The sequence below is a fragment of the Vigna unguiculata genome, chromosome 6, assembly GCF_004118075.2.
Source record: "Vigna unguiculata cultivar IT97K-499-35 chromosome 6, ASM411807v1, whole genome shotgun sequence".
NCBI lineage: Eukaryota > Viridiplantae > Streptophyta > Magnoliopsida > Fabales > Fabaceae > Vigna > Vigna unguiculata.
Genome location: NC_040284.1, coordinates 27,495,598 through 27,602,673, shown reverse-complemented (window position 1 = coordinate 27,602,673; position 107,076 = coordinate 27,495,598). Strand labels below are relative to the sequence as shown.

Genomic DNA, 107,076 nt, shown 5'->3' with positions numbered 1-107,076 from the left:
ATTTTGTTATTCTAATTTTATTTTTAATTATTATTTTAAAAATTAATTATTTTATAAATAGTTTACTTTTAATCGTTAGTCTAAAAATCTCTTTATCTTCAATAGTTGTTTTAAAAACTTCTCTTATGTACATATTTTATTTTTTCAATTTTACATCTAACAACTATTTTAAAAATTCATTATATATTCTTTATTGAATTGAACCGAACAGAATCAAATTGAACAAGACCGAACCGGACCAAACTGAACAAAACTGAATCGGATCGGACCGAACCGAACCGAACCGCATTGAACCGAACCGAATCGAACCAGACCGAACCAAACCAAACCGAACTAAATTGAACTGCACTGAACCAAAACAAACCGGACCAGACCGAACCGAACCGAACCACACTAAACTGAACTGAACCGAATCAAATTGCACTGAACCGAAATGAACTGGACCAGACCGAACCAAACAAAACCAAACCAAACCAAACCGAACCAAAACGAACCAGACTAGACCAAACTGAACTGAACTGCACTAAGCCAAAATGAACCGAACCAGACCAAACCAAACTGAATCGGATCGGACCGAATTGAACCGCATTGAACTGAACCGAACCAAACCGAACCGAACTAAATCGAACTGCACTAAACCAAAATGAACCGGACCAGACCGAACCGAACCGAACCAAACTAAACAAAAACGAACCAGACCAGACCGAACTGAACCGAACCGCACTAAATTGAAATGAACCGGACTAGACCGAATCGAACCAAACCGCACTAAACTAAACTGAACAGGATCGAACTGAATCGAACCACATTGAACCGAAATGAACTGGACCATACCGACCCGAACCAAACCAAACCAAATCAAAACGAACCGGACCAGACCGAACTGAACCGAACCGCACTAAACTGAAATGAACTGGACCGAACCGAACCAGAGCAAATTGAACCAAATCGAACCAAACTAAATTGAAATATCATTTAGTTGTGTTTAATTTTAAAACACATTCAAAAAAAGAGCAAAAAATTTAAAGGAAAATTTTACACTTTCATAGTTAATTAATATAGAGCAAAAGGATAGTCGTTTTGTAATGTGCACAAAAAATGTCATACCCACAAGTTTTTTCAGCACCAACACCACAATCGTAAGGTCCCTCTTAAACAATTGAAACTTAATGTTTTTTTTCCCAAATTAAATATAGAAAGTGTATAAACAATAACATAAATAAACTGTATACTTTCAATAAAAAAAAACATCCAAAGGATAAGCTTGAATTGGTTTGTATTCACCTTTCACACAAATAACTATTTATTTTGTCAAAGTGGAGAATATAGAGTTCCGAAATTGGTAAAAGCCTAAATATTTAAGTATTTAAGAAAAATATTATAAGACGATGAAAAAGAAAAATGAAATGGGAACAATGAAGCATTGAGTATAAAAAAATAAGAAAAATGCAAAAGACATATAAGAGAATGATAAAATGTTAGTTAGGGTTAAGGTTCAAAAATAAGACATACAAGTTGGGTGGGGTGTGAGGTGTTAAAATTGCACTGAAGGTGATAAGGTGGAATAATGAGAGCAAGGCGACATGACCTTATATAGTAGTGACGGAGATGAGAAGTTCACGATCATTGTCTCAATTGTGGTGATTGAATTAAAAAATGGAGTGTGCGCGGTGTTTAGGATAGAGGCCATTGAAAAAAAGGAGAAAATAGAATACATAATTCAATTAGTGAGCAATTAACCGATAGAAGTTTAATTTTTAAAAAATAAATGGTAAAAAAATACGGTTTAATTTTTAATTATTTTTTTTACTATAATATATAATTTTTATTAAAAATATTTTTTTACTTTAATATAATACATATAATTATAATTAAGTTTAGTTAGATTAATTTTGTTCATTTATAACAATATATAAAGAGATACTCTTTTTTGTGTCCATATTTCATTATTTCAATTTTACCCTTAATTATTATTTTAAAAACTAATTATTTTATAAATAGTTTACTTTTAACCGTTAGTCTAAAAACCTCTTTTGTCTTCAACCGTTGTTTTAACAACCTCTTTTATGTACATATTTTATTTTTATAATTTTACGTTTAAAAACTATTTTAAAAATTCATTATATATTCTTTATTGAACTGAACCGAACCGAATCAAATTCAACTGAACCGAACTAGACAAACTGAACTGAACCGGATCAGACCGAATCGAAACGAACCAGATCAGACCAAACCGAACTGAACTAAACCGAATCGAACCGCACTGAACCGAAACGAATTGGACTAGACCAAACCAAATTGAATCGAACCAGACCGAATCGAACCGAATTAGACCAGACCTCACTAAACCGAACCGAATCTCACTAAACCGAATCGAACCGGACTAAACCGAATCGAATCGCACTGAACCGGAGCGCACTAAATCGAACCAGACCAAATCGGACTAAACCAAACCAAGCCAAACCAATCTGAACCGAACCAAACCAATCTGAACCGAACCAAACCAAACTGAACTGAAATACTCTTTAGTTGTGCTGAATTTTAAAACACCTTCAAAAAAAGAGGAGAAAACTTAAAAAAAACACACTTTTATAATTAATTAATATAAAGCAAAGGAGAGTCGCTTTGTAATGTGCACAAAAAATGTCATATCCAAAAGTTTTTTCAACATCAATACCACAATCGTAATGTCCCTCTTAAACAATTGAAACATAATGTTTTTCCCCAAATTAAATATAGCAAATGTATAAACAATAACATAAACAAACTGTATATTTTCAATAAAAAAATCCAAAAGACAAGTTTGAATTGGTTTGTATTCGTCTTTCACACAAATAACTATTTTGTCAAAGTGGAGAACATAGAGTTCTGAAATTGGTAAAAGTCTAAATATTTAAGAAAAATATTATAAGACGATGAAAAAATGTGAAATGGGAGTAGAAAAACATTGAGTGTAAAAAAATGAGAAGAATGCAAAAGACATATAAGAAAATGATAAAATGTTAGTTAGGATTAAGGTTCAAAAAAAGACATATCAGTTGAGTGGGATGTGAGATGTTAGAATTGTAGTGAAGGTGGTAAGGTGGGACGATGAGAGCAAGGCGACATGGTCTTATATAGTAGTGACGGGGATGAGAAGCTCACGATCATTGTCTCAATGGTGGTGATTGAATTAAAAAAGGAGAATGAGTGTGTGCGGTGTTTAGGATAAGAGGCCATTGAAGAAAAATGAGAAAATAAAATACATAATTCAATTAGTGAGCAGTTAAAAGATAGAAGTTCAGTTTTTTAAGAATAAACGGTAAAACAATATTATTTAATTTTTATTAATGTTTTTTACTTTAATATTTAATTTTTATTAAAAATAGTTTTTTTTTACTTTATAATATAATACAGATAATTATAGTCAAGTTTAGTTAAATTAATTTTGTCAATCCCTAAAAGATAAAATAATTTTATAAGGATGATATATTCTTAAATATAAAGAGAAAATAGAAGAAACAAAAAATCATAACAAAAAATTAACAAAAATAACGTACTACTAAAGGAAAATATCAAAGATATTCATGAGACATATCGTTATTATATTGGTCAAGTCAATTTTATCAATATTTTTTTACAGAACAATTAATGCTTCCTTTTAATATCTTTTATTTTTTTTTTTTATGAGAGACATTAATCTATCCCAATGTAGATGTTAAATTTTGTCTAAAATAACTACAAATCTCTTCTAGAGTGACAAAATATTAAGGGTAAATATCTAAAATTTATAAACCATTTTGAAAATTTCGCTTAATAGACAACAATTAGATAATCAAATCAAAGAGATGAAGAAGCACGTGACATTTTTTTTTCAGCAAGCACGTGACAATGTAAATGTAATAAGTATGAAGGAAGGAAATCTCTACTATATTTAAAGGTTAATCAACAAGTAATTATAAAATATTTAAAAAAAGAAATAAAAAATACATTTTCTATTGTATTAAAATAACGTTAACCAATGATTGATTATGTCTATTCTTTATATATTGTTATAGATGAAAGAAAAAGACATTTTTTTTTGCCCTCCTATGATTTATAACAACAGTCACATGTTTCGAAACAACCTTCTACCCTTCCTAAAGAGACTTCAAGATTACTTATTCAATAAGATTTTTGGAACAAACTTTATGAAATTATAAGAACGTGATTTCCAAAATAGGATTTTTGGAAGAAAAACTTTGAAATAGAATTTCTAAAGCATATGAAATACATTTTGTAAAGAGCCTTCTAGACTATAATTTTTAAAATAAGCTTTCCAGAACATATGAAATACTTTTTTAGATGAACTTTTCAGAACAAACTTTTCAAAACTTATAAGATGTAGTCTGGAATAGGATTTCAAAAACAAGATTTTCGAAACAAATTATTCAGAATGAGTTTTCTTGAATAAGCTTCCCATAAATTATCATCGGTTTACACTCTCTCTTATTGCTTCCTCTCAAAAGGATTGCAACAACAATGGAGAACGAAGGTGTAATGACAATGGCGACGGATGCGGAGGCTCAATAGCCGCAATGACATATTCAACGATGAAAGATATTTTAATATTTTTGCTTTTAGCATGGGAGTTAAACTTAACACAAATTTCTATAAAATATTAAAAAATACGAACACACAGGCGCAACAACGCCTGTGTTTTTGCTACAACAACAAAAATCATTATCAATCCATACTCGCTACAACAACAATCTTTGTGTTTAGCAAAATATATGCATCAATAAGGTTATTACTATTTCTTCAATATTTGTATACCATTACATATACATTTAATGTCTCATAAGTAAATAACAATATTCATTGATATTTTTTAGTTCTTTAAAACTCAACAACTTATGGACCATGTCTTCTACAAAGAATTAAGAAGACTGCTTCAAAGGTAAATAATTTTTTTTATTATTTATACATAATTCAATTGCTACATAATATTTCTGTTATTTGCATATTTATTAACTATAATATTTACTTTTTTTAAAATGCAGGGAAGCTGAAACACATTCTAGACATCAATCTTTATTTGGCCTCCCAATTAAAGAAATGTTTAAGGATGTAAATCTATGATACTTTCATTTACTTTTTTTTTCTACATCATTTTTTTAACGAATGTATATTTATAGACACCTACTAAAATAGTTTGTATATTTATAGACAACTACCATTGACTCCATCACATATAGCTCATTGACCCAAAATCTTGATCAAATGTATTAAATATTAGTTGATATACAATCTTATGAATTAGTAATTTACTGTTCTCTTTTTCAACCAATCTACATATACCTATAATAAATTGTCATTGATTATTCTCAATATTATACATATAGATACATAAAAAAACAAACACACAGACGCGACTGTGTTTTCACTAGTTCTTATTAAACATCATAACTTTTTTTTCTATTAAAAATTTGGTAGAAAATGTTTTTTCTATATATTAATAAATAATTCAAAGAAAAATTCAAAGTTATTGGTAATGAGTGATAGTACTTTAAATAAAACAATTAAATTAATTAAATCGGTAAATTGTTTGTTTGAATTGAGATTTATGTTGAGAATGAAATAACTTTAAAGTATAACTTAATGTATTCCTACCAAATTATCTGATAAAAATTTTTGACTGAGTTCATTAATAATGACTTTATAAGTTATGATTTCAAACGTGGTAATTTTAACACAATATTAATCATTTAAACTTTTCAATTACATATGTATTTCGTTCTTCTATTGAATTTGAATTGTTCTAGTATATAGTTTTCATTTTTGTTATGCACGAGAAGTTTTCTCCAATGTAACTTAACTGACTCCTTCTACAGTGGTCATTCATTGGTTAAGGTTTTAAAACTTCTTTTAAAAGTTTAAGTGTGATTCTCCAAGGTCAAGTGCTTGAAAAACAGCGTGAATCAAACTTTAATTTTCTATTTTGATCGTATTTCTTAGTTTCCCTGTATAAAAGAAATTTGTGAAATACACTAACAATAGATGATATGTTAGATCTATAGATTTTGAAACTAAATTCTTTCCTTCTGAGTAGTAAAGATATCCTTTGAATTCCTTATGTTAAGAATCACACTAATATAGTATTAGGTAAGGATTATTTCTATATCTATTCGTGAAGTGTTACAAAAGTCTTGACTTTGTACTATTTGATATTGTAGCCAACAAATTGAATATTAAGTTTAGTTTCTTTTAACTTTCACGTATACTTTAAACATATAAACAATACAACATTGTTGTCTTGATTAACTTTTGAAATATGACAAATTAAATACTAAGATTTTATAAATTTGAATGGATAGAAAAATGACTAGATAAATTTTTGTAAGAAAGATTAAAATCTAAATCTTTATAATTAACCCAAAAAAATTATTATGACTAAATTGAATAAACTCAATCAAAATAAAATAAATTTAGTATTTAAGTCTTTTTATCAAAGCAATTGTTTATAACTTTTTTATTAAATTGAGTACGTGTTTAAAAGGGACTATCTTATGTCATGTATTACTAAATAAAATAAAAAAATAGTTATTTAAAAGGGACTATCTTATGTCATGTATTACTGAATAAAAAAATAGTTAAAAGCTGTAAATATTGTTAAAATTAAAAAAAAAAAAAAAACGGAACTGCTGTAGGTGGTGCTCCCAACTGTGTAGTGTAGATAAGGATCAAAAGTGATAGAATATATAGGAGGGTAGTAGGAGCGTGCAAGAGTGAGGTAGAGAAATCAAAGAGTGGCATTATATCAAACACCTACCGACCACTTCATTTGTCAGCGTATCTGACAAAATCAAAATCACAGCCACTGCGATCTCGTGAGTGCCCACTTTCCTCTCTTCCTCTTTCTGTAAATTTTCTCACTTCCACTCTCACCCGCTTTTCACTTGGTTGCTATTTCATGAATGCTATGCTTTTAGTAGGTTTAGCCACTCTTAGTTTGTGATATTATATGGAAACATGATATAACATTTCAGGTGCATGTGTAAAGTTGATTGTAATCTATCCCTATCAAGACAGTTTAATGGAAACGAGTTGATGAACTGTGATATGCTGTTTGCAATGTTATATTTGTGATGACCTTTGGCGTTTCTCTGGGAATTTCCTATCTTTCTTGACCCTGACGAAATGTACTGAATACAGTTCCGGGTGCCAAGGAAATAGGGACAAGACAAGCACCTTTCCTTGTGTAATTCGTGTATTGGTTCGAGGGTGATGTTTTGTTTGACAAAAGACCTGGCTAATGGTGTTGGCATCTGGGAGTTGACACCATTCAAGTCTTAAATCATGTCCAGTCATATATATAGCTTCTAGGATGCTTGCTGCTCATAGACTATGGCTTAGGTCTCTTTAATTTTTCTCATTGAATAGTAAATTGTGTTTCTGTGTAATTTATTTTACCCTGTATTTTGCTTTTTGGCTGATTTTGATCGGCCATACGTTTTAATTTGGCCCTACTTGTAGTGTCATACACTTCAGAGTTTTCTTATCTTCAACTAACTATTTTAGGGAAAAAAACTTACACGCCATTTCTTAGACTCTTTTTATGTTGTTCTTCAATTAGAATTGAAGTTAAACTTTCGAAATTTTTCTTGATTGGAAAACAAGTCAAAAGACACGGAAAAATTGCATCTACTTTTTGCTTATATTAATTGCGTGGAAGCATAAGCAGTGTTTTGAATGAGAGGAAGGACAAAAAGTCCTTTATTATCCTCTATTTAATAGTTTCACTCTTTAATGACGTTTCCTATGTTCTGAAACTAATCATCTTGGATAACTTTGAAATAGTGCTTGCGTTGCTTGGATCATTTTGCGGGGTTGAATATGCAAAGCATAAGGAAATCTATCTTGAATCAAGTGAATTTAAGGAGGTCAGCTGAAAGATGGTTTTTGGCTTGGGATGAAGGTCTGAATATGCATTTGAGATCTTGGTGCTCTGCAACAGCTGCCAGTTCTGATCAAATACTGGACCGCGTAATTGCATTGGCCAAGAAGTATGATAAAATCAATGCCTCAAAGGTATAAAATTAATGGTCGATGGAGATTTATCATTTTATATAGCTATGTTTAGTTCTGGACAATCCATTTTTTTTTTTTCTGTTTTTACTATTCAGATGTGAAAACATCAAAATATTACTGAATCATCTCTTATGCTGAGGGAGAACATTTTGGGAAGTTTCTGATCACTTCTAAAATTCGACTTGACCATTTTGTAGGTTACTGAAACAGCTGATTTTCAAAAGGACTTGAACATGGACAGCTTGGACCGAGTGGAACTCATTATGGCCCTTGAAGAAGAATTTTCTATTGAAATTCCTGATGAGCAGGCTGATAAGCTTGCTTGCTGTGCTGATGTGGCGAAATACATCGCAGAGGTTGATCAGAAAAACGTGGAAAAGCCCTAACTTCTTAACGTTGCTTTGAGCTATACATTCCAGTTATTTTGGCTGATCTCTTTTGAGTCAGCTTAGTTACATGTATGCATACTATCTACAATTTGGCTAATCTCTTTTGAGTCAGCTTAGTCACATGTATGCATACTATCTACAGTTTGCTTTAATGATTTTGAGGTAGTTATTGGTAGAATGTTGATCTAGCCAGGAAGTGTAGAGATCCCTAAGTTAGACTATTTAGTGTGTCTTTCTTTTCTTTTATGGTCCTACCTAAGCCGGCTCGACTCAACTTAACTTGGATCTAGGTTGACTGACCTTGACCTGAGTTGTGGCCTACTTAGCTTAACCTTGGCTCGACATGACATGGTCTTGTCGGATTAAGATCCAATTGAGCCTAGCCAACTCCAATGAATGTGAGTCGTCCCAACTCAAATGAATGTTTATCCATTCCAACTCGGCTCGACCTGGGATTGGGCTGACTTAGACTGTTTTGGGCTCAGGTCGACTCAATTTGATTTAAGCTCAAGCTAACTTGGATCGACTATGTTCGTTTGGACCAACTCAACTCAACCAAGCTGACTCAACATGACCTAGGCCTGATGTTCATCTTAACCTAATGTAAATCGGGTTAAGAGCGACCTGGTCTTGATCAATCTAGGATTGATCTAGGCCTAACCCAACTTGGTTGCACGTAAGGTGACCTCGACTTAAATGAATATGGACTTGTCTCGGCTCAATTAAATGTGAGATTGTCCCAACATGACTTGACCTAGGCCTAGATTGTTCATCGATCTTGGACTAGGCCAACTTAGTTAAACTCGACTGAGCCTAGACCGACTTAACTTGACCAGATACGAATAGACTTGGTTTGGTTTAGATTGCTTATTGTGGAAATTCCACAAAGTACATTGTTTCCTTCTCATTACACAATTAGTAATGTTAAGTCAATTAGTAAATTAGAAATAACGTTTTTCTTCTCACATACGTGCAAGCTACCTTCATTATTATTTTTTTCACCCAATTAAACAATTGAGTACCAATTCCTGTAAATTTGCAGCATCAAAACATTATTAGTCAGTCTTAATTTGGGCAGTGCTGAGAGATACTTAATATGTATTCTACTTCTTAAACAGATTTATTCAAAAAAAAAAAAACAGGCAAGCTCATGATTAGTAATTTGCTTGCTACTACGTAAAAATATTGTTGGAAAATTATTTTTATATTTGTAATTTAAAATTTAAAGTAAAAATATATTTATTGGTTTTAGATAAAAAATTTAACTTAAAATCACCCACAAGCTTTAATTAATTTGTTCCTGATTTATATATTGTTATAAAAAAACGTTTTTAACAAAAAAAAAACTATAAACCCCAACTTATTGAACTTTTTCCGTAGAGAGAAGTAAATTATGTCGTCTTCTTAAAAACTTTGTTAATGTCCTATAAATGAAGGGGAATTTTTTTTTTTGAAAAACATTTTTTGAGAATTTTAACAATGTTCATATGACAACACTTAATTGGATCGATATTTTTTCAAATAGTTTATTATGGCTTCTATAGTCTTCTAGTTTTATCAGGTTCCATAGTAGATGTTAATGTTCTTGATCTCGAATATTGGGTCAATGAAATAAAAAACAAATCTCTTTTTCTCCTCGTATATCAATCTTATGTCTTGCATATCTTTCTTTTTCCTCTTTTTTCCCCTCCTCCAGTAGATCGTCCCGTTATATAGTATTTGTGTTGCTCTCCTCCTGAACTCTCCTGTTTTTTCGTCCTTACATGCCACCATAGACCAAATATCTTGGAATGCATCTAGGAGTCTCTCAACGTACACGTCCCCTGGACCTTATTCGAATTTCACATTTTAATAGGCTGGACTTGGTTTGGTTATCAATACTTTACGATCTCACGCTCATCTTGGAAAGAGAAGATAATGATTTGATGAAGAATTTGTCGAAGTTTGTTAGAACAAACTTTGTCAAAAAATAATTCTTTAATAAGATATTGAGTCGAAACAAAGTTTTTATTTTTAATTATCAATGTAGTAAATATTATAATTCATTACTGCTTGACTTAACCTATTAAATTGTTTAACAAATTACCTAAATATCAATTTAGAACAAAATAATTAATATGTCATTTAATTGATTATTATAAAATGAACAACCTTTTGCCCTGTAAGAAAAATAGTTTACGTAATCAATTAATGAGTTTGTAATAAAGTCTTTAGAAAACATTACTTTTTTTTTTTTTTTATAAAATCACGCCCTTTTACATAGAATACCCTTGATTCGTTTTAACATTTGAAAAGAAAACTCTAGTTTTTAATTTAACTTTCAATGCTCATTGAAAAATTATCACGATGATAATTCACAGTTTGACATATAACAACATAATGCTTCACAACTTAGACACAACACAATCATCATTAACGCATATTAATAGTTGTTTTAGCCTAACTTATATCAATAACACTATACAATGTGGACTTAAGAAAACTAAATATATATTTATATATAACGTCTAATTTGAAGTGATCGGTACTACGTGGCCAACGAACATATGAATGTAATGTAACCGACGATTAAATAACTAAGATATCTTTTATCTTCTTCTTTTTCTTTATCTCGTGGGGACACCAAAGACCTCAGTCGAACCTTAATTTTGTCAAAAAAATTCCGATGGAAAATGTTTGCTTCCCCGTAATATATTGTTGGACCCCTAGGTAATAACAATGTCTCCAATTCATACCTGTCCCAAATATTTTTCGGGTGAAAATATATAAATTTATAATTTTGTTATTATATATTATTCATCTTATTTATTTCTAATTATGATCCAACTTTTATCTTATTTTAAATTTCTTAGTTTTATTTTTTATTATTAATTTAAATTTTACTCATTATTTTATAATATCATTTTATTTATTTATGGTTAATCGTTGATGAGATAGGTAAATATAAGTCAATCTTCACTTTAATTGGAGCTCTATTTACGGTTCCTTCCAACATCAAAACATAATCTAATAATAAACCAAAGTTGTAATTAAAAGGGTGAGGTTAAGAATTGAAAAGTGGGGCCCAAAATTGATGATAGAGTGCCAGGTGGGTGAAGGTGGTGGCATAGCAAGAAAATGGAAAATGGAAAATGAAGAATGAAGTGAACAGTGTGAGGGGATTTGTCTCATGCGTGACGCGCCCCCACACTCATCTCAATTTCTCATATCAATATCTCATCAATATCTCATCTCATCAACCGTAAAACTCAATCGGAATCAAAGCTCTTCTCACATTAGGCGGCTCACTTCATTAGTCCACCCCGCTCTACAATTTGAATTTTTATTCATGAATTATTTTATTAAATATAAATTTATTTTATTTATAAATAATATTTTTAGATTGTAGCTTTACCATCCTGCATTTTTTTTTTCATATTAACTGGTCCATTCGAAAGTTATTAAATGTTTGAAAAAGTTAAGTTGAAATTGAAATCTAACAAATCACTACTACTCCAACACTACAGTGATTTAACAATGTAATTACGATCGTATTTTTTTATAAATTCAAGATAAGATTTGTAATATTTTTTAGAGTGCTCTAAACTTATTTTGAAAAACAAAAACAAAAAATACAATAGTTCCTTTTTAGTAAATTAAGTGAATGATAAAACTTTATTTGACAAAAAATGTTAATATTATCTTAGACGTTGTGAATGACCATGCAGACAAAATTTTTCAAAAACAAGACACTTAAAAAGACAGACTATTTACTAACACATCAAGTTTTACATAACTTCTCGAGTAAGTTCTATTAAACTTTTATTTACATTTATAAGTACTACTTCCTCTATTCTTTAATTGTATTAGCTCAAGTTTTATTTTTTCAAAACTGAGAAAAAGATTTAACTTTTTATTTTAAATGAATGACCTATTCTAATCTTCTTTTTTTTTATTTCACGGTATTTTATATATCAATACATTTTTTCCATGTTGTCATAGCTATTTTTTTCTCTTATATATTAATTAAATTAAAAATATAACTAAAAAATAATAAGAATATTATCTTTTAAAAAATATGTAATTTCGGAAAAGAGAAAGTAAATTAACTACCTAATAAATACCGATTCTATAGTTAATAAAGAAGTGATGCTTTTACATTAAAGGTTGAAAAATTGAAACAAGGAAAAATCATACTTTTCCATTAAAGATTGAAACGTAGAAAGTTGAAAATTGAAACATAAATCAAGTTATTGTTTATAAAAGTAAATACAATGTTCTATGAGGTTTAAATATGTGTAATACATAGTCTAATTACAGGACCAAAAAATTAAACTAAATTAATAATCTTAACTGTGAAAAAGAATTTTGTGTAAGTTGTTCAAATCTAAGCAACATAACACCTGCAAAATCAACACAAATAATTTATTTAAATGTTTATACACAATTAGGGGTGACAAAACGGGCTGGCTCGGCCTGCCTGTGATCCTTCAAAAACGGGCCGGGCCGGCTGGCCCGCCACCAATAAATGGACTGGATATTGTAATTCATTCCGTTCTAGGGCGCGTTGGTGGGCCGACCCACCTCTTTTTTTTTTTAATCTTTTTTAACTTTTTTAACTTTTTTAAAATTTTATAAAAAATTTGTTTATAAATCTAATATATATAAATTTATTTATATAATATAAAAATATTATTTTTTAATTATTTTTAATTTTAAAAATTAAGAAAAAAAGGTAAGCGGTCCAGGACGGACCGACCCGTTTTGACCTACTAAATTGGCAGGTTAAATGAATCAGATTACAACAGATTAACGGGTTGAAAATTTCAATCTGACCCGCATTTTTTTGACGAGCTAGCGGGCCTGATCCGTTTTTACATCCTTATGGACAATAAACATTCTAATAGATTATTAAATGGTTAAAGTATAAATATTTGACAAAACAATTTAATAAGATTTAATTAATAATAATAATGTGATAAAGTGATTTTTGGGTAGGCTTGAAGTTTTTGTTTTCTTGAGCCGATGGAGCCGTCCTACAGAAACAGCTTATAAGCTTTTCTTCCCTTTACCATAATTCAACGTCCACGTGGATCTTCATCTTTTTCCTTCTAATCCAGCGCCAATCATCAACCATACGCGTCAATTACTTAACCAATCACATAAACCAACGCCCACAAATTAGCCACGTCTCTCGGCTAAGTACACTCCGTTATAATTAAACATAATTAATTAACTCCTCCAAATACCTTAATTAAACCCCTCTTATTAATTAATCCAACAACACCCACTTCTCCCACTCCAACCTTCCTTATTTAATCCTATCCTCTCCCATTTACATTCACACTCAACCTTCTTCTTCTTCTTCTATATACATCACTCCCACAATCCAATCTTAATTACTATTAATATACCTACTCAAATACTATTATCAATAATAATATTTTCATAAAATACGCATCTTTATCTGAATAAAACAACCTTAATTCAATCAAATAATTTTGTATCAGTTAATTTATTATAGTTGTAGTAAGTGACGGTTAATTAATACTTTGTACGTATATATATACATAGAGAGAGAAAGAGGATGTGATAAAAAAGAGTAATGTGTATATAATAAGTTTGTGTGTGGTGGCATATATATATTTGTGTTGTTGTTGACTATAGTGTGTGTGAGTGAGGTTATGGCCGAGTCCGATAACGATTCCGGAGGTCATGCCGGAAACACGAGTGGAGGGAATGAATTCTCGGGGTGCAGAGAGCAAGACAGGTTCCTTCCAATAGCAAACGTGAGCAGGATCATGAAGAAGGCGTTGCCGGCGAACGCGAAGATCTCGAAGGAGGCGAAGGAAACCGTGCAGGAGTGTGTGTCGGAGTTCATCAGCTTCATAACAGGTGAAGCATCTGATAAGTGCCAGAAGGAGAAGAGAAAAACTATCAACGGTGATGACCTACTGTGGGCCATGACCACACTGGGGTTTGAGGAGTATGTGGAGCCTCTCAAGGTTTACCTGCACAAGTATCGGGAGATGGAGGGGGAGAAAACTGCTATGATCGGAAGGCCACAGGGCGGTGGTGGTGGTGGTGGTGGTGGAGGTAGTGGCGGTGGTGATCAGAGGGATGAGGCTTATGGCCATGGCCATGCTCATGGAGGTATGGTGCCAAACTCTATGATGGTCATGATGGGGCATCAGGGACACGTGTATGGATCTGGGAGTGCTGGATCAGCATCTTCTGCAAGAACTAGATAGTAGCAGGTTTATGCATGTGTCTGTTTAAGCTTAATTGATTCTATAAGATGATTATCATTAATTTATATTCGTATATGTTTGTTTTAGAAGCAGCTCCACCTTGTAATTGCTTGTTGAAATTTCGTCGTTGAGAATATAGACATTATATATCATGGATGATGGTGATGTGGCATGCACAGAATTTTTGTATTTTTCTTTATGTTTTTATGTGTATTTGTTTTCTGATCCTGGTATGGTGGTATATGGGTTCAGATTTTATTTTTTCCAAGCAAAATGCAGTAGGAAAAGGAGAAAAATATTTTGGCATTACTTTTAAATTAACTAGCAACTATTGCTACTGCTGCTGCTTTATCTTTTCTTTTGGAGTAACCGATAATTGTTGCATGTTATAGTGTTGTGTAGTGGTGTCATTTTTTGTCTTCTAGTTTTCCAATTTTAAGAACTTCAATAATAATATATGAAGCATCTGTGTTACATTCATATATACTTTCCTTAATGGTGAAATGGGTTAATGACTACATGAGGGGACACATTAAATTATTAGGTCTTTTTAGAAAAAGCTTCATATTTGAACGAGTATATGAAAAGGGTTTTATTAAAAGAGTTAAAGTTCACTTTTTGATATATGTGTATACACAAACTTAAAAAAATAGTTTGTCACTCTTAAATTATAAATAAATATGTTGGTGAAATAAATGTTTAAACAGAAAGAGACAAGGGGCGTATCATCAAATGAGCTTTTGGTCACAGTTGACTCTACAAATGGTTTTCCCTGACTTTACCAATTCATCGGATTAAAGCAATGAGAACAATAATATCTTCTGTCTTCAAAACGATTTTCCTTAGAACATAAATTATATACAACAAAAAAACACATAAATCATATAAGAGCATGCATGGAATGTCTTTAACAAGTATTTCAAGATATTAGTTAAGAAAAGTAAATAAAATTATTTAATAAAATAAAGATATTAGTCTATGATACGAAACATATTATGTTTATTTTATAATTATTTTAAGAGTACTTAAAAAAGTAGTTGGTTATATTAAATGTTTCTTGGTCGATAATTTTGAGACGTTTCGTGACTCTTTTGTTTATATTAAGGATAACTCTCGTTAAAAGATTTTGAATGGCTTACATTTCCATGCTCTTATTTGATTTGAGTGAGATATTTTTGCATGAACGTCCTTCGTCAAATTTTGAGTAGGATAAGGTTGTTTTATAAACTAGATTATCTGAATGTTCCTACAAATTGAAGTGAACGAAAGCATGGTTAAGCTTTGACGCAAAGTGTAGACAAGTATTGAAGCAGAAACAAGAGACACGAGTTCCGTGTTATTCGGATTATTTGGCCATTGCCTCAATCAGTGCTATCAAGTATCGATTTTTCTTGCATCTACTTTACACTTATTCTTCAAGTCCACTCCATATACATATCCAAAGAGACAAAGATGTTAGCATCACGATCCAATTGTTTAAACACGAAACATTTCATATCGTATTGGTGAATTAATTGGCCTTTGGTCAAGGGAATGAATATAATGGTCCCCGAAAGGACGTTTTTGGCCATTGATAATTGTCTTAGGTTAGATTCTTATGTAAAACAACAGTAACTAGGTGGAAATTGAAGCGAAATCAATGTTACAAGGCCACGAGGGGTTGTAGATTAGATAGGTTTCTTCCTTCTGAAGAATTAGGGTTGTCTATTGACGCTTCAACTACATGTGAAGGCAGGGCCACACAAAAGTCTTGAATGGAATCTAATCTCAATGGATGATGGATTTTGTTACTTAGTCAAGATAGTGGACGGTTTGTTTAGAAAATTATTACAATCTAGGTAAAGGGGTGAAGAATATTTATTCACTAGTGCTATTTACGGTCTATGTGTGGGTCTACGTTAAACCATCAATTTTTTCCTCTTGTTCTTCAAACATTAGTAGGGAGAGAGGACAAAAATAACATGTTTTTTTCAGACAAACTAAATTTATCATATTCAAAAAGAAAATTAACATTGATTCATTTTTTACATGTTACGGTAAAATTTAAGTAAGATTGGCATAAGATAAATGTCATTTCACCATATAACCACCAAGTAATGACATCTCTCTGTAACAATACTGAAGTGTATCTTTCTAGTTTCACTAGATTGTAGTGTATGATCTTCTTACACTATTGTTCCTATGAACTCAATGATGGCAAAAACTTATTTAAAGATTCTTTTTCTGGTCTAAGTCAGCATAAAAAAAATAATGTTTGAAGAAAGAGGTTGAGTTGAAAAGAGGAGGAGCAAAACTGGGAAGTGATTGGTCCACTCCACTCAACATAGCTTTTCAGCACTTTGAAATGAAACTAATGAAATAATCTTGTGCACTGGACCAAATGTGCGCGCATGACAATCAGCACTAACAAGCTGCAACCAAAGTCACGGATGATGTCAACATTCATGCAAGTTCTTTTATGATGTCTGCATGACTCCAAATAACTTGCAGTACACCATGGCCATCATAGGCACAGTCACAGTCACTCACTTCTGTTGTATAGATCAATTTGAATAAACTTTTATAAGTGTTTATTAAAGAAGAAAATATAACGTGAAAAATGATCGTTTGTTCAATGTTAGCTTTTTTTCTAACCATTCTTGACAGAAACTAAATTTTATGATGAATGAAATGAAATTGCTTTCAAATTTGGCTTCCCTGATGAAGACCAGCATGTTCACATAATGAATGAGATAAAGTAATTGAATGTCCTTTAATCTGTGATGATGCTCAGGAAGAATAGGAGCTCTTTAAGGTCCCAGCATTCAAGTACAAATAATTCTTTTGATCAGAAAAGTTGGATGACGTAGATACAGGACAAAATCCAGAATATTGTCCACCCATCTTTGCCAAACATGTATCATTTATGTACTTCAAAAGCTCACTCTTTTGGACGAATGGTTGAGCTGCATATTCCTCAAATGGCATCCACTGCAGAAAATTAATCATAAGAAAATTGATATTTCCCTTTGTCTACAATGATTTTACATTTCCTTGGGATCCTTTTTCAAAGTATATTTTAGATTGAAATTAATATTTGTGGTCTCTATAGTTTGAAAAAAGTTAGTTTTTAGTTCCCTGGCTTAAAAGATATGGAAAACAAACTACAATTAGTGCTTGGCCTCAAGTAGAATTCGCATACCTGTGCATCCAGTATCTCAAATCTCTGTGTTTGGATGTTAAAAGAAAGAGGCCGCAACATGCACACGAAGAATAAGTCTGACTTCTCAAAGAATGAATTATGACTTTGTCTGTCGATCAGATATTTAGATGAAACAAGAAAAGAATTCTCAGTCATCCATACTGCAGTCTCGTAACAAGAACTCAAGAAACTCCAAAAGAAAGAAATCACCAATTCATCGAGAAATTTTACAGAATATAAATATTTCAAGCATATTCTCCAAGAGACAATAATATAGCTAAAATGGATATGTTAACATAGCAAACTACTCTTGCTAGACACTGCAAGACACAGAAATGGACCCTGCAGCTGAGATCTATTCCCTATATCCCCAATCAGTGAAATCTAAAAATTCTATCTCCTATAGAAACTTCCCATATTCAAATTGTTACAATATATTCATATAAACATGCTACCTGAATGCTAATACTTCCACAAATTCTGAATCAACCTGAAAATTGAGAGAACAACCCATAGCATTTAGGCTTCCAACAACCATAAACTTTACTACTGACACTTAAATATATAACTGATTTCAGGGCTAACCACTTTTGATTGGTACAGCAATGAGATTACTTACTCCTGTTTCTTCTTTGACCTCTCTTACTGCTGCTACACAAATATCTTCTCCCTGTATAGATTGAACGGGTAGATTATATGCACAAAGTTTAGACTTTTAGACCGTGATGAGAAATATATCCAACACATCTACCTGATCAACAACTCCAGTAGGGAATTTCCAAATTCCAGTTCCTTGAAATAGTCCACTATTCTCCTGAACAACCAGGACCTAAGATCAAGAAAGAATTAAAAAGTGAAATGTTAATCGCCAATAAAATTAAATTCTTCAGACTTCATATTTCTAATGGGACAGAAAATGAAGGGACAAACTAAAATAACCCCCAAAAAAAAAAAATCTAAGTATACTAGCTCCTTTCAAGAACAGAATGCAACACATACACAGTAAAGGCATAACAATATTTATCAAAGATAAAACACTCAAACAATGAGAGATCTCTTCCAATTAAGTATAAGCCTGATTATGAAGTTGCACTACATTGTGATAGATGGTGGAGGGAAAACCTCTTGTTTTTCATTCATGACAAATGAACCAACCCCCACCCTGTGTGTGGCATTTACAGGAATAGTACTTGGACTGTCAGGAATCCAATATACAAGCATTAAATAATTTGGTTCTGCATGATGATACCAAAACCCCTCCTGCATAGAAGTACACAGGAAATAATAGTTAATAAATAGAATAGATACCCTGACAACGTTAATGGAACTCCAACTTTCATCAACTAAACTTATTAAACACAACAATTATAATTAAGGTAAGCAATAATATTAGTCACCTTAACTAAAGCTTCAACAAGACCGGCTAAATGAATAGGTAATTTTATCCAAACACCTTTCTTGCCCTGCATGACAACATATAGTGATGGATTCGGATTCTCAGTACAGATAAAAATGCCCCAGTTTTTTTGGATATAACTGACAAGCTTATTAGCGCGTTTTACAAAATAAAAGACAGAAAAGTGAGCGTAGAACCATCATTAAATAAAAAACCTTAATGCAAATTCAAAAGGAAAATAGTTCACATCTTAATTGCTGAACTAGGATTATGAAGGTCAGCTAACATTTTTTTATTGAATAACCAACTAAACTTAACTAAAAGATAACGATCTATGTACTGAATGACAGGTTAATGAAAAAAGAAGAAACTAAAGTCACTTAAAAGTAAATCTTCTGTGTGTGTCTGATGCATTGACGATCAACATATGCTATTTGTTGCTAAACAAGGAAACAAAAAAGGAAGAAAAGGATGGCCAGTACACGTACATGGAAATTATCTATGTACCTGGTCTGAGTGCTAGTATTATTTACCATGATCATGCGTAGTTTTGAATGAAAAAGCCTTATATTTTATTAAACAATTCACCAGTATGTTTTGATCAATGGGTGACATAAAATATGATATATTAATTACTTTAAGCAACTGAGTAGAAAGATTACCTACCAGCTGCTTCCAGTGAGAAACTGAAGCTCTAAGGACTTGGATAAATTCTGAAGAATCCATAGGATGATTCAGTTCCACAGTAACACCACCATAATTATCATCAGTTGATGTTAGTAGCTTGATCTGTTGAATTTGATCTTCTGCAGCAGTTTCTGACGCAATTGCAGATGAAGTTGACTTGGATAGTATAGAAAGAGTGGTTGCCGCTCCAATCTTGACTATTAAGGAAAAGTGAGAAAAAGTAACATTAGATTATTATAATTAAGCATTCCTTATAACATGGGAACAGAATCCAAGTGTAAACGAAGGATTAGCATTCCTGACAGCCAACCTTTTCCCAACTGATTGGGAAAAATATACAACCAAACTTTTACAATACCATATGTGTGGATGCATGAATCACTCATTTCAAATTCAAACTGAAACTTATAAGAGTTTAGAACAGTTACGAAAGTAATTTTCTGAATGAGTAAATTTGTTCAATCTCCCTACTAAATTCATCATTTTTCAGTTACCTCAGCCAATGTAGAAACCAACCAACGATGACCTTTGGATAGGAAAAAAAATTGGAAAAATCAAGAAAACCAAGTTAAAGTAATCCTCCCTTGGGAATGTTGCAACTTGTAGAAAAACTCGCTAACAGCAAGCTTGGTCACGCGTTTGCCAATGCTATTTTTTATATCAAATGAAGCTACTAGAGATAGCTTTGGCATATGTGACATTAATTTTTCTTTTGCTCGAATATATATATATATATATATATATATATATATATATATATATAATTTTTCTAATTTATTCAAATACTTTTTAATTATATAGATAGATAGATAGATAGATGAATGGATAGATATATCCAGACAAGCTATAACAGTGGAGAATATCAAAAGCAGACAGCCACTCTTAATTGCAGAAATGTTGAGTGAATTGTGCCACAAAGAACTTGCTGATTCTCTAAGCTAAATATGCTACATAAACATACATATAGATAGATGTAAACACACAGAGACACATATACATGCATACAAACACATAAACTAATTTGTTGAGTTTTTCGAGAGAGGATCATCAGGAAGATACAACACCAATGAAACATGAGCTTAATTCACACATAGGATATTGACACCACTTTCAATTCAAAACTTTAGACTCACACTTGGATCCTTAACAATCTCTCCCTCAAGTGTGGATCCCTTCACATTGGTACTCCCTCCTCCAACGGAAACATTTTAAGTCATGAGTATCCCTTACTTGTACCGTTGTTCATCTTAACGGAACCTTTAGCTCTGATACCACTGTTGTATCTTTTGAGAAAGAGACTAGGGAGATACAATACCAATGAAACATGAGCTCAATCCACACATAAGGGATTGACACCACTCTAAACCCAAAACCTTAAGACAATGGGTTTATGGGTCTTCATCTTTATATGGTGTTCAACTTTTTCATTTTTACTCAATGTGAGACTTAGACTCACACTTGGATTCCTAACAATTTCTCCCTCAAGTGTTAGTCCCTTCACATTGATACACCCCCTTCGAACGGAAACATTAAGTCATGAGTACCCCTTACTTATACCCCGTTGTTCATCTTAACGGAACACGCTTACCTGACCCAGGTTAGGAAAGACTTTCGATACAGTGACTTGTCTAAGCCAGTCACCATATGAACCTTTGGGTCTGATACCACTCTTGGGTCTTTTGAGAGAAAAGATTATTAGGAAGATACAACGACAATGAGACATGAGCTCAATTCACACAAAAGAGATTGATATCACTCTCAACCCAAAACCTTAAGATAATGGGTTAATGGGTCTTTTTCCTTATATAGTATTTAGATTTCTCATTTTTACTCAACATGATATTTAAACTCACACAATTGAATTCCTAATATAATTAAAGGTTTACCCTGTCATATAATTGCAAACTGTCATGTACGATCGTGTTTTTCCTGAGAATATCTGTTGACTAATTCCAATAGTAAATGAAGATTAGACTAATGCATATATACTTGTGTTCATGAGTCAGGAGGATATTGGTGATATACTATAACAATATATCATAACAACACTTCTCATGATACAGGAGACCCCAAAAAAATGTGCAATAGCAAGCCAAGCAGTGAGGTCTACCCAGCAAATGCAGATCCAAAACGAAACCATTACGGTCAGCATGTGCGTTTGGGCTAGTTATTAGTAATATTCAATTCAAATCAGTATATAATAATTAAATAAGATTTTCACTAAGTAATACTAACAATAAAAAGAAAATAGACACGCCCATTGGAAGTTGGAAGCAGTGAAAAAAAAGGCTAAATTTTGCCAGTGATAAACGATACCCAAAAGCGAAAAGAAACAGAATTGGAAACCGGGTCAGTGTTAATCCGACAAAGCAAACATTAATAAGGTGGTTTGATTATTTAGTTTCAGTTGAAAACATACCTCTTGAAGTTGGTCTTCTCCCTTGAGATATGAAACGCTGAGCACTTCTAAGATAACGAGGATTCCTAGCTGAGGAAAAGAGGGGTGAGAGCTTGGGCAGTGATCTCAGCATGTTGTTAATGTGCGATAGCGAATCCAAAGCCACAACAACAGAGAATACGTTATCGTAACATTTGTCTGCTTAATTAATTATTGGGTTTATAGGACAAGTAATGAACCTGCGAGTGCGTAAGGAACTGAAATTACTAAATCAAAGTTTGACGATAAAAATGAATGGAGACATATTGGCGTGTTATTTGTGTTTGTGAGAAGAAAAGTGAAAATTGAAATCAAAAAGGCTTTCGAAATAGCAGAATCTCCACGGAAGGAAGGGAAGCGGTGGAGAAGTTGACACGCAAGCACGGGATACCCTCGCCATAATAAATCAACAAAAGGTCACACCCGTAATTCAGTTTGAGAGCTCATTTTTTGTTTTTTTGGAGTACATTAAAATTTAGTTTTCTCTAGTTATATATATTTTAGGTGATAGATTTTAATATAATATATATATATATATATATATTAAATGATTGGTTTCTGATAATTTTTTAATTTAATTAATTATATAATTTTAATAGCACTCTAACTGAATATGTAAGTTTGGGATTCGGTTGGATTAAACAAAATATGTACTAAATCAAAATTATGAATTTTAAAAATCTATAAATTAAATTAAATAAAATTGGAATTAAGAAATAAAAGAGAAACATTGCAATATAATTATATAATATAATAATAACAAATAATAATAATACGATACATTCAATTTTTAGTTAATATTTTTATTAGGCATTGCTAAACGAAACTATGATACAACATCAAGTTATTAACTTAGGTTAAATTAAAAAACTAAGGTATAAGTGATGGTATTTTTTAGAGGAACTAGTGTGAATACGAGGGTAGTTTTTTAATGTTTTTAGGTGTACATGATTATATTTATCTTTATCGTGTTGATAAGTTAGTTAATTTTTTTTATAAAAATTAATATAAATGATTTAATATTTTACTTCATATATTTTTTAGATTTTTTTTATAATAATAAATAAAGTTTGTCAATATTTCGTTAAGTTTTTTTTATATATATAATAGGTTAGGTGTGGTCTCCCTTTATTTTATTTTATTTTTTAATCAAATTTTATGTGACAAATAATTGTTGAACTTTGAAATATCAATATAGTTTAGAAGTCAAAGTTCACAATTGCACGGGAATGAAGAGTGGTAATGAGCCACTCGTGATGAATGAATGTCATAAGTAAACATAGAAGAAGAAAATGAGAAGAGAAAAGAAGGAGAAGAAGAAACAAATCTAATTACATAAAAGAGACAAACATGACACGTTCTCATTTTTTATTATATTGATGTTTTAAGTCATCTATTATGTATCAATGTGAATATCTCAAAACGTCATCCTCTTCACATTGTCAATACCAATATAATAAAGAGAACCACATTAACTATTTTTAAATATGAAATAGGACTAAAATTAGGAAAAACAATCTAGAGATTACATTGAATATATTCAAATATATTGAGAACAAAAATTTTATTAAATTAATTACATTTGAGTGCATGGTTGGATTTTAGTAAAATATTTCTTGTCACATGAATAAAAAGTCTTCATCAAAAATATTATGAAGGTAAAAAAAACCATCAATTTTTATTAACTATAAGAACAATATTTTATGTTCACAACTTTGTGGTCAAACTTTTATTATAATTTTTTATTATTATCATTTGGGCATAATCACAACTTTATCGTCAAATCTCATGTCTACTTTTTTACAATGACATATCTCATATCAATGTGGATACAATCATATATTTTGTGTTTGAATCTCTTGTGATACTTAATTAGTATTTTGGTCCATATAATAAAGATAATTTTCATATTAAATGTTGTTTGAAAACTTATTTTTAAAATTGATTTTGAGTGTATAATTACTAAAATGGGCAATCATACTTATATATAATTTTCACAGAGACATTATTATTTCCACTTTTAAAATTATTGCAAGAACATTTTTTCAAGTAATTACTAAGTCAACAAAGATAGAAACATGCATGATTGATTTCATATTCAATTTTTCTTAAATTAGTGTTCATTTCACAACAATCACTTCGTTAACTCTATAAATGTGGTCAATGTGGTCATCTAACGTCTTTTAGCTTCATAAATACACTTGGAGGGTGATTGCAATACTAACCCGTGTACAATATAGGAAACTTTCTTCTTGGGATTTTCATCTAACACTTTGTTTGCCAACTCTTATTTTTCACACGCAATATGCGTTTGATTCCTAAAGAAAGTTTTTGTAAAGGTTGAATCGCAAATTAAATTTGTAAAAATTAAAAAAATCAAAACCAAGAAAAGAAATTAAAGAAGAAATAATCACAATTGGAACAACCAAAAACTCAAAGAAAAACCACATACAATAAAGACAATTTCACTTTGAATATAAGCGCAACCAACAACGAGGAGTAAAAAATAAATGAGAGTATGAACCTCCAAATCGTTGACAGAGAAGGTAAAATGAGTGGTTTCTCTCCGAACATGAATATGCCATCTTTAATTGATTTTGAAAAGCAACGAAACAATCTATCACCATGATTTTGATGATTTTATATGCACCAACATTGATTTTGGGTACTTGCAATCTAAAACCAAAGAGACACCTATAGAAATATATAACATTTCTTTTTTGTGTTTATGTAAAAAAGAGATTAAATTTTTACATTTAATATCCAATTATATCTTGAATTACTTTCTCTATAAATAAAATATAAAATATGTAAGAAAAACAAGAGAGGCTCAGATTAGTATGTTGAAAACATATGAAAGCCTATCATTTTCCTTTAATGAATAGTTTTACGGGGGTAACAAATAAAGAACCCCAATTTACCAATTTACAAAGCAGTCTTATTTTATATAAACAATAGGCTAATTTTTTAAACTACATGGCAAAATAGAAATTTCTTTAGCCGACATTTTTCTACCGACACAAGATTTGAAATTCAACTGAAGTCTCCTGTTTTTACGATAATCCAAATATCTAAGCAGTCACTAAATATATAACTAGCTATGAAAATATTATTATAATTTTTTTTTTCAACAAGCATGCTTTTATTTCAATTTAAAAGGATAAGAAGTGGAATGTGTGTCTTGCATTCTTTAATTCTCTTAGAAAATTGTATTCATGATTGGTGAATCAAACATTACACATACCTAAAATAAAAGGTGTAATAAGAACATTTTGGGCACATTACAAGTTACAACAGTAGATGGTTCACTTCACTTCTTCCAAGTTATATTCTAATTTACCAACGGAGTAACGCAGTAGTCATTTTACTTACCAACGAATAACCATTCTCCTTCACTTTTCACCTCTTCTCAAAACCCTCGCGCCGCAATTTTTTCCCCTTTTTCTTTTTTTTTTTTACCATTTTATGGACCTCTTCGCCGCCGATCACTTCCCCGTCCCCGACCACGTCGCTCCATTTCCCGATTCCGGCGACCTTCTTTTCCCTGCCGACCTCCTCTCCCACCGCCACAACCCCAGAAGCTCCGCCCTATCCGGTCCCTCCCCTCCGCCCTCAATGCCCACCCTCGTCCGCCCGATCCGACTGCCTCCGGGTCGGGTCACGCCCCGAGCCAAGAATCTGAGTGAGTCCATTTCTTTTCTCCCATCTCTACCTCTGCTTTTCTCCTTTTATTTTTTTATCTAATCAATTATTAAAAAGATCCCCTTTTTTCTCTTCTGTTATTTTTAATTATTAATTCGATTTGAATTTGTGTGCCTTTATCTTTTATTTTTATGCTTATATTATACCCTGTCTTTGCGGAATGGGGGCGGAACGAACAAACAATAAAGTGATTTCCTTTTTTATTATTTTAGTTGTTTGGAAAAGGATTGTGATTGGCCGTGGTTGCAGAGTGTGTTGTTTTTTTGATGGGTGTTTGCGATTAGGTGTTAGGCAGGAACTTGTTCTTAGAATATGTTGCATTGCAGTGTTGTCCATTTGATGCTATAAACTCTGTGTTGCGTCTTTATGAGAGAGACAGAGACTGAGCCCACAACTTGGTACTACTATACATCATTCGTTTCTGATTCGAGAATGCTTTGCTTTGTAGCAGTGTGCTTTTTGGTGGATAAAAAAAATGTACGGTGTGTTATTGTTTTTGTAGTTGGGTCACGAGTTATGTTTTATTTGCACACAAGTATTTGTAGTATATAGAATGTTCTGTGTGGTAATTGAAAAACAAGCCTTGTGGGCAAGGTCCTGTAGTGTAATAGAATGTTCTGTGATTTACTAACGGGAGGTGAGTCTGGTGAAAGGGTTAATCTCTTGTGACATGAAAAATCAAGGTTCAGAATTTTACCGAAAGAGGTGTGTGTGTTTCATTTATTGCGTGAGAGTGTTTCGATCAAGATTCACTCTGATGCATGTGGGAAATCAAAACAGTCTTTCTTGACAGTTTTAAGATTGGTTTGGACTGTTTTTCTGATTTGTTCTTCCTTGTTTCAGCTCGGCTTTGGATGCGGAGGATGAAGAGGAGAATGATGAGAATTCATCAACAAGCACTGAAGGAAATGGCCCTAGAAAGAGGAGGAGAAAGACGGTGAGAAAGCTTGAAGTTTTTGTGAAGAATTTGGTGACAAAGGTGATGGAGAAGCAGGAACAGATGCACAAACAGTTGGTGGAAATGATAGAAAAGAAGGAAAGGGAAAGGATAAAGAGAGAAGAAGCTTGGAAGAATGAGGAGATGGAGAGAATTAGAAAAGAGGAAGAGGCTAGGGCCGAAGAAAAGTCTCGGAATTTGGCCCTGATATCCTTCATTCAGAATCTGTTGGGCCAGGAGATTGAAATCCCCCAAGCAGTAGAAGCATGCAGCAAAAGAGAAGAGGGAGAAGTTGAAGTGAATGGTCATAAAGAATTGAATAGTGATCCTAGTAAGAGTAGATGGCCTGATGTTGAAGTGCAATCACTTATCACAGTGAGAACTTCATTGGAGCACAAGTTCCGTTTCATGGGATCAAAAGGGTCAATATGGGAGGAGATATCTGAAGCAATGTATGGGTTGGGCTATAATCGCTCTGCCAAGAAGTGTAAGGAGAAGTGGGAAAACATCAACAAATACTATAAAAGGACAATAGGGAGTGGCAAGAAGAGGCGTCAAAATAGTAAAAGTTGCCCTTATTTTGATGAGTTGGACATTCTGTATAGAAATGGCCTCTTAAGTGTTGGAAATGCCTTGAGCAATACCACTGATGCTCCCCAGAATGAAGAAAAGGAGTAGACTCAAACTTCAATACTACTTCATAGTCATAGATACGCCTTATGTATAACTTCTTTCACTTCAGTGTTTATTTACCCATTCTTCTTTTTAGTGACAATATACAATCCTTTAACTCTGCTTTTAAAGTTTTAAATATGAAGCTCATTGGGTTGATATCTTTAACTCGTTGGTTTATGGCAATGGACAAAGGTGTTTTTGCATCTTTTTGGTGATGGAGTTGCGTTGAAATTGGAGTTTCAAAACAGTACTCCACAGATATACTTTTTAATATCAGCAAAGTTGGTTTTTCGCATACTTTTTAATAGCTGCAAGTTGTTAATCTTGATCTCAAAACAGTAGAAAAAATTGATAAAGTACTGTAATATGATTTGTCCTTCAGTATAAAGGTGTATAAACTATAAGGTGGAGTTTATCAATAAGTTTTCACGGGATAAACTCTTGTTGATAGTTTATTTTTTCTGTTTTTCAATGTGTCAAATTACGTTCTAAAGGCAACATTTTACCAGATTTAACACGAGGAGGCCACAATGGACTAAAATTTAAAATTATATATTGATTTTTATAATCAATATAAAAATTTATTTTTCCTTACTTCTAGTGGTTGTATATTGTTTATGGACTTAGTAGGATATTACTATGTAAAATAAATGCTGAAATGTTTTTTTTGCACATCGAAACTGACCAATTTAACCCATGGACTTTGCAGAACTACTGTGATTTGCAAGAATTAAAGTTCATTTTTAATGTGAATTATGTGGACAAGTTTGTTACCTAATGTAAATTTATGACATGCACCCTTATCGTGGGAAAAAAATTATTTAGTTTAGAGTGGACAAAATTACAATGACTCTTATATTATTAATTGATTTAATAATATGAATGGATTTAACATATTTGTCCAAAAGATGAGATTAAACTTCGCATAAGCTAGAGAGCATAACTTTCCTCTTATGTAAAAATATTACTAGGATAGGATCGTAAAGAAATGTTTTCAACTGAAATAAATTTATGGTAAATTGAGTTGTATAAAAAAATGAATTATTTTAAATAAAAATTACCCTGAACTCTTTTATTAAATTGGTTCTTAAAAATTAAATTTCTTGTGAATACAAAACCATTTGAATTAAATTAAATTATAACTTATAATATTGAAAACATATTTTAAAATAAAATTAGTTCATATAGTTCAAATGATTTAGAGTTGTTTAATTTAATTTACTCAATATCACTTTTAAAATTTAATTTAGTTTTAGAAGAATTAATTCAATTCATGTGTTTTATCGAATAAATGGCAAAGAAAAAAACTACTTACAATAATATATCAGGGATGAGGGGCAAGAGATAATTCCAAATATAAGTGTCATTAGTGCGTTTGGAATAAAAATGCCTAAATTCTCCTGAAAGCTCCGGTTTTAAACCTTAAAATTTTTAGATAAGGGTGAAATTAGGTTAAATTATTCGGTAATATAGTTAACTTTTTATTAGATATGTGAAGAATAATAAAATGAAATTATCAAAATTATGTATCATTCAGTGATAGTTGAATTATTTAAAACATTATAATGGGTAGATTGGAAAGGTATGTTTTGTGATGCTATTTTTAACCAATAAAATCATGTACAAGAAGACCAATATAGAACCAGTTAGAAATGAAAAGAAACTTCATTGCTGAAATATGTAAACTAATGTTCACGTGTTATGATACGACAAATATATGTGACATAATACTTCATTTCTTAATTATATAGTGACACTCATTGGAACCTCTTTATGAGAAAAAAAACAGTGAACATATTCTTAGAGTGTTTGGTGGGAAAGTAAAGATTAAGCAGTCAGTTACGTGTGAAAGGTTATCTACATGACGTATATAATTTGTCTGTTTTATAAACATTAGTTATTTCAGTTACATATCATATATAAAGAGTTTGATTTTATACGCTCTCAATACAAAACAATTTCTTTTATAATTGATTTTAGATTTTATTAAATATAATCTTTTAAAATAGCTATTTCTTTTATTTTAATCATTTTTTCTTGTGTTTTTTTATTGACAAAAACAAATTAAATTAGTCAGATAATTAAGTTACCTCAATCCATATATACAACATAAATAAAAAAAAACAAAAAAATTAGTATTTATGGTCTCTTCTTCCATATGAAGTCTAGTGCGCATAAACCTTACATTCTCATATAACACAAAAGTTAAAAATCTTAGGTGTTCGTACATATAAAGCAATTCCAAACCCTACTAACAAAAATAAATGAAAAAATGGATTAAACATAAAAAATCTCAAGTCACTTTTAATTCAATATTGATAGTAATTTCTTTCATGTATCAACTAATAGATACTTCATTCATACTTATTTCTTGGATTTGTTACCTAAAAGTCATGTTGCAGTATCATACATATACATAACCTGCAATCAAACTGCAAACAAATTGATAATATCATACCTTCACGTTTTCCCTTTCTTTTGTAATATTCAACAATTTCAAAAGTTAAAAGAGAGGATACGAGAGATCGTGAGTTTAACTTCCTCTACTAATATTTAGAAAGATAATTTAAAAGGTTTGAAAAAAAGGTAATAAAAGTTGTGAAATCAACTATTTCACCGAAAGAAAACTAACGGTTAACATTTATCGAAAAAGATTATAAATTAATAAGATTCACTATGTGTAAAATGTCAAAGGAAAACAAAAACGAGCGAATCATGCATACTTGGTTGTCATTAACTTGACGAAGTTATAATAAGATTCAATCCTTTACGTCAATTTTGTCTTATGAAAAGAAAAACAAAATGAGTAACTGTTCACTTTTGTTGCTACATATGATCCCATATGATCCCTCGTGTTGCCCACCCAGGGTGCCAGCTAGTGAAGCATCTCAATTATAATCAAAGGTTCACGGGTTCTCCTAACTACTAATTTATACACACAAAAAAAGAAACCACTAAATTAGTTACCTATAAAATCCCCCTCACACTTCTCTAACTTTCACCAAATTGATTACTTTTCTTACTTTTTGTTTTCCTTAGTTTAGTGAAATGGGTTCCAAGGGCACTGTTGCATCAACTTATGTTGTTGCTCTACTCCTTTGTCTCAACATGCTTTCCTACACCATGGTGAGCTCAACATACAACATCCCTGTAATCCCAGACCCAGACCCATCACTGCCCTACCAAAAGGGTACATGTCCTATAGATGCAGTTAAGTTGGGTGTGTGTGCCAACGTGTTGAACTTGGTGAATGTTAAATTGGGGTCACCACCAACCCTTCCATGCTGCACCCTGATTAAGGGTCTGGTTGATCTTGAAGTTGCTGCATGCCTCTGCACTGCCATCAAAGCTAACGTCCTTGGCATCAACCTTAACCTACCACTTTCCTTGAGTCTACTTCTCAACAACTGTGGAAGGAAAAGCTCCGACATTGGTTTCCAGTGCCCTTAAATATTCATCTCTCCTTCAACATATTCCACATGTTGTCTTCCTCGTATTTCGTCTCTCTTTATGTTGTTTTCTCTTTTCAATTCATGTTGTGCTCCTTGTACTATTTTTTTGGTGCTTCCCATGCCTCCTAAATTCTCACTCTTTCATCATCCTCCTCGTCACCATCTTTGATTGCATGTGTAGAAGCTGTGCTACCAATAATGTTATGGGACTTTATTGTAGGAGAAATTTGTGTCATTTGGCGTGAAGCTTGTTTTGAACAGTAACCTAAAATTTGTTTAAGGGTTAGTTGTATAACAGGTTAAATTTGCTATATAGAAAATTATTTGATTGAAAAGGTTGACAACTGTTGTTTTATGCGAGAGCAAAATTGCATTTTACTTCTATTAATTTTAACTCAAGAAAGGAGAGTTGCGACGTTTTTAGGAAATTAGGAAACTGGAGATAGAGAATGATTGATGACAAAAAAATAAAGTCTGCCTTTATTCGATTTTATCATATGTTAACTTACGCTAACAACATCGACATTTTCTCATATTCACACAGTTAGGAATCCAAGTGTGAGTCTAAGTTCCACATTGACCAGAAGTGAGAAAGTAGAGCACCATATAAGGATCAAGGCCCATAAACCCATTGCTTTAAGGTTTTGGATTGAAAGTGGTGTCAGTATCTTATGTGGTTAGGCTCAGGTCTCATTGGTGTTGTATCTCCCCAGTGATACCCTCTCCTTTATAATACAATGATCCCATAACTTCAAAGCATCCGAACACATTATCCGTAATACAACTAAAGGATTACTCTCAGTATATATTCATGATTTTCGTCACTATAAATTGGCTAAAATTTGAACCAAAACCATACCACTATTAAGAATCATTATGCCTTTTCTAATCATCGAGGCACTGGTGTATGTAATTCAACTTAGAAAGGTATCCAAATATGTGGATTGTATACTTTTACCTTTCACAGTTGTTTGGGGCTGCATTTCATGCATCTATAGTGATTGAAACAATGATATCCAGTTCCCTTAAATTCATTGTCCTTCAACATATTCCACATGTGATTTTCATCATATTTCGCATCTCTTCATCGTAATTTTCTCTTTTCAATCCATGTTGTGTCCCATTTATCATCCATCCTTCTCCTCGTCAGAATCTTTGATTGTTGTTTGCAAAATTCAATCTTAACGATTGAATGATCAATATTATTATAAGAACTCCAATCTTGAAAGTCTTTATCATATAAGCGGCAGAGGAAAGACAAAGGATAACACACCAAGAACATATAAACTTTGTTCTGAAACGAACAGTTGTTGAAACGAGAGTGATTAAAAGTCTGATAGAAACAACCGTCGTTATAGCTTATCTCAACTTAAGAAAATAAATATATATGCCCCAAAATATATATATATATATATATATATATATATATATATATATATATATATATATTAGCGCGAGCGGCTAGACATACAATAAAAAAATGGAAAAAAAATATTTTATGATTAGATCAAAATATAATGAAAATTGAAAAAAAATAGATCAATAGAAAAAAAAAAACTAACACTTGAAAATATGTGTGTTTGTGAGAGTGGTGATAAGAAAGAATAGACGAAGTGTAGAAAATATTTTTTTTTCCCATCTCTTTTTTCTATGACAGATCGTGTATTTATATACACTTAGGAATTCAAGTGTGAGGAGAAAATGAAGTACTATATAAGGATAAACACCCATAAACCCATTGTATTAAGGTTTTGGGTTGAGAGTGATGTTAATATCTTATATGGTTGGGTTCAGGTCTCATTAGTGTTTGTTCTCCCTATTGAAACCCCCTCTATAAACCTAACAAGTGATATCAGAGTCAAGATGGTTAATGTGTATAAAGAAAATACAAATGAAAAATTGGGATTGTTAAACAAGAATTGGACTTAATCACAATTTTTTTTTATATTTTATATTATATATATATTTTAAAAAAAATTATTAAATCGGACAAAATTGAATATTTAGAGATGTTCATCAAAGTATCAATTTTTAGGATAAAATTGAATATATGTAATCCAAGAGGATTATCACACTATAATAGTACTGATGATGTAAATATGTTCCCTGTAACTTTTAATCAAAATGGTGAAATAAAATCAAAGATGCAGGGAGAAAACCAGAGAAAGTTGTAGTGAGTAGTTGAAAAAGTATAAGTTAGGTGCATTGTTTTTTATCCTACTATTCATATGCTTTATTAAATTTGACTCTTTGATTGGGTTAACGGGACCCTTCTTTGATGATATATTAGTTGAATAAATTTGAGATATCTCTATCTATTTTCAAAATCATATTCTTCACAGTAAGAATTAATTATTTTCAAAAAAACATTTTTATATAGCTCAATTACCCTTCTTAAGGGGTACATGTCCTATAGATGCACTTAAGTTGAGTGCATGCTAATGTGTTGAAGTTTGTGTATTACACCATTTTTTTTAGTTTAAACATTAAGTAAAAATACTCTAAGTAAAAAAGTAAAAGTACATCACATAGATACAACTAAAAGTATATATATACTCTAAAATTTGAACCAAAACCATACCAATATTAAGAATCATCATGTGTTTACTCATCGGTACATGAAACCATCAAAGGTGTAGTGATTGAAAATTCAAACTATTATCAGTGAATCAATTGATATATTCCATTCATGAAGTTTCTCCGGTTGCTTAACAAAACATGTTAAAATCTTAAGTAACTCTTACATAAACTAGATTTCACAGAGAAAATTAACAAATAAATTAAGTCTTTTTCAATTTGGTCTAGAAAATTTCTTAATTTTGATGGAATTATAATAGTATGTAGCAAACAAAAATCCAGGCTACCAGAAGCCTATAATAACATATTCAACGAATTATTGTATCAGTTTGTCTTGGATTTCATGGAAAGCAAGAACATGGCAATCATACATCTACTTGCTTTCTTTTTATACAGTTATCATAAACATCACTGACTAAGATCCCTCATGATACCCAACCAGGGTGCCAGCATGTTAAGCATCTCAATTATAACCCCTAAGTTTTCTTACTTAATACAAACACACCAAAAACCAGAACTAGTAACGACCTATAAATTGCCCTCTACGCTTCCATAACTTTCATTAGCATCCCAAACCTAATCCTTCAGATCCTGGTTGTGTAGAATGGCTTTGAAGGGCAGTGTTGCATCCACTTATGTTGCTGCTCTGCTCCTTTTTCTCAACATGCTTTCCTATACCATAGTGAGTTCCACCTACATTCCTGTAATCCCAGATCCATCACTGCCCTATAAAAAGGGTACCTGTCCTATGGACGCAGGTAAGTTGGGTGTGTGTGCCAAAGTGTTGAACTTGGCCAATGTTAAACTGGCCATGCTGCACCCTCATCAAGGATCTGGCTGATATTGAAGCTGCTGCATGCCTTTACACTGCCCTCAAACCTAACGTCATTGCCATCAACCTTAACCTCCCAGATTCCTTGAACCTACTTCTTAGAAACTGTGGGAGGAAAACATCAAACGCTGATTTCGAGTTCCCTTAAGTTCATTGTTCCATCAACATATTCCACTTCCACATGTGATCTTCATCATATTTCGCATCTCTTCATCGTTATTTTCTCTTTTCTATCCACGTTGCGTTCCATTTATCGAATTTGGATTCTTGCTTGGTTTTGTTTATTATTTCTTTATTTTGCTTTCAAAATAGTTTGATAACCACCAATTTTAAAATTTTTAAAATATATTAAAAAATATTTAAACTAATATTTTAGTGCTCAGCAAGGCAAGGACGGTAAAAAAAAACTCAATACAAAATCTGGACTCCCATTTATTATTCATCTTTCTCCTCGTCAGAATATTTGATTTTTGTTTGCAAGTACAGATTCAATCTTAATGATTGAATGACCAATTGAGATTAATCAATATTATTCTAAGAACTCCAATCTTGAAAGTCTTTATCATACAAGCGGCAGAGGAAAGACAAAGGACAACACACCAAGAAAACTTCCCATATCATTCAGATCAAGCTTCGGTTGTTTTCAGATTTTGTTTGTTACAGTAATGGAAATTGTTTGTAGTTAATTCGCGTGGACATAAATTTAATATGTTTTTCTGTACTTTGGTTTCTGATTAGCATGTGTATAACAAGATGGGTTGGAACATTTGTTTCATTATATATAATTTTTTTTTTATTGTTGATAAAATAAAATGTTGCAAGTATTTTTTATGTGGAATTTTTTTCTTGAAACTTTTGCCTTCTTGTTTTTTTTTTTTTTTTGAGTTGGTATTCTTATTGTTGTTATACAAATTATTACACATTTTTAATATATTATAATATTCTAAATTTGGGGATTATTAATTGGATGAAAATTGTACGCACATATTTCCGGTTAGCATTTGACAATGTGAAAGATGAGGTCCTACATTTTCTTGTACGCACATATGTCTTCGTTTTGCTGGATGTGATATATCTTGACCACTTATTCATGCTTTATTGCTTAGACTTTGGACAAAAAGCTATGATAATAAACCAATGTGAATATGATATTTTAATATCAATGCCCCGACCAGTATTTTTACCACAATAATTGTAACGATGGTATACAAAATATTTAAGAATGTGAAAAGAGATAGAAAAGGAACCGAATAACGGGACTCACATAAGTTCAATATTGCAAGGAAGATAGGAATCCCATACAAGAAGGAGTACTTATAATTGTATAGCATATTTTATGGACGTTTTATTAACATATAATATTATAGTGTCCACCAGAATATATGTATATAAGTAGCAGACACTAACGATAGCGTCCTTCACTTTCTTAAACACACACAACGCAAACAAAAGACATAAAGTAAGACAAGATAATATGATCTTAATTGTGATGCATATTTTGTTCTTAGCAACTGAAATTGTTTGCATTGCGTCCACAACCGACAAACACGGTTCTCATACGACCGGTCAAAGTAGGAGCGTCCATTCCAGGAAACCTGGCCCGACCATTGGCACACACGCACCGCGCAGCTTCACTGGGAGAACGACTAACTAAGACAGCGGAGCAACAAAGACTGTCTACCCCAGGAATTTGAGAAAATAAACCCAAAAAGTCGGTGCACACTTGGAAAGTTAGACAAGATGACGGTCGAGGAGGAGGAGGTGGTGGAGAAGATATAGGTGGAGGGGGAGGTGGTGGTCGAGGGGGAGGAGGTGACGGAGGAGGAGGTGGTGGTGGAGAAGGTGTGATAGGTGGAGGGGGAGGTGGTGACGGAGGGGGAGGAGGTGGTGTAACAGGTGGAGGGGGAGGTGGTGGCAAAAGGGGAGGGGGAGTAAGTGGTGTAACAGGTGGAGGAGGTGACAAAGGTAAAATCGGTGGTTGTAAAGGAGGTAATGATGGTGAGTTCGGAGGTGACAATGGAGGTAATGTTGAGGGCGGCAAAAGAGGTGGTAAGTTAGGAGGAGATAATGGTGGTGAGATCGGAGGTGACAACGGAGGTAAGATTGAAGGTGGAAATAACGGTGGTGTTTCAGGAGGGGATAATGGTGGTGACTCCGGAGGTGACAATAATGGTGGAGTGATAGGAGGTGACAATGGGGGTAACATTGAGGGTGACAATGGAGGTGGGGAGACAGGAGGTATCAATGGTGGTAAGTCAGGTGGTGACATTAGAGGTGGAAATAATGGTGGTAAGACCCAAGGGGACAATGGAGGTAAGGATGAAGGTGGGAATAATGGTGATGAATCAGGAGGGGATAATGGTGGTGAGGTTGGAGGTGACAACGGAGGTAAGGTTGAAGGTGGAAATAACGGTGGTGTTTCAGGAGGGGATAATGGTGGTGACTCTGGAGGTGACAATAATGGTGGAGTGATAAGAGGTGACAATGGGGGTAACATTGGGGGTGACGATGGAGGTGGTGAAACAGGAGGTATCAATGGTGGTAAGTCAGGTGGTGATAATGGTGGTGACATTAGAGGTGGAAATAATGGTGGTAAGACCACAGGGGGTAATGGAGGTAAGGATGAAGGTGGAAATAGTGGTGATGAATCAGGAGGGGATAATGGTGGTGAGGTCGGAGGTGACAACGGAGGTAAGGTTGAAGGTGGAAATAGCGGTGGTGTTTCAGGAGGGGATAATGGTGGTGACTCTGGAGGTGACAATAATGGTGGAGTGATAAGAGGTGACAATGGGGGTAACATTGGGGGTGACGATGGAGGTGGTGAAACAGGAGGTATCAATGGTGGTAAGTCAGGTGGTGATAATGGTGGTGACATTAGAGGTGGAAATATTGGTGGTAAGACCACATGGGGCAATGAAGGTACGGATGAAGGTGGAAATAATGGTGATGAATCAGGAGGGGATAATGGTGGTGAGATCGGAGGTGATAACGGAGGTAAGGTTGAAGGTGGAAATATTGGTGGTGAGTTAGGAGGGGATAATGGTGGTGACTCTAGAGGTGACAATAATGGTGGAGTGATAGGAGGTGACAATGGAGGTTGTGAGAAAGGAGGTATCAATGGTGGTAAGTCAGGTGGTGATAATGGTGGTGATATTAGAGGTGGAATTAATGGTGGTAAGACCAGAGGGGAGAATGGAGGTAAGGATGAAGGTGGGAATAGTGGTGATGAATCAGGAGGTGATAACGGTGGTGACTTTAGAGGTGGTAATAATGATGGTGGGATAGAAGGTGATAATGGAGGTGAGATTGGAGGAGATAATGGAGGCAATATTGATGGTGACAATAATGGTGGTGAGACCGGAGGTAATGGAAAAAGTGGTGGTGGTCTAGTAGGGGGTGGTGGTGGCCTGGTAGGAAGTGATGGTGGTGGTGGTGATAGTCTAATAGGAGGTGGTGGTGGTGGTGATAGTCGAATAGAAGGTGGCGGTGGTCTAATAGGAGGTGGAGGTGGTGGTGATAGTCTAATAGGAGGTGGCGGTGGTCTAATGGGAGGTGGTGGTCGTCGGAATGGAAATTGTGGGATGGTAAGTGGTGGGACGGGAAGTGATGGTATCGGAAAGGAAAGGTTGTTTGAACTAACCATGGGAAAGAAAAGGAGGGAGAGGGTAAGGAGAAGGGCGACGGGTGCCACCACACCCTTTGAAGCCATTTTCCTTCCTATTTTCCCTTGTGGCTTTAACACGTGAACAAGTGTTGTTTGTTTTATCTGAACTTTGCAAGAGATTTTATAGGCCATGGGGTGTGTTTTTTCTTTTGTTTTTACTTTTTTTGCGTAGAATAAATAAAAATTAAGGAGGGTTGAATCTATGGGCATAAATAGGTAGCTAGAATCTTTAAAGTTTTGAAGAAGATCATATTGCCCTAAATATTTAATTTCCTATTTGGCGAAAGTGGCATAACAATGCAAATGGATGCACCTAATGAAAGCATCACACTCTGCCTTCATCATATTTTCGTTTGTTCTCTTTTCTTTTGTTTGCAACATTGTTTGTTGCCTTTCATTACATTTTAGTTAACTGAAATTAAATGGAAGCGTCGGAGTCACAAATATTATTTATAGTAACGCAATCTTATATTAAGTTTGAGTCTATAATTACTTTTTATTTATGGGTTTATTTACTAATTAAAAAAGATGATATATTATTTTACAGCGTATAAATACCATGATAATAAGTTATGAGTGTATTTGGGTTCACAAATTAGCTAATCAACATGATTTACATGACAGTCTTTCGGTGAGTATAAGTGTGAAACTAAGTTTGGCAAAAAACAACTATATTATTCAGAATCGCGTTCAGGATTGAACTAATTATCATTAGTTTGAGTAAATGTATAATGTGAAATAAGTCATTCTTCTAAATGTTTTTTCTAAAGCTTTCAAAAAATAATAAAATATAGATTCACCGATGAAAATAATTGAATTATATGATTAAAAACTTTAGTCACTGTAATAAACTTTAAATTTACTGCATAGAATGGGTTTTAAAATTGAAATATAATTCCAATTATAACTTCAAAATTAAATGAGTATTTTTCAATTCTTAATCTAGATTAAAAAGTCACTAAGTTTTTATTCTCTCTATATATTATCATTTAAAAGAATGAAAATAATTTGAATAAAATAAAAACAGACTTTCGTATTTTTATAGAAGACTTTTATTATACTTTGTTTTCGAACCACATAAAGTTACGCAAAGGTGTGCTGCTTAGATTGAAACTTTAACCTAGATATAACACTTAAATATTTCTATTGCAAAATGAAGTTTGACAATATCATGATTATGATAATATATATGCAATATTTCAAATATGATTATCCATTCTTCTTAACTTTCAAGATACATGGGATTTTTAGATTGGCCATCAAACATTAGAACGTTAACTTGTTTCCTTAATCATGTGTCTTTATATAACAAATTTAAACTATTATTCTTAAAACTGAGATTTTTTTTTTTTTATCATCAAATGAAATACGTCTTTTATTTTATTTTTTCATTAAGTCAAACTGATATCTTTCCCGACTTATGCTTTCTATCTGAACTTTTTTTGTTGTGTACTTTTTTCAACAAAATTAAGCTTAACCAGACATTTGCAATTTGTCATTAATAATTATAATGTAATGTAATACTTCAAATTCCTTTTGCAACAAAAAAAAAATTACTTACAATGTAGAACTAATTTTTTAATTGTTTGTATTCCAAAATATATTTTTGATCATTAAATAAAATAAATATCCATTAATTAATTTACTTTTGGCTTTGTAAAGTTTGTACATATATACTCGTACAATATACTAGATACTTAATAGAAATTCAAATGAATTTAATGTTGATCCTCAGTAATTTTGTATATATCAATTTTATTCCTAGTTTTCATTGGCATAACTTTTAAGTGGCTTACGCTTATAATAAAAGTAAAAGAATTAAATATGACAAAACAATAACGTAAAATAATATAATAGGAACATAGTACAATTATATTACTTTTACATGGATAAAATAATAAAGTAAATAATATAATATAAATTATGTTTAAATATTTTTTTTATGAAAATTATGTATACTTTTCCAAAAGTTAAACTTTGATTTATATTTTTTTGACGAATTAGGAAATTATAAAAAATATAATTTTAACTGAATTATACGAAATTATATTGTAGTTATATTAATGCTTTTAAATTACGAAATTTATATAAGATTTTAAAGTTATACCTAATACCTAATTAATATTTATTTTATTTTATTTTATTCAAAATAATTTAATTCATATTTATGTGTCAAAATAATTATAAATAAAATAAAAATAAATATATGTTAAAAATAAAATAAAAATATTAATACATATTGTTAAATAAAATTATATATATATATATATATATATATATATATATATATATTTACACACACACACACACATATATATATATATATATATATATATATATATATATATATAATTTATATAGTTACTTTTTCTCAAAATTATAAATAAATTATATACTTTTTTTAAATTAATATTATAATTGAAATTTAAAAATTCGAATAATACAATATATAAAATTAAGAGACATAATTTCCTTAAATAAGAGCAAGTTTATTGATGAAATTATTAGACTTGCATGCGACGGCAATTGTATTTAAATTAAGTTTTGTTGACCTTCCATAATTTATGTTATCATGCCAAACCCTAACAAGCTAAGGCGTGTTTTTACTTAATAATGTTTGACTTTAATGAAAGTTTATTGATGTATTTTTCAAGAAAAATAATATTTAATGCTCTCAATATATAAAAGTTTGTTAGCATATGTCTACTTAATTTTTCTTATCATCGATAACTCACCTATTTAATATTTAGAAAATAAGTTAATAAAACAATCATAACTATAACTATAACTATTTTAAATATGTTGTTATAAACTGTTCTATTTTTTTCAGTTATTTAAAATTAAAATTAAATAAACTATTATCAAGCCCCTCTTAATCAAAGTATCCAAATTTTAGGATACAATTGAATATATATATTTAATCAAAGGGTTATTATAATTATAAATAATAATAATAATAATAATAATAATAATTAAATATATTTTTTGTTCTTTAACTTTAACTAAAAATTGAAATTATTCAATCTTCAAAATTTTGGCCCAATGTAATCCCTTAACTTTAAAAATGCATGTATTCAATATTTTTAATCATTAATTTAGTTCATTTAATCTGTTAAGTTTATTTGACGTTTCAAACGCATTTCTTAATAATATTTGAGTTGTTTATATTAATCCACACATTTTCTTTTCGATGTGTGTTTAAAACGTCAAATCAAATTAATTAAATTTAGTTAAAATAATTAAATCTACACATTTTCAAAGTTTGAAGACAAAATTAGATAAAAATTTTGAAAAAAAACTAATTTTAATTTTTTAAGAGAAAAAAATATATTTAATAATAATAATAATAATAAAATGTTCCCTGCATTATAACTTTTAATAAAAATGGTGAAAAAAAAAATCAAAGATGTAGTTAGTAGTTGCCGTAATATAACTGCATAAGTTAGGTGCATTGTATTTTATTCCTACTCTTCCTTTTGCTCTACATTAAATTTGACTCCTTGATTGGTTTAACGTGGCCCTTCTCTGATGATATTAGTTGAATAAATTTGAGATATTTTCAAAATCATATTTTGACAGTAGGAGTTAATTATTTTGAAAAGCCATTTTTATATAACTCAATTACCCTTCTTAACTATGCCAAAAGGGTACATTTTGATCTTGCAGTTTCCTTGAATGTAATGTACTTCTCAACAACGGTGGAAGGAAAAGCTCAAACCCTGATTTCCAGTTCCATTAAATTCATTGTTCCATCAACATCAACATATTCCACATCTGATCTTCATCATCGTTATTTTCTCTTTTCAATCCATTTATTATTCATCCCTCTAACGCTCACAAACTTTGATTCTTGTTTTCAAGTACAGATTCAATCTTAACTTTTATTAATCAATTCAGATTAATTAATTATTATCTCAAGAACTCCAATCTTCAAAATCTTTACCATACAACCGAGTTCACTTCCATCACCATAACTTTAATATATTTTGTAATTAACATGTATATTAAAAAAAAATGAACACAAACATTGTTTCATTATATAAAAAATGAGTTAAGAATTTTTCTAACGAAATTGAAATTCGTCTATGTCTGAAATTTTAATATATTTTGATTTTTAAATTTTAAAAATAAATGGATATAACCTTTTTAACGTAATTATGTTATATTTTTTTGACGTGTCAAGTGTTTTTTAGTTAATATTAAAGCAAGAGTGTGTCAAACGGTTTAAATAATTTAAATGTCAATATAAAACGTGTTTGATATATAAAAAAAAGTTTAACATGATTAAAATGACTATATTCATTTTTTTTTAATTTTTAGACCTAAATATATTAAAATTAGATACATTTTGGTTTTCAATAAAACTAAATAAATATAATTTTTTTAATTTAATTATGTTAAATATAAAATAGTTTGTATAATTTTAAGATAAGTAATCCGAGTTAGTGATGATGCCCATGTATTGTGTGAAAAATCTATTTAATTGAAAATTTGTATTTAATCTTTACTGTATGTAACAACTCATTGATGACATTACGAGTAAAATTAGTCTGCGAGTTAGTAATAGGAAAAGTTTTTGGCGGAAAAAATATATTATATTGAGTAAATAATATATTTAATAGGATCAGGTACAGTTCTAGCATTTGGAAGGTAAATTTTAAGAATGAAGTTTTTTATTTAAAATTTATTTTTTATATTCTTTTATGATTTTTTAAAATTATTGAAATTAATTTCATTTAATTTCTTTTAATAAATAATAAAACTAATTTATTCAGTCTTTTATATATTTGTAATCGATATCATGAGTTTAAGAATCAGTCTTATACTCATTTCGCTTTTATTTTTCTATTGTTATTTATATTGGTATTATATTGTTTTTTCAAAAAGTACTTACTGAGATTTTTTTATCATTCGTAATTTTTTTTCATTATATTAAAACTTCAACTTTTCTTTTCTTTGGAAATTTTTGATAGTTTCATTCAGACTTTTTAGTTGTCATATTTTTTATGTTTTTATATGAAATAAAAATTTATAATATATAAAATTATATTAAAAATAAGTATAAAAAAGTATGAGTTAAAAAAATAAAATGTGATTCTAGTTATTAAAAAGGTAGACTCTATCGTTCATATCATATACTTGTAATATTGAAGTCTCAAGTATTGTTCTTTTTCTCATATGTTAATTTTTTCATAAACATGCAAAGTTTATTGTGAGATAAATCATTTATAAAAATAATTAAAAAAATATTATTCTTCTCGACTACTAAACTCTATTCCCTAAAATAAATTAGGCAAAAGAAATACACTTATAATTAATATATGAAAAGTCGAGAGATAAACGAAGAAAATAAAATCAAAACTAAAGTTATAGGAAAATACAAAAAATAGAATAAAAAATTAGAATCATATAAAGACAAAAGAATAAAATATAATCAAAATTAAAGTCACATAAAAAATAAAAGAAGAAAATAAAATTATAATTAAATCATATCAGATAAAAAAAGAAAATAAAATCAAAATTAATTATAAAAGAATAAAGATAACAAATTCCCATTTTCATAACAACAATTATAATTCATTGAAAAAATGTTTTAACTTCATTAAATATATTTTTAATATCAATTGAAATTAATAGACATTAATAATAATTCAATTAAACTTTATTTCCAAACGTAAATTTATAATTAATTTAATAAAAATATATTAATCCCAATTTGTATTTCTGATGTTTTTTTATCTTAAACCTAATTTTATAATTAATTTAATAAAAATAGTAATATTAAAGAAAATATTTTGAGACATTTTTTTAAATATAATTTTGTAATCAATTTAATGTGGAATATTAGTATTAAAACAAAAATGTGAGACTTTCTTTTTGTTGGAGGACTAAGGCAAATGTTTTATTTGTTTTATTCCTTATAGTTAGCCCTGCATTTGATTTTGTTAATATTATAAAATTAAAATATTACCAATAAAATATTAAAAAAATTTGTATCTCATAGGGAATTTGTCATGCAAGTGTTATAAGCAACTTGCAAGAAAACCTTATACTAGATCCATGATGTCATATTACTTTTAGACAACCGACACTTGATTTTTATTAGTTTTATTACAGTACTATGAGAACTCACATTTTTATACTTTTATTTGTATTTAATTTTTTTATAGTTTAAAAGAAATGTAAACGTGTAAATGACAAATTACAAATGTTTGGTTAAGCCTAATTTTTATTAAAAATTAAAATGCTAATTATAAATATCAGTTAATATACATGGTTTAATTGAATATATAATTAAAAATTGTTAACATATAAGATGGTTGAAAAATGTGTCTCTTATAATGACAAAAACGTGTGAGGTTAATACACATTTAAATCTTTAAAGGCCACTTTAATAATTTCACGTGCATTTTGAAAATAAGATTAATGTACATTTACTGTGATAGTTGATTTTTTTTAATCTTAAATATATATAAATAGGTTCTACTAGCTGGCTGTAACTATTAAAGTTTGAATCTAAGTAGCATTTACCTTGTGTATTTGGTATTTGGTTGTCTATTATTTCATTTTACTAGTATAATAACCTGCACGAGATAAGTATAAAATCTAATAATATATATTTTTCAAATTTAAAATATTTTTTATGCATAAAATTATGTTAGTAAATATTATATAATATTTAAAATCAATAAATATATTCTTTATAATTGTTCAGCTTCAAAATTTAGTGTAATATAATATTGTGAAATTAAATTACTCTCAAGAATTATTAAAAAAGTTTTTGGTTTACGATTGTAGTTGCTCAATATTATGAAACTCAATGACTAACTCATATGTCCCAAAGTATTTGCTTTAAGAATTCATTGTGCAGAAAAGTAAACATGAGGAACAAAAAAGGTTGACACCTATTTATACTACGAGTGTAGGAAATATAAAGAGAAAAAAATATTAATTTAAATACTCTTTTAGTTGTAAAGAATTGTCTAGTTTTGACTTTAATATTTATAAAAGAAAATTATTATTTATCTTTATAAAATTTTAAATCAAACCTTTTTATTTTAATTATTTTAAACATTTTTCTTTGATTTTCATTATTCTAAAAAGTTAAAGACAAAAAATTAAATTACTTATAACAGTATGATAGACATTAAGAGTTATTTTTTTTTTCTTTTAGAGGTGACACGCTATATTATATCACAAACATAGTAGTGCCATTAAAGATATCCGCTTGTGTCATTAAAAATGTCCACTTGATCAAAATAATATTTTGTAAGAATTAAAAATATATTTAAATTATTATATAAATACATTTTATTATATCCATTTAGTTTATACAGTTGCATAAATTTTATCTTTAGTGTTTGTACTTAAAGTTGTTTATTTTATATCTCTCTTAGCAAACTTTTAATATATTTACTTAGTGTATATTCTATTTTTAATCTCTACCTCTACTATTTAAATTTATAGTATTAAAAATAAATAAAAAATCCTTGCCCTATATAAACTCGCAAAGCTGAGCAACGAGTAAAAGCATCACTTGTTCATCAATAATTAAGGTTGGAAGAGAAAGTGTTGGGAAGATGGGTTCCAAGAGTGTTGCACACTTTCTCCTTCTTCTCTTTCTCCTTCTTCTCTTTCTCAACCTTCTCTTCTTTTCCATGGTTAGCTCTAGAACCCCTCCTCGGATTGCTCCGCCGTCAATGTGTGCCCCCCCTCGAAGACCGCCACCGCCACCACGGCAGCCACCACCACCGCTGCCACTGCCACCGCCTCCGCCACCACCTGCTACTACCAATCGCATTATTTGACTAGAATCATCATTTTCTGTTGTGTCACTATCATTGTGTTGTTTGTGCGTGTTTAAAGTTAAGGACGCTATGCTTGTTAATAACGTCCATGATCATGAAAATTATGTAAAACTGAATTGTGTTGTACTTCCTCCTTCTCCTCCGTTTCTTTCTTTATTTATTTTTAAGGTTTTTCAATAAAATTCATTTGGTTCTATAAGTTATATATTCCAGGTAATTCAATTCATTATCCGTCTTCCGTTTTGCCACTTTCTTATTTTCACAGTATGATAATGGATTTGGTTTATCTCTGATCGGTTGTTATGAATACACGGAAATATTGTATTCTATACACTTAATAAATCTAAAATTGATTATGCACTTTAGCTCCTGAATTATGCCGTATATTGTTTTATTTACAATTGATTGATAAAAAAGTAACATTATAGTTTTACTTTTTTTTATGTGGTTTAACGTAAAACATTGATTATTTTAAAAAAAAGATAGTTATGTATTAATCCACGATATTAATGGAGTAACAAAATGAACTAACTGCATTGGCTTGCCGAAAATGAGACAAACTAGTTTGTTGTAATAAAATAGGTTAAAAATGTTGACCTATCCTCTCAAAGTGTTAATTGACTCACTAGACCATAATTTTTTCTATAAAATAATATATATATATATATATATATATATATATATATATATATATATATTACATTTAACTATATAAACATTTTCTAATTTTTTAATTAATTAATATCTTTGGTAGAATAAATAAAATAAATATCATAATTATACGTTAAATTATTTTATTATAATTAATAATAAAAATTTAATATATAAGTATTGATGATTTAAACTAAAATATTATTATATATTTATATTTTTTGTTAAATAATATATAAAAATAAATAAAAAATTTAAATTACTTTTTATTTTAATTTAAAATAAATGGATTCACTAGTTGAAAACTTTACTCTTATCTGAGGGCTAAAATCCATCTTGTCAACCCGACATATAAAAAAGTTATCCATTCAAATAAGCATCATAAATCTTTCATATTAACTATGAATAAGCAATTTAGAGACTTTTTTAGAATATTGATTCATCGTCTTTTTGAAGGTCAATTACCTCAAGGAGTAAGCCAACTCTAGATAAAAAGAAGGTGATATTTGTATCAAATTGTAAATTTAGTTTTTGTGAATGATTTGACTTTTTATAAAATTAAAGTTTTTTGCATGAAAGAAGTTCAGGAATTGAGTAAAAATTTGTGATCAAAATATTATATATCTCCTGTTTTTCACTCTATGAGATGTTCTAAGATCAAGATCAGTAACTTCAGCATTATCAAAAACAATACGAGTAACATGATCCGTAGTAAGGTCAGTGTGGCATGTGAAACAGGTCAAGTTGGAAAATCATACATGCTAATATCACAATTAGGAGAATCATCAATTGAAACAATAAAGTTATCAGAAGGCAAAGAGAATGAGTAAGGAAAAATATTTTCATGAAAGATAACATTCCTAGTCACAAAAATAGACTTGGAGTGAAGATCATACAAAACATATCCCTTTGTTTCAGATTTATAACCAAGGAAAACACATTTTAAGTTTCGAGAATCCAATTTAGTTCTTCTAGTATTGGCAGAACTAGCGCAAGCCAGACAACCAAAAACTTTTAGATAAGAAAAATCGGGTTTAGTAGAATAGACCAATTCATAAGGAGATTGATTACTGAGAAAAGGAGCCGGTAACCTATTAATTAGATGAACAACCAATTTAAGGGAATAAGACCAGAAAATGTTTGATATTTTTGCTTGAAAAAGAAGAGCACGACACACATTAAGAAGATGTTGATGCTTCCTCTCAACAATTCCATTTTGTTGAGGAGTTGCAACACAAGAAGTTTCATGAAAAATACCCATGCTATTATAAAAATCATTAAGAAGAAACTATTTGCCATTATCAGAACGTATTTTCTTAAACTTGCAAGAAAATTGATTTTCTGTCAAATTAATAAAGTCTTTGTCCATAAGCTTGTTGATGGTCTTATTCACCTTCTTCATGTTCCTTCTAGAAGTCAACTTGCTGATATGTTTACTAAGTCCTTACATCCTTCTACTTTCCGGGTTGCTACTTCCAAGTTGGGCCTTTACAATCTTCATGCCTACCTTAAGAAGGGGTGATAAAGATATTATATATCTCCTATTTTTATTTATATTGATAGAGATATCATATATTTGATTCTCTTCTATTATTATCAAATATTCTTTTTTATTTGGTTTTTATTTTTCCCTTTATATGATGGGACATTGGACTCTATATATTGAACAAAGGTTCTAATAAATCAAGAAGCAAGCAAGCTCTCTTTGAGTTATTTTTCACCCAAACGTTTCTAGTGCGTTTTTTGTACGCATTCTTTTTTCTTTCTCTCATTGCTTACACATATCTAACAATTTGCAAATACAAATTGTTTTTGGAGGAGGAAAATTTATGATATTGTTCAGTTGTGATTTGATATTCTAAGATTTGTTTTGAGTTGATGAAATTAAATGTAAATGTTTGTAGATTAAAAACCCATAGTAATCGATTAATGTTTAAATTAGGTTATAACTATTATTGGAAATGTGGTAGATTGAGGTGAATCTCTACTGTTTTTTTTTTGTGTTGTTCTCTGCTGAATATTAAAAATACATTGTGTTGACATTTTAAATATTTTTTTAATATATCTTAAAAGTTAAAATTAGTGGTAATCAGTGTATTATGGAGACTCAGTAGAAAAACACCACCAACAAAACCCAACAGAGAATCCAAATTCAGTATATATATATATATATATATATATATATATATATATATATATATATATATATATATATATATATATATTATAGGTAAATTAAATTTCTAAGTGGTAAAACTTGTTTGAGATTGATATTTTCGATTTTTTTAAGATAATGGTTTTAAAAATGACTTGGTATGTTATTTATGAAATTGAACTTTTTTTTAAGGAAGCACACACATACATACATATATATATATATATATATATATATATATATATATATATATATATATATATATATATATATATAATTCAAAATAAAAGAAACCATACAATACCACTTTTGAATAAAGGAAACCATGAAAATATCACTCCGTAAGCTTGTATGTTGCATTTTTACTTGTTTCTCTCAGTAGAAGTAGTACAGTGTTTGGCAATATTGATTAATTTTTTTAAAATACAATCTAGATTCGTTAAAATAAATTGGATCTATGTAGATATATTTTAATTAAACTAAGTACATTTATATTTTTTAATCCATTTTAAATTGGATTAAATCTATATTGAATCCATTTATCAAGTAGATGAGAGATTGATTTAACATGTTTAACAATTAAGGGTGTGTTTGGAGATAATTTGAGAGAATTGATTCTATTTGATGTGATAAAATTTGATGGAGAAGCCAGAAAGAGTTGTTTATCTTTGATGTGAATTTTCCATCTATAATTGATTTTAGAAATTGATTTTAGGTGCTTCCAAACAACTTAGTAGCATGAATTAATTTTAGGAATTGATTTTGGGTGTTTCTAAAGTGAAACCAAACATACACTAAATCTATTAAAAATTGGTCGAGTTGATTTGACTTTGTACCCAATTAACTTAGTCCTATATTTATTTAACCTGACTTAGCTCGATTTTTGATTTGGATCGACTCAACTCGATTTTTGTCACTTTAAAAGAGGTAATCTTATGTTAAATTGAACTTGTATTTGGGTTGAAATAGACTCGGAAGGTTTTGTGAAGTTTTAAGAGAATTTTTTATTTCTTGATTGATTTAATTTATATAATTGTGATGAAAGGAGAGGTGGAAAAGGTTGTGATTCAACTTTCTTTATTAACATTTGAGAGAAATAAGGTTAGTTTGAATATATACTATTATTATATTAATGTCAATTCATGAGAATTTTAACTTTTAAATTATTTTTATGTTAATTATATATCATAATTTATTTAATAGTTTTTTTATTTTCTGAAAAAGAGAGAGTTGAAACTATAATTAACATTTATCAATTTAGAACCTCTCTAAATTGGGTTAAATGATATCGATATAAAATTTAAACTTTTAATCGAAGTGATCGAATGATGAGCTTAAAATATTAAAAAACAATTGAATAATTTTCTCTCTTTATGTCTACCAAATTGGGTGACTCCTCCTACTCCAAATGATAAACATACAACCAAATAATTATCATGCTCATCCAGACATAAATAATTTGGTAGTACCTATTAATTGCTATAGTTTTAAAAAATCTCAAGGATAATGTCTCCTTTCAAGATTATTGTAGAAATATACTATGATCAATATATGTATAACTTGACCATTCTTTCATGCTTTTTTGTTTAGACTTTGGAAAAAAAGCTATGATCGAAAGCCGCTGTGAATATAATTTTACAATATCAATGCTCCGATTTGGATTTTACCCCATTAATCGAAACGATGATACAGAAAATACTTAAGAAAGTGAAACGAAATAGATAAGGAATTGAATGACAGGTATCACTTCTTGAACAAAGAATTTTACTGAACAACTTTCACCAATAAGATGACAAACAAGATTTCAAGTAGGAAGACGGAAATCCCATACACAACAAGAAGAAAATTGTATAGCATACTTATTAGTTATTGTGTATGGATGTTTATTGATATGTAATAAAATATATATGAAGCGGGCTTTTACGGTGACATCCTTCACTTTTTTAAACACACAAACACAAACCTAAGATATGAAATAAAACATACGATATTGAATGGTCATGCATATTATGTCCTTAATTGCAACTAAAGTTGTTTGCATTATGGCCACATTGCCCCATTACGTGTCTCATACGACTCGTTAAAGCAGAAGGGGTCATATGAGGATATGCAGTCTTGCCATTGCTGCACATGCACCTAGCGGCTTCATCAAGAGAGCGAGCACTAACAAATGTGCAACAAAGTCCCTTTAGACCAGGAAAAGAAGACAATAAGTTAGTGCAAATACGTAAAGTTGTACAACGTGTGGGTTGTGGAGGTGGAGGAGGTGGCGTTACAGGTCGAGTAAGAGGAGGTGGAGGAGGTGAGACACGCGGAGGGGGAGGAGGTGGGGTAACAGGTCGAGGAGGTGGTGGAGGTGAGATGGATGGAGGGGGAGGAGGAGACGTAACAGGTCGATAAGGTGGTGGCGGTGGTGAGATAAACGGAGGGGGAGGAGGCGGCGTAACAGGTCGAGGAGGTGGAGGTGACGGTGGCGGAAGTGACATATATGGAGGAGGAGGTGAAGGTGACACAAGTGGAGGGGGAGGAGGTGGTGTAAAAGGTTGAGGAGGTGGAGGTGGAGGTGGAGGTGAGACAGGTGGAGGGGGAGGAGGTGAAGTAATAGGTGGTGGAGGAGGAGGAGGCGAGGGTAAAACAGGTAGGGGTGGAGGTGTCATAATAGGAAGAGGTGGTGGTGGTGAAGGTGAAATGGGTGGTGGAATAGGAGGTAAGGATGGTGGTGACATAGGAGGCGATATTGACGGTGACTCTAGAGGCGGAGATATTGGTGATGAGTCTGGAGATAACAATGGAGGTAATGTTGAGGGTGACAATAGTGGTGGTGAGATAGGAGGTAACGATGGTGGTGAGTTAGGAGGTGATAATGGTGGTGACTTTAAAGGTGGCGACAACGGTGGTGAAATAGGAGGAAATAATGATGGTGAGTCAGGAGCTGATATTGGCGGTGACTCAAAAGGTGAAAATAATGGTGGTGAGACAGGAGGTGATAATGGTGTTGACTCTAAAGGTGGCAATATTGGCTGTGAGATTGATGGTGACAATGGAGGTAAGGTATCTGAGGGCGAAAATAATGGAGGTGAGATAGGCGGTAACGATGGTGATAAGTTAGGAGGCAATAATGGTGGTGAGTTTGGAGGTGATTGTGGTGGTGACCCTACAGGTGGTAATGTTGGTAGTGAAATCGGTGGTGACAATGGAGGTAATGTTGAGGGCGACAATGGTGGTGAGATAGGAGGTAATGATGGTGATAAGTCAGGAGGTGATAATGGTGGTGACTCTAGAGGGGGCAATAACAGTGGTGATAATGGTGGTGAGACGGGAGGTGATAATGGTGTTAACTCTAGAGGTGCCAATGCTGGTTGTGAGATCGGTGGTGGGAATGGAGGTAAGATATCTGAGGGCGAAAATAATGGAGGTGAGATAGGAGGTAACAAGGGTGATAAGTTAGTAGGCGATAATGGTGGTGAGTTGGGAGGTGATTGTGGTGGTGACTCTAGAGGCGGTAATGTTGGTAGTGAGATTGGTGGTGACAATGGAGGTAATGTTAAGGGCGACAATGGTGGTGAGATATGAGGTAATGATGGTGATAAGTCAGGAGGTGATAATGGTGATGACTCTAGAGGTGGCAATAACAATGGTGATAATGGTGGTGAGATTGGAGGTGATAATGGTGTTAACTCTAGAGGTGCCAATGTTGGTTGTGAGATCGGTGGTGGGAAGGGAGGCAAGATATCTGAGGGCGAAAATAATGGAGGTGAGATAGGAGGTAACAAGGGTGATAAGTTAGGAGGCGATAATGGTGGTGAGTTGGGAGGTGATTGTGGTGGTGACTCTAGAGGTGGTAATGATGGTAATGAGATCGGTGGTGACAATGGAGGTAATGTTGAGGGCGACAATGATGGTGGTGAGGTAGGAGGTAATGATGGTGATAAGTCAGGAGGTGATAATGGTGATGACTCTAGAGGTGGCAATAACAGTGGTGATAATGGTGGTGAGACGGGAGGTGATAATGGTGTTAACTCTAGAGGTGCCAATGTTGGTTGTGATATCGGTGGTGGGAATGGAGGTAAGATATCTGAGGGCGAAAATAATGGAGGTGAGATAGGAGTTAACAAGGGTGATAAGTTAGGAGGCGATAATGGTGGTGAGTTGGGAGGTGATTGTGGTGGTGACTCTAGAGGTGGTAATGATGGTAGTGAGATCGGTGGTGACAATGGAGGTAATGTTGAGGGCGACAATAATGGTGGTGAGATAGGAGATAACGACGGTGATAAGTCAGGAGGTGATAATGGTGATGACTCTAGAGGTGGTAATAACAGTGGTGATAACGGTGGTGAGACGGGAGGTGATAATGGTGTTAACTCTAGAGGTGCCAATGTTGGTTGTGATATCGGTGGTGGGAATGGAGGTAAGATACTTGAGGGCGAAAATAATGGAGGTGAGATAGGAGGTAACAAGGGTGATAAGTTAGGAGGTGATAATGGTGGTGAGTTGGGAGGTGATTGTGGCGGTGACTCTAGAGGTGGTAATGTTGGTAGTGAGATTGGTGGTGACAATGGAGGTAACATTGAGGGCGACAATAATGGTGGTGAGATAGGAGATAACGACGGTGATAAGTCAGGAGGTGATAATGGTGACGACTCTAGAGGTGGCAATGACGGTGGTAAGATAGGAGGTGATAATGGTTGTGAGTTGAAAGGTGATATTGGGGGTGACTCTAGAGGTGACAACATTGGTGGTGAGGTCGGAGGTGACAACGGAGGTAGCGTTGAGGGTGGCAATAATGGTGGTGAGTCTGAAGGTAATAATGGTGGTGAGTCTAGAGGTGACAATAATGGTGGTGAGATAGGAAGTGACAATGGAGGCAACATTGAGGGCGATAACAATGGTGGTATGGTAGGTGGTATATCAGAAGGTGACTTTAGGGGTGGCAAAAGTGGAGAGATAGGAGCTGACGATGGAGGTGATGTTGAGGGTGACAATAATGGTGGTGAGATAGGAGGTGACGATGGAGGCAATGTTGAGGGCGATAACAATGGTGGTGTGATAGGTGGTATATCAGGAGGTGACTCTAAGGGTGGCAAAAGTGGATAGATAGGAGGTGACAATGGAGGTAACGTTGAGGGTGACAATAGTGATGGTGAGATAGGAGGTAACGATGGTGGTAAGTCAGGAGGTGATAATGGTGGTAGGACAGGAGGTAACAATGGTGATGTATCAGGAGGTGATAATGGTGGTGACTTTAGAGGTGGGATAAAAGGTGACAATAGGGGTGAGACCGGAGGAGATAATGGGGGCAACGTTGATGGTGACAATGATGGTGTTGAGATTGGAGATAATGATGTTGGTGGTGGTGGTGGTGTTGTGATTGGAGGAGGTGGTGGTAGTGGTTTAGTAAGAGGTGGAGGTGGTGGTCGTCTAACAGGAGGTGGAGGTGGTGGTCGTCTAACAGGAGGTGGTGGTGGTGGTCGTCTAACAGGAGGTGGTGGTCGTCTAACAGGTGGTGGTGGTGGTGGTCGTCTAACAGGAGGTGGTGGTCGTCTAACAGGTGGTGGTGGTGGTCGTCGTCTAATAGGAGGTGGTGGTGGTGGTCGTCTAACAGGAGGTGGTGGTCGTCTAATAGGAGGTGGAGGTGGTCGTCTTCTAATACGAGGTGGTGGTGGTGGTGGTGATCTAGTAGGAGGTGGTGGTGGTGGTGGTCTAATAAGAGGTGGTCGTGGTGTCTTAGGATATAGTGGAAATTTAATTGGAGAGATGTGAGATTGTGGGAGTGTTATTGGAAGGGAATCGTTGTTTGAGCTAACCATGGGAAAGAAAAGGAGGGAGAGGGTAAGGAGAAGGGCAACGGGTGCCACCACACCCTTTGAAGCCATTTTCCTTCCTATTTTTTCCTATGGCTTTAACATGTGAACAAGTGTTGATTTTTTTACAGCTGAACATTGCAAGAGATTTTATAGGCCATGGGGGTGTGTGTATTTCCTTTTGTGTTTACTTTTTTGCGTAGAGTAAATAAAAATTAAAGAGGGTTGAATCTTTGGGCATAAATAGGTAGGTAGAATCTTTAAAGTTTGGAAAAAAACCATATATGCCCTAAATATCTAATTTCCTGTTAGGCGTAAGTGGTATAACAATGCAAATGGCTTCATCATGTTTGTGTTTGTTCTCTTTTCTTTTCTTTTGTTTGCAACATTGTTGTTGCCTTTCATTGATTATATTTTAGTTAGCTGAAATATTATTTTAGAGCATATAAATGGCATGATAATAAGTTATGGGTGTATTTGGGTTCACAAATTACCAAATAAACATGATTTACATGACAGTCTTTTAGTAAGTATATACTGTGAAACTTAAGTTTGGCCAAACAACTATATTATTCAGAATCGCATTCAGCATTGGACTAATTAAGATTATTTTGTGTAAATTTATATGGAGAAATAGGTTATGTTCTAAAATATTTTCTAAAACTTAAAAAAATTACATATAGATTCAATGCCCGAAAATAATATTGAATTCATATAATTAAAAAATGTACTCATTAAACTTTAAATTTACAGTATAGAATGAGTTTTAAATTGAAATATAATTTTAAAAGTAAATAAGTATTTTTCAATTCTTAATCTAAATTAAAAAATTGCTTAGTATTGTATTCAATTTTTTAAAATTTTATAGCTTTATTTGAGATACTCATATTACTTAAAAAAAATTAAATTTGTTTGTAATATATTATTAAATTGTGTATCAATTTTCCATGGTTTCAATAGAGAAAAATGTTGACATAAAATTTCAAAAAATAACCCATAAATTGAAGTCTATATAAAAACAATAAACATTAATTTAATGTCTCGCTACGACGTCGGATGTTCAAGAAACATTAAATTTTATTTTGTGTTAATGAAAAAGAAAAACCAACTTTTATATATTTTCTATAGAAGACTTTTATAATACTTTGTTTTCGAACCACGTAAAGTTACGAAAAGGTTATGCTGCTTAGATTCAAACTTTAACCTAGATATAACACTTAAATATTTATATTGGAAATTGATGCCTGGCAATGTCATGATTATGATAATATATGCCATATTTCAAATATTATTATACATTCTTGTAAACTTTGAAGATAAATGGAATTTTTAGAATGACCTTAAAACATTAGAACTTTAACTTCTTTTTCTATTTTGTATCTTTATATGATAAATTTAAATGTTTACGAGTTAAACACATTATTTATCTTTAAACTATTATAAAATATGTATACTATTTTTAAAGTTATTAAACACATATACTAAATACTTTAAATTATAAAGTATTTAGTATATGTATTTTATGAAAATAATGTAGACCTCTTTCTCAACAAATAATATATCAAAAGTGTTTTTAATATTACAAATATAATTTTTTATGAGTTTTAGAAACGAAAACATATTTAATTCAATTATTATTCACATTATTCCCAAAAGTAAGATATTCTTTTTTCCGTCATAAAGAATGAATACTATTTAACTAGTATATAAACTGTAAATAACTTTTAATTAGGGTAATTACATTAATTCACTTGAATTTAACCTACACATTTCTTATTACAAAATTGACTTCACACAAACACATTTTTTTTTACTTTATAATTTTCTTACTTTATAACAAATATATAACTAAAGAAGATTTATTTTTTTTTTAAACAAGAGCAAGTTTATTAATATTGGTCGATGACATATATAATTATCTATTTTTATAAAAAAAAATTACTTTTAATGTAGAAAATATGAAATAGATTTAAAATACTACAGTAAAATTAAAATACTTGCTATGAGGGGATACATTATAATTGTTAAATGTATGTATTCCATGAATATATATTAATGAAAGTATTAGACTTGCCTGCGACGGCAATTGCATTTAAATTACGTTTTGTTGACCTTCCATAATTTATGTTATTATGCCAAACCCTAACATGCTAACGCATGTTTTTACTGAATAATGTTTGACTACATATTTTATTTAATGCAATTTTATTAATGTATTTTTAATAAAATTAAAATTTAATGCTCTCAATATATAACATGTTGTTAACATATATCTACTTTATTTTATTTTATTATTAATAGATAGCTCACCTTTTTAATATTTAGAAAAATAAGTTAATAAAATAATTATAACTATAACAATTTTAAATATATTTTAATAAAATGTATTATTTTTCCAGTTATTTAAAATTAAAATTATATTAACTATTATCAAGCCTGGTTAATCATTATCAATTTTGTAGAATAAAATTGAATAGATTTAATCCAAGAGTATTATTATACTGTAATAGTAATAATAATAATAATAATAATAATAATAATAATAATAATAATAATAATAATAATAATAATAATGTAAACATTAGGAATGTCAAAAAAATTCATACATGCAAGTATATGGATAAAACTCGTAACAGATTGAAAATAGATATTATAAATAGATATCCGTGGATAACGGGTACGAGTATTTTTTATACCTGAATATTAACATAGCGATACAGGTATCATAGTATCCGTATCCGTGGATATCCGTATCCGCTATACTCCAATCTAAATTTAAAAATGAAAAAAAAAACATGATTAAAATATTAACGCATTGATTTTGAATGAATTATTTTTTTTATCAATTGGTTTTAAAAAATCTCTATTTCTTTATAAATTGTCATTCAACATTATTTAAATGGATAATTTGCACTTATTTCAAATTTATGAATGTTATACATTATATTTTTATTTGAATTTATAGTTAAAATATGTTGTTAAATATTAAATATTTCTTTTATAGATCTCGTAGGTATCCGTGATATTAAAAAATATACAGGTACTCACATAACGGATACCCATATAGATATAAATACGGATACGAAACAGATATTTATCTAACTGATAAGATACAACAGGATGAAAACCAGAAACAAGTTGCGGCGAGTAGTTGAAAAAGTATAAGTTAGGTGCATTGTTTTTTATCCTACTATTCATATGCTTTATTAAATTTTACTCTTTGATTGGTTTAACGTCACATTAGTTGAATAAATTTGAGATATCTCTATCTATTTTCAAAATCATATCCTTCACAGTTTGAATTAATTATTTTGAAAAAAAACATTTTTATACTACCCTTATTGAAACCTAAACACAACAAACTACTATCATCCAATTTGTATTCATCAATTGTGGCTCACTTTCCCTGGATCATCACAATTATAATCTCTTACAAATCCACATTTCTATGTATATAAGCCAATTTAATTGTATACCAAAAAGTGTTAACTTAAACCTCTGTTAGGTTCATGAAGCCTTTTGGATAATGTAAATAACAAAGAGAAAAAAAAAATCTCATCATCTCACAATTTATTTTATGGAATACATCTATGACAACGTGATATGACAAGACAACAAAATTGTAATTATTTTAGATGATTAGAAAAAGTTAGAGAAAATAAATTTTAAAAGATAGAATTATGAATGAAACACATACTTTATTTATGAACTTTCTATGATTTATTCTTTTAAAACTTATCCTTTAAAAACTCATATATATTAGTGGGATGAATGTTTGTAACATATCTGAAGAGGCAAAACTACATGTGAAAAACATGGGTTTTTTACATTTTTATTTATTTATTTTCTTTTATTTTGACTTATTTTAATATATAATTCGGGAATTTTTATTATTTATGGATCAAAGACGTAAACTGGACTAGACTTTATAATTTAAATGGACATGAGGTCCAAATCACTTTTACTTATTGATTATAGCTTCCTGCACTCCAACAATTACTAGCCGCATCCTCCATAATACTTTGAAAAGTCTTAAACACCCTTCATCATTGCACCACGCCACGCTACCATTGTCACTACTTTTACCACTACCATTGTAAAGGAAGATGAAGAGATGGAGAACATTGCACAGGAAGAACAAGAGAGAAAAATGTAGAAAAAAAAAGAAAAAACTCATTGCAGATAGTTTTTTCCGGAACATATTTAAAGTGTTTCGAAACACTTTCTGGAACATGTTTCATGTATGGGTGATCTTGAAAATTAATTCCAAAAAAGAATTCTATGAGTTCTGAAAAGTTATTTTTGAAAATTTTATTTCTAAACATATTTCATATATTTCAGAAATCAAATTTTGGAAATTTTGTTTTGAAAAAATCATTCCAAAGATGTTGATCTAAAAATTCTGAAAATAGTTGTTTCAAAAACTTTCTGTAATCCGGAAGTCACTTTTTTAGAGAGCAAAATGGTCATTTTGAAAGTTTTATTGGGTGCACCAAGAAATTGTGGAGGTGCAAGAAGTAAAATCCTTACTTATTATTCAATTATTTCATTCCGACAATATTGATTTGAAAATTGGCGTCTTCTCTTCTCCCTTCTCCCTGCACCTCCAAGAAATCTTCTGTACCCCCAAAATTTATGTTTATGCCTTTATTTAATATACTGTGAGAATGGGTGAAAGTGGCTACGGACGCAGTAAATTTCATTTACTGCGTCAACGTCCCTGCACCCCCCAAAACGTTATTATACGTTACTATTTAGTATTCTTCTACTCTGTTTCTTCTCCATCATCCAGCTTTCATTAAAATTTTTGCTCAGTTTCATTGTGGTTTGTGTGGTTCGTGGTCGTGAGAGCTGTATGGGAAATGGAATACCGAATTAGTTTCATAACGTTTTGAAACGGATTCTGTATTGCGTTTCAAAAAAATTTGCAATTTTTTTTATGAAACGGAATACAGAATCCGTTTCAAAACGTTATGAAACGGATTCTGTATTCCGTTTCATAAAAAAAAATGTTTTAAAACGAATTCTGTATTCCGTTTCAAAAAAATTTGCAATTTTTTTATGAAACGGAATACAGAATCCGTTTCAAAACGTTATGAAACGGATTTTGTATTCCGTTTCATAAAAAAATTGTTTTGAAACGGATTCTGTATTCCGTTTCAAAAAAATTTGCAATTTTTTTTATGAAACGGAATACAAAATCCGTTTCAAAACGTTATGAAACGGATTCTGTATTCCGTTTCATAAAAAAAATTGTTTTGAAACGGATTTTGTATTCCATTTCAAAAGAATTTGCAATTTTTTTTATGAAACGGAATACAGAATCCGTTTCATAACGTTTTGAAACGGATTCTGTATTCCGTTTCATAAAAAAAATTGCAAATTTTTTTGAAACGGAATACAGAATCCGTTTCAAAACGTTATGAAACGGATTCTGTATTCCGTTTCATAAAAAAATTGCAAATTTTTTTCTGAAACGGAATACAGAATCCGTTTCATAACGTTTTGAAACGGTTTCTGTATTCCATTTCCTATAAATTATCATTTTTGCACCCATTACAAAATTATATATATATATATATATATATATATATATATATATATATATATATATATATATATATATATATGTTTATTACTCATGTTCGTAGGTGGTTGTGGGGATGTTGTAAGTCAAGAATACATTTGTTTTTGGTGTTTTTGGTGTATCTAGCCCTCTTATCAGGTAGTGTCTTCTTTCTCCTTTATATCACTCTAAGTATTTTTTTTTTTTTCATTTCACACTCCAACACTCACTCCTTAATTACATTAATTACGTAAACGAATCTCACACTCTAAAAAACCAAGAAAACCACCAAAATGGATTCCATTTCACCTTCCTCCCACACGGATTACACAATCTGTTTTGCTAAAAGTTAAAAAAATGAAACGGAATGTGTCTTCCGTCTCCCAAATCTCTCTCTCCCATGGCCCATCAATCATGCACACACCTCACTCTTCCCTTAGGCTGTGTTCCTTTACCAATTCAAATTCAATCATTAATACTCTTCTCTCCACCTGTCCAACCACTTTAAAACACGCTCCACCTCTCCAACCAGTTTAAAACAAGCTAAAACGGGTTTCAAAAAAACCAAAAAAAACACCAAACGGAATACATATTCCGTTTCAGCACGAAAAACATAAACACGAAACGGATTCCACAATCCGTTTTGTTAAAAAAAAAATAAAAACGGATTTGGAATTCCGTTTCAGCTCTGTGCGAAACGGATTCCACGTTCCGTTTCATTGAAAAGAAAAAACAGAAACGGATTTGGAATTTCGTTCTTTTATCTAATTTAAAGTTTAATTATCATTTAGTTTTATTTATTTTTATAATTACATTTATTTTTCAAAAAGTTATTTACAAATCAAATTATATATATATATATATATATATATTACTTTATTTTTAGATATATATTAAAATATATGAAAACATAATAAATAAACAAAACAAAAATTAAAAAATATATTTAAAATCTTGAAGCGGATTCTGTCATCCGTTTTGGCATTTTTTGGGGGTGCAGAGGCCTACAACAAAAGCAGATTCGTGTTGACTGGGTGTAAGAGTGCAGTTAATTTTTTTTTACTGTGTTTTCTCTTTCTTCATTTAAGGGTAAAATTGGAAACAAAAAAAATTTTGGGAGTACAGGAGAAATGTTTTGGGGTGCAGGGAGAAGCCCCCTTGAAAATTTTGAAAAACTTGTTTGGGAAAGCTTATGTTAAAAAAAAAAAAAAATTGTCTAGAGAACAAAATGGTCATTTTGGAAGTTTCAGTGGGCCCATGAAGAAATTGTTGAGGTGCAGGAAGTAAAATTCTTACTTATTATTCAATTATTTGATTATTCAATTTTTTGGGGATGGGCCATTAGATGGCTCAGATAAAAAAGGAAAATATTATGGGTTTGAATGGCCCAGTTGAAAATGCAATGACAAATAAAAACCAAGATAATTTAAAGAACTCTGTCAGCTAGCAAAAAGTTTATAAAAAATGGATAAAATTCACAGTAATTTCTGAAGGGAGACGGAAAGGGACATAAAATTAAGAACAAAATAATTTTTTTAAATAAAAAAGTAGAGTGAAATAAGAAAGAATTTTATAAAAAAAAAGTTAATTTTTTTGTTAATTTGTATTTATTTACAGCTATTATGCCCTTTTAAGTTAAAAGTCGTTTGATAATTTTTTTAAAACATGGCAACATTTAAAAATAGTTATCATGTTTAACAAAAATGTAATTTATTTTAATTTTACTTTTTTTGAAATATAAAATATGAATTGTATTATTATTATTATTATTATTATTATTATTATTATTATTATTATTAGTTTTAATTAATTTTTAAGCTTGGTAAATTTTGAAATTTTCAGATGAATCCCTGTTAAACTTTTTATAATATATTGAGTACTAAAAAAGTTATATTTTTCAATTCTATACTTTTAATATTTCTCTTAACAGATTATATGTAACTATTTGTCATATCACTTAATTAGTTGTCATAACATATAAATTTATAAATTTATAAATATAATTTCATAATTTTTCAATCTCATCACTCAAGTAACAAAAGTATTATAAAACATAATTTTTTGACTACACATAGCACTGAGTAACAACAACTTTAATAAATTAGTCCAACACCATTCATGTATCCAATTCATTCATACTTTAAGTGAAAATAGATTTGCAAACTCTTTTACATCTACATAGTTCCCTAAATTTTTACTTTTATTTTTTTACAGTGAGGTATGTGACATCCCATTTTAATAAGATTAAACTACTAAATAAAACGTCACAAGATCATGATAACAAGAAGCACTCAGAAAGATATAAAGCGTAGGAAAGATAACTATTACAGTCATCCGGAAGTACCAAAAGGAGTTCATAGGCATACAACCATGCCATAAGAAAACACAATCTAAAAGTGTAAGAGTCTTGCAAAAGGGTTGCCCTCAAGGCAACTAATACAAAAAGGCCTCATGGCCACGAACTACTCCTAAGACAGCCAAGCAAGGAGATCTAAGCCGCACCGCTGCGTCTCCCGGATCCATCTCGAACCTCCCTCTCATCTGCTCCCACCAGAAGGTGATCATCGCAAAAGAGAACATACAATAGGACACAAACAGAAATGCAAGGGTAAGCTAGTGCAATTTGATCTTATCATGCTACAACAAACAAGTACTTAAACATTCCTTAACATGCAACACACTAACACAGAACATCATGTTATAGCAGACAAACAAGACACTATGACTCAATTATCCGGATACATATATTAAGATCGGATTCACTGGATGCCTGCACTCGTGGTGGCCTCTACTGCTCTGCAGAGCCATTGCCAATGGGTTTCACCCTACCACTCACGAGGTTAGCCTTTAAGCGTCTAAGGCCATTATCCTGCCAGAGACTAGGGCCTCCCGCTACTCTCACCACTTGGGTCAGTTTGCTCTACTTGAGACTCACTGACCTTTTAGAGTTTCGGGATGCGATCCTTACTTGAATCCTTATCTTAATATATACACTACACGCCACCATAAAGTCTCCCCATGGGACTCATGGAATTACGCCTATCACACCATCAAAATCATGTTTCTCACACCACAACCACCACTTGATCTCATACATACAGTTCTCATGTTAAAACATCACGAAACCACAACTCCATGATCAATCCCATACCAAGCATGCCAATTTCGTTCATAAAGTCCAAACACCCAAGCACATTCATTCATATCATATATCAAGAGGAATAATCAAAACAATGCATGCAATAAATCATTTAGCAGCCAAGGAAACATGAACCCCACTCGCACACTCGCTCAGGCGAGGCGCTGACCTTCCAGATGCAGTGGATTCTCGCCTAAGCGAGATAAGCCAAAGGGGTCTCCACACGAATTCTCGCTCAGGCGAGATGCTGTCCTCACAGAACACAGCGGACTCTCGCTTAAGCGAGACGCGCGACAGTGGTGGATTCACGGGATCTCGCTCAGGCGAGGCCTTCTCGCCTGAGCGAGACTATGCGTCGCTCAAGACGAAAAAGGGTCGCCTAGGCGAGTTCTCGTGGCAGGTAGCTCTCTGGTACTCTCGCCTAGGCGAGACAAGCTCGCTTGGGCGAAAATAGCAGAGTTCGCCACTGTCCAACCACATGCAATGGCGGAACCAGCTCGGATCCACACCCAAACACACATGCAACTCCATTTCTCTCAATGAAACACATCATACATGCATATAAACACGAAAACGACCAAAAACAGCCAAGGGCAACTTAAAACAGATGAATCTAGCTTCCCTTACCTTCGTTTGAGCACCAAAAACAACAGACCCGCAACTCTACGAAAATGGAAGTTCCAGAACCAAGGAAGTGAGCTAGAGTACCGAATGGCTTAGGCTAGCTTGGAAGATGGGAGGTGATACGTGCCCTAGCAGAGCACTTGGCTGGAGTTTGGAGAGGAAGAAGAGAGCTGCTGCAAGAGAGACCAAGGCTCACTGTTTTTCTGAAACAGAGGTAAGTGAGAAATGAGAGGGGACTGGTAGGGTAGGGTGCCCTTCTGTAGGACAGGGCCTTGGGCCTCCGAAAAGGCCAGGCCCAAAAACTCTAAGACTCATAAAAGAAGGCTTACAAGGTAGAAATTGATTTTGAATCTATTCATATCGGAAAATCTACTAATCTATTAACTTCTGTTAATCTATTAACTATATTTGAAAATTTAGTATATAAAAAATCCATAAATATCTATCATTAAATATTGACACATATCTATTTTTATGATTTTTTTATCATTCCACACCTCTCATTTACCATTTTGTCTGAAATAGCTCTACCAATTTTTTAATTTATGCAAATACCATCCGGTTAATACCCTTACTAATTCATCTGAACATGTCACTCAGCACACATTTTTGTAATTTTATTATTATTAGAATTATAATTATTAGTATTATTATTTTATTAACATTATTATTATTATTATTTATTAGCATTATTATTTTTATTATTTATTAATATTATTGTTTTCATTTTTATTATAATTATTAGTATTATTATTATAACACTATTTATAATATTAGGTGTTAAAGAATTAAAGATCCAAGATAATACTATATTGTTGCATTTTTTTCCATGCTTTATATTCTTCTGGTTTGTCTTTCGCAGACGGTGTCTTGGGAGTTCCATCAACAAAACCTAATTTAAATTTTGCATTTAAAGAGATGACCATGACTCTTAGCCAAGTCGAGAAGTTATCTTCATCTAAAGGTTTTCAAACAAGGACCATTCCAGGATGGTCAGAATGATAGAGAGAATAAGAACTATTGAAATTTGGTTCTTTTCGGTTGTTAGTCATGAAAATAAAGATAAGAAAATAGTAAAAAATGAATGATTGAACAAAGGATTCTTCCTACTCCTAGTACCATGTAAAGGAAACAAATAAAAAGAATTATGTGTTGTATTTTATTGAAAAGAATAACCAAAATATATACATGAGAGAGTATCTATACTTAATATATACAATCCCTACAATTACGTTATTATTTCTAAAATAATACAAAAACGTACAAAATTATTCTTGTAATTAAGTTATTTTAATAATTAAAATATTTTCTCATGATTTAAAATGAGACAACAAAATTTTCAAATGACAAAACAAATAAACAAAATTCAATATTATTACTTGTCAAGATTTTATAGAAAACCAATAAATAATAATTAAATATAAAAATAAAAAGATGTGGAAACAAAATTTAAATTCATAATTTTAAGGTTATAAGCCTCCGTGCTACCCAATTGCTTAACTTCATGATAAAAAAATTTGATGACTAATAAATAAATAAATAATTGAATACATCCTTTTATCATATGTATATAAATAGAATAAATCATGTATACATAACTGTATATAATCTCTGATAATAAAATAAAACAAATAAAGATAATTGAAAATCTTACCAACAATAACACATATATTCTTAAAATTTTAAGTAACGTGTACAATTATTAGAAAGAAGACACATTAAAAAGAACGGAGAGTTTGTATATATAAAAAATGTAATAATTAATATACAACACTAAACAATGAATTCAATTATATATTTTCATAAATACTATTATATTATTATATATTGCTACATTTAATAATTCTTTTTACACATCATGCATTTAAGATTTATTTCTTACAACTGCTACATTTAGGATTAATTCTCATGTACAATTTTTTACTCTCAATAAACAACGGCTTTAGTCATAACAAATTAAAATTAATTAAGGATCATCATCATTTCCGCATGACACGAGAACACCCATTTTCGAGTAAAGCTAATCAAATGTTAAGTGAAATTGATTATATATATATATATATATATATATATATATATATATATATATATATATATATATATATATATATATATATTTAAGTAAATATAAAAGATATGAACTTTGTATAAGAGTGTCAAAAATTTTCTTTTATAAATATATATGACTTTGAATAAGTCAAATACATAAAATTTAAAAAATAATTTTTTTTGTTAATATTTTAATTTTTCTTTGCATAAAAAAAAATTGGAAATTCAGCCCTGAAGGCTAAAGAAGCTCGTCCCTCGCCACGGACTGAAAAAAAAAAATCATAGTTCCCTTGCATGTTTTGTAGAAACTAAGTTTAATTAACTACATCTATCTCATAACTCTGTAAATTTAATTATATTTGTTAATATAGCATCACAATATATATATATATATATATATATATATATATATATATATATATATATATTATTTTGTATGAGGAGGACATTTAAAAACAAAAACTAGTACACGGGTTGTATTTTATTTATTTTGTATATAAAAATTATAAAATAATAAAAGTATTATGTAATGAAATATTATAAAAATTAAGTTATATTGTTGTATTTGTTATTATTAAAATAATGAAGTAGTAAATTTAAATAAGATATAATAATTTTAGTTTTAAATATAATAAATAAAATTAATGTCACATCATAGTATAGTTAATTAATTTTACTAAATAATTATAATAGCTTAATATATGTGCATATGTTTTTTTTTGTTTTTATTTATTTCAATTTTTTTTGAATAATAATATAATTGCTACTATAATTATTTAAATAAATTTAACAAATATTAAAAATCTATTTAGAAAAATATGTAGTATATAATATTTTTATAATTAAAAAAAGTTTAATAATAACACAAATAGTAATAATAAGTAGTAAAATTAATAGTGATACCAATAATAACAAATTAATGATGATAATAATAAAATAATATGTTTATGCTATAAATATTAATGTTAATGCTAATACTAAGGTTAATGTTACAATAATAATTTATAATTATATATAAAAATATACATCAATAACAAAACAAATAAAAAATTGTAAGTAATTGAAATATGTAGTGTAAATAAAAATAAAACCTGTCTCTGACTATAATAATAATAATAATTATTATTATTATAATAATAACACTATAATAATATCTCGTAGTGGTAATAATAATAATAATAATAATAATAATAATAATAATAATAATAATATCACTATAATAATATCTTAGTGATAGTGATAATGATAATAATAATAATAATAATAATAATAATACAACAACATATATAAAGAGACAAATATATTTGGTGTCCTCTTTTGATCTTATAATTTTATCCTCTTAGTTATTATATTTTAAATTTAAATAATTATTCATAATAAAAAAATTATTTTTCAGTTTTAATAAAATAAATAAGACGAACAAATAATTGAAAGATGATTTCTAAGAAACAAAAGTAAAATGTAAGCATAATAATAAAAATAATAACTATACTAATAATTTTAACTTTTAATTATAATAATAATAATAATAATTATTATTATTATAATAACTATTTTAATCGTAAAATAATAATAATAATTATTATTATTATTATCATTATAATAGCTATAATTGTTATAGTCGATATAACAATAATATAGTAATAATTATAGTTAATAATAAAATAATAATAATAATATAATAATAAGAATAATTATAGTTAATAATGATAACAATGCTTATAATTAATATTAATAATGATGATAATAATTATAGTGGATAATAATAATAATAATAATAATTATTGTGGATAATAATAATATTAAAGACAATAATTATTATAATAATTATAGTATTAATGATATAATATTTTTGGAATGTCAAATTTTTAAATTAGGTATGATAATAATTATAATAATAATAATATAATAATTATAGTTATAATAGTAGTATAATAATAAAAATAATTATAATTGATAATATTAATGATAATAATAATTATTGTTCATAACAATAATAATTATTATTATTATTATAATTATGACAATAAATATAAAATAAATATAATCCCTCTAATATCAGAACTCTTGTAAGCTACAGAATTGCAATAGCCGGCATGTGTGAGGTGAATAGGATGGACATTTTGATGATTTAAGTAGAATATTATTTTCTTTAATTATTGTAGATATTGTTGTTTAAGTGCATTAGAATGGAATAGTTGTAAGTAATTTGTTGTGTTGTGGAGCAGCTATAAATTGTGTTGCAGAGTTGAGGTGTAGGCAACAACAGAAGAAGAGCAAAAATTGTGTTTTGAAAATGGGTTCCAAGAGTGTTCCATCCATTGCCCTATTTCTGTCTCTAAACGTCCTTTTGTTTTCCATGGTGAGCTGCAACACTCCAGCACCGGCTAAGTGCCCGGACATGAAGATTTGCAAGAGCGCTTTCGCGCCCCCTTTTAAACCTGACCCCAATTGCTGCCCTCTCCTCGGTGGTCTTACCGACAATGATGCCGCCGTCTGCATCTGCTCCTTTGTGAATCTCACCTTCGGATCTACCATTTACCAAGACATTCTCGTCAACGCTCTATTAAGAGCCTGTGCCCGCAAAGAGACCACCAACCATTGCAAATTCGAATGAGATTCCTTCATCATATGCTGTTGGGTTACTATGTTTCTTGCTCTCTTTTTTTCTGAATTTAAGGTTAATGAGAGTGTCTTCTGCGTTCTATATGCAGTATCATGAAATTTATGTACTCACTCAATGCTAATAAATACACAAATTCAGCAAATACTTCTGCGTTCAAACTGTTATATAAATTAATTTATGATTCATTTAAACTTAAGTTCTTTTATAAAAAAATATATTATTTTATATTAATAGTACGTGTAATTTTGTTAAAAAATATAGTTGATTATATTAAGTGAATAATAATTTTAAAAAATCCGAAAGAAATATATTTGATATTTTTTATTTAATTACTTTTATATTATTGTGTTGACAAGTTATTTACTAGAGGATGATATTTTTAGTTAAAAAAATTTTCATGCTCACTATAGTTTTTTCTAACGGGACACGGATTTACTATCAAGAATACTTTTGATATAGGAGAAAAATAACACTAATGAGCATGAGTCCAATCCACATATAAAGCATTGACACAATTCTTAATCCAAAATCTTAAGACAATAAGTTTATGGGCATTGATCCTTATATGATATTCAATTTTCTCATTTTTACTCAAGATTTAGACTCACACTTAGATTCCCGACATGAATAAATTTTTAATGTTTCTAATAGATCAAATACTAGTTTTTGATTAAACATTTAAAAAGAGTTTTATGAAAATGGTAAATATAATATTTTCTCCAACTTCTTCCCTATCATATACCAATCCCCCGTTGACAAAATGTGAACTACAATATTCTATAATATTTGTGTTTCTGAAGCTTGAATATATGTATCATGTTCTTCACGTATACAACTACATTGAGAAAAGTTTTCTAAGTAAATTACCGATCATTCTTTCTAAATTTTTTAGAATTTGTAGTATCTTTCCATTTAGATACGACGAGAATAACTCTAAGAAAATTGTATTAGTTTAACTTGATTAAAATGACAAATTTGTTGTCCTCCAAATTTCATCTGAATTACTTGGAACACGTGATGTGTTTTGAAGTTAAAATAGGTTAAACATAACGATATGCATTAACCTCTTCAAGTCAAAAATATTTGTGTCTGTGGATATCTACGAATAAAATCTGTAATAGGTGGAAAACGAATATTAAAAATGGATATCCACGGGTACAAGTAGTTTTGATACTTGTATGTTAACAGAGCGGGTATGTGTATCATAGTATTCGTATCCGTGGATATCCGTATCCGCTAAATTTTAATTCATAAAAATACCCTCATATATATATATATATATATATATATATATATATATATATTAGTAAAAATCATTCTGACCTAATTTTTTCTAAGTTGCACATCTTGTCTTCTGTCTTCATTCTTCCAGCTTCAAGTATTGATATATTGTCTTCTTCCAGGTACACCCCTTGACATTTTTCTCTCTCCTTTCTTTGAAATTGAGCATATACATCAAACCATATATAGCCATTGTCGTTTAAGGTATGCTTGTTGTCAAATGATGAAATCAAAATAAGAATGCTTGACACGTGGCAGTTGAGGTTTATTATTTGTTTATTTTCTTTATTTTTCAGGAATCAATTGGAGAGAGTGAACTTGTTGATCAAAGCACTAATTAAAGAATTTTTATCGTGTTGAACATCATTTTATATTTATTTTTATAATTATTTGAACTTGTATGAACTTGAGTTGATTTGAACTTTATTTAAAATTTATGACAATGATGTATTTTATTTTATTTGAATTATGATTAAATATTTGTTTTTTAAATAATTTTGTAAATACCCGCGGGTATCCGTAGATACCCACGAATATGAAAAAAATAGGCAGATACTCACATAACGGATACTCAGATAAATATAGATACATGACGAATATTTATTTAGTAAGTAGGATACGGGAAGCTACTACCCACACCATTGACATCCATGTTCAAGATACATTCAACTATAACAAATTGATACTCGTAATTTCACTTATTCTATAATATGACAAACTAAAATGAGACAATAGGTTTTCGAATTACAAAAAGAAAACACAACTCAATGTTGTTACTTGTCGAGATTTTATCACTGCAAAAAAAATCAGAAAATAATAATTCAAAGATAAAAAATAATTAATAATTATAATGACTAAATTTTTTAGATACCATTTTAAAACTCATTGTATCTAAATAGTTTTTGATATTTATTATAAAATTATAATTAATTTGTAAATTAAAGTATAAATTCGTCTCTAACATTAATTATTATTATAAATTAATATTTATTTATTTAGTAGACTAATTTATAAATATTACGTTTAAAACTTCCACTCAAGTCTAATTTATAAATATAAATACTTTGGCAAATTGATTAAAAAGGTTTAATTAATTTTTATTTAATCAAAACTATCCTTGACTTCTTAACTATTTTTTTAATATCTTTTCGATATGAGTGAGACAATATTAACTCTTAATCATATGGGAAGATATATATAAATTAAAAAAAAATACCTTAACAATTACAAAAAAAAAAAACTGAAAATACTATTTTTTTTCTAATAAAAAACTGAAAATACTATTTTTTCTAATGAAAAAAACCTGAAAGAGACTATACTTTCTATTTCATGTTAACGGTCATATTTTTGAAATGTTTTTACTTTTATTGATCTGTAATTTTGAAAATTCAATGCATTTTTACTTACTCTTTTATTATTTATATTCTTATTTCTTTTGGAAAAGAGGTAATATATACCTTTTTAAGTACATGTAATGTACTTAAGTAAATGTTAAGAAACCATCTATTTAAGAAACAAATTGACTTCTTAAAAACAACAAACTAATTAATTTTTGTTCAAAATACAAATATAAGTGTAAGTTTCACATTCAATATTGAATAAAAATATAAAATTGAACAAAAATAAAACCCATACATTTATTGTCTAAAATTTTGCTTTTGAGAATGATATTAACAGTTTACGTGATTGGGTTAAAGTCGGTTACCAAATCAATTAAACTGAAGTTTAATCAATTAAACTGAAGTTTAAGGCATAAACTTTGACCATTCATATCCTAAACTCATTAAGCAAAACATACAAACTTTTAATAGAAACAACAACAAAAAATATTCTTAAAAGATACAAATAAAAAGTAACGTTTATTATTATTAGAATGAAGACACATCAAAAAACGGAGAGTTTATATATAAAAAAGGGTAATAATTAATATACAAAACTAAACAATGCGTTCAATCATATATTTTCATAAATACTCCTACATTATTACTTACTGCTACATTTATGATTTTTGTTTTTTTTACAGATCATGCATTTAAGATTTTTTTTCTTACAACAGCTACATTTCGGACTATTTCTCATGTACAATTTATCACTCTCAATTAACAATGGCTATAGTCATAAAAATTAAAATTTAATTAACGATCAGCATCGTTTCTGCTCGAGAACACGCATTTTGAAGTAAACCTAATCAAATGCTAATTAAAATTTAGTCGATCTATGTTTAATCACGTAAATATAAAAGATAGGGCTAAATATGTTTTTGGTCCTCAAATTTATTAAAATTTAGAATTAATCTCTCTTCAAAATTTTTGACTAATTTAGTCATTCATCTTTAACAATACGTGAATTTAGTTCTTTTAACCAAATTTTGTTAAGTTTATTTGACATTTCAAGCGTATTTCGTGATAGTATTTGAATTGTTTACACCGTTTGACATATTTTCGATTCAATGTTAACTCAAATATTATCATAAAATGCATTTAAAATGTCAAATAAACTTAACAAAAGTTGGTAAAAAGGACTAAATTTACACATTTCTAAAAATGAAAGACTAAATTGGTATAAAATTTTAAAGAGGGACTAATTCCAAAATTCATTAAAACTTGAAGAACTAAAAACACATTCAACCCTAAAAGATATGAAATTTGTATAAAAGCGTCAAAATTTTCTTTTATAAATATATATGAATTTGAGTGAGTCAAATACATAAAATTTAATAAATTTTAAAACAAATGGTTTATTTATATTTTAATTTTTCTTTGTATAAACTTTTTTTGGAGAGTCAGCATAAGAACTTCCGTCCCTTTGTATAAAATTTATAGAAACTAATTTTAATTAATTACATTTATCTCGTAACAGTGTAACTTTAATATATATATATATATATATATATATATATATATATATATATATATATATATATTATTTTACATGATGAGGAGGACATTTAAAAATAATATTTTTGTTTTAGTGCATGAGAATGGAATAGTTGTAAGTAATTTGTTGTGTTGTGGACAGCAGGTATAAATTGTGTGGCAGAGTTAGGGGTGGGCATGGATTGGATATTTAATGATCCAATCCATATCCATTTTATATCCAAATAATTGGATTAGATTTTTGACCCAAATCAATTTTTTTAGCAAAAGTAGTTTGGATTTTTTTAGAATCCAGATCCAAATATTTGGATCAAGATTTAAATCCAATCCAAATATTTGGATCAAATTTAAAATCCAGAATTCATTTTTAATAAAAGAAGTTTAAATTGAATTTCTTAAAACTTGTGTCATTAAGGCCCGAATGACTCGGATGAGATCGACGATCCGGACGGACCCGACAACCCAGACGATCCAGACGGGCCCGACGACTCGAACGACCCAGACGGGTCCGATGACTCGAACGGGCTCGACAACCCGAACGGGCCTGAAAACACAAACAGGTTCGACGACACGAACATGCCGGACGACCCGAATGGGCCCAACGACCCAGACGGGCCAGACGACCCGGACGGAAAAGTCCAAATAGTCGGGCCCAATCGGGTAGTCGGGCACGTTCAAATCGTGGGGCCCGTCTGGGTCGTCAGGTACGTCAAGGTCATCAGGCCCGTTTGAGTCGTCGGGCCCATCCGGGTCGTAGGGCCCGTCCGGGACGACGAGCCCGTCTAGGTCGTAGGGCCTGTCCGGGTCGTAGGGCTCGTTCGTGTCATCGTGCCATCCGGGTCGTAAGGCCCGTATAGGTCGTCAGGCTCATCCGGGTCGCCAGGCCCGTCAGGGTCGTCCAAGTTGTCATGTCCGTCCAGATCGTCGAGCCTATTCGGGTCGTCCGGCCCGTTCTTGTCGTCGTGCCCATCCGGGTCGTAAGGCCCGTGTAGGTCATCAGACCCATCCGTGTCGTCGGGCCCGTACGGGTCTTCGGGCCCGTACGGGTCGTCGGGCTCTTTTGGGTCGTCAAGCCCATCCGGGTCGTCAGGCCCATCTGGGTCGTCGGGCCCGTCCGGGTCGTCGGGCCTGTTTGGGTTGTCGGGCCCGTTCGGGTCGTCAGGCCCATCCGGGTCGTCAGACCCATCCGGGTCGTCGGGCCCGTTCGGGTTGCCAGGTCATCCGGCCCATTCGGGTCTTCGGGCCCGTTCGGGTTGTCAGGCCTGTTCAGGTTTTTGGGCCTGCCCGACTCGTTCGGATCTTTGGGCTGCCTAACCTGTTTTTGTCATTGGTTCTGCCTGGTCCGTTCGGGTTTTCGGGTCCGCGTGACTCATCAGGTCATTGGGCCTGATCGACTCGTTCGGTTTGTCGGGCCCGCCTATCTCATTCATATCTTTAGGTCCGCCCAACCTCTTATGGTTGTCGGGCCTGTTTGATCCGTATAGGTCGTCGAGCAAGGCCCATCCAAGTCTGAATTTAACACAGTTCATCTCAACCTTTAGTCTAACCCAACTAAAAATTTAAATTGAAAATTTGGATTGGATTTTTTGGATTATCCATATTTAAAAATCTTGATTTATAAAATGGATATTCAATCCATAAGATATATAAAATGTAAATTAGATTGGAATCCATATCCATTAAATGGATTAGATTTTTAATAAAATGGATTATAAATGGAGTGGACTGGAGCAAAAGTGGATTGGATCAAGAAAATTAAATTTTTTGCCCACCCCTAGGCAGAGTTGAGCTCTAGCCAACACAAAGAAGAGCAATAAGGTTTGAAGAGAAATTGTGTTTTAAAAATGGGTTCCAAGCGTGTCCCATCCATTGCCCTTTTCCTCTCTCTCAACCTCCTTTTGTTTTCCATGGTCAGCTGCAACACCCTAAGCGCTGCCGCTCCACCACCGGCTACGTGCCCGGACTTGGAGGTTTGCACCCGCTTTTACGGGCCCCCTTTTCTACCTGATCCCTATTGCTGCCCTCTCCTCGATGCTCTTACTGACCTTGACGCCGCCGTCTGCGTCTGCTCCTTTATCAAGCTCACTTTCGGAATTAAACATTATGACCTAGACGTTTTCGTGAACCCTCTATTAAGAGCCTGTCACCGCAAAGACCACACCTACCATTGCATATCTGACTGAGAACATACATATGTGCATGTCTCTCCTTCATCATGCTGTTGGTTACCATGTTTCTTCTGAATTTAAGGTTGATGAGTGTCTTCTGCGTTTCATATGGCAGTTGACACTAGAATAGTATCATGAAATTTATGTAATCGGACAATGCTAATAAAGAGGTAAATTCAGCAAATACAATTGTGATGTTGTTCTCCTTTCAAGGGATCTAATTTATCTTGCTCTCGCTATCTTTGTTTATCGTCTCGTACTGAAACTCTCAATGTACTTAATTAGCGTTGAGTGTACAAAATCATTCAGGACATGTTTATCTTTTCATATGCAAACTCTCAAATTTCAATTAAACTCAACTTATTACGATTTTAACTGTTGTAACTAGAAGAAGAAACTTATATTTGTAGTAATAATTTAATTTTTTTTGACTCCATCTCTATATTTAAAATATAAGCTCAAATTAATCATTCGTTATCCAGAGACCATTAATATTTTGACAATATTTTGACCACTTTATCTTACAAAATAATGTGTTGTCTTTTAAGTGATTTTTGAATATTGAGAATAAGAAAAAGAAAATGAAAAACCACTTAGAAAAGAACACCTAAAATGATAAGAGAAAATTATTAAAATTTAGTAATCAAAAATTCATTTTTCAAGTTTCTCTATTTTTATAACCACGTCCGAAATTCAGAGACTACTAGTGTGTTTGATTTCACGTCTCATTGACGTGTAATTGCTTTTCCAACACAAAATCATGTTAGATTTAGTTTTAAACATGATTTTAAATTGAAAAATTCACATTCAAATAGAAGCTAATTCTGCGTCACCAGAAATGATTCTTCCAAAATCAATTTTTCAAAAGCACTCCCAAACACGCTCTATGGGTGTGTGTTTGTTTTCACGTTTAAGATATAAAATTTGAATTAAAAAATCTTGAAAGTTGGGAGGACTGTTACATTCAAAGCAACAGCATACATACTTTTAGGTTTCCTTTTTCAAAGTCGTTGCAGGAATTGAAGGAAACTTGAATTCCAAACATACACTATAATAGGAGCACCTTTGTCCAAGTTTAGGTTGTATATAATTAATTTTTTTATGTTTAATTAGTCGGATGGTACCCACTTTTGTTCGGATGTGTCAGTTCAGCATTCGTTCTTAAAATCGTGTCAATTGAGTCTTTTTCAAACAAAAATTATTAACGCAGTTAACAATATTGATATTTAAAATGATTTACAAAATTAAATATTGATATTAATATTAAGATTTAGTGGTAAAAGTTATGAATAAAGTTAACCGTGTTAATAATTTTTTTAAAAAATAATCTAATTGAGACACTTTTTTCAAAAATTGAGACTCAATTGACATTTTTTTAAAAGCAGATACCAAACTGACACATCTAAATGAGAGTGAGTATTATCCAATTAATTAAACTATTTTTCTAATACCAACTAGTACTATTATTCGGTTTTCGGGACTAATTTCCTTCAATTATATCATATGAAAAGAAAGATTTATAAATTAATTATTTAAATTGGTATTGTATATATGAATTTGACTAATTTCTTATTATATTTTAATATTTGTAGTTATTTATACTATGATTTAACATTGATCCCTCTATCGTGTATCTTCATAAAATACTAAGATTTCTAATAATAAATATTATCATTTAATACAAAACTCTAGTTCCTAAAATATTGTTTGAATGCTCTGGCACAGTGATTAAAAATATTTAATTAACTTGTATTGAATCAAAAACTATCCTTGACCTCTTTGTTACTTTTTTGTATCTTTTCGATATAAAGCGAGACTACATTAGTTACTCTTAACCACACGCGTGTGTATATATATATATATATATATATATATATATATATATATATATATATATATATATATATATATATATATATATATATATATATATATATATATATATATATATATATTCTTTCTCTTTCGTTTTAGCGGTCATATTTTGGAAATATTTATAGGATTAACTAAGTTTGAAGCGCTTATTATATTTTTAATTAAGTTTTATTATTATTTTTTATTAAGTATTCAAAATATTTATATATTCTTACTAAGTCATTTTCGTTTAATTTTTTCTTTAAGTTAGTAATGTGATCATTATATTATTTTTTCAGTAATTTGTTTACTTGTAGTCATGGTTTAAGAATTGTAATATTTTGTAATTAATATAAAACGATATTATAATTAATATAAAATTATAAGTGACTCTTATTATTCTCATAAATAATTAATGGAGTGTCTCTATCATTATCATTCTCGATTATCCAACACGTATTAAATAAAAGTATGTAATGTCATTCTATACTTATTGCCAAAACCTCTCATTTTTAATATGTGAAGACAAACAAACAAGATAATGAAACAATATAACACTCAAACCATTCAATTAACAAAAAATATTATAGAAGAAATATTCAATTTAAAAGTATACAAATTTTAAACACTCAATATACTAAATAAATTTAATAAGAAGTAAATTGAAAATATTAGTACTTGACACTTACTTAATCCATTTTTATTGAAGTGTAATTTTCAAAATTTAGTACATTTTTAATTACTCTTTTATTGTTTATGTTCTTATTTTTTTTAATATAATCTTATATTACATATATGCAGATATTATTATAAAAAAAGATAAAACAGGAAACTTTAAAAGAATATTATTATAGAAAAAAATATTCCGTATATAAATTTACCCAGAACAATCTTGAGCAACACCAAAATTACGGAAATAGTACGATTTTGGAAAAGAGGTAATGCGTACGTTTTCAATTACGTGTAAAGATGTGTCGTCCTCCAACTTAAGAAATTAAAAAAAAAAACAGTAAAAAACGAAATACACAAATAACATAAAAGCATACAAATTTTAATATTGTTTTGAGAAATTTATGTAGGTTTGCGTGAGTAGTGTAAACTTCATCAGTTACCGATCAAGGGTCCAAGGCATAAAGTTTGGCCATCATTAATATCCGAAACTAAGCATGTGAAAAGAAGAAAAAAACCACACATCTTCTCTCTATAAATTGTGGCAAATTTCAACAACCTTTGACCAGCAAGAACACTTTGTTGAGGTATTGAGAACCTTCAAGAGAAACTGGTGACTGTAGTTGTTTGGAAAATGGGTTCGAAGAGTGTTGCCCCCGTTGCCCTTATGCTCTCTCTGAACCTGCTTTTGTTTTCCATGGTGAGCTGCAACGCCCAAATCGCCCATCACAACAAACCGATTAAGTGCCCGGCAGTGCAAGTTTGCGCCAACATTTTGCAGCCACCTTATCAACCTGACCGTAATTGCTGTCCCCTCATCAGTGGTCTTGTTGACCTTGATGCCGCCGTGTGTCTCTGCGCTGTTCTCAAGCTCAACGTCGGGGGAATAATCACCGTTAACCTAGACCTTCTCGTCAACCTTCTATTAAACGCCTGCGGACGCAAACAGACAACCTACACTTGCAAATAAACACAAGATGTTCTGTTACTTCCTACACCCTTCTCTTTGTTTTCCCGTGTTTTATAAGTTAAGGATGTTATTACTATTAGTGTCTGCTTCATGTTGTGGACACTGTAATAATATTATAGCAATAAATGAATGTTTGGTATAACTTGTGCTCTTTGTTCTTGTGAACGAGGGTTTTATCTTCCTCCTCGCTTTCTTTGTTTATCGTGTTGCTACTGAAACATGATGAGAACTGAGTCATGGTTATTAAATTTGTTTTCCGTTTAGGGACTAAGCACCTATTTTCAAGACTCAATTTGTTTTTAAAGTTTTTGTGTACAACTTTCCACCGTTCAATCTCTCCTTCTTTCTTCCGTACAATTTCTTCTGACTTTCACCGCTTGGTTGTTCAGACGATTAGAGTAACTGTCTATATGTCTCTGATGTTTAAGTCAGGTTAAGTCCCTTCGAGTAAGTGCAATTAACGTTGTAATAAATGTGAAGTAAAAGTCTTCAACAATTTACCTTGGACTCCTATTTATAGTTTTTGACATGGTCCGTGATTAAGGTTTTTTTAATCATAGTCCAATTGCTTTTTAAACTTGATTACTGACTTATATTATTTTAATTTACTTTAACTTACCAATTTAGTTTTGGTGCGACCGCGTGATCGGAGGGCCGTGCGTCCTGACAGAGTTCCTCCTGATATGACGACAAAGTTGAATTGGAATGAACGGTGGAAGCCATTCGGTCGTGAGCTCTCTTAAACCACTAGGGAGATATTGCAACATCAACAATCCAAGAGATCGTCCGCCTGTAACGGACGGTCTTCGACCGCTTATCCTTGAGTTGTCTTATCGATGGTCTAGCTAGAATGTCGATCGGTCATACATTACAATTTTGTATGCTTGTATTTCTTTTGGATTTTGTATTCTCTTTGAGTACAGGGTGGGTGGAAAGTAGAAAAGGCGTTGATTTGTTCAAGTAATGATATTAAAATCAGTTTGCATCTTTTGAACATAATGTTTTCGTTATAATTTGCTTTCCGTCCTAAACATGAAATGGGAACTGGAGTGTGAAATATTTCAGTAAGATAAGCGATCTATATGACAATGTTAAAGTAACTATCTAGTGTCGTATATTTTATTCGGATGACATATATTCTATCAATGTTTTAACTGTTTCAAAGTTTTGTCCGATAATAGTGATAGATAAGATTTGGGTTTTTTTTTTTAAAGAAGTGTTATTATTAAAAACTTGAATGTTGTACAGTGATAGATAGATGTCGATACTCAAAACTTAAATTTCATCACTAATATTCAAATTCCATCAATCTTAATATTGACATTTAATACAATACAAAACAAGTAAACAAAAAAAAAAAAAATCAACCATATATAAGAATTATCATTCAATTTGTATTTATAAAAATACTCACATTCAATAAATTAAAGATAGTAGAAGAAAAATTATTTTTTTTAGCAAAAATATATTCCTCAAATAAAATTTAGAGAGAATCCGAATTAAGTTGTAGTATTATTATTTATTTATTTGAGAGAAAAATCTTTTGTGTGTTTGGAACAAGACTAAAATCAAGGAAATTTTTAACATTATTTTTATTTATTCGAAAAATCTTTTACTTAAACAATAATATGACAAAAAAAAGAAGTAAGGATCGGATCTTTTTCTATTTTCACTAAATATCAGATGAATTAGTTTAAACAACATAATAAAATTAGTTTTTATAGATATTTTCAAAAATATTATTTTTATATAATTTAAATGATCAATATATAAACTAAAGTTTGTTCAAACATGAATTTATCTTAATTAAAGTTGTTCATATTACGTTTCAAGTGAATTATGTTCAAAGTGCAGCTGTCCCATAGAAATTCCACTCGTATATTTTATATTAGGCTTAATTAGTCGAATAGTACCCGCTTTTGTTTGGAAGTTTCAGTTCTCTACCCATTTTTAAAAAAAGTTTTAATTTCGTATCAATTTTTGAAAATATGATTTAAGTAAGTCCCTTTCAAAAAAAAGAAATATTAACGCGGTTAACGGTGTGCCACGTGTAAGCATTTGGTTTTGTTCATTTTTTAATTTTTTTTAATTAAAAAATATTGTAACGTGTCAAATCCTTGGTTTGTGACATTGTCAGTGTCACGTTGTGTCTATTTGTTTCAATTTAGTACCCATATTTGTTTTAATTTAGTTTCCACTTTATTTGTTTCAATCTTGTCCGAATATTTTTTTACAAAGTAGAAAAATATTGTGTCTTCCTTAAGACTAAATTTATTATTTATATAAATGTTATATTAATATTTGTTATTAAAAATGACTTACAAAATTAATTACTCATATTTATATTAAAAATGATGTCATAACATATTATATTTTTTTTCTTAATTATTAATCCACAACTAAACTTTAATATAAATATCAATACTTAATTTTGTAAGTCTTTTTTAGTAACAAATATCAATATAACATTTATATAAATAATAAATTTTGTCTTCAAAGAGATACAATATTTCTCTATTTAAATAAATATTTGAACTAAATTGAAACAAATAGAGTGAGTACTAAATTGAAATAAATAGACACATATGGGGACTAAATTGAAATCAAGACGATGACACTTGACAAGACACTGACACATGACAGTACCTTGCCATGTGGCAATGCCACGTGTCACACAAAGAATTTGACACGTAGCATTTAAAAAAAATTAAAAAAATTACAAATTAAAAAAATGAAAAAAATCAGAGGCTAACACGGGCACGCCATTAATGGCGTTATTTTTTTTTTGAATGAGACCTAATTGAAACAATTTTTTCAAAAATTAAGATAAAATTGAAACTTTTTTAAGAACTGATACAAAATTGAAACTTTCGAATAAAAACGGATACTATTCGACTAATTAAGCCTTTATATTATTTTAAAGGTCATCACGAAGCAATGTCATGTCGCAAGATTTGTTGGCATCTGGCGATGCATCCCAGTAAAACATAATTATTAAATAATGATTAATTTTATAATTAAAAATTAATTTATAAACTAATTCTTTAATCAAAACTTAAATAGTTATTATTTAGGTGTATAATTTTTCTATATATGAATCTTCTTAGTCGATAAAATTTTAAATATATTTTAAAAGTTTAACTATGATAATTCTCATGGAAGATCTTATATATGTTTGTTCATTTTAATTATCAATTATCTAATGATATATCTAATAATAATATTCTCCTAATTAAGGTTACAATTATATCATAACTTTGGATAATATAAATTAGCATTGATTTTCTCACTATATAAATTAGCATTGATTTAAAAAAAAATTATTTAATATTTTCTTATATTTATTTTTTATTCAATGTAATTCTTATATTTTTCTAAAATTAGTGAATGTTGATTTAATGACAAAGAACGAATTGAGTTTTTTTTTTTAAATATAAAAATTATATTGAGGAAAAAATAAACAAATAAAATCATTGAATTATTATTACAAATATAAAAATTAAATAATAATATTAAGCCAATGAATAACTAATAGATAAAAAACTAATTTATATGTATAATTATGAAATATAATATTTTATCTTTTAGACTCTATCTTCTTAGAAGAAATATATTTACTGTACTAAAATTAGTTCTCACGTAAGGACGGAATCAGGCTAAAACAGTGGACCGAGATAGGATCATAAGCTTAGCGTACATCTAAAAATTATATATACATTAATATCATATGTTTTTTAAAATGATAAAAGTACATATAATAAAAATATACAGTTACAAAGAAATCTAACTAAACATAAGTTTTAAAAACTACAAAAAACGTAAATGTTAATAATTAGTTTTGTAGGTAGAAAAAATTGTAAACTTATAATAAAAATAATTAATATATTTTTTATTCACAAAAATAAATACATTAAACAACGATAATTGAAATTTCTCAACTTATACATAAAACAATATATAGTAAAAAGAAAAAATATAAAAGACAATAATATAATTCCTCCTATCTATATGATGATGCAGCAGACTAAAATTTGCATTGTATATTAATATTTTATATATTGATTACCACTGGAGACTAAAATTTGCATTGTATATTAATATTTTATTTTTAAAATATATTTTTTTTGTGATAAATTGAATTAATTACAAAATTATATTGTTTATGAAATATTATTATTTGTAAAAAAATTGATTAAGGATTTTCTCGCCAATAGAAAAAAGAAGAAGTAGAAAATAATGTGTCATGCTTATAATAAGATTTTTTGCCCATAAAAAATCTTATAAATCGTCTATCCAAAATTTATTTAATATTGCGGGTTTTTTCCACCCCAAATTGTAAGACATTGTTTTGAGATCTTCTTGTTACTCTTTCATACGACTTTTTTCAATAATTTATTGTATTAATTATTATTTTTTATTTATTAAATGTTATTAATTGTTTTAATCACAAATAATATAATAACGGCTAAAATACAAAATTAATCCGTTGAATTTTATAGTTTATTCATAATACATTATTAGTAAGAAATGCTAAATTTAAGATTTTACACTACATTTAATTGTTCTCCAATATAATTTAGAATATATATTCGTTACACCATAAAATACTTTATAAAAACTCTCTATTAGATAATACTAACATAATATAAAATTAATTTAAGATTAAATCTTAAGTAAAACCATAAATTATAAAAATAAAAATATATTATCTTAAAAGCAACTCTTCCTCCAAAAGTTTTTAAGAACAATTATTAGTAAATCAAAAACCTTTAAAACAGTTTATATTGAAACAAAAATTCAGTCTTAATTACTTGCTCAAAATAATACTTTAATGTTCTTTGAAAAGTATTTAATTAATTCACTATTGATTAAAACTACCGTTAACTTCTAAGTTATCTTTATATCTTAACTTTTGACAAGTTGATACAGTTATAATATAATAATAATAATAATAATAATAATAATTATTATTATTATTATTGTTATTATTATTATTTTATAATATATTAACTGTGAATTGTTATATTTAGGATATATGTTTAAAAATTACATCTCATAACACCTCCTCATTAAAAATGATATTAAATTTAATCTAATTTCTTAACCACAATTTTTTTTCTATTTTAAAAGCATCTTCGTAGTAATAAATAATAAAAAATATTAAAGTATTTACGTTAAATTAAAAGTTATAAATCTATCTCTAAAACGATGTGTAATAGTGAATAAAAATATTATTTTAATCTAAATCACATAAATATAATTTTTTTACAATTAAGAAAATAATATATATATTATATTTGATTTTAATAAAATCATGTTAAAATAAATAATATTTTAATAACACAAATATTTATAATTTAAGCAACTCCAGTATATATTATTTAAATTTTAAGCAACTCATGTATTTCCTTTTTTTTGGTTAAATTTTTTGTTTCTATTCAAGTGATTGTCATTTAATTTTTTTTTATTATTTAAGTGATGTGATTATTATTTTTATTGTCATCTTTTTTTTTTTTTTATCTTTAACTTTGTCGATAAGTTAGAGGTAATACACACCTAATTAATAAAAAAATAAAATAATAAACATTTAATTAAAAAATTTTAAATACCTAATATGCAAAAGAATTTAATAAATACTTAATTAAAATACTTAAATTTATAAATAACATTTAAAACCTGATTAAGTATGTTTTAATGAGTAAGTTAGGCAGTTATATTTGAGTTGAAAATTGTAAAATTATGTCTTTGTTATGAATTAATGATTGTCCATTGATTTGATACATTTACTCATATGATTCATTACTCTTTATGGTAGATATTTGTATTAACTAAGTTGATTTGTTTCCTTTATGGATTACATATTGTATCTATAAATAGGACTCTTCCTATCAATAATAAGACATAGATGAGTTGCTCCCTATTCTCTCATTCTATAGTCTCTCTTGTTTCTTCTCTTCTCTATTATCTGTCGTCATTCTCTATGTTATTCGCTTTATTTCATAACACGTTATCAGCACCATGCTCCAACCAATTGAGGACTAGTGGAAGTTTTTTCTCTATAACGACAGTGTTATGCGTGTCTCAATCCAGGCTTTTTCTAATCTTTTCTCAAATTATAATTTTACCTTATATTCTTCCTCTTGTGATAAGAATTATTTAACTTTATCAATTTTCATCTTCATCTTATTATTTTCATTTTTATTATGACGGTGATTATTATTATTATTAATATTATTATGTTATATGCTAGTTCTAAACACGCGAAAAGTTGTAAAATTTGGATTTGTGACTCTTGATATTACAAGGAAGAATTCCTTATATTGGAATTTTAAATGTTGAAATACATTTATATGCAATTGATATTGGGATACCATTGAATAAAGAAATAAAGCATCTAAGCAATTAATTTGCTCATGCGACAAAAATATTGTGAAAAGAGATTTCACAAATATTATGGATTTATTTCATGTCTATGTATGGCTGGCTGGACAAAGCAATAAAGATTTTGATGAAAAATCATGAGATCCGCCTAATATGCTTCATTCCCAGAAGTGAATGCAGCAATAAATATATGAATTTATTTCATTACTTCATGCCTTTGTATGGCTGAACAAAGCAATGAGCTTTTGATAGAAAATCAAGAAACCTGTCCAAATTGGTTCTGCTCCATTCCCAGAAGTGAATGCCGCAACATTTGATTTATATTTTCATGATCGTGATCATGATATTGATTATGGACATGGTTATAAAGAAAATTTCAAAGACACATTTTGTCACCAGAAGTGACACAATAATGTGAAAAAGGGTAAAGAAAAATGTGAAAATGCTGACAAAAAGATGAAAGTATATATTATCATTATGGTGGTAAAGGCCATTTGAGTTGTACTTATTGTACACCAAAGCATCTTACAAATAATGAGAAAAACATAGAAACATATTTTACTTATGAAGATGGTGATTTTGATTATGGCCATATGGATGCTACTCATCTTAATATTGTTATTTTCTTTGCTAAAGCAAATGAAAGCATTGATCACCTAATTGATTATGAGAGTGTTAAAAAAAAAAATCTCATATTGATATTTACGTTTATATGAAAAACGAATGTTTTGCACTAGTACCAAAAGATATGCGTCTTATTGATAGTGCAACAACTTATACAATTCTCAAGAGTAATAAATTTTTCTCTTGTTTGATAATGTGAGACATCGATGTTAGTATTATTTATAGTACTACAAATATATTTGAAGACTCTAAAAGAGCTACTATACTTCTACCAAGAAGTTGAATAGAAACTTATTAAGTTTCAATGATATTTGTCTGAATGGATATTATATTGAGACAAACAATGAAAAAGATATGAAATATCTTTATATCTCTATGATTGAGTTGAAAAAGAAAGTGTATTGGAGAAATTATCAACATTCTCTTATAGTTTGTACTACAAGTTTATTAGTACAATTAAAATGCATGTCATGGTAAACCAGAAGTTTACAAATCAAAATGATTACCTTGTTTGACATGATCAGTTATTATGATGCGAAAAAAAAAAAAAGGGTTGAAAAACTCATGTGGACACGTTTGAAGCGTGGTAGACCTATTGGTTCCAAAGATAAAAACTCTTAGAATGAGAAAGGGAGCTAATATGCAAAATGACCTAATCGAAAAGGTTGAAATCCCAAAAAGATTCATTTGACATAATTAATGGTTCGGTTCCAGAAGAACCTCAGGTACCTGAAATGGTTGAAAATGATGAGATCTCAATAAATTATGTCATCAATCATATAATATGGAACCAAAATAAAGTTAACATTGACGAAACTTTTACTTATAACATAGCGATGAATGCTATGAATGACAATGAGGATCAATAAGCAATGATCATTGAAGATTGTCGGCAAAGAAAAGATTGGCCAAAATGAAAATATGCAAAGAAGCATAATTATATTTGTTTGCTAAACGAAAGGTTTTTGAACATATAGTTCGCACACCTGAAGTTATGAAACCCGTTGGGTACATATGAATTTTTGCGCAAAAATCAAATTAAGAATGATGAAATTGTTAGATACAAAGCACAATTGGTTGCTCAAGGTTGTTCACAAAACCTTGTATTGATTTGTGAAAAAACATATTCACTAGTATTGGATGCAACAACATTGCAATATTCGATTATCCTAGTTGCACAACAAGGTTTGCATTTACATCTAATGGATGATGTTACAACCTATTCGTACGATTCTTTTGAGAATCATATTTATATGAAAATCCCTGAAGGATTTTATTTGCCCAACAAGACAAATTCTTAATAGGGTTATTCAATAAAATTGAACATGCTCTTTTATTGATTAAAGAAATCAAGACGTGTGTGGCATAACCGTCTTATTGAGTACTTATTAAAAGAAGGATATAAAAAATGATCCTATTTGGTCTTGTATTTATATGAAAAGATCCAAATAATGAATTTGCCATAATTATTGTTTATGTAGATGACATAAACGTCGTTGAAACTACTAATAAGCTCACAAGGCAATTGAAAGAATTTGAGATTAATGATCTTTGAAGGGCAAAATCTTGTTTGAAATTAGAAATTGAGTATTTAAATAAAAGTATTTTTATACGTCAAGAGGCTTATATGATTAAGGTACTTAAAATGTTCTAAATGGACAAGTCATGTTCATTATGCACTCCAATAGTTGTGAGGTCGTTAGATGTTGATAAAGACTCTTCTTAGACCTCAAGAAAATGATGAAAATCTTTTTGGTCTAGAAGCACCATATCTTAGTGTCATAGAAACACTAATGTATCTTGCGAATTATACTCGATCTAATATTGCATTTGCTATAAATTTGTTAAGCAAGATATAGTTCTTCAACTACAAGAAGAAAATGGTTTGGAGTAAAACATATACTTCGTTACTTTAAGGGTACTACGAATATATTCCATCCAAATGATTCAAATTCAGACCAATGGGTTATGGATATGCATGTTATTTTACATATTCTTACAATGTCACAATGGTTGATCACAAACAAGATGTTTGTTCAAATGTGGTAGCACAATGGTTTCATTAAGGTATATGAAACAAACCATAGTAGCAACATCGTCTAATCATACAAAATTACGAGGAAAGTTGTGAATATGTTTGGTTAAGGTTTATAATTTAACATGTGCAAGAAACTTGTGACTATCCCCGAGAAAGATGGAATCAACAACCATATATGAAGACAATAGTATATTGTTCAATTGAAAGGATGATATAGATATCCAAAAATTCGTTCATCTGAAAATATGACAAGTCTATTTGTAAAGTTTTTGCCAAGAAAAACTTTTGAGCAAATGACTCACAAATTCGGACTCTGTCACCTTAATGATGTAAGTTTACATGAGGGGGAGAAATAGAATATGTGATAAACAATATTGTATTAAAGAATACAGAATGTTGTACTCTTTTTCCTTCACTAGGTTTTTTTATCCCAAAGGGTTTTTCCTAGTAAGGTTTTAACGAGGCACATTCTTTATCAATGGACACTCAAGGGGGAGTGTTATGAATTAATGATTGTCCATTGATTTGATACATTTACTCATATGATTCATTACTCTTTATGGTAGATATTTGTATTAACTAAGTTGATTTGTTTCCTTTATGGATTACATATTGTATCTATAAATAGGACTCTTCCTATCAATAATAAGACATAGATGAGTTGCTCCCTATTCTCTCATTCTATAGTCTCTCTTGTTTCTTCTCTTCTCTATTATCTGTCGTCATTCTCTATGTTATTCGCTTTATTTCATAACAGTCTTCTATTAAATAAATAATATTCATTAATAAAATAAAATTGGCTAATTACAAATTAAACTAAAGGGAACTTAAGAAAATATATCCCATTACAAAAAGATAAACCATTTTTTATTATAGAACATTAGTAAAAACAAATGATTTTTTTTTCAATTTATTTAATGCAGTTTAAAAAGTATATATAATTCTAAAAGAATTTTGACTATTATATGGGAAACGAATTATGTAATTACATATTTCATTAAATAAAAGATATTATTTAATTTATTAAAAATATTTAACTAAAAATTACAATAAAGGTAAGTATACTTTTATTAAATAAAAAAACTGTCAAATAAAAGATAATATTAAAGATAATTATAAAAAAGAATGTGTACTACAATATAATTATAAAAATTGTATATGTGATTGTTTAATTAAAATATGACACTAAAAGTGTTAAAAAAAAACTTATCTTAAGATTGACAGTGAAATAGAGACACTGCATCTATCTAGATATATTTTTGTTGAAGAAATAAAATTACTAATGCTAGTTACATAGAAAATAATGAATAATTTATATAAAAAAATTCAAAATACTATATTATTTTGAAAACAAAAGAAAAAAATAATAAATAAAACTCATTTAATCAATAAAACATAATAAACTCAACCCCACATCTCATATCCAGAAATCAGAGATGAAAAAACATCACAATCTTTGCCTATAAATAGTGTCTGAAATTGAAGCTACCTGCACAAACAAACAAGCAAGAGCACTTGTTCACCAATTAAACCTAAGAGAAGAGATGGGTTCAAAAAGTGTTGCATTTTTCCTTTCCCTTAACCTCCTTTTCTTCTCCATGGTCAGCAGCAACACCCTAACCACTGCAACTCCACCAAACTGCCCGGGATTGCATGTTTGCGCCGGCATTTTGGTGCCCCCTTTTAAACCTGACCCCAATTGCTGCCCCCTCATCGCTGGTCTTATTGACCTTGAAGCCGCAGTGTGCCTCTGCGCCGCTCTCAAGCTCGACCTCGGAATTCTCAAGGTTAACCTAGACCTTCTCGTCAACCTTCTCTTAAACACCTGTGGACGCCAACCCACCACCTACACTTGCCCACCGTAATAACACAACATGTCTCCCATGTTCTCTTATTTCCTAACATTTTCCTTCTTTTAAGTTAAGGATTGTGCCTGCTACATGTATATGCCTGTGGGCACTATATAATATTATTACCAATAAATTAACTGTTTGTTACCTTGTGCTCTTGTTGTTCTTGTGGATGAGGATCTTAACTTAAATCTTTCTTATCTTTGTTCATCCTCTCACAGTCCTTGCTCATTCATGAACTGGTTCAAGGTTATATTAGATTGCTTTGCTTGTCTCTCTTTCTTTTCACCTTATATTTTTATTTTACCAGCAACAAAAATTAAATAAATATAATAGGATATTGGGAATGTTCTAACCTTCTTACGAGTTATAGAACACTAAAAATAATAGTCCATAATAGTTACAGTAACACTAAAAAGAATAGTGATGTAGCTAATTTACATTTGGTTACTATTATGTTGTAACTCCATAGTCCAAAACACTAAAAATAATAATAATAATATAGTTAATTTATATTAACATGAGTACTATAAATAATACTACCAAGACGACATTCAAATACTTTTTGGTAAGCCACTTCATATTTATATTTAAAGAACTCATTCATATAATATAACGACTCAAAAATAGTGTTCCACCTTTATATTCTCCTTGTGTTTTCACTTTCTATGTATTAAATTGCTTATTAATTTATCTAGTAATGATAAACTAAAATCAGTTTGGATTATCTTCTCTTAAATGAAAAAGGGAAAATCAGGTTGGATCTTTTGGCCAAAACAAAAGTTATTCTTTTCGATTTGATTTTCGGCCTAATCGCGGAGAGGTAATCGGAGAGCATGAAAGTAGATTTTGTGATGAGAAGAAGGCTCAAATTTGTTTATGTTTTGAGTGGGTCTGTTTAGAAAAATAATATAAATATAATATAATATTGCGTTAGAAAAAGTATTATTTATAAAGAGATAAGAAGTTGTATTGTTAATATAATTATTTAAACGAATGCAACATAGAATCAAATTTGAAGAATGAAAAGCATGACCAATGGTGGAGTTCCACAACCTTTTTTTCATAAGAAAAACATGTTAAAAGAAAATTTTATAAATTATTTATTGTTATTAATTTTATATAATAAATAAATTAATACTTTTAATTTGTCTCCCTTAATTATTATTCAGGGACGACAAACTCTATTTCTTACATAGTTATTTTACTTTATTTCATCTTTCTTAAAAAAATAATTATTTTAATTTATGTAACATTTTAAATTAGTATAATTATTCTATTAATTCAGAGCATTTCAAATTTGATATTAAATTAAATAACTACGCAGCATATGATATATATGTATTAGAATATTTCTCAAAAGTTATATATATAATAAAATTGAATAATGGTATTTTGATTCACCACTCCAATTACCCTTAAATGATCACATCACACCATTACAAAAAATTAAAATAAATAATTGAAAGATAATTGAAGTGGTGGGTTAAAAATGAATTAATAGAACTTAATCAAAATATCATTATTCAATAAAATTTTACATAAAAACATAAGAGTAAATATACATATACAGTCCCACTTGAGAACTCTCACCCGTACTATCATCTTCTAACCTATAACATACGATCAGTATAGGTGGGTGAACATAAACAATACAGAAAACACAGGATAAACTAATAATATTTTATACTAACACGTAATATAACATAACTACCTTCTAAGTTACACATTTCACTATATAAAAGGCATTATCAATTCATCACATGTATAATTTTTAACATAAAATAATCTAGGCTCAATTCCAAATTTATAGATTAACTCGTACACTTGAAATCATGCACCTGCCTTAAGATCATGAAACAAAAATATCATTAGTCCAAAAATATCATTAGTCCAAACTTACATATCTTGACCGACATAGAAAGTTTCCAAATAATATTATTTTGTGTTTCAACAAAAACAAGTTATAATTACAAAATTTCTTCATGCATTTTTTACGTCTGATTCTTAAAATAAGTGGATGACAATTTTTGTGTTAGTGTAAAATATTATTATCTCATCTTTTCGCCGATCACCACCAATAAACTTCACCTTATTTCAAACTATATGGCCTATAACACAAAGACACAATACATACACCATTGCTTATTTCTTTTCATTTCACCAACCTTCTTTGAGAACATAGTTAGCAGAGTTTTTGTTGTTTTTTCGTAGAAAAAATAGACAACATGAAGGTGTGATATTGTTTATCATTGTAGCCACTCTTCTATATAGTTCCCTTTTAATGGCTACAATTACACATTCTAATATACACTAATCTATTTATAACTATATATTTCACGTATTCAATAATCTTTATTAATTATTTAATTTATTTTTCATATTATTAACCCTTTTATTCCGTTATCATATTTACAAATTATAAATAATCATAACACAAGATACAAATACTCCATTCAAATATAATAATAATAGTTATATATTTATATTCTAATCAAAATATTAAATAAAATATTAAAAAAAACGACTCATGGGTAGTAGGTAAAGGTCTCGGAACTAGTTAAGTATGGAAAAAACATGAGATTCTTTGGCTATAAATTGTGTGTGAAATTTGAGGTACTTTCACGAACAAACAATAGAACTTGTTTAGCAATTAAACCAAAGAGAAGATGGGTTCAAAGAGTGTTGCCTTTCTTCTCTCCCTCAACCTCCTTCTCTTCTCAGCGCTTAGCTGCGACAACCCTCCTAAGTGTGTCTCATCACCACCACCGGTTAAGTGCCCGGAATTGCATGTTTGCGCCAGCATTTTGCACGCCCCTTTTAAACCAGACCCCAAATGCTGCCCCCTCCTCGGTGGTCTCATTGACCTTGACGCCGTCGTCTGCCTCTGCGCCGTTCTCAAGCTCGACCTCGGAATTATCAAGGTCAACCTAGACCTTCTCATCAACATTCTATTAAACACCTGTGGACGCCAACCCACCACCTTCATTTGCCCACCATAACAACACATTCTCTTATTTTCCTAACATTTTCCTTTTTCCTTGTTTAAGTTAAGGATCGTGTCTGCTACATGTACATGCCTGTGGGCACTATAATATTATTACCAATAAATTAATGTTTGTATTACCTTGTGCTCTTCTTGTTCTTGTGGATGACTTTGTTCATCGTATGACAGTTCTTTGTTCATTCATGAACTGGTTCAAGGTTATATTAAACTGCTTATTAATATATCTAGTGATGACAAATTAAAATCAGTTTAGATTATCTATCCATTGAATGAAAAAGGAAAATCAGTTTGGATCTTTTGACCTAAACAAAAAGTTGTTCTTTCAATTTGGTTCTTTCGATTAATCGAGCATGAAAGTACATTAGGTGGATGAGAAGAACGCACAAATTTGTTTATGTTTTGAGAGGGCTATTTAGAAAATTAATATAAATATAATGTAAGATTGGGTTAAAAATATTATTTATATTAAAAATAAACATAACATTGAATCAAATCTGAAGAATGCAAAGCATTTGGTCCGAGTTCCACAACCTTTTTCGTAAAAAAACATGTTAAAAGAAACATTTCTAAATATTATTATATTATTATTAACTTTATATTAAAAAATAAATCAATATTCTAACTTGTCTTCCTTAATTATTATTGATTGAGCATAAACTAGTTTCTTACATGGTAGTTATTTTACTTTATTTTATTTTTCTTACAAAAGTAATTATTTTAATTTAGAACGATAATATTTAGACAACTCATTTAAATATACAATTAGAGGTTAATTACATTTAATTTATCAATCATACATTTATATTATTATAATATAGTTGTTAAAGAGTGGCTTTAGCCGTTAATATTTTTAACTTACAGAACCTTGGTAATGTTTACAATATTTATATTAAAAATAAACATAACATTGAATCAAATCTGAAGAATGCAAAGCATTTGGTCCGAGTCCCACAAAGTTTTTCGTAAAAAGAACATGTTAAATGAAACATTTCTAAATATTATTATATTATTATATTATTATTAACTTTATATTAAAAAATAAATCAATATTCTAACTTGTCTTCCTTAATTATTATTGCTTGAGCATAAACTAGTTTCTTACATGGTAGTTATTTTACTTTATTTTATTTTTCTTACAAAAGTAATTATTTTAATTTAGAACGATAATATTTAGACAACTCATTTAAATATACAATTAGAGGTTAATTACATTTAATTTATCAATCATACATTTATATTATTATAATATAGTTGTTAAAGAGTGGCTTTAGCTGTTAATATTTTTAACTTACAGAACCTTGGTAATGTTTACAATGTTTTTATTTTTCCCTAACATAACTGAATGTTATAAACTATAGAAGTCGTTAAAGTAAATTTGATTTTTCCTATATACATGAATAAAATATCGAATCTCTTTCATTTCATCTTTATAAAACTTTTGATTTAGTATACCTAATAATTTTATGTCAAAACTATAATGGTAATTTAAATATAATTAGTCTTTTCTGTTGATTTCTCTTAACAATAAAATCATGATCGATTTTCAAGTTTTAAAGTGGATAATCTTAAATGAGATTATTAACTCTAACAATTTTATCTTAATGAATTTGGGGTCAAAATATTAATTTCGTTTATAAGGACAAAAATGAAATTAAAAACACAAATCCCTTAAACTAATTAAAGAAAATGAGAAAAATGATTTTAAAGATAAATTTGTATCTCTCTTAGATCGGTGTTTCTCACGGTTGATTTAAGAGTTTTTGTTTTTCAAAATCTCTTTTTGATTTAAGTGTGAGTCTAAGTCTTATATTGATTAGAAATAGAAAAATATAGCCCTATACAAGGATGAAAATTCATAAACTCATTGTCTTAAGGTTTTTTGTTGAGAGCGATGTCAATTCCTTATGTGATTGGACTCAGGTCTTATTGGTGTTGTATCTTCTCGGAATTAATCAGCTCAAACGAGTGTAGTATGGTCCTCTTATCAAAAGTTTACCTAGCATGGATTCCAGGTAAACTTGTCCCATTAAAAAGAACGACGATACGGAAAAAGAGTACTCGTGACTTTCACTGGGAAAGGAGTGTATGCAAAAGACTTGTGAATTTAAGTCCATAGGTTTTAGGTTGAAAATGATTTCGATCTCTAACATTTTTTAGTATATACAAATTAATATATAAAGAATAATAATTTTGTGTTTTATCACCCAAAATATTTACTCAAGATTGACCACTATTTTATATTTATTTTCAAATATGATAGTTCACTATAATTACAAATTTAAAGATTAATAAAACTGATACATTGCAAAGCTAAAATAAGTTTTCTTATTTTTTTAAGTTCAATTTCTTCTAAGCTCGCATTTTTTTTATAGCATTGCGTTCTTTGATGTTAGGGCTGTAAGTTCATATTTTACTCCATTATTTTTTTCTGGAGAATAAATTAGCGTTGAAGTAGATCATAATGTTAAGTTCCTTTGAGCATTTTAAATAACATAAAAAGCGAAAATATTACTTTAATTTAGAAATTTAAAAAAATAATGTTAGCAAACTAATATTGGCAAGGATATATATATATATATATGGGCCAGAATAGACTGGTGTGAAGAATATCTAGAAAGTAATACATTTGGGGTGTACTTCACATTCACATGGAAGTTTGCATAATTGTTGACTAACTCATCAATTAAAAAAAATTAAAAAGTCCTTATTGATGTCTTTACGCATACATAATATTTTTGTTTTATATATATATATATATATATATATATATATATATATATATACCAACCAATTTAATATTTAAAAGTCGTTGATGGAATACACATTTTAAATTATTTTAATTGGTCCCAATTAATGTAACGAAATAATATTCATGGAAGAACGACAAATTATAAATATCAAAACAATTTCACTACTTTATTCAATTATAATTATAATTTATTTTTTTAATTATGAAAAATTTAAGAATATAACAATTAAAATCATTTAATTATTATAATTATAAAAGTTTTTTTAATTTATTATTAAATTTATTTAAAATTTGTAAAATTTATTTATTCTTATGTGCTGAAGTAAAATATTTAATAATATATAAAATGATTAATCATTACTTTATAAAATAATATAACAACTTAAATATATTTAATAATAAAATATTATTAGTTAAATTTACAAAATAAAACATCTAATTATATTCTTATAAAAATATATTTATTTTATATTTTTTAATCCCGTATATTCCACGGATTAGAATACTAGATTTTATATATATATATATATATATATATATATATATATATATATATATATATATATATATATATATATATATATATATATTTTGGTCACTAAAATTTTAAGTATTAAATAAATTAATTTATAAATTGATCATTAAACATTAACTACCAATATTTTAATTATCAAATAAATTAGTTTTTAAAATTAATTTATTATGAAAATTTTGTTTATGTTTTGAGCGGATCTATTAGAAAAATAATATATTTATAATATTATATTGTGTTAGAAAAAGTATTATATAAAGAGATAAGACGTTGTATTGTTATAATTATTTTAAATAAATATAACATTGAATCAAATCTGGAGTATGCAAAGCCTATGGTCCGAGTCCCACAACTTTTTCCATAAAAAGTCAAGTTAAAAGAAAATTTATAAATTATTAGTAATATTGATATTATCATTAATTTTATATAAAAAATAAATCAATATTCTTAAATTGTCTTCTTTAATTGATTGAGCATAAACTAATTTCTTACATGGTAGTTATTTTACTTTATTTTATTTTCTTACAAAAATAATTATTTTAATTTGGAACAATAATACTTAGACAACTCATCTAAATATACAGTTAGATGTTAACTTCATTTAATTTATCAATCATACATTTATATTATTATAATATAGTTGTTAAAGAGTTGTTTTAGCTTTAACTTACAGAACCTTGATAATGTTTAAAATGTTTTTATTTTTCCCTGACATAACTGAATGTATAAACTATAGAAGTCGTTAAAGTAAATTTAATTTTTCGTATATACATGACTAAAATATTGAATCTCTCTGATTTCATCTTCGTACAACTTTTGATTTAGTACTGTAAGGCCCATTTAAAATCTGTTAACTTTTCTGCCCTAAAGTTAGTGGGCCACCCTTGTAAGTGGGCCTAAGGCCGGCCCAACGTATAAGGTCCTAAGGTCTGCCCTAATTCCACTCTCACTTTCACTCTCACAGAAACGCAACAGCCGTCAACCCTTTCTCCTTCTCACAAAGAGCTCTGCTAGGGTTAGGTTTTTCGCCATCTTCAAACTAGCTCGAAGCTGTGCTCTACTCCATTTCTTCGTTCGCTCCTTGAGTTGTTGTGCTCGTGCGTTCGGTATCGAGGGCGTGTTGGGTCGTTCGCTAGCTTATTCCAGGTAAGGGAAGCTAGAACTCTTTTGTCTAGTGAAATGATAGTGGTTTGGTAGTGCTCTGTGATGTTTTTGTGCTTATAGGTGGTTGTGATTGTATGGCATGATTTGTGTGGTGTTTGAGCATGAACTGTGTTAATAGCAGCGAGGAACAGTGGCGAAGTCTGTTAAACTCGCCCAAGCGAGCCTGCCTCGCCTAGGCGAGATTAATAGGGATTTGTAAGTGTATTTCTCCACGAAGGGTCGCCCAGGCGACCTACTGCATTTTTGGGCGAGCGAGTGTCTCGCTTAGGCGAGGAGGATCTCGCCTAAGCGAGAACGCGCGCAGGGTTCTAATTCTGGAGGTCGAGCTCTCGCCTAGGCAAAGGGAGCTCGCCTGAGCGAGAGTCCTCCTCGCCTGGGCGAGACCCTTCTGCCTGAGCGAGATGCTGGGCGAGAAAGTTGTGGGTATTGATATTTTCTTGGGTTTCAAAAGTGGATAACCTGCTTGTATGAGTATTCTTTTAAGTTTATGAACTGGATGGCCTTTGTGAATGAGGTGATGTATGAGTTATGATTTGTGGGCTTTAACGTGATGTGAGCATGATGATTGTATGAGATGCTTCACGAAATTGAAATGACGAGTTGGTATGAGTTCAACATGAGATATGAAAGGGTTGGCATCAATGTGACATGGTAGTGGTATGAGACGGAGCTCCATATTCTGGGCTCGAGAATAACGAGTTGGTAAGATTTGGTGGGGAATACGAAAGACGTGAACAGTGAGAAATTGTATGAGATGTGTATGTAAAAGTATATTGTGTGTAAGCATGCCGAATCTGTTTGATTGATTTTAGAAAGCTTGGTCCGTGTCAGTGCGTAAGTCCTTGGGATCTCTAGGTGAGATTCCCAGGGTCGTGCTTCAGTGGTCGGAACGTAATCCCATGACCCCTGTTAGTGGGTGTTCATGGTGGTGCCCCATCTGTATAACTAGGTAAGGATTCAAGGTAAGGTTGCATCCTGACGCTCCGAGGAGCCAGTTAGTCTCACTTAGAGCGGACTGACTCTGGTGGTGGGAGTAGCAGGAGGCCTGAAACTCATTAAGGGCTAACCTTATGGTGGGAGAGATTTTGATTCATCGTAACACTGGTAACACATGGCTCAGGATCGAGCAGCTCAGGGTCGAGCAGAGGTATCCACCACAAGTGCAAGCATCCGCTGAATCCGACCGAGTTATATGTATCCGGATGAGTCGAGTCGTAGTGTATTGAATGAGGAGTCATAACATGTTTGGTTGCTATGTGGATGAGATGATGAAAATATATTTGATTGCATGTTGAATATGTTGTTGGCTCTAGCTTACCCGTTTTGTTGCATGGTTGTGATGTATGTGGCTGTTCTTTCTTGCGATGATCATCAACTTGGTTGATGGGAGCAGATGGGCGAGGCTCTCGTGGTCAACCAGGGAATGACGACTCCGCTACTTAGCCATCTGGGCTAGATCTTGAACGTCTTTCTTTCATGTTTCTTTAGGGCTATGGCCCCTGTATTCGTGGTTATTAGATTGTAAATTTTTAGTTAAACAGCTATCCTGCTTTTGTTGGCATCGTGGTGTGCCTAGTTTTGTAGGGGTGAGGTTGAGAACCCCAGGACTGCATTGTTATGTTGTTATCACGTGACGTTTCCTTTAATTTCGTTTAATAATTAAATGGGACGTTACAAGTACACCCGACAATCTTAGGTAGTTTAATAGTCAAACTAATGGCATTTTAAATACAATTATCCCACACTTATAAAAATAAAATCATGAAATTTTAAAAATAGATAATACTTTGAATATCACGTTTTTTTAAGTGAACAAAATAAATAAATAAACATATATATAAATATATTAATCACGAGTATTTGGAAATATTTGTAAATAAATTTGTTAATATGAATAAGTCAGGAAGAAAAAATGATGTGTACAATATGTACACAAGGTGTTTGGTGAAAATAATCACAAAAAAAATTGTTTATTTATTTATTAAAACTTTGTTTAACATATAGGATATAATGTCTCATCATACAAACGAAAAAATCAATTCTAATAAAATAAAATATTTGATAATAATAATAATAATAATAGAGAATAAAAAAAATATATGATAATATAAGTAAAAGTAGAAAATATATAATATTTTTATCACTCCCTCTCAAGGTGAACATGAAGATTGTAAAATCCCAACATGGAAGCAGCAACTCAAAAAACATAAGGATGTAATGACTCAGTAAACATATCAGCAAGTTAATTTGTATAAGGAACATGGAGAAGGTGGATAAGGTCATCAACCAGTTTTTATCGAATAATGCGACAATCAAGTTCTATATGCTTGGTTCTCTCATGAAAAGCGGGATTCTTGACAATGTGAATAGCGGAATTGTTGTCACAAAAGGCAGTGTAGGGAGTGGGAACAAAAAAATGCAAATCTTGAAGAATGTATTGAATCCATTGTAGTTCACATACCAGGGATGTCAAGGCGCGATACTCTACCTCAAAAGAAGATCGTGAAACGGTGCTTTATTTCTTATACTTCCAAACAACCAAAGAGGTGCATAAGAAAACACAATATTTAGAAATAAAGCGTTGAGTAGTGGCATATGTTGTCCAATCAAAATCAAAAAACGCCTAAATTTTAAGAGAGGTGTTGAATTTATACAAAAGGTCATAGTAAGGAGCATGTTTTAAGTACTGAATGATCCGTAAAGCATGTTGCACATGTGGTTCACACAGAAAATAAACAAATTTGACTGAGTTGTTGAACAACAAAACTAATATCAAGCTTGGTGTTAGTCAAGTAAAGTAATCCTTCAATCAAACGCCGAGAGGAAGAAGGATTTGGTAGAAGAGCTTCCTCGTCGACATGAAATTTGATAGAAGGATCAGATGGTGTTGACATCTCTACCTCTAAAATCAGGTCCAAATAATATTTCTTTGGTTCAAAACTAATCAGTCAAGAGAGCGAGTAACTTTAAGGCCCAAAAAATATTTGAGAGAGTCAAGATCTTTAATATGAAATCTAGAATGAAGATGACCTTTTACAGCATTAATTTCAACAATGTTATTACTAGTGAGAACCACATCATGGACATCAACCAGTCAAATAATAATAACAAAGGCATACTTCATAAAGAGAGAGTGGTCAGCTGAGTTTTGTGTGTAGCCAATAAGAAGTAGCTCTGAAGTTAATTTTTTATTCCAATTACGATTGACTTGTTTTAAACCATATAGAAACTTGTTAAGCTTACAAATAATTCAAAGAGAGATTGTATACTAATTTATTATAACCTTGTTGGTTCAATATATAGAGTACAATGTCTCATCATACAAAAAGAAAAATAAAACATAATAAAACAAAACATTTGATAATAATAATAATAATAATAATAAAGAATGAATCAAATATATGATATCTCTATTAATATAAATAAAATCAGAAGATATATAATATCTTTATCAAAATTTAATTGAAAGATAAATATTTTTTATGATAAACATACATTTCATTCCATCGTAAATTTACAATAAAAAGTTAATGACTTAAATTAAACTTCAATATGAAGTTACATGAAATTGTTTTTTCTTTTTCTCCCACATAATGCATAATCCTATTTTGTTGAATATACAGATGTATCAATAGATTTAGAAGAGGTGGTTCCGTATCCGTAACGATTTTCCTCAAATCAACCTAAATTTATGACATCTCACAGAATTAAGTTTAATCTTATTGGGTTGAAAATACAGTTAATGAGATTTGAAAAATTAGCTTATCTATCCATAATGACTTTCCTCCAATTCACCACAATTAATGAAATAAACAAATGACATGTCTGGACAATAGTGGCAAAAGAAATTACTATATGATTATCAAAATTTATTTAAAAATAAATAAATCATAAATTTTAGGCGTGTGAAAATGTTAAAGCACACTAAATATTTTTTACAACTAATATATTCTTTATTATGTGATAAAAAATGAGTCTTCAAATAATAGAATTATATAAATAATTTTCAAGTAAAAATATCCAGAAGAAAGTAATATTCCACTTTGCTCGCATTCATATAAACCCATAAATTGAATAGTAATTATAACCTTAAACTTTATAAATTATCATTACAATAGTTAGATGGAGTAGTTAGATGGAGTAATTTGATCTATAAATATAATAAAAATTATTTTAATATGTATATATAAGTTTTAATTAAACTTAATTACTAATTTGGTTTCAAACTAGAGAGAACAAAATTGAATATTTTAAAAAATTGGGAGACTAAATTGAATCAAAATTGTAAATAGAGACACTAAATTGAAAACAATCCATGTTAGTTTGACACGTGCCACAATTAAAAAATTAAAAAAATTAAAAATTCCACAAAATGAGACGTGGCATGTACGAAAACGGTGTTGACGTCAACCTAATAACAGGGACCAAATCGAACCTCTTTAAAGAATTAGAGGACCAAATTAAACCAAAAAATAATAAAGGAATCAAAATAATCACACTAACAAAGTAGTGGACCAAAATGATAATTAAGCCAAAATAAAATATCTTTTCAACGAAAAGAAATGATGAGAAATTCAATTACTAGGTGAAATTAAATTCATACTTATCATCAACAATTTTAATTGTTTTTTTTTGTAATAATTTTAAAATAACACTATTTGCAATATATTTATAACCTAAGTTTAGAATTGTACCAAATAAAAAATAATAATTGGGTTGATACCCGCAACAATGGTTGAAATTTGTTTGCTTAGCATACTCCCTTAAATCAACATTTCTACTAGAGTTAGATAATAATAATTTCTTTTTCAAAGTAGCTTGTTTTTTATAATTCCAAGACATAGTTATTTCATTTGCAATAAATTTGCCTAAAAACCTTAACCACAAAATAACAACATAATATAGGTGATAAAAATAAGAAGATTGCAATGAAAGATAATAACATTATAGCATATGAAACCCTTGTTTTTATCTTATTTCTAAACTAATGTAGGACATATTGAATGCACGATTTAGACATAAACATCAATTAGAGTATGAAAAATTTGTCTTTGATATACTGTTTTTCAACCATGTCCAAATTTTTAACTGTGTTATCTCAAAAATTTTCTCACCCATCTTTAAATATAATAGAATTTTAATAGTTCCATATACTTCTAATCATACCCACTCACATTACTTGCTTAACTTATTTCCATTTATAACACAATAAAAGGATGACAAGTTAATCATTTAAAAAAGTTTATATTAATCAAGCACGTTCACTAATAAAGAGATAAAAAGTTATATATAAATATTACAAAGCGATAATATTAAATTTGAATTTAAAAACTAAGATATAGTCTTAACAAGTTACGTGACATGCCTTATGATTATATATATTCATTCTTATGTACCGAGCTTCATAGCAATTTAGATATTTTTTTCGAGTAACAAATACTTTATACAACATCTTCTACTTAGTCATCGTCTTGAAATACATTTGTTTATATTTATTTTGAATTATTAATATAAATATGTTATGAAATTGTCTAAATTAACGAGCAAATTATTAAAATATTTAAGAGATGCATGGAGAGAAGAGTGGAATGAATGATGAGTTGTTGCAAGAAAGGAAGTGTGCAATATTGTATATAAGAAAAGATATGAGAAAGAAAGATGCGTGGAGGAAGAAAAGAGTCTCCATTACAATAAAAGAAGAAGAAAACAGCAACAACATAGGTGGGTGTGGTGAGTAGGTATTACTTATTTATGGGTGTGAAGGTTTATTGAGTTGGTAGTACATATATATATATATTATGCAATAAGTTTGAGGAAGCAGGGTGGTGCAGAATGAGTTGTTAATTGCAAATGAAGGTCTGATTGTGTTTACATACGTCCAAAATTAGCTTGATCTTAATGTCAAGATCAACGGGAATTCCTATGAGTTGGGTTCTGGCTATGTCGCAAACGCAGAGAGTGGCATTAGCCTGCAGAAGATCACCAACGAGGGTGCAGCACCCGTTTTCAGGGCTCCCTCTCTCACCCAAACGCAAAACGTCAACGCACAAACCCAGCTCTGGACACTCTCGTGGCGGTGATGGTGGTGATGGTGGTGTCTCTGGTGCAAGACTAAGGGTCTCCGACCTAACCATGGAAAACATAAAAAGGAGAAAGCTAACCCATGCAATCATACTCTTGGAACCCATTTTCCTTTTCCAAATACTCTCTTCCGATTAACCTTTAATCTCACTCACTTCTCTTGCTTCTGCTACAAATCTCTACTTTGCAACGCATTTATATAGCCCAACACTCACTTCATTTCTCAAATTATTAAATTAATTGACTTGAATCTTAGGCACACATATCTACCTCTAAATATTCCACTTGTTACCACCAAATTATGAAACAACACAGCTCTAATTTATTTACTTTAATGGACCATGGACCATGCATTAATTCTCTCCAATAATATTGCTTACCCTGGGAAATGATTCACCACTATTTTCCTGCTTCATTTCTTATTCAATTTATTACATTGGGAGACAAGTAATATTTTATAAAATATTCTCATAAACAGTATCAAACACTTCACAATATCCAATACACTTTCCTTCTGCACATTTCTCACATTTCAGTTAGTTCAAATAAAGTGGATATCAGCCAAATAAAGCTCCACATTAAACCAAAATATATTCAATGCTCTCCTTGATAATAATCTTTTATATCAAAATCTCAACAATGGAAAAAAGCTATTGTTCCGAATATATTGATACACCTGTATGTCGATAAAAATAATTTAATCAAGTTTGCATAAATTAATATATTATAATTCAATTTAGTTATTAAAATTTTAATTTCAAATATATAAATTAGATCATAAACCAAAAAACTTTTAGTCTCACTCTTTTAAGTCTTGCCGTTAAACCAGTTTAAAAATCTTTATAATTTTGAAAATTATAAATAAATCCCTACACATTAATCACAACTTCGTAAATATACCAAATCATATATGCTCTTTTCGAAATTGTTAGGAAGTCTTTAAGTTGGACTATTAAATTATGAGAACTAAGTTGTCATCTCTTAATGAGTTGATAAGATATTTAAACAGTGGCGGAGTTTCTATGAAGTTGGGAGGGCCTTGGCCTCCGAATATTTTTGATTTTTTTAAATTATATATATCTTTTTTAAAATTTTTAATAATTTTGAAAAAAAATTAAATTATAGATAGTGTATTTTAAAAATTGAAGAAAATTAAATTATATTTTTTTATTTCTTATAAAGTAAAATATTTAATATTAATAAGTAATAAAACATAAAATCAAATATAACAAAGAATAAAAATATTTATGTTAATTACTTTTTTTATCTATATTTTCATCTAAAAATATCAAATTGTGACTAAACAATTGAAATCAAATTGAAACTAAAACAAACGAGAAGACCTTCCTATTTTTGGAAATAGTAACCAAAAGAGTAACTAAACAAAATATTTAATAAGATATTTTTATTTTCTTTCTCATTGCCTTTTTAGTTTTTCACTCTCAAATATATTTTTTTTGAAGAAAACATAAAGTTAGATATATATTCATTATTTTTGCTCTTATTTCTTATTTGTTTCTTTTCTTCTTCGAATAACAAGATGTAATTCTCTTGTCTTACTTGATAATGAAATATTAGTTTAATAGTTATTAAAATTATTTTTTTATCTCATGAGTATCTTGTATATTCATTTTTTATTATTATATAAGTAAAAAATAATGTATTATATTTTTTTCATAACCGATTTTTAATTGTGACTTGACTATCATATATTTCTCTTTTAATAATTATGTCTCTCAATTTTTTATTAGATTATAACAAATTATTTTTTAATATATTTTAAAAAAAATATATTGATGAAGAATAAAATAATAAATGTTTTTTTAAAAGAAATAAAAGAAAAACTACCTGAAGATGAAAAACAACATAAATTCTACTTCTTCACATATTTTGAAACATTATACTAATGATTCAATCAAAATCAAATAATCATATTATTTTGGCCCCTCCAACTCTCTTGATCAAGATCCGCCACTGTATTTAGATACTTAAGTGAGTAAGAAAATAATGATCTATATAATATATAATAAATAATAGATATGAGTGTAAGAATTGATTCTCATAGTTGAACCTATTTTCTTGCTGGTAGGATTGTATTTATAGGCCTCATAGGAGATGTGTAAACAAATATATAAAATCAATTTGTTACTTGATGATAATTAAATATTATTATATCTTAAAGGTATTAGATAATCAATTATAATTATATCACGAGATATTATATCATAATATCTTGAAGATATATTAGAAATATGATAATAAATTATTATATGGAAAGACATTTTTTTTAAATATTCTAAAGATATATTATAATACCTATAGGGATATGTATATAAGAAAAACTTCCTTAGTTCTCGATTGCAATACTTATTTTTATACATTTAATAATTTTATATTGTTTAAAAATCGAGATCAATAATAATTTAAATATATATTCTTCTTTTAACTCTATGAGACGCATTTAAAAACAAAATTGTGACATAAGATCTAGACTTCAAAAGAATTATGAACTTTAATGATATTATATAAATAGACTTAAAGAGAAAACTCTGCTAATACTCAAAGGGAGGGCTTGTTCCTTCACATAATTAATATAATAATTCAAAGTTTGATTAATTTAGGCTACTTTGAGAAAAAATAAATGGAGAAGATATTGTTCCAAATATATTGATAACTTCAACAAAATAATTTAATCAAAGTTGCATAAATCAATACTATAATTGAATTTGGTTATAAAAATTTTAATTTCCGAAATATAATTTAAAAAATAAAGAAAAAACTTATAGTCATATTATACATTAAAGGAAGATAAATTATACGTCCTTAGATAATTTTGTAGTTTTTCAATCAAGTCTTGCAGTACAACCAGCTTAAAAATCTTTTATAATTTGGAAATTTGTAAATCCCTACTCGTTAACCATGACCTTCCCACGAATTCTTGAAGTCTTGTGAAATATTTTAGATAAATTATTTTTTACTTTTAAATAATATATACTGGCATGTTCTCATGTCTAATAAAAAATTTCTTACCATTAAATATTTAATTTTTCATTAATATTGTTGACCGTACGGAATCATATATATATATATATATATATATATATATATATATATATATATATATATATATATATATATATATATAAAGAATCGGACTAATCATATTAATATACTTAATATTACTTTTTACAAAATATTTTTTAATTATTTTTTTATATGATTACTCTTTGATAAAATTAGAATTTTTGATTTACTTTATTTAAAAAAAAATTCTCCCGTTTGTTATGTTGAGTGTAATGTGAATAGGATTTTTTTCATGGTAATTCCTGTTAAAAGTAATAAAAGGGAATATATGAAATGTTTTTTCTTTTTTATGTTAATATTAATACAGTTTGGAAGGTTGAGATTGTTGATGTTATGTTTGTTATTGAGGTGATTGTAGTCACATATTAAAACTTTTTATTGTTGGAAATAAAATTTTATAGTGAATTTTCTTTTAAAAACTCTAATATTGTTCTTTAGTGTTATAATAATAGATGGAATTGCTGCATTAACATAACTATATGTTTGAATTTTAACTTTTACCTCATTTTTAGAAAAAAAGATAAATGTGCAGATAATTTAGCCAATTCGGAAACCAATTAATTTATAATTTCCCTTCTTTATTACACGTCACTGTTTTTAATAATAAGTATGGGTTAAGTGAATATAGATCATTTAATAGATATCTCCATGAAGCATAATTTGAGATATTATGAATCAATTTGATCGGAATATCATATTAATGATGTTATTTTGAACGATTTTTTTTCCTACAACAAACTAACACTTTCAATTATAAAGACCTTAATGAAAGTATTTCTGTATACATATCTCTTAATATTTTATATTAAATATAATTAATATTTTAATTAGTTACTTATTAAATTAAATACTATTTTTCTTTCTTTTATTTTTCCTTTAATATTTAAAATTTTCAATAAAAATAAGAAACATATATGTATTTTTTTTAAAATAACAAAGTACTGACCAAGGATTTGTCCACAAAAATAAGATAAATATATGCATTTTTTTTATAAATAACAAGTATCGTCGTATTAAAAATGTATAAAATTAAGAAATTAAGAATAAAAAATTTATTTTAAAAAATAAAAAAGTGTTTACGTAAGGGTGATTAAATTGATCTCCTTGATATTACACTTAAG

General features: G+C 29.8%; 12 protein-coding genes and 1 pseudogene across 15 annotated transcripts; 10 read left to right on the top strand and 3 right to left on the bottom strand.

The window, feature by feature from the left end:
* The first annotated feature begins 6,710 nt into the window (after positions 1-6,710).
* On the top strand, positions 6,711-8,616 carry LOC114187300 (acyl carrier protein 3, mitochondrial). Of its 3 annotated transcripts, XM_028075518.1 has the most exons (4): positions 6,722-6,848; positions 7,008-7,374; positions 7,819-8,049; positions 8,247-8,616. In XM_028075518.1, exons 3-4 carry the CDS (start codon positions 7,855-7,857, stop codon positions 8,433-8,435), a joined length of 384 nt encoding a protein of 127 aa, XP_027931319.1. In that variant the 5' UTR covers positions 6,722-6,848; positions 7,008-7,374; positions 7,819-7,854; the 3' UTR covers positions 8,436-8,616. The 3 variants fall into 3 exon arrangements, with proteins under 3 accessions (XP_027931317.1, XP_027931319.1, XP_027931318.1); XM_028075516.1 differs by lacking the exon at positions 7,008-7,374 and having other exon boundaries at positions 6,711-6,848; XM_028075517.1 differs by lacking the exon at positions 7,008-7,374 and having other exon boundaries at positions 6,723-6,880.
* A 5,159-nt stretch (positions 8,617-13,775) lies between these two features.
* LOC114186988 (nuclear transcription factor Y subunit B-3-like) lies at positions 13,776-14,901 on the top strand. The gene has a single exon (XM_028075085.1). It carries the CDS (start codon positions 14,102-14,104, stop codon positions 14,666-14,668), a length of 567 nt encoding a protein of 188 aa, XP_027930886.1. The 5' UTR covers positions 13,776-14,101; the 3' UTR covers positions 14,669-14,901.
* Positions 14,902-17,215: 2,314 nt separating this feature from the next.
* On the bottom strand, positions 17,216-22,707 carry LOC114186933 (nudix hydrolase 2). Its single transcript, XM_028075011.1, has 9 exons — positions 22,352-22,707; positions 19,912-20,129; positions 19,247-19,312; positions 18,972-19,109; positions 18,601-18,678; positions 18,469-18,519; positions 18,305-18,339; positions 17,850-17,958; positions 17,216-17,638 (listed from the first exon to the last, which is right to left on the bottom strand). Exons 1-9 carry the CDS (start codon positions 22,461-22,463, stop codon positions 17,438-17,440), a joined length of 1,008 nt encoding a protein of 335 aa, XP_027930812.1. The 5' UTR covers positions 22,464-22,707; the 3' UTR covers positions 17,216-17,437.
* Positions 22,708-26,200: 3,493 nt separating this feature from the next.
* Positions 26,201-27,848, top strand: LOC114187295 (trihelix transcription factor GT-2). 2 transcript variants are annotated; one of them, XM_028075508.1, is made up of 2 exons: positions 26,201-26,469; positions 26,915-27,848. In XM_028075508.1, exons 1-2 carry the CDS (start codon positions 26,438-26,440, stop codon positions 27,684-27,686), a joined length of 804 nt encoding a protein of 267 aa, XP_027931309.1. In that variant the 5' UTR covers positions 26,201-26,437; the 3' UTR covers positions 27,687-27,848. The 2 variants fall into 2 exon arrangements, with proteins under 2 accessions (XP_027931309.1, XP_027931308.1); XM_028075507.1 differs by lacking the exon at positions 26,201-26,469 and adding an exon at positions 26,571-26,776.
* Positions 27,849-30,672: 2,824 nt separating this feature from the next.
* Positions 30,673-31,381, top strand: LOC114187433 (14 kDa proline-rich protein DC2.15-like). The gene has a single exon (XM_028075693.1). The coding sequence runs from the start codon at positions 30,732-30,734 to the stop codon at positions 31,131-31,133; it is 402 nt and encodes a 133-aa protein (XP_027931494.1). The 5' UTR covers positions 30,673-30,731; the 3' UTR covers positions 31,134-31,381.
* A 2,864-nt stretch (positions 31,382-34,245) lies between these two features.
* Positions 34,246-35,329, top strand: LOC114189138 (annotated as a pseudogene).
* On the top strand, positions 35,210-38,290 carry LOC114188586 (glycine-rich cell wall structural protein 1.8-like). The gene is made up of 2 exons (XM_028077157.1): positions 35,210-35,218; positions 36,257-38,290. Exons 1-2 carry the CDS (start codon positions 35,210-35,212, stop codon positions 38,288-38,290), a joined length of 2,043 nt encoding a protein of 680 aa, XP_027932958.1.
* A 12,279-nt stretch (positions 38,291-50,569) lies between these two features.
* On the bottom strand, positions 50,570-51,479 carry LOC114188585 (leucine-rich repeat extensin-like protein 3). Its single transcript, XM_028077156.1, has one exon. The coding sequence runs from the start codon at positions 51,477-51,479 to the stop codon at positions 50,838-50,840; it is 642 nt and encodes a 213-aa protein (XP_027932957.1). The 3' UTR covers positions 50,570-50,837.
* A 31-nt stretch (positions 51,480-51,510) lies between these two features.
* Positions 51,511-55,223, top strand: LOC114188584 (uncharacterized transmembrane protein DDB_G0289901-like). The gene is made up of 4 exons (XM_028077155.1): positions 51,511-52,360; positions 52,418-53,887; positions 53,972-54,490; positions 55,201-55,223. Exons 1-4 carry the CDS (start codon positions 51,511-51,513, stop codon positions 55,221-55,223), a joined length of 2,862 nt encoding a protein of 953 aa, XP_027932956.1.
* A 22,886-nt stretch (positions 55,224-78,109) lies between these two features.
* Positions 78,110-78,445, top strand: LOC114188583 (putative lipid-binding protein AIR1B). Its single transcript, XM_028077154.1, has one exon. It carries the CDS (start codon positions 78,110-78,112, stop codon positions 78,443-78,445), a length of 336 nt encoding a protein of 111 aa, XP_027932955.1.
* Positions 78,446-89,032: 10,587 nt separating this feature from the next.
* LOC114188582 (hydrophobic seed protein-like) lies at positions 89,033-89,353 on the top strand. Its single transcript, XM_028077153.1, has one exon. The coding sequence runs from the start codon at positions 89,033-89,035 to the stop codon at positions 89,351-89,353; it is 321 nt and encodes a 106-aa protein (XP_027932954.1).
* Positions 89,354-92,007: 2,654 nt separating this feature from the next.
* On the top strand, positions 92,008-92,340 carry LOC114188581 (hydrophobic seed protein-like). Its single transcript, XM_028077152.1, has one exon. It carries the CDS (start codon positions 92,008-92,010, stop codon positions 92,338-92,340), a length of 333 nt encoding a protein of 110 aa, XP_027932953.1.
* A 10,290-nt stretch (positions 92,341-102,630) lies between these two features.
* On the bottom strand, positions 102,631-102,978 carry LOC114188580 (36.4 kDa proline-rich protein-like). Its single transcript, XM_028077151.1, has one exon. It carries the CDS (start codon positions 102,976-102,978, stop codon positions 102,631-102,633), a length of 348 nt encoding a protein of 115 aa, XP_027932952.1.
* Between the last annotated feature and the right edge of the window lie 4,098 nt (positions 102,979-107,076).

Coding starts and splice junctions, on each gene's coding strand:
- LOC114188585 (XM_028077156.1), bottom strand. CDS start 51,479: ATGACACCTCCACCCCTACCTGTTTTACCCTCGCCTCCTCCTCCTCCA.
- LOC114188581 (XM_028077152.1), top strand. CDS start 92,008: ATGGGTTCAAAGAGTGTTGCCTTTCTTCTCTCCCTCAACCTCCTTCTC.
- LOC114187300 (XM_028075516.1), top strand. CDS start 7,855: ATGCAAAGCATAAGGAAATCTATCTTGAATCAAGTGAATTTAAGGAGG. Junction 8,050..8,246: donor ATAAAATCAATGCCTCAAAG/GTATAAAATTAA, acceptor ACCATTTTGTAG/GTTACTGAAACAGCTGATTT.
- LOC114188580 (XM_028077151.1), bottom strand. CDS start 102,978: ATGGGTTCCAAGAGTATGATTGCATGGGTTAGCTTTCTCCTTTTTATG.
- LOC114186933 (XM_028075011.1), bottom strand. CDS start 22,463: ATGCTGAGATCACTGCCCAAGCTCTCACCCCTCTTTTCCTCAGCTAGG. Junction 18,340..18,468: donor AGGTCAAAGAAGAAACAGGA/GTAAGTAATCTC, acceptor CTCAATTTTCAG/GTTGATTCAGAATTTGTGGA. Junction 17,959..18,304: donor GTGGAAGTATTAGCATTCAG/GTAGCATGTTTA, acceptor TCTGATCGACAG/ACAAAGTCATAATTCATTCT.
- LOC114186988 (XM_028075085.1), top strand. CDS start 14,102: ATGGCCGAGTCCGATAACGATTCCGGAGGTCATGCCGGAAACACGAGT.
- LOC114187433 (XM_028075693.1), top strand. CDS start 30,732: ATGGGTTCCAAGGGCACTGTTGCATCAACTTATGTTGTTGCTCTACTC.
- LOC114188583 (XM_028077154.1), top strand. CDS start 78,110: ATGGGTTCGAAGAGTGTTGCCCCCGTTGCCCTTATGCTCTCTCTGAAC.
- LOC114188584 (XM_028077155.1), top strand. CDS start 51,511: ATGGGTGGTGGAATAGGAGGTAAGGATGGTGGTGACATAGGAGGCGAT. Junction 52,361..52,417: donor GATTGGTGGTGACAATGGAG/GTAATGTTAAGG, acceptor GTGATAAGTCAG/GAGGTGATAATGGTGATGAC. Junction 53,888..53,971: donor GATAGGTGGTATATCAGGAG/GTGACTCTAAGG, acceptor ATGGTGAGATAG/GAGGTAACGATGGTGGTAAG.
- LOC114187295 (XM_028075507.1), top strand. CDS start 26,742: ATGAAAAATCAAGGTTCAGAATTTTACCGAAAGAG. Junction 26,777..26,914: donor TCAGAATTTTACCGAAAGAG/GTGTGTGTGTTT, acceptor TCCTTGTTTCAG/CTCGGCTTTGGATGCGGAGG.
- LOC114188582 (XM_028077153.1), top strand. CDS start 89,033: ATGGGTTCAAAAAGTGTTGCATTTTTCCTTTCCCTTAACCTCCTTTTC.